The sequence below is a fragment of the Micromys minutus genome (genome assembly GCF_963924665.1).
Source record: "Micromys minutus genome assembly, chromosome: X".
Classification (NCBI taxonomy): domain Eukaryota; kingdom Metazoa; phylum Chordata; class Mammalia; order Rodentia; family Muridae; genus Micromys; species Micromys minutus.
This window is the reverse complement of record NC_137970.1, coordinates 7,451,032-7,582,629: the sequence shown is the minus strand read 5'-3', so window position 1 is coordinate 7,582,629 and position 131,598 is coordinate 7,451,032. Positions and strand designations below refer to the sequence as shown.

The following is a 131,598-nucleotide window of genomic DNA, read 5'->3' as shown; positions in this document are numbered from 1 at the left end:
GCCATTATTCCCCTTCTAGACTGTTCTCCAACATTTTCTCATCCCATTCTTCCTTCCCCATCTCCAAAAGGATGTTACCATCCCCATACCACTCCCTCAACCCCACCTCATCCCACCAGGCCTCTCCTCTTTCTGGTGCCTCAAGTCTCTCAAGGGTTTGGTGCATCTTCTCTCACTGAGGCCTGGCAAGGAGTCCTCTGTTGTAAATGTGTTGGGGGCCTCGGACCAGCCAGTGTGTGCTGCCTGGTGGCTCAGTGTCTGAGAAAGCTCGGGGATCTAGGTTAGTTGAGACTGCTGGGCTTCCCATGGGGTCACCTGTAGTGGTCAATATTATAAATAAGAACCACCAACCCTTACTATTACTGGCATCATCAAGCCATATGGTTTCAGCCAACTGTATTCATCTCAGCGGTGGCTGGTTCTTGCGTGTCATTAAGCCACGCTATGCCCTTTACTCTCTGGTCCCAGCATCAGCTGCCCTCCAGGCTCTTTGCTGCCAAACTCTGCTCACATTCCCAGCAACCCGATAAAATCAAGACTGTAGAGGTCCCAGCAGTTCTCTGTCACAGACTCTGCTCACATTCTCTGCAACCATCTCTTGTGGTCACCATCACAACTCTCACCACCTGGACAAAGTCAAAACTCCAGAAACTTGTCATTTAGAAATCAGATTAATCTCAGTAATATATGTCAGTAAATGTATACTACACAAAACATCCACACAATAAACTAAGAGCCAATTGATAGGACAAAATCTGCCCACCTAGACAAGACAAATTGTCCTATAATGATACATTCCTTATAAGATATTTGTAACTACCCGCAAATTTTGAGCGGCATTGAGATGATCTACTTCATCTTCCTCCACCTTACCTCTCCTCTCTCTTGGATTCTCTCCCCTTCCCAAAACTCTATTCCCAAATATCTTCTTTATTTTTTCCAACCACAGACTTTGCCTTATCTCATGCCTACCCTCCTTGCATAGTACAACAGTCACTCTCCTGCACAACTTCTTCCAGTCTTTTCCTAATTCTACCACAGGGGTCCCCGACTTCAGTTCATTGGTTGGGTGTAAGTATCTGCTTCTGTCTAGATCAGCTGCTTGTTGACCCTCTTGAAGGGCAGCCGTGCTAAACCCCTGTCTGTAAGCACACCATAGCCTCAGTAATATTGTCAGGCCTTGGAGCCTCCCCTTGAGATGGATCCTAATTTGGAGCAGTCACTTGACCTCCTTTCCATCAGTCTCTTCTCCATTTTTGTCCCTGAAGTTCTTTTAGACAGGAGCAATACTGGGTTAGAGTTTTTGACTCTAGAGTTTTGACGGGATGACAACCCCATCCCTCACTTGATGCCCTGTCCTTCTATGGAAGTGGACTCTACAAGTTCCCTCTCCCCACTGTTGGGCATTTCATCTAAGGTCCTTTGAATCCTGAGAGTCTCTCACCTCCCAGGTTTCTGGTACATTCTAGAGGGTCTCCCCACTGCCTACTTCATGAGCTTGCCTGTTTCTATTCATTCTGCTGACCCTCATGGTTTCACTCCTGTTTCCCCAATACCTGATCATTTTCCCCCTTTTCCCTCCTCCTTTCCTCTACCACCCATGTAACTCAAACAAATCATAGCTTTCCTATATACAAATGATAAACAGGCTGAGAAAGAAAATAGACAAACAACTCCTTTCACAATAGTCACAAATAATATAAAATACCTTGGGGTAACCAAACAAGTGAAAAATCTGCATGACAAGAACTTCAGTCTTCCAAGAAAGAAATTGAAGAAGACTTCAGAAAATGGAGAGATCTCCCATGTTAATGGATTGGTAGGATTAACATAGTAAAAATGGCTATTCTACCAAAAGCAATCTACAGATTTAATGGAATACCCACCAAAATTCCAACACTACTTTTCAAAGACATGGAAAGAGCAATTCTCAGTTTCATATGGAAAAACAACAACAACAACAAGATATCAAAAACGATTCTTAACACCAAAAGAACTTCTAGGGGGAATCATCATTCCTGACCTCAAGCTGTACTACAGAGCAATAGTGATAAAACTACATGGTATTGGTACAGAGACAGACAGATTGATCAGTGGAATACATTTGAAGACCTAGTTCCATCTCTTTATCTGCAAAAGTTGTGATTTCATTTTTCATTATAATTATGTAATATTTAATACTATATACATATCACATTTTCATAATCTATTGATCATTTGAGTGAGTATGACTGATTCTGATTATGTTTTTTTTCCTTTTTAATTTTTTACATATTCTGGATATTACTACTTTGTAATATGGGCCTCCTTTACACTTTGTTGATTATTTCTTTAGATATGCAGAAGCTTTTTAGTTCTGTGAAGGTCTGCTTGTTGATTGTTGATGTTAATTCTTAGGCATATGAAGTTTTTTTTTTTTCTTCAGAAAGTCTTTTTTCCTGAATCTACATCATGTATAGGATGCTGATTTTTCTTTTTCTTATAGCAGTTTCAGGTCTCACAGTTCAGTCTTTGCCCCACTTGGATTTCTTTTGGGGGGCAAGGTTAGATAGATATTGGTTTGATTTAATTCTTGTCCATGTGGACATCCATTTTTCCCAGCACCAGTGGAGATGCTTCCTGTTCTCCTGCTTATGATTTTAGTATTATTTTCAAATTTCCATGGTCACATATACTTATGGTTGGGTCTTGATTCTATATATCTGTTTTTATGCCAGCACCATATTGTTTTTACTACTATAGCAGTATAATATATATTAAAATATGGTCAAATAATTCATCCTCTAGCATTGTTATTTTTGCTCAAGGTTGTTTTAGCTATGTAGAATCTTTTGTAGTGAGAGCTGGGCCTCTGCTATTAGGACTCAGAGCCTGCCCACAAAGTGCTGAGCACCCAGAAGAGACTTAGGAGGCTTTTTCTCCTGAGCCCATGGCTGAGTCCCAACTTTCTCTTCACTAAGTACCAGAGAGAGACTGCCAGGGACTCTCAGAGTGCAGGTAGCATGGTCCTGAATGGGAATGGTCTGCTCTGATCCAGAGACAGCCGGGCCACCACCATAAGGGCATTGCCCACAGTTTGCTGAGCACCCAGAGGAGCCTCAGGAGCATTTTCCCTGCTGAGTCCACTGGTAAAACCCAACTTCCTCTCCATTGACTATCTGGGGAGAGATTGCCTGGAACTCTGAAGGCACAGGTAGCACAGTGCTGCCTGGGAACAGACCGTTCCAGCACTCATCTATGCCCAGAGCCATAGAGGGCCCACCTCCATTGGAACTCAGCCTACCCACAGAGAGCTGAAAAACCCGGGAGCAATCTCTCTCCTGAGCCCATGGGCCTACAGACCTACAGGACAGACAAGCTCCAGTTAACGATAACAACATCACCTATAATCACAGATAACAAGATGGCAAGAGGAAAATGAAAGAACTTAAGCAATGGAAACCAAGAAAACCTGGCAACATCAGAACCCAGCTCTTCCAGTACAGCAAGTAGTGGATATCTCGACACACCAGAAAAACAAGATATGGATTTAAAATCATGCTCCATGATGATGAAGAAGGTCCTCGAGAAGCACATGAATAGCTCCCTTAAAGAATTACAGGAGAACCAGGAGAACACACATAAGCAATTAGAAACCCTTAAAGAGGGAGCACAAAAATCACTTAAAGAGCTACAGAAAAACAAACAAAATAGGTGAAGAAATTGAAAACAGAAATAGAAACAATAAAGAAATCAGAAAAAGAGACAACCCTGGAGATGGAAAACCTAGGAAAAGATCTACAGAGACTGCCTCATCTGGAGAACCACCCCATGTACAGCCACCAAACCCAAGCACTATTGCTGATGCCAAGAAGTGTTTACTGGCAGGAACCAGACATGGATGTCTCCTCAGGGACTCTCCCAGAGTCATACAGACACAGAAGAGGATGGTTGCAGCTAAACATCAGACTGAACACGTGACCACAATGAAAGAGCTAGAGAAAGGACTGAAAGAGCTGAAGGGTTTGCACTCTCATGGGAAGAACAACATCATCAACAGCCAAGGCACTGAGGTGGAGAGAGTGATTGGGAGAGGGAGGGAGCACCTTCATGGAATGAAGTTGAGGGGGATAAAGGAGGAGAATAGAGTGGGGAGTATAACATTTAAAATGTAAATACAGAGAATATCCAATAAAATTGAAAACAAGCAAAAAAAACCCCAAAAATTAAAGTAAATTTTTTGTCTTTTTAGCAGCAAAAAAAAAAAAAAAAAAAAACCTAGGAAAGAGATCAGAACCATAGATGGAATTATTACCAAAAGAATACTAGAGATAGAAGACAGAATCTCAGGGACAGAAGATCCCATACAAAATAATGACACAACAGTCAGAAATAAATGCAAAAATCAAAACTCTCCTAACCCAAAACATCCAGGAAATTTAGGACACAATGAGAAGTCCAACCTAAGGATAATAGATGTAGAAGAGAGAGAAGACTCCCAACTTAAAGTGCCAGTGAATATCTTCAACAAAATTATAGAAGAAAACTTCCCTAACTCACAGAGATATGCTCATAAGCGTACAGGAAGCATACAGAACTTTTAACAGACTGGACCAGAAAAGAAATTCCTCACATCACATAATAGTCAAAATAGCAAATTGCACAATGCAAGGAAGTAATATTAAAAGCAGTAAGGGGAAAAGGTAAAAAAAATATACAAACAAAGACTATGAAAGCTAAAAATTCCTGGGCAGATGTCATACAGATCCTAAGAGACCACAAATGGCAGGCCAGGCTGCTGTATCCAGCAAAACTTTCAATTAACATAGGTGGAGAAACCAAGATATTCCAGGACAAAAACAAATTTACACAACATCTTTTCACAAATCCAGCCCTACAAAGGATAATAATAGATGGAAAATGTCAACACAAGGAGAGAAACCAAACCCTAGAAAAAACAGGAAAGTAATCTTCTTTCACTAACCCAAAAGAAGACAGCCACACAAACATAATTAAACTTATAACAATAAAAATAACAGGAAACAAAAATTATTGGTCTGTAATATCTCTCAATATCAATGGAGTCAATTTCCCAATAAAAAGACACAGACTAACATAATGGATGTATAAGGCAGATGAACCATTTTTCTGCTTACAGGAAACAGACCTCAGTGACAAATACAGATACTACCTCAGAGTCAAAGGCTGGAAAACAAATTTCCAAGCAAAATGGTCCCAAGAAAGAAGCTGAAATAGCCATTCAAATATCGAATAAAATTGACTTTCAACCAAAATTTATCAAAAAAGGATAAAGAAGGACACATCATACTTCTCAAAGGAAAAATCCACCAAGATGAAATCTCAATTGTAAATATATATCCTCCAAATGCAAGCATACCTATATTCATAAAAGAAACGTACTGAAGCTCAAAGCACACATTTGACCTTACACAGTAATAGTGTGACAGATCATTGAAGCAGAAACTGAACAGAGACACTGTGAAACTAACAGAAGTTATGAAACAAATGGATTTAACAGACAGCTATAGAACCTTTCGTTCTAAAACAAAAGAATATACCTTTTCAGTACCTCACAGTACCTTCTCCAAAACTGACTCAGTCATAAAACAGGTCCAAACAGATACAAGAAGATTGAAATAATCCCATGCATCATATTAGATCAACATGGCCTAAGGCTGGTCTTCAATAACAACAAAAACAAAATTAAGGATGTTTTAGAATGTATCAAAAATGAAGGCACAACATACCCAAACTTATGGGATGCAATGAAAGCATCACTCAGAGAAAAACTCATAGCTCTGAATGACTCCAAAAAAAGAAACTAGAGAAAGCATACACTAGCCACTTGACAGCACACCTGAAAGTTCTAGAACAAAAAGAAGAAGATACACCCAAGGGGAGTAGATGGCAACAAATAATAACTCAGAGCTGAAATCAACCAAGAAGAAACAAAAGAAACTACATAAAGAATCAACAAAACCAGGAGCTGCTCTTTGAGAAAATCAACAAGATTGATAAACCCTCAGCCATATTAACTAGAGGGCTCAGAGACAGTATCCAAATTAACAAAATCAGGCTTTCCTACAGCCCAGCACAGTGCAGGGTAAGTGCAGCAAACTCCTGCATCCTACCTACCCACCTCCCAGAGCAGCCATGCCTAGGAAGGGTGGAGTGGATGTGGGACCCTCCAACCCTACACTTCTAATCTCATTTTCAAAGCTCTCTGGTGAATTATTGCTTACCAAAATGTTTCTTAGATACCCTTTAACCAAGCAGCCCAAATGAACCCTTTACATTTGGGGGCTGGGTGTTGGAGATTGACTCCAGGCCATCCATTATGCATGCTGCCTAAACACTATAAACCGAGTTATTCCACCCCCCCCCCCCGTCTTTATTTTTCCAGTCTTGAAGACTGATGCTATGGCTCAGCGAGTAAAGGCCTCTTGCCTCCAAGCATGACAATTTGAGCTTGATCGTCTGGACCTACAATGTGAAAGGTGAGAATCAACTCTTGTAAATTGTCCTCTGAGCTCCACACCCATGCCATAGCATATGTGTGCCCCACCCCACCGGTAAATAACTGTAGTACATTTTAACATATAGTTTTATATAGGCTGTTGCTATGTAGTGCAGGCTGGCCTCAAACTGCCTTCCTTAGTTTCCTGAGAACCTGGGATTGTAAGTACAGTTTCTAATGGCCTGTCAGTCCAGGCTCAAGTACCATCAAAGCACTTTGTACATAATACATGGCTCTTACACACTTTATTTCCATTTGCTCCCCAAGACTTGACTTGAACCTTCCAGAGTACTAGTTCACATAAATCCTTAGATAGGTCCAGTCTTCAGAAGATTCTTTTCTCCATTCTATGCTTTAGATAATTCTCTAGGTCACTGAAGGAATAGCAGTTCCTGAGAGATACACTTTTGACAATTCTTCCCTTGCAGTTATTTCTCCAGTGCGGCCAGCAAGCCTTGCTTCTGCTCCTGATTCATCATTATCTGCAGTTATTTAATTAGGTTTAATGGTTTTCGTATGGAATACAAGCCTTCTGAAAATCAAAGCAGGAGGATGGTCGTTATGGAGGAAATGAAAATCAAAACCACAGTAAAGCATCATTTCACTCTAGTTATAATAGCCATCATTGAAAAGGAGACCATATTGATTTCGATTGAACTTATTGCTTTATGTTTTCCCAAATGATAGTCCCCATGTGTGTGGCTATTCAAAGATTTTTAGTGGCTGTAGTCCTGAGTTGCTCAATTCCAGACATGCAAGAACCTTATCCATCTACCCAGTGTGCTATACAAATGCTTTCCTTTGTTTTTCTAAAGGATAGGATGTTAGTGAGTTCTGTCTGAAGCCTGGATTTTTAGTACAGACAAAAATATAAGCAAACAATGGCCAACAATTGGAATTAACAGTCAGGATTTACTATGAAACATTACTCACGTGTAAAACATTAAAAGCTACTATTATTTCACAGGATCACAATTTTGTATGGTGTCCCATATCATAATGACAATGACATAGTTTCAAATCCAACTACAAACTCAAGTTTTCTGCTCTTTAGCTATTTTATTTCTATTGTAACATGCCCTCTAAAAAAGAAATTTAAATGAGCCAATTAGTAACTGGAGGTCAGTCTGAAGAAATAATTGACAAGTCCAGACCTTAGATCTCAGCAGGCTCCCAGGACTTAAATTGGAATCCAAGAGAGAAGCATTTATTCATTATTTATTTCGTTCGATCATTCATGACATGCCCAGTCTCTAGAGGAAGCTACGAATCTGGCTGAAATGCAAAATTAACAAATTAAACTTAATATAGTGGGGGAAAAAGAAAATCCAATGCTTCCCTGCCTTACTTCAATGGAACAACATAGATACTGAGCGAAATCAGAAAGTATGGTGGCCCATAGCTTCTCAGAATTAGACTTGCCTTTTCTTCTACTTCTTACATTCCTGTGCCCACCCTCACATAAGAATCCATGGCCAAAAAATGTGCTTAGAGTAAGAAAATACGAGTTTGAAACAACATAAGCCTTGTCTAGCATATGGATGCTTTCCAGGACAAGGCACATAACACCACCCTCTATAGATCAATGTCCAGGGAAATTGTGATTCTGCACAGCCAGTTCCCCTGCTACAGAAAGAGGGACCCATGGCTGGCACAAGGCTTTCTGTTGAATAGGAGGTAACATGATGGTCTGCCCTGGGTAAACAAAAGCCTCTAGTCGGGAATTGTAATAAGGGGAGGTGGGTTTGCCAGACTAGGGCACAGCAAATAGATTCAGGGACTCGCCAGGGCTTGAAAGAAGGATAACAAGAGGAAATTAATGGTGAGATACAATTTCTGGTTCAGACAGGAAATCCTACCCCAGGAAATATAGGCTAGTGGGCTGTTGAGGCTACTTGGCATGAATTCTGATCCCCAAGATAAGTGCTTTTAGAGGGAAAATGGCCACTAGGCACTTACTTTAACTCCTTTTTTCTCTCTGTAGCTCCCTTTGCTACTAATCCTCCCCACTGGTTGAATATTACTTTGTATGTGCCTGTGAAAGACCCTATCCACAAATCTCTGCAAATTAGTTTGTGCTCCGTCCACCCATCAAGGTCTCATCCCAAACAGAATATCTATTGTGATTAGCACTACAGCCACAGTTCAGTAGAGCAGATAGGGAGTCCCACTGGATGTAGATACATCCCTCAAGTTTTTTGTTTTTAAGGAGAGTTATAGAGCTGAGTTCTAAATACAAAATGCAGCCATTGTCTAGGTTAACAAGATGGGTAAATACGCAAGGTGGAAGGAGTTGCAGGACCTACCTATACATGTCCCAGGAGAAGGGTCTGAGCCATAATGGACAAGGTGGTTAAAAGAACAACAGAATTCATTGAAGACTTAATCCCATTTCTTTTCTCGTGGCTGTTACAAAATACCCAACAGAAATTATTTAAGAATGTAAAGAATTATTTTGGCTTAGGATTTTAGTGGACTTCAAGGCATCATGGTGGAGAAGGCGTTGCTGAGTTCTTGGTGACAGGAATGTGTGGTAGAGACTTCAGATGTCAGAGTGGACCAGGAATCAGAGAAAGTATCAGAGCTAGGGACTGAGCTATGACAACAAAGACTTACCATTAGCAGTCTACCTTTATCAACTAGTCTCCAACTTGTACAAGTTTTGCAATGTCTCAAAATAGTTCTACCAAGTATGGAACAAGCATTTAAAAAATAAACCTCTGGGTGGACATTTCATATTCAAATCATAACACTGATTCCCCGATATCTGATCTAGTTTTCTTGCTCATCCACTTCTCAGGTAGAGTACCCAGACTTCTTAAGTCAAACCTATGGAAATGTTTTGTAAGTATGCTCCTGGAGAGCCCTAAGGAGCATAGGACATAGTGAAACAGCTTTCCTTCTCTGGACAGAATCCTGAGAATGGGGGAAGACATTGCTCTAGGAAAAAGGACAAATAAATACCTGAAAAAAAGCCATTGCTGAGAATATGGAAAACAGAGACAAGCAGTGATATAAAACTAAAAAATCATCATATCTACCAGTTGAACTATAGTCACCATGTGTGGCTGTCACCCAGGATCCGGTCATCAGAGTACTATTTATTTCTAGGCTGAGAGATTCAGGGATATATGTTTGGAGAGGTTCCAATACAAGAGACTTTCTGATGTCATGCTTCAGACAAAGTGACAAAACAGATCAGGAAATTCTAGCTATGCCTTGTTCAGGGAGTTTTAGATAGAGATCAAGTACCCAACCCAGACTTCTGTGTACCCATCCAACTGCTTTCCCAGCTTTTCCGAATCTAGTGGCTGCTCATATATTTCCTTTATTTTTCTTTTGATAATTTTATATTCACATGTATGGACTGAATGCTGTTCAGCTCCTCTAAAATGAAGTAGATGGCAATGGGCAAAGCCCATAGAGCAAGTATCCATCATAATTAAGAGTATGTCTTTCATACATTTCATGTACCCCTTTCTCACCTATTAGTTCTCCACAATACAGTTTTTCAAAATATTTTGAATCTGATGTTGTGTTAACTTTTGAAAATAGAACCTGTGTATATATAGGGAAAAATTGTAGATATTGACCATTATATTATTTTAAAATGTGTGTGTGTGTTGTGTACTTGTGTGCGTGCACACATGTGAGCACATGCCCACAGAAACAGGAAGATACCAAATAGACTGGAACTTGAATTACAGGTGTTTGTGAAGCAAAACACCTGTAATTAATCTTAGTCGGGGTTTCTATTTCTGCACAAACATCATGGCCAAGAAGCAAGTTGGGGAGGAAAGGGTTTATTCAGCTTACGCTTCCATATTGCTGTTCATCACCAGAGGAAGTCATGACTGGAACTCAAGCAGGTCTGGAAGCAGGAGCTAATGGAGAGAGGTCATGGAGGGATGTTGCTTACTGGCTTGCTTCCCCTGGCTTGCTCAGCCTGCTTTCTTATAGAACCCAGGTCTACCAGCCCAAGGATGGCACCACCCACAATGGGCTGGGCCCTCCCCCCTTGATCACTAGTTGAGAAAAAGCCTTACAGCTGGATCTCATGGAGGCATTTCCTCAACTGAGGCTCCTTTCTCTGTGATAACTCCAGCTTGTGTCAAGTTGACACAAAAACAGCCAGTACACACCTGCTGTGGGTGCCAGGAACTAAACTTTAGACATCTACAAGAGCAGTATGCTTTCTTAAACTGCTTAGACATCATGCTAAGACCACTTTTAATTTACTACTTTTGAGACAGGATCTCACTATGTAGCACAGGCTTGCGCTGAAATCTTGATCTTTTTGCCTCAGCCTCTCCAGTGTTGCAGCAATCCCTACTTTCCTCTGAAACACATACTCCTGTTATTCCCATAGTTCACACACAATTCCAAAATATTAGGTTAGATATTCCACACCGGGGGACCCTTGAATTGACTTTGACAGCAGGTTTGGGGGAAGGAAATATGCAACGAAATAGCCTAGAGCTAAGATAGGCAAAGGTGAAAAAAAAGATAGGCTAAGTTGTTCAACTCAAGGTCAATGACTGAATGACACTCAGCAATTTGCCTTGTGGGTGAGTAGAATTTCAGTGAGAATGAACTGAATCAGAATGTGTGGGGAAGGGATGGCAAGAAATTAGAGAACTGTCACTGGACTAGGGTGGTGTATGGCTTGTCAGTGACTCATCACATGAGCTCTAGGGAGATTGAGAAAGCAATTACACCAGAAAGCAGCAATTCTTCTTGGAGTGCTGCGTGCTTGTAATTCCTTTACTCCAGAGGCTACGGAAAGAAGATAGTGAGTTCAAGGTCATTCTGGCCCATATAGTGAGGCCTGTTTATTTTTTTTTATTTTATTTTTTTGATATTCTCTGTATTTACATTTCAGAGAAATGTTATCATCTTTCCTCTCCCCCTCACCTTGCCTCCATGAAGATGCTCCCTCTCCCAACCTCCCTCTCCTACCTCTGTGCCTTGGCATTCACATACACTGGGAAAACTAGCCTTCACTGGACCAAAGGCCTCTCCTCTCATTGATGCCAGAAAATAATATCTTCTGCTGCATATGCACCTAGAGTCATGGGTCTCTCCATAAGAACTCATTGGTTGGTGTTTTAGTTCCTGGGAGCTGTGGTGAGTTTGGTTAGTTAATAATTTTGTTCTTCCCATGGGGTTTTACTCCCTTTCAGCTCATTCAGTCCTTTCTCTATCTCATTCATTGGGGTTCCCATATTCAGTCAAATGGTTAGCTGCAAACATCCTCCTCTGTATCAGTATGGTTCTGGCAGAGCCTCTGAAGAGGCATTCATATCAGATTCCTGCCAGTAAGCACTACTTGTCGACAGCCTCTTCAACAAATGGTGTTGGTTCAATTGGCGGTCAGCATGCAGAAGAATGCAAATTTATCCTTTCCTATCTCCTTGTAAAAAGCTCAAGTCCAAGTAGATCATAGACCTCCACATATACACTGAAACTAGTAGAACAGAAAGTGGGGAAGAGCTTAGAACACATAGGCACAGGGGAATTTTTTTCAGAACAGAACACCAATGGCTTATGTTCTAAGATCAAGAATTGACAAATAGGACCTCATGAAATTGCAAAGATTCTGTAAGGCAAAGGTCACTGTCAAAAGTACAAAATAACAAGCAACAGATTGGGAAAAGATATTTACCAATCCTATATCTGATAGAGGGCTAGTATCCAGTATATACAAAGAATCAAGTTAGACTCTAAAGAATCAAATAATCCTATTAAAATGGGGCACAGAGCTAAACAAAGAATTCTCAACCGAGAAATACCGAATGGCTGAGAAGCACTTAAAGAAATGCTCAACATTCTTAGTCATCAGGAAAATGTAAATCAAAACAACCCAGAGATTTCACCTCACACCAGTCAGAATGGCTAAGATAAAAAATTCAGGTGACAGCAGACGATGGCCAGGATGTGTTTTTGTTTTGTTTTGTTTTGTTTTGTTTTGTTTTTTGTTTTTTTAAACTGAGTACTGGAACTTCCTTTCTGGTGTCCATAGGGTAAATTTTGTTAAGATGACTAACCAGGAGAATTTGAAACTCAAACAAGACCTTCTTGACTCTTAGATTTGTAGGAAACAAACAGCAAAGACCCATGGAGAACATACTTCAGTAAGATATCTACCATTTCCCTGAAGCACAAAAGTGTCTTTATTGTTTGATTAGGTAATAAGATTTTCTTCTTTATTTAAATGAAAAGTGGGAAAAATACGTGGTTCTTAACAAATATCTAGGATTAGAATGCTAATAGAGAAGCTCCAAAAGTATATTCGGTGACAAATGGTTTGGATAGCTGGGGACAAGCAGGCTTGAAATATAAAAGAGTCACAAAGAACAGCTATTAGTAAAGACAATATATCTCAGGTAGGCACAGAACTTTCGTTGGAAAAATACTGACAGTGAGGAATAGAACAGGCCATCTTTAATGCAAAACAGTCAAATCTCCGGAAGTCTTGGAGCACTAGCCTTTGGTGTTGGGAAGTCTCTGTAAGTCAAATGAAGCAGAAGCTACTTCACAGTCTTAGACTTAAGACTTAAGACTTAAACTACCAGGTTTCAGTTCTTGCTGCCTAGCCAGCTTGTCTCTGTTTCCCACCGTTGTTTATTATGATGACAGTGTTTGATACAGACCATCTCATGGCTCTCTGGCCATTGTTGCATCATTTTTTCTGAGTAGACTATTTGTTTTTATTCCAGATAGAGGTATCAGTAACAGTTTCATCTCAAGGCCAAGTTTGGTGATCCAATGAGTTTATTGGGACCACAAGAGAATGGGAGACTAAGGCAGCTGCATTACCAAAGTATACCCCCCGCCCTTCATGAATGATGACTCATGAAAGCTCTACCACTGAAATTTCCTACCCAAGAGGCAGCCAGCTGCACTACTGGCATCTCCTCAGCCCCAGATATTTTTTATGGCTTACATAATATCAGAGGGGGGGCCTTCTGAGTTTTGTAAGCTTCATGAGCTTTGGGAAACTCATACATTTCTTACAAATTTCATAAACCTCTCACTCTCTCCACCAGGAAATAGTTAACCCAGAGGAAGCAGCTGTATGGCATCAGGTGAAGAGGTATGTGCCACTATGCATGGCTGTCTACCCATCAGTCCTTAAGTACCAAGTCCAGTGGGCAGCAATGATTATGCTAACAAGATAAAAAGACCAAGCCAGTCAGGTTTCTGCAAACATTGCTCAGGATACTTTGTTGCTGTGAGACCTTTCTAACAGATCACATTTCGAATATACCACAGTTGTGGAGAATTTGTCACGTTCGGGCAGTTAGCCACCCCTCAGGAAGCTGCTCGGGGCGTGTCTCGGCCCCAGCGACACCATGGGGGCCCACCATGGGGGCCGTCCTCGGTGTATTCTCCCTCGCCAGCTGGGCTCCATGCCTATGCAGTGGTGTATCATGTCTGCTGTGCAGTTGCTGTCCCGTCAGTAAGAATTCCACGGTGACTCGGCTCATCTATGCTTCCGTTCTCATCCTTGGCACTATTGTGTCTTGCATCATGATGACAGAAGGCGTACAAACTCAGCGGAAGGAGATTCCTGGATTCTGTGAAGGAGGATTTCAACTCAAGATGCTTGATACAAAGGCAAAGGCAGAGGAAGATTGCGATGTGCCGGTCGGTTTTAAAGCTGTGTATCGGATCAGCTTTGCTGTGGCCATCTTTTCCTTTGCCTTCTTTTTTTTTCTCATGTTAAAAGTTAAAACAAGTAAAGATCCCAGAGCAGCGGTACACAATGGCTTTTGGTTCTTCAAAATTGTTGCCATTGTTGGTATCATGATTGGATCTTTCTACATCCCTGGGGGTCATTTCACTAAAGTCTGCTTTAGTGCTGGAATGTCGGGGGCCACTTTCTTCATTTATATCCAGCTGGTGCTCTTGGTAGACATGGCTCACTCTTGGAATAAATCATGGGTAAATAGAATGGAGGAAGGAAACGCAGGCCTCTGGTATGCTGCCCTGCTGTCCTTCACAAGCCTCTTCTATCTCCTTTCCATCGTCTTTGCCATGCTGCTCTACATCTTCTACACAAAACCCGACGACTGCACAGAAAACAAGGTCTTCATCAGCCTGAACCTCATTTTTTGCGTTAAAGTTTCTAGTGTATCGATCCTCCCCAAAGCCCAGGAGCGTCAGACTCGCTCTGGCCTCCTGCAGTCCTCCATCACCGCTCTGTACACCCTTCGCCTCACGTGGTCGGCCGTGACCAATGAACCTGAGTGGACCTGCAGCGCCTCCCTCATGAGCATCATGACACACTTAACTTCACCCACTGTGTCTCCAGCAAATTCAACTACTCTTGCTCCTGCCTATGTTCCACCATCAGAGAATGGACACTTTATGAATTTGGATGATTTGGGGGGACTACCTTTGTTATCTGCCTTATATATCCTAGTTAGTATCCATAATTTGAGCAACAGCCAAGTTAACAAGCTGACCCTCTCTGGGAGTGACAGTGTTACCCTTGGTGATACCGCCAATGGAACCAGTGATGAAGAAGATGGACAGCCTCGGAGGGCTATAGCTACTCCCTTTCTCACTTGATGCGCGGCTGTGCCTCCTGTACATCATGATGACCATAGCCAGCTGGTACAGCCCTGATGCCAAATTCCAGAAATTATCCAGTGAGTGGCTAGCTGTGCAGGTCAAAATGGGCTTCAGCTGGGTGTGCCTTCTCTTTTACCTCTGGACTCTTGGGCTCCCCTGGTCCTCATAGGTTGGTACTTTAGCTGAGTTCAGTATCAAGGGCACTGCTAAAGCTGACAAAGTCTCCTTTTCTGAAAATGGATATCCATTTTACGTTTTATCACCTAGACTATTAAGTGAGCGCTTTGCAGATTTGGCTATATTCATGTTTATATCAAAAGGTAAGCTTGAATAATGCTTGCTACAGAAACTGAGCTTTCATACATATACATTATATATAATGTTTATTTGTAAAGCTATAGCACAAAGGGAACATTTGTGTTTTCACATGAACTGCAGCTTTGCTGTGGAAAGAATTTTTTATAAAGACCTATAGATGCCTACAACTGGTTTAAGTTGTAAGTTAGAAGATTGTTGGATATTTAAGGCTATCCTTAATATATTTCTATCATAGTCTCCTTAAAAACCAAAAAGGAATACATTAATCGACATTACCCTCCTTCAGATGTGTAGCATTCTGGTTTTTGGCAAGGAACTAAGTCTGGAGGTCCTTCCCGAAAATGCATCTGTTCATAAGGCTGAGAGAAGGCTGTTGAGTTCCTGTACTTCCTTACACTACACTGATGCTGCCTGATAGAAGAAGTCTGTGGCTTGGTCAGATATGCCACCCCAGCCAGTGTTTGTAAATCTGATTAAAATAAAAAGTTCACTTGGGAAACACTGCAGTGTTATGTAATGATCTTGTTGTGAGTATGTACAAGTCAAAGGCATGCCAGTTTATTACCTTTGCAGCATAAAAGTACTTAATTAAAATAGATATCTAAAAAAAAATCACTGAGTGATATATTCAGAAGTACCTCCAGCATAGCTGTTCAAGGATCCACAGTATCTCAGAGCAGTAGCCATTTGAGAATCATAGCCTTGCAATTGCCCTCTACCTTTTTTGGGGGTGTACTGTTCTTGTTCCCTGGATTACATCTAGGGTGAATTATCTGCATAACAGTCTTTGTCAGAGAGTTGGTGGTACTATGCACAGCAAAGGAAGGCAACCATTCCTTCAAGACACTTTTTTTAGTCATGGAGTTTCTGTGATTAAGGAAACATGTCTCTCTCTTCCTGTTGTTTAATGAATGCTTAATACAGCAAACTGATTCTCTCTATTCCAGATCATTTTTGACATCTTCTTTCTACCTCAGTATATCTGAGTAGTTGACAGAAGATGGAGGCAGTGGCTTGCTGCCTTCCTATATATTCAAAATGATATTTTCAGCCTTAGACTACAACTTCAAAGAAAAGGGCTGAAGAAATGCCCGCCCCCTACCACCCTGCTATGGTAAACTCCCCATGTGCTCAGGCAGTTGTCCTATCTAAATCTCCTCCCCCAATCACTCTGATGCACACCCCCAGTTGAGAAGCATAACATAGACCCATCAATGTATCCAAGAAAGCAGCTATTACTGCTACTTCAGCTAAAATACAATTAAAAAGACATCTGATAATCTCAAAATGAGGATGAAGGAAAATTACTATTGGCTCTCTGCCAGTGGACACAGAGACATTTTAGAGACTGCATGAGTACATCAGGGTTGATAATACAGAATCAGTGTGAAAACTGTGGTGATGTATTCCTTTATTGATATGAGGCCTTTAATGATCCAAACACTCTAGGGGTGCAGAAGATGAAAACTGACTAGAAAGGAGTTTCTATTCTCAATAACAAATGGTATTAACACCAGAGCATTGAATGAGAAATGAAGCAGTAGCGACTCCACTCTTTAAATTTTCTATTGTTCACTTCAATCCATTGATGCGAAAAGTTTCCCCTGTCTACTATTTGAAAGTTCTGACAAATCTGGGACTCTATAAAGTGCATTTATTTATTTTATTTGGTGTCTTGGTTATCTAAAGTAGTTGAAATAGAGATTTTAGAAAATTCCCAACAAGCATAGATGACAAGAGAGTAAAAATTGCTCTCAGAATTGTTTGCATATCTGGGTGACTTCTGTCCTTTGGATTCGTGTGTGTGTGTGTGTGTGTGTGTGTGTGTGTGTGTGTGTGTGTGTGTTTACAAAAATGTACTTATTTCTAAGACATAAACTTTTGGTTTACTATATTTTTTGTACAACCTTTTGCTACAACATCCAATTAATTAATTCCTCTGAGTCTATGTTCAAAGGATGTGGTTTTGTTAGCAGTGGGATTTTACCACCAAGTTTTGGAAGTGAACTAAGGGCAACAGCAATAGTCTATATTTTGGGGCAGTCTCAACAGTTCAAAAGAAGTAATGTAGTTTTGTCAGACAGTTTGTGGCAATTGTGGGGAGCACTATCACCCTGTGTGGTGCAAGTTCATTTAAATTATTTACATATATTGACACATATACACACACCTCCAATGTAATTTTAGATGACTATAAAAATGGTTTTATATAGTTTTTATGACTGTTTCAAATGGCCTACTGCTATGAAACTCTCACCCCTTCCTTTTCCCCTATAGTGCCGTCCCTCCACTATTCAGTTATAGCAACTTCATTTTTCTTCTATTTTTTTTAGGATTGTTGTTTTACACATTTTATTGGCTATATTATTTGTTTACATTTCAAATGTTATCGGCTTTCTCAGTTTTCCCTGTGAAAACCATCTATTCCCCTCCCCTGCTTCTATGAGGGTGCTCCCCTACCCGCCCACTTCTGCCTCAGCCCCCTAGCATTCTGCTGCAATGAGCACCCTCATTGTTTCATTTTTTTCTTATTTTTCATATTTTCCCCTGTGACCTGCTATTTCTCTCTCTTGATCTCCTTCTCACTACATGGTTTCCTTTTCCTTTTGTAGTTTCTGTAGTTACTTGAAGTTATAGATTATCATCTAAAGGTTAAGAACTAGAATCCACAAATAATATAGAACTTATGACATTCATCTTTCTGCATCTGGGTTATCTCATTCAGTATAATATATTCTAATTGCATCCAATTACAAAGGTCATAATTTTATAGTTTTATACTACACACACACACACACACACACACACACACACACATATATATTATACTTTCACTATCCATTCCCTGTTTAAAGGACATAAAGGACATTTATGTTGTTTTCATTACTAGCCATTGTGACTAGAACATCATGGACATGGCTGAGAAAGTATATGTGGAGTAAGATGCGGAGATGCTGAGTCTTTTGCACATACGAAAAGGAATATTACAGTCGAGTCATACGTTAGATCTAAATTTAGAATTTTTTGAGAATTCTCCATACTGGTTTACATCATGACTGCTTCCGTTTATGTCTTATGCATGCCATACTTGCCTTGAATTTGCTATACATCAAATGATGATCCTCTGCTTTCAATATTTCTGCCACAGTCCCCCATGTGCTAAGATTATAATCATGCACCATCATGCCTGGTTTTATAAAATATTAAAGATCTAACTTTCTTTGTGTATGCTAAGCAAGAACCATACCTACTAGGTCTCTATTTATGTTAAGGCAGGCTTTCTGTATACCTAAATAAGTCTTGAACCTTAGATCTTTCCAAGTACTGAGATCTTAAGTGTGAGCCACCAAGGCTAGCTACACATTCTTCTTAAACAAACAACAGTCCTATAGTTTAAGACATAAAGCACAGTCCTAATTCAGTAATTTAAGTGGTTAATAATTAACGAGGAATAATAAAGTTTCTGATTTTCACTGAGATTCAAATCGATGGAATCATTTTGTTAGTTTTGTTTACTTTGCGGTCTGAGGCCACTACTGAGCTACTGGTACTTTATCCCCAGCAGTACGGTTGAAAACAGATTCAGAAAACCCAAAGGAGTTAGGAATTCTTTTTTCCTTTTTGTTTTTCTTTCTTTCTTTTATTTGAGATAGGGATTCTTAACAGGAACTTGACTTTCCTCATTTAGTTTCTCAAGTTCCCATAAATCCATGGACGTGAATACCATTTTAAGATCTGAAACATTGTTATGCACTAATCCTGAGAGTGAAGTGATGAACTATCCAAAATAATGACCTCATTTTAAAAGTAGTTTAGATAGGACTTAATGGACTGTGACCTTATAGTTTGTAATTAATAGGTTTACCTAGTAAAGAGCACCTCACTGATAAAAAATATCAAAGGACAACTTAAGTATTATAATATTATAATTGTTTTAATTAGGTTACAGGTCTTGCATGTTAGTGTCTATTATTTTGACAGATTTTGGCTGGATATAAAAGCTTAATAATTTTAAGTCACTTACCAGTGCTCATACATGTGGTCCCACGATGGATCACATTATCAAAATGCACATAACATCTAGGCTCTTAGAAAGTTCTCACTAATTTCTTTCACATCACAGTCATATACCTAATACTGACTCCTGGTTTGGCTTGTCAAAACCTTGAACGTCATCACCCAAAAAGAAGAGACAGCAAACATGTGGCCAAACAGCTTTATTTTTAGTTAACTAAGCATGTCTTAATCTATGAATGGAAGCATACTGGAAGAAGCAAAAAAGAAATGGCAGAGACAAGACTCTCACGCTCAGAATAAAATCAGAATCATCTGACAACACTGCACAAAACAGCATTGAATATCTATTGAGTAACACAATATCAGTTAATACAGAGTGAATCCACAAGAACAACCATCCGTGAGTGACTATGGCATAAGGCAGAGGAAGATCATAGGGAAATGAACCATGGGAAGTAAGAAAAGCATCAGCTTGTTTTCCAGTCACCCAAATACCAGTAGCTTAATGTAGGCCTTGTATGATTATAGAGCTCACCTTGGTTACATTTGGTTTATTTAACTCTAAAGTAGACAGTGAGCTACAGTGTCTAATGCCAGCCATCTCTAAAAAGACAGACTTCTAGGTACAATGGCAAAGAACTTGATATAGGTGAAGACATAACATACCAGAGGAAAGAGAAGCACAAAAGCATGGGGTCTTGAAAAAACACCCTGCGTGCATAGGGCAGGTAGGTTGTGAGAGAGCAAGGGACAAGCCTGTGTATCAGAGGGAAGTTGGAAATGGGTAAGGGATGCTGACAGACAGCCAAAATGGAGAACAAGTTACTGTGCTTTCTTGCTCCATATTTTCTACATATTTGTCAGATTTTTAGCTCAACTCCTTCGTGAAGCCTTTATGACCTACTGAATGAGAAGCCTGTGGATGTGGTTCTAAAGCCTGTCTTTAGAAACGTACAAACAGGCCCCTTTTGTGGGCCAGGAAACCAAGAGCAGTTGCTGACAAGATGGTGGTCAATCCAAGCAGCTTTAGCAGGCCTGGTACAGAAGGCAAGTGTCTCTCCAGGAAGGTGCTTGTAATGGGTCGTGCAGGGACATCCTGGGTTCAGAGAACATTGTGTCAGAAGAGGGTTGTGCATGCTATTCCAGAAACTTTTCCTTCCAGATCTCTTTAGAGTAACCCACTAATTCCAACTTCTGTGGTATCAGTTCATCCCCTTCACCTGGACCTTAATGTCAAGTTGCTAGTATTTCTACAGCTTCTAGGCTAAAATGGCTCCACCTTCCATACTTTCTTTCAGCATATCCTCTGTCAGAATTGTATTTGGGGGTTATTATCTGTCTTCCCATTTAAAGCACTGCAATTTTCAGACCACAACGAGCCATGTACATTATAAAGATTTGTTCAAGGGAATTAATCATGCCCCCTCCCCAGTCCACCATCCCATTTCTAGCAGATGCAATAGGGCAGTCATTTTCGAGTGTCAGGGCTATCCTCTATGGCTTCAGGGTTGAAAGAATAGAGGAGTAACCAACCCTTTAGACCCCAGTCTCTATTATTCTATCTTCTATACATCCTTCCTATGAGGCAAAAGAATTATCTAGTTTTATTGCAAAAATTTAGTAATTCTATGCTCCATTTTGTTCCATCACTTTACCTTGGACAGAAGATAATAAACTATCGTTTCCTGTCTCTTGTTGAGAATTATTAAGGAATATGGATCAATAGACATTGAGTTCTTATTTTGAGGGGTGTTTTCTTTCTTTGATTCTCCTCTTTCTTTTCCTTGCTTTTTGTGGTGTTAGATATCAAACTCAGTATATTACATATGCTAATTAAGCAAGCATTCTGCTATTGAGTTATGTCTCATCTCCAAGTGATTAAAAAAAATAGATCTAGAGCTCTCTGGGAATTATTTTCTTACCATCAAACATCCTATTTTTTTCTATAAATCTACAAGAGATGTAGCAATAAAAATGTATCAAAGTTCACCTGAATCTGTAAGCCCTAAGTCATAAGAGTTACATGGTTATCTGTGCACTGAATCATTAGAAAATGGTACATGGATCTATAAAAATGTGTCCTTGGGAGCAATCATTATTAGCATAAGGACATATAAGTGTGTGAGATATAGCTTACCGCAGACTCTGGTTCTGGCTGCCAAATTTCATCCTGTGGAATCTTCCCAATGGCATGAAGAATCTGAAATGAGAGATTACTTTGCTATTATAAATAGAAAAACAGACACTACCTTTTATAAATTCTTTTTTCAAAAAAAGAACTTAGTGAACACCTCTTGGGATATCTATCAACAGTGTCAAGTAAAGGGCAGAGCAATCAACTTTGATTTTTACCCTACCCCCAAACTTTTATTTATGGTATAAAAAATCTCAATTATTAGTTTTAGCATAAATTTTAGTACTTGTGAGCATAACTTAATAGTAATGATATTAGAAGACTTGCCAACAATAACAAAAAAGGATACAAGTGAAATTTGAATGTAATATAAATATTTTTGTCTATAGTATCAAACCCAGGTCATCATTTTCTATTTTTTAATAAATTTTTAAAGTATGTGTATGTGTGCTTGCCTGAGTTTGTATATAAGTGCTCTAGGTACTTGAATGAAGCTTTGGAGACCAAAAGAGGGCACCAGATACCCAAAAACAAGAGAGCTGGGAACCAAGGCTCTGCAAGAGCAGCAAGTCTCTTCACTGTTGAGCCACTTTCCAAATCTTCAATTTTTAAAAATCAATTGTATTTGTGTGTGTGTGTGTGTGTGTGTGTGTGTGTGTGTGTGTGTGTGTGTGATATGTGTAGATGTCCTCTGAGTTCAGAACATGCTATTATATTCCCTGCAAGTGAAGTAACAGCCAGTTGTAAGCCTTCTACAGAATCCTTGGAACCAAACTCAGGTTCTATCAGAGTAAGAAATGCTTTTAACACCTGAACCACCTTCTAGTCCCATCACCTCTTAAGTACAGCTGAGTTCTGACGCCCCCTCCCCAACACACAAGCTTCAGGTAAAATGTTAGATATTTTCATTGTTTTGTTTAAGGCGTTCCCTTTACCTAAAACTTATTATAATGGTGTTTTCTGGGTCTTTCTATGGGGCATATGGTGTATGTAGTGGTAGGGGGACTGCTTCTAAGATCTCAAGCTTTGTGTGTCCTCCTCCACCACTGCCTATGATCCTGGGCCCCACCTACCTCTCTGGCAGCTCTCTCTCCTGCCTCCACAGCCCCCTCCATGTAGCCGCTCCAGTGTGAGGCTGTCTCGGTGCCTGCAAAGAAAATCTTGCCCACTGGCTGGCGTAGGACCCTGGGAACAAAAAGCAGAGCAGTAAATGGCATTGCTCAAAACCAGAAATGAGTTCTCACATGAGGGAAAGGCCAGTTGGCTTCTTCAGGTTCCAAACACCTAGGAGGACAGTGACAATGTAGGATAATGCTCCCCAGGCTTCTCCAGCTCTGTGTCATCTCTGTCATGGGCACAATGAAATAAAAGCTGACATACATACATACACACCTCTACCAAGAGCTGTCAGGATCAGGAGCTGAAATCAATGAGGTCAAAATACATATTTGACTCATCTCTATAAAGTGAAGGACTGAATAAGCCCAGTCATGTATGGATCCCTATATATGACGAAGGTGATACATGCTTCTGATTTCTTACTTATTCTACCATTGAACTTGACAGTTTCTTCTTGCCATGCTTTGCCCTCCTCATATCTTTTTATAGTTATTTTTCTTTTTTTTTATTATACAGGATGAAGCCCAAGGTTTTATGTATGGTATGCATGTGCTCCACTACTGGACCACATCCCTAACCCTTATTTATCTCTTAAAGAGATGGTCTAATGATTTTAAGATTACTTTCATTAATGACACTAAAGAAATAAATGAGTCTTACGACTTCATTGACTGTAATCCACTGGGGTTCAGAACTATTGCATCAATCTCTAAGTTAAAAGTTTTTGGGTACCAGTTTTCTAAAGTTCACTACTCCTTAGTATAACCCCAACATTATTATCTACATTTTCCAGAGTTGAATGTAGAGGTTGATTTTGGTAGACACTGACATGGACCACCCAGAATGAAGGACTTGTTTGTTGGTGGGAGTCCTTCCAGATGATGGTACTCTGATGTTGGCATTCTTTGGTAGTAACTATATCCACTGGAGAAAACTAACTCTTGCCTGCTTCTAACACCAACTACATTTAGTGACTGATTATTATAAAAAACCTTTAAAGATGCAAGCCCCAAGCTCCAACATGAGAGCACTTGAAAAGACCATTCTAAGTTCAGAGTGTGTCATGGGGTCAGTTGGCACTATTATTGCAACTGAGTTACTGCCTGGCTTTCTCATTCTTGCTTCTTTCTTCTCCCTTTCATGATGCTAATGCTAAAGATTCAGTCTGGTAACTATCCTGTCTACTGATCATTTCACAGTCTGTTTCCTAGGACCTAACTGACAAAGATGAAGTGATTTTCTCCAGTCTATATACAGCAAGTAACAGGGGTATTATCTGAAGCTAAGTGATCTAAGAACTCTAACTTAGACTTGGTTACCTTGCTACTTGTCATTGTGCTACATTGTATTTTCTTTCTAATCTTTGCAAGAACTCCATGATAGTGCTACTAGTTAACATCTCACATTACGTATAAACAGACTGTCTCAGAGTAATATGCAGTGACTCAGCAAGAGCCACAGTGTTAGAAAAGAGCAGAGCCAGGATTTAAAATGTCTAGCAGATGTCAACATCTCTATTTTTATCTTCTGTGTTGCCTGATATATTACCATCACTAGTTTCCAGAATGCTCCCATGCTAAGCAAAGGATACAAGGTTCCCAGGCACTTATCCTATAAAGGCAGTCAGTCTACAATCATGCTTACAAAAACACCATAAAAGAAGTACTATACAGAGCCTTTTCATCCTATCTCAGGCTGTCACGATCTGATAAGGGATATCCAGAATTCAGAACAATGCTTATATTTATATTAATGAATAGACAATGAGAGAAGACTATTGCAAGGTGTGAAGTGGGTCTGTTATAAAACAATATGTCACGTAGAGTGTGTCTTTGGGGTCATATATCACCCTGGCTCCTTCTTATTACTGATCTGCTCTGCCTCTTGCCTTTTATAGTCTGTTCTGTTCTATATGTGGTCCACACTATTATAGATTGATAATCTCTAAATCTTGAGGGGTAAAACTGAATCATTTTTTGTCATGTATTTGATTTCTTTGGAAAAACACAAACTCTTATAACTTGGCATATTGCTGGGCCTCTTATAAGAAAATTTAACAGTTTTACTTGAATCCTTTTGTTTTCTTTTACCCGAATTTATTGTAGCTATACAAAAGGCAGGGGAATCTAAGAAAATAGAGTATTGATGAATTTATTATAATACATGGACTCTTCTGTAATTATTGGGAGCTCGAGGGCATTCCAAGAGTGTTTTCAGAGACAGAAGGTGAATTCACCCTCTTCATGCTTGTTAAACTATGAGGCATTTCAGCATATGCTCACTTGTTACAGCAGAAGGAACTGCGGGTTGGAGACTTGGTGGAGGGGGTGGGGTCCAGTGGCCAAAACCTAGTTAAAGATCAGAAGACTAAGACATAGGGAACTAACCATGCGAACAAATGTATATAAAAATATACCAAGCGAGGATTAAGCTAGGAGAGTTTCTGTACAGTGTAGATGAGAAGGTGAGTGAGGAGTTAATACATGCAGTGACGGAGGGGAGAGATTACGAAACAGGAGACCTCAAAATATACCCTCATGAATTATTCAGTTTACTGCCTAATTGGGGTAAATTAAATATATGCTAATTACAGCCCACATTTCTTACGAAATATGTGTTCAGTTATTTACTAACATTGGTCTGTTTGTTTAGTCCTCAGTCTTCTAGCTGGAAGCAGTCCACATGTGAATACATCAAGGGCCCTCACAACAAAACTCATAGCAGTCAGTATCCCAGATGTCCTGGCCTTGCAGAGTCAGGGAAATCCTGTGATAGTCTCTGCTTGGCCTGGGTATTCTTTCATTAAGTCATCCTGTACCTTAGATTTCTACATTATGACATGAAACCTGACACACATCCATGAGAAGGGACAAAGGTGAAAGTCATTACCATATTACCTTGTGTGGTGGGATTGGTCTGGAATCTCACATTTAGTCAATGGACTGATAAATTAAGGGTTCTTTGTGCCCCTTGCCCCACAGTCATTTGTCTGATATTCTATGGAACTGAGCATATAATTCAACACTCAGTGGCCAGATATCAAATTACACTAATTTTGAATTTAAAACAAAACTCAAACCTAAACTGATAAAGTAATTAAAAGACAAAGTTTTATAACCTTTAATATGTCCTATGACACAATGGGTCTTACAAATCTTTCTAGTTAAATTCATTTGATTAAACGTTTGAATTGTGTATGTGAGTGCAAGTGCTTGCAGAAGTCAGGAGACCCCTTGGAGCTTGAACTACAGGATGCTGTCAGATGCCTGATGCAGGTGCTGGCAACTGAACTCAGGTTTACTGCAAAAGTAGCAAGTTCTCATAACTGTTGAGCCACCTTTCTATCCCCAAGTCTTCTTGTTCTGTCATCAGTATCACCTATATTCCTGTCACACTTAGCTTTGCTAGGTAAGGAGAACCTGCGCTTCCATGGGTCCCCAGAATATTAGTTATGCCCCTTAACTAAAGCACTAGCTCTCACATTTTAGTACTTATTTTATTTTCGTATGTTCTATCCTTCCTCTGCTTCCCACCATTGCCTTCAACATTATCAACTCCTTGGCAAGGAGCTATAACCTTGACAATGACATTTGTAGAAGTGGTCAGCAAGTGGATGCCACTTATCCAATACACAACCAATGAAACAATTACTAGTGACCTCATCTACACTCGGCTCATTAGGTCACTATTAGGTAACCTATTGACCCTGAAGCATATTGTATATCTGTAGTTAGATAAGGACTGGGCACACAGAATCTTTAATCATCTATTGATAAGCAGGTTTGAACCCTTCTTCCACTAGCTTTTATGAAGAGCTGAACAGTGGCCTCAATCCCAGTAACACACCCTGCCACACTCTCAACAAGCTTCCCTTGTCTTTCCCATTTTAGTTTAGTGTAGGAAACAGAGTCCTGCTAATGGTCATTAAGTCATGCCTTGTTATTGTCATCAGATACATTGAACTAAGCACCAGTGACTCATACTTGAATGCACAATGCTATGAGTGCTAAAAAACCCATGAAGTCTGGAGGGGTGAGTCATACATATCATGTTTTAGAAGGAGAATAAAGTTGCTAAAGAATAACTCAGGCTATGATTACATTTTCTTGTGTTTCTCATCCATGTGCCAAGGAACGGAAAATCCAACAACAATAAATGACTAAATAAGTGATTGGTCTGATTTAAGAAGGAATTCAATACCTTTCTTGACTGGTTTAGAATTGATTTTGAGTTTACAGAGCCATGTCCACACTGACACAGTGGTGCTCTTGAGGAAGTGTCCTGAGTTCTAGACTCAGTATCAGGACAGGCAATGGGCAGTCTGAACAAGTCCTTTGACTGTCTAAAGTGCTCCTTCTGTGTCAACTTCCTTCAGTTAGGCTAACTGAGGTTGCTTCTCTAGAGAAATGAAGAGTGGAACAACACAATGGCGCAGCACTGTGACTTCCTTTGTAAGACTCATGAGCTTCAAAGAAAATTCTGGAGATGCTTTCTGGCATTGTCAGGAAAGCAAAAACCAGGAAGAAACATGCTAAAATATTTGGAGCTTGGCTTCAGTTGCACAGGCTTTTGGTCACAGCTCAGCACACTTTTATTCATCAAACACGCTTTGTCTGAATGTGTGGCAGCCCCGGATGATTTGGTGCACTGGTAGTACCTTCCATACTGGGTCAAGATGCCGGGAGGGAAGTAGGTTGTATAGCAGCCACCGGAGTACTGCTCCTCACACCAGTTCTTCTCTTCATAATGGACTGGCTGTTAAGGCAGAGGGAAAATGACTTGAGAAAGAGGCAGAAGAAGGCGTTTTGTCTATTAAATATGAAGCACACAATTGTAGATTTCATTACAGAGAACCAACGGCAGCTGTCTCTTGAAATTTGTATGGCAGTGCTTCTAAGCTTCCCCGATTCCTATAGCTACTGAAGCTCCTTGTAAAAAGTGGTACGGTGTTTGCCCATTACCTGTACACAACCCCCCATATGCTTTAAATTACCTCTGGATCATTTGTGTTACATAATGCAATATAAATGCCATGCAAATACTTATCACACTGACTCTTCATTGCATGTGTGATATTTTTTCAAATATTTTGTAGAACCTCTACATATAGAGGTTTGACTGTACTTCTGAAATAGGGCCACATTAGCCTGAAGTTTCTGAAGACAGGTCTTTGGGAAAGTACATGCTTTCAATAATATAAACTCGAATAAGTTCAGACCTCAGGAAGTATTTTCATTTGGCACATGCATGCCTTGACATATTTTTGGAGACAAAGTCTTGTCATGTAGCATAATGGCCTGAGATTCTTGATCCTCATCTGATATTTCCACCTTGATATTATGAAAATGCACCACTCTTTCTGGACATAAACAGTAATTATCTATTTCCAATTTTACTTTCTTTTTATCTATCAGAAAGTTTTCGTGTATAATGGTTTTGAGAAAAGTTTTAAAGTAATGTAGTTTACAAGAATTGTTGTCCAAGAAAAAAAAAAAGCAGAAGTGTGCATCTATGAAAAGCAAATAGTGGTGAGTTTTGATAGGGGTGAGGTTTGCTTCAGGTGGAATGATTTTCATACTATGTTCTCACTATGGAGGGATGGTGGAACTTGTAAAACAACCAATGGTCTGAAAAATGTGTTTTAGCAATTAACAGGCTGCATTCTAGCTGAGAGTTTTACAAAGTTTGAACTCCTTATAAAAACAGAGGCCAGAGTTCCAGCTTGGTGGCTGAACACATGCCTGTATCAGCATGCTTTGTTCAAGTCTAACAAGAGGTGGGGTGAATCAACAATGAATATGCTAAACAGAAAGTTTGTCACTAAGCATCGCTTTGAAGAAAATGGTTATAGCAAACAAATTTAAAACTAGACTTTGAGAGATGTTTTGTTAAAAAAAATATTACGATTACTTAGCTGACTTTGCATAGGAATCCTATTTACAAAATGTGAGGCCCTGCCTAAGTGGTGAATGTCCCTGGGACTATTCTGATATTATCATTGTCATCACGATGTTTTCTGAAATCTGAGGACAGATGATGCTTCCTGAGCATCCTTCTTTGGCTGTTTGCGCTGTCAGTTTCCTTTCTTCTTCCTCCAAGGAATTTATTTCACCACACAGCAAACACTAACGCCCCAGTGAAGCAAGTGACTTTCTTTGTGCAAAAAGTACATGACGGGACAGAAAGAGCCACCTCACCATCAGAAATAATCATCAACATCCTCAGAAGAGATTTTCCCACATGAAAACCTATCCCTTATGGGGAAACTCAAAACCAACCATTTTCCTCTTTAAGTGAACCTCCATCCAACCCCTTCATACATTGCTTGAGAACGTTAATTACCAACTGCTGTCCCCCATGAGCTTTATCCAGGGACAATTTTGAATTTGGGGACAAAAGAAACACTACCTAGAGCAGAGTGAAATCTTTTCTGGAAACATTTATGCACCAACCCTACATGTACAGACCCCTTTTTGAGTATATTGAAGAAAGATAAGATATAATGTCCTCCTGGCATGAACCCAACCCTGAGAAGCCATTCAGGACAAAGCAGGCCTCTTCCCACTGGGCAAAGGCTGGGAAACAACCTTACCTGCAGAGCTTCTTGGGAGTTCAGAACTTTCGCATATAGCTCACAAAGTTTCCTTAGTCTGTACAACAGAGAAATAAAATGGTTTAAAAATAAAAGTTTAGCTTAAAGGAAGTAAGGGAAAGAAAAATGGGGAAGAGCCTATTCACTTAAGAAAAAAAAATCTCTGGGAACCATTGCTTTCACTTTGACCTTTTAGGTTAACTAATTACAGTTTGTTTGTTTAGATGTTTTTTGTTTGTTTGTCTTGAGATGCTTCTATGTAGCCCAAGATTGCTTGGCATTTTCAATCTTTCAGCCTTGGCCCCTCATTTGATATTATTACAAGCAAGAGTGGCCAGCTTCAGTCTAATTTTTGTAAAACAAGAATTTGTTCTATCTCTAATGCCTTAAAACCATCAGCTCTATGGAACTAGAAAATATCATCCTGAGTGAGGTAAACTAATTCCTAAAGAACATACATGGTATGTATTCACTGATAAGTGGATATCAGAATACCCAAGATACAATTCACAGACCACATCAAGCTCAAGAAAGAAGACAAAAGTGCAGATGCTTCAGTCCTTTATAGAAGGGGGAGCAAAATACTCACAGGAGAAAATATCGAGACAAAGTGTGGAGAAGAGACTGAAGAAAAGGCCATGCAGAGACTGCCCCTCATGGGCATCCATCCCATATACAGGCACCAAACCCAGACAGTATTGCTGATCCCAAGAAGTACATGCTGACAGGAGCCTTATGTCTCCTGACAGCCTGACAAATACAGAGGCAGATGCTTGCAGTCAACCATTGGACTGAGAACATGGTTCCCAATGGAAGAGTTAGCAAAAGGACTGAAGAAGCTGAAGGGGTTTGCAACCCCATAAGAAGAACAACAATATCAACCAACCAGACCCCCAGGAGCTTGCAGGAATTAAACCACAATTCAGAGAGTATGCATCTGAGAGACTCATGGCTCCATCGGCATATGTAGCAGAGGATGACCTTTTTGCGCATCAAAGAGGGGAGAGGCCCTTCATCCTGTGAAGGCTAGATGTCCCAGTGTAGAAGAATACCAGGGTGGGGAGTTGGGAGGGAGTGGGGGAATGGGTAGGGGAGCAACCTCATAGAAGCAGGGGGAGTGAGGATGGAATAGGAAGTTTCCAGGGGGAAACCAGAAAAGGAGATAACATTTGAAATGTAAATAAAGAAAGTATCTAATAAAAGAAAAAATGAGCTCACAAATAGAAATGTAGTAAGACTGTTGCTGCATCTTTAAGAAAAAAATGAAATAAAATGAATCATTGGGCATATCAACTTAGAAGAGACAGTGTCAGGTTTTGGTCCTGACCTTTGACTCAGAAAGGAAGGTGACAGTAATCAGCATTTCCCAAGCTTTCCAAGAGTTTCTCAAATTTGACTGCTAGTATAAATTTCATAGCCCACTAATGGTTTGCAATAAATAAATGCTCAGTAAATACTCGCTCTTAAGTCTAGTGGGAAAATTGGAAGTAAGCCAACTGTTATAATTAGTCACTTAAGATGAATTAACTAATTTACCGATTAACATAAATCTAGCCACTGATTTATTTATATTTCTATAAATGAGCATAGCTGTTTCAATATTGGCCTTTATAGATTAGGAATGCACGAGACAATCTTAAACATGATTTATAGTTTGGCCGATTCATTTTAAAAGTAGTGTTATTATAGACTGGAGTGTTGGTTCAGGAGTTAAGAGAACTGCTTTCTCTAATAGAAGACCTGAGTATAATCCTCCACATCCATGTGGCAGCTCACAGCAGGTTGTAACTCCTATTCCAGGGTATCCAATACACTCTTCTGGCATCAGCAGGGCACAAAGGTAGTAAACAGACATGCATGCAGGCAAAACAGCCATATCCACAAAGTAACTAGCTTTCTATAATGTACTAGTGTTTTACACCTAGGAACTCGTTCTACAAGCAAGAGAATAAAAGTGTCCAATGTCTTCTGCCTCTCTCTTTCTCTGGAATAACATGGCATGGATGGAGGAATGGTGGCAAAGAGAAGATGTGGAGTTAGCTTCAGACATCGAACAAAGTATGTAAGGATGGTTAAAATTCAGAAAGGTGGGCATTTTAAGCTCTTGGAGAAGAGGCTGATACCTTAAAAATATGGCTGCTCAGGAGAGAATAAATCTGAACCTTCACTTATTTGTGAAAACAGTTATATTAATTATTTGAGAATTTCATACATGTATACAACATATTTTGATCATTTTCATTCCCTAAATCCTCCCCTTAATTCTTCCCATGTCAACTCCCTAACTCCTCCAAACAGAACTCTCCAAGTCCAATTTTTGCTAGCTATATATTCATAGATGTGGGGTCATCCATCAGACTATTGTCAATTTACCAGAGTCTACATCCTTAAAGAAAACTTATGAACCTTCCCCTAGAAGCCATCAATAGTCTTTGGTTAGAAGTAAGTCCTCATGAGTCCTTCCACTCCCCATGGCATTACTTCTTACATCAAAATATGCTTTAGGCAAAGAAAAGATTTTCAGATAGTCGTTGAATCCAGAGATGGGCAAGGTGGTGTATGCCTTGGGAGATATAAGCAGGAAGATTGTGAGTTAAAGGCAAGTCTTGGCTATGTAGTGAGTAAGAGGACAGCCTGAACCAGCAGCAACTCATATTATACCATGCTCATTTTAATCACTTCAAAACATTGGAAGAATGGATAATTAAAAATACATATTTTGGAGGACTGTAGAAATAGATTGGTTGTTAAGATTGTGTCTCTCAGTTCTTTGGAGGACCAACTTTTGGTTCGCAGCATTGACAATGGACAGCTCATAGCTGTCTGTAACTTCAGCTCTAGGGGTATTCAACATTACTGGCCTCCAAGGATGCCTGCCCTCTCTCTGTCTCTCTGTCTCTATGCTTCTCTGCCTTATAGTCTCTGTATCTTTTTTCTTTTTCTCTCTTTCTCACAGACACGTGTGCATGTGCAGTACACACGCATGTACACAGATTATACATATTCGCACATGCACACATGTTAAATACACTTAAAAATAATATCTAAACATAAGATATAGCAAAAACAATGTATCAAAATAAGAGTCTTTTTCTGCATGTGACAAATCATTAATAAACTACCAGAATGAATAATCCTGACCACATGAAAGATGCAGTTGTTACAGTATATGGTGTACTAATCTATGAACATGATCAAGAAGACAACTTGAGAAAAGATGTTTTCAAGGTATTGAAGATTCAACAGTGAGTGTGTCAGATAACACTTCCTAACCTCCATGGATCTTGTATTTCAATGGGGGAAATTTTGAAAACTATTGTCCAGTCAGACCTCCACAGCTCTGGTCATGCACGGGTTATGGAGGAACATGCTATGCAGACTGAAATAATGCACTGTAAAACCAATTGGGCTATGAGTCACTAAATATGTTATTATTAGTTGTGGTGCAGGTATACATATTTGGCAGTCATTGGATAAAAATTGCTAGGAAAGAGAGCCTCCAGAGAAATTACTCTCTGTACCTATAACCTGTAATTCCTATGCATCATTTCTGTAATGCTGCCTAACCTGGCAATTTGTCCTCTTAGTAATCTCCTCCATAAGTAAATGTTCATCTCTTGCCTTACATCCATTTTCATGATGTTCATAGTTCTTAGCATAATGTCTTGTGTATAATAACTAGGTAAGTATTAATTTGAATACTTGGTTCTTTAGTAATAAGCATTGTGACATATAAGACCTTTATTATTAACATAACAGATACATCACATTAGCAATACACATATTATGAAATATTCTGTATACCAAAAGTCAATAAACATCAAATGGCAGACAAATAGTAAAAATCAAAGAAAGAAAAAAGAAAGATCTGGGAGAAAGAGAGAAGGCAGAGGAAAGAAAGAGGTGACATACTTGAGTAGCCTACATTCCCTTTGGAGTGTGTGTTTTGCTCTAAAAATCTATCAACTAAAAATTAGAGGGCGTGATAAAAGTATGAAAGGAGGATGGGATAGTGAGAGAGGGAGAGAGGGAGAGAGGGAAGGAAGAAGAGAGGGAAAGAAGGAAGAAAGAAAGAAGATTTTGTTACCTTTCTTCTTTGGTAAGGCGGACCAGTTTTCTAGCTTTGTGAGCAAGGATGAATCTAAAATATACAAAGGAGAAAAGAGAGGAGTTTAATACTTTCACCTTCACTGCATCTCTGTGGCTACACATGCCCTGTGTACTATGCAAGGAAACCACCTATGTACTGACGTGACAGTCACATTATCCCTGTTTCAATGCCCTATTCTTGACATTGAGGAGCACTTTTCTGGCTTTGGGGGATCAAGGAAGTAAATGTAAATGTCTGGCCATTATTTCTCCTAGGTTAATATGAGGAAAGAACGGCTGCCTTCCAGTGGGCTTATGATCAAGAGACTAGAGTCTCAGATGCCCACCTAAGGCTGTGCCTGAGTCATCCAGTCCTTCTTTGCACTTTGGTTTTGTCTCCACCATGATGCTCCTATAACATACAATCCTTGAGTTGCTGTCTCACTTCCAGCCCTGTAGGTGGTACCTGCTTCAATATTTGCTCTGGCCTTGTTCTCACCTTGGCTTTTGTAAGTCATCTCATGTCTCCCTCCCTCAAGGCAAATACATCTTTGCCTCAAATGCTAGCCCCTAAAAATTCTTCAACTATGCTAGGAAACGTTGTCCCTAGGGCTGGCCTCCACTTCTTGAAGTGGAACTCAGAAAAAATATCTCAATAACTTACTCATGTAATGTTTATTGTGATTTAGATACAGTTACCCTCACCAAAACTCATGTTGAATTTCCATTCATAACAGAGTTGGGTTTAGAAATGGTAGGGTCTTTTATAGTATTTTGAATCATTGGGAATTCAAAGGATTAATATGGTTTCCATGACACTGGATTTCTCTTTGGGAGAGGGGCTCATTTTAAATTACATGTTTGAATTTTTTGCCTATGTCCTTGCTTCCTTTCTGCTGTGTTTTGAAGCAGCCCAAGGCCCTCATCAGAAACCTAGTAAATATTAATTTCATGCTCTTAGATTTCCAGAACTGTGAGGTACAATGAACATCTTCACTTTAAGTCACCCAGTCTTAAGAACTTTGCTAAAGCAACAGAAAACATAGTAAACAACATGGATGCCCACACGGTCTCTGTAAGATAGTAAAATATTCCTCTTCGTATCAGTCTATCAAGTAATGACAGCCCCCAAACATATCTACTTATGCACTAATATGAAGTAGAAAATTAATATAACAGAATTTAAATGTTATTGGTACTTGACATATACATATTTATTATTTAAAAAGAAGCAATAAGAATACTCCTACCACTGGATTTACAGAATACTTCTATCAAGAAATAATAGTTGTAACAAAGCTTTTTATGCCTAAATCAATAGTACTGTATTGACTTGTTAACAGCAAAGACAGCTATAATAATATAATTATGCCTTACCCCATTATAGCAGCATAGCTACCATCTGGCTTGGTATCATCCAATGTGTATGCAATTGGAGCTTCCTCTCCTTCAATAACCATGGTTCCACAGAAATCTTAGAAAACAATAAAGTACATGAACATGGTCATTACCCTATCATTTTTCCCACAGAAACTGAAATGAAAAACATTTTTCAATTTGAGAAATTTGGATGGCAATCATAAACCATTCTACTTTAGGTGGATGAAAGCAAACTGAACTATTTTCAAGAATAGGGCTAGGTAACTATGGAAAACATAAGAGTGGGCTAAGAGGTTGCAGCACAGTTGGTGCAGTGCCTGTCTAGCATGCACAAAGCCTAGTGTTTGTTCCCCAGTACTGTACAAACTCGATGTAGTGGTACCTACTTGTAATCTCAACACCAAGGACACAGAGGCAAGAACTTCATCTACATAGTGATTTTGAGACCAGCTATGTAAGACACCATAATGGACAAAAACAAACAAAATCAACGTGGTCAGTGGAAACTGTAAAATATAAGAGGCTGCATGTTCCTATTTCATGAGGAGTCATTCCTCTTTCGACTTTTGTTTTAGAGGCAGAGTCTCAGTATATTGTTAAAGCCAGCCATTAAGTCTTGGTCTCACATGGCTTTCCTACTTCAGCCTCTTGAATATCTGGAACTGCACATGTGTGTTCCTTAATGCCACTTGAAGAAGTCCTCGACTTTTAGGACACAGGCATAGAGAACATGGGAAACTAAAATAAACCAGAGTCTGATTCCAAACCTGACCTCTAACAACCCCTTTCCTTTCAAGAACAATAACTTGGGTAAAATTTTTAATTCATTCTGAATCAAAGTACTTTCATCAGTACCCCCTGGAACAAAATACAATTGGACCTCTGTATTCACAGGCTCTATACTAATTCACAGTTACTGTCAAAAACATTTTTTTTCAGGACAGGCATAGTGGCACACATATTTAATCTAAGGACTTTAGAGCAGAGACAGAGAATCTCTGTGAACTTGAAGCTAGGCTCTTCTACATGACAAGTACTGGGACAGCCAAGGCTAAATAAAGAGACCCTGTCTCAGAGAAGCAAAAATATTTTTTAAAATTACATCTGAACTAAGTGAATATTTATAACATTTTTTCGTGTTATGATTTCTTAAACAATCTATAATAATTATGTTGTTTATAAATATGTATATATTTTTGTACATAATATACATATATACCATATAATAGTTTATACATATAATTTATGTGGGAACACATTGTACTAAATATTTTAAATAGAGATGATTTAGAGTATAAAAGCAAATATGTGTAGGGTATATGCAAATTCTTTCCTATTTCATATCTGGGGTGCAATTATTAAAAGATTTTGTTAACTACAGGAAGCCCTGGAAAAAATCCTTTATGTATGCTAGGGAAAATACTATGACAAAACAGCCACCATGTCAGGTCAGAGTCTGAAATAATAGAACAATATCTTGCCCAAATTCTCTACTTCTCCTGCTTTATTATCTACTTGCATATTTGGAGTTGCTCAAACAATTTTTTTTTAAATCTCGGAAGTAAATTCTATGTAGAAAAGCTAACAGGAGGATTTCCAAATAAGAAGAAAGAGCACGGAAAGGGTTATTATACCTTCCTATTCTGTGTGCATGTTTGCACACATGAACAGTCATACCCGACAGCCTCCTAAGATGCATCTGCTTCTCTCTCTTCCTATATCTCTTTCCTAGTTAGCTACTGGATGCATCCATGTTTGTATGACCCCTGGTGTGCTGGGGGTAGGAAAGCTACTGAGAAATAAGGACTGAAGTGTTAGGAGAAGCAAAGGTGTTCAAAGTGTGGATGTTGTACCAGGACACATGGCTATGTTGAGCAGTTCTTACCGCTAAACAAAGCTCTCTCAGCTCAGAGAAGGGGTCCACAACAAGGCCACTAATGGCTACCAGCAGGGCCATAAAGAGATCACCATATTATGATTTTACTGGAAACTTTGGAGGCCAAATTGAGTGGAGCCATATTAAACACAAGCAAAGAGCATCACTATCTCAAAGCTAGGTTGTTTCTGACTATAACCATCGTCTATAGTGATTACAGGACAAAATGACACTGAAACAGGGTCTGACTACCCATGTGAAATTAAATTTGCATAATATCAGCCTCTTATGCATAGATGACTCTATGAAGTAGTTTCTCCCTACTGTCTCACCCATTGTAGCTGTACCATGTCGGTTCAATAAACTCTGCCATGCTCTTGAAGAATTCATTCACAGTTCATGCATTACTGGCTTATCAATATTATTCATGGCATGATACAAATTCTACCCAAGATATCAAGAAGGTGTAAGAGTATAAGAGAACTAGGTAACATAATCACCTGTTCTAAGCAGGAAAGAAAAAGAATACTCAAACACAACAAGTTTGTCAAGTGAGTGAGTAAGTCATATTGATTATGGCAGGATCAGTTGATAGGTTGATGACAATTAGGTAAGGGTGAAAAAGCCCCTAAGTGATGTTGGTGCACTTGGAGAAACTGAAGTTATAGGAAGAAGACAGACACAAAAATCATTTTCATGCCAGACCAGCTTGGCTGTATCTGTGGGATTTCCATCACAGATTCCAGACACCTGCCCAAGTTCACAGTGTCCCAATGACTTTGTGGAGCATCATTCTTTTAAATGGATACACAAGGACACTCCCACAATTTAACAAGGTCCTTTAAGAGGAAAAAATAAAGGTAAAAGAAGAAGCAATCAACCAAAAGGAGCTATTGGGGGAAACAATTCAAGCATTCAGGATGCTAAAGAAATTCCTCCCAAAGTACTAACATTACTGAAGAAAAATCAGTGAAAAAAATGGAAAAAAATACTTCAGATATAGGTGGTAATATGGAGAATGAATTGAAATTAGACAAAAAAAGGTTTTGTGTGTGTGTGTGTGTGTGTGTGTGTGTGTGTGTGTGTGTGTGTAAGGATGTAGAAAAACGTTTCAATGGAACAATCATAGCATTCAAATAGAAGAATAATTGAAATTTAATAAGAACAGAATATATGGAAAACAGAAAATAAGAAAATGTCTCTTCAAATATTAAAACATATTATAAAGCTATAATGACCAGAACAATATAGTGAAGGAATAGGTAATATATACCTATGCTTTCCAAAGTCGAATTGTGTTTGGGATTTAATTTCAGCTTCTCATAAAACATCTACTTTGCATATTTTACAATTATCATGGTATATGTCTTTTTGGAGTATTTGTTTGTAAATTAGGGATAAAAATATTATTATAGCTGATGTTTAATCATTTATTTAGATAAATGCAAAAAAAAAAATGGGAATAAATAGGCCCCATGTGGGATCTGGTATAAACTTCTGTGAAGCCCCGGGTTCAATTCCCAACACTATCAAGCAACCCTGTGTATGTATATATTTGAAAATATAGTAGCAGAAGAAAAATATTTACATCATAGGACCCCAATGGAGGAATTAGGTGAAGGACTGAAGGAACTGAAGGGGTTTGCAACCCCATGGGAAGAACAACAATATCAACCAACTAAACCCTCCAGAGCTCTCAGGGACTAAAGCACCAACCAAAGAGTACACATGGAGGGACCCATGGCTCCAGATGTAGGAGAGGATGGCATTGCTTGGCATCGATAGGAGGAGAAGCTTTTGGTCCTGTGAAGGCTGGTTTCTTCAGTGTAGGAGAATACCAGGGTGGTGATGTGGGAGGGGGAGCATCCTCATAGAGGCAGGAAGAGGGTGATGGGAGAGGGGGGAACCAAGAAAGGGGATAACATTTAAAATGTAAATACATAAATTATCCAATAAAAAGATTTTTTTAATTAAAGAGGGAGTGATAAATAGAACATTTGTAACATGGTTTAGCATAGATCTTGGTCTTAACTAATAATAAAAATTTGCACCATGGATACATGTGATAATTTTCCTGATTGAAAAATAACATCTTTTTTCTTTTTTAAATGGTGTCCTAGTGTAGTACACCTGTATATCAGAAGAGGTCACCATATCTCATTATAGATGGTTTTGAACCACCATGTGTTTGGTGGGAACTGAACTGAGGTCCTCTGGAAGAGCAGTCAGTGCATTAACCACTGAGCAACCTTTCTAGCCCTGAAAGTAACTCTTAACACAGTTCTAACTAGCAGCAATGCAAGAAAGCAGGAATTCTCACAAAGGTTGATCTCAGAATTTTACTTATATGTTTATCAGAAATTGCATGCTCCCATTTGAAACTGGACAACCATCTAAAGAAGCTCTTGATGTGTAACAACATAAACTTGGTAAGGAGGTGGGGAGAGTTTGGAAGGAGTTAGATGAGGTGAAAGAGTATGATAAAAATACAGTGCATGAAAAATTAAATAAGAAGATAATAATGACATAAAAATAAAAGAAAGACAAAAACAAAAGCACTCTATATTCCTTGTCCTAGAAGATTTATCTACCTTCACCTAGGCAGCCACCTAAACTTCATGCCCTGAGTCTCAGGAGCAAGAAATGTGTCTCCATTATGCTGTTGCCAATAGATACACAAAAGTGCAAAAGAGCAGAGCTTTTCAATGTGAGTCTTTTTCAAAGGGTAGAGTACTTGCTAAGTAGATATGGCACTCCAGTAAGAGCACTAAGCAGGATTCCTTGGAAGATGGAAAGTTAAGAGACTAAAAGGTAGTAGAGGAAGGTTAAGAGTTGTTTGTTCTTCAGCATCTAGAAGGATTTGCCTCACACCCCTCCACCGGGGAACCAAAATCCTCAGGTGTACAAGTCCCTCACATATGGTAAACATATTCTCTTATATATGATAAATCATTTTGAGATTGGTAAAAGTGCCTAATAGGATATAGATGTTGCATAAAGTGCTGTTACACTGGAAAGTTTAGGAAATAATAATAAAAAAGCCTACACATGTTCAGGACAGGTATAATTCTCTTCTAGTCTTCCTCTGTACCTCACTGGGTTTGCAGGTACAAAACCCATGGATACAGAGAGCTGACTGGGTACAAGAAACAATGTTCTCCCACCAAACTCTGATGTTCACTAGTCCAATTGTCGACAGCAGTCTTAAATCTTACATCTACAGTCTTTCTCCTCATTCTAGTCTACCCTGCTATTTATGCTCAGCCCCAGGAATTGCTATTCTTTCCTGGGTTTCACTTGGTAGTTCAGTAGAGATGATCAGAGGGAAAAAACCTAGAAATGATTGTATAAGTTTACATGTTTTCTAAGGAATCAGATATTAGCCATATGTGTATAAGTTATGTATATATGTGTATCTCTGTGTATGGGTATTCATTTAAAGCAACTAAAATGAAAAACGATTGTTAATTCACTACCATCAGCTGCATCTCAGGTGTTTGGTACCCACATGTGGCTAATGGCATGAGTAGTGGACAGAACGTACCTCTACATCTCTATTCATGAATCCATGTCTTTCTAAATTTGTGTGTTTGAAATATATATTACAAAATGAAATCACATATCCTCATGGGGCTTGGGAAGGATTAAATAAACTTTATATAAAAGGATTATCCATGTGTTTGTGCCAATACAATTTATGTCCAAGAATTATACATAGAACCTGTAATAGTCATAGGTAGTGTTACACACCTGTCATGTTAGCACTCAGAAAAAAGAGACCAGAGGATCATACCTTTTCTGTCCAGATTCTAATATAAAAGTTATATCCAAATACATATCTTGATACAATGTTTTTTGGTCCTTCTCTAGAAAGTCTTTATGTTAAGAATGAACTTACCCTTTTTCCTCCAGAAGGGCTCTTTATAATAAACCATGCACTTAATGACTGAACCCAAAGGCACTCGTGTGATCAGCTGGTTTCTTAGCATGGGCAGAGGAGGACTATAGTGAATCTTCATGCCCAAAGCAGGTGGGATGGCACTAATCACATATTTAGCCTGAAAGAAAAGTAGATTTCGTTAGCCACCATTGGCCTGTGGTAAAAGTTTTTCTTAAACCTTTCTCTCTACCTTTGCTCCCCTTCTATAGTTTAACAGTAAAGCCAGAAGAACCCAGTTAAAAGATAAAGCATCTATTACTTCTTCCTAGTTTGAAACCTTCAATGCCTTCCCTGTTACCTCTCCATCCTACGTCCTCTTATGCCTTGTCTCAGCAATTTTTTTTTGCCATTTTTGGCTATCTTAGGCCACAGCGTCACTCATCTTAAGCTCTGGGCTCACCTGTCTCAAAAAGACCTTTGATAGCAAGCTTATTTAGAGGGTTGTAGTCCATCTGCCCAGCACACCTTATGAGAAGCCTTCTCCTTCCCTGCTTACTTTTTTTTCTCACTACTCACTATTGGGCCCACTTTACATTCTAAGTATATAGTTGATTACAACTGTAAACTTTTACTAAATCAAAAATGTAAAGTCTGAAATTTCCAACTCTCAGAATAATGCCTGGTACATAAGCTGTGATTGATGTTTATTAAGTATTTATTTTGGCTTTATAATTAACCAAGGGCCCATTAAAGAAAGTATATTTTCTTTTTTTTGTTTTTGCATTAATTAATTTATTTTTTATTGAAGAACTTTAAAAAAACAAAGATAAATGTACAAATTTTTAAGCATTTTTAAGGTTTGATACTCTGCATTAAGATCTTACTAGTTACAATGAGCAAAAAGTACATGCAAAACAGGATGTAACCGAGAATTAGTCAACGTTTTCTTAGTGTGTAAGGATTGAGCCTAATGGTTTTTTTTTTTTCTTGAACTTCACACAGTTTGTGAGTTGTTTCTGGGGCAGTCCATGCCTCTGGGGTTAGCATCCCATTATCAGTGACTGCATATGCATTAATTTACTTATTCATTCACTTTATAACCTGATTGCTGTCTCTTCCTCCTCCATGCCCCCCATCACACAGTCCCTTCTCCATCCCCCTCTGCTTCTCCTTTGGAAGGGCGGGACTCCCCTGGGTATCCCCCCAATCCTGATATATCAAATGACAGAATGTTTTTAATCCTCTCTCATCTCAAATAGTTTCCCTTCCTTTTTTCCTTTTAGATAAATGTATCTAACTCTGGCAAATAGACACTATGAAGTCTGGGCTATCCTTGGGCTCATATGATCTTCCTTGCATATGGGCCTCTGATCTCTTTTCTTGAATTTGAAAGTCTTGAAAGTCTTACCTCATATATTTCATTGTTTAGGGTTTTCACGACAACATTTTCCCCTGTCTGGTCAATGTGGATCACAGGCCTCTCCAGTTTCACTCGATCTCCAAGGATATCCTTTATTCGCTCACTCACTTGACCGGACCCACCAATAAATTTCCTTTCCTGGAAAAAAAAAAAAAGAGAAGACTCAAGATGGATGGGCAATATAGGATAATTTCTCCTGGCTATCCCTCCTCTATGATATGTAAAATTTCAGTTTATTGTGGGGAATAATGTCCTACCACTTGCTATCATCACTATATTAATTTTTCTCTGGTTACAGGCTACTCTCTTTTTAACAAAATTATAGGCTTACTAACAGACTTTAAAGTTACACAGGGCTCCCAACTGAGCTGGGCATTCTCAGAATAATCCTTATCTCCCTTTTGCCTGGTCACTATGCTGCTCTGGGCACTAGCTACATCCTTTGGCTCTTTGACCTGATTAATAGCACATTGTTTCCTGACTGGCTTTTTAACGACTATTTCTTATAGGTCCACAAATAAAGGGGAAAGGAGGAGGAAGAAGAGAGGATGAGAGGTAAAGAGGATGGGAAGGAAAGGAACATGACAATCAAAGAGATTAAAAACTTTATAGCTTAATGGGGGGCATCAATTAAAAATGCTCAGAAAACAGGCATTGAATTAAAAAAAACAATAAGTTCTCATATGTGCAGTGATTTTTTCAAATATTCTTCACTCCTTTCTTTTCTTTTTTCTTTATTTCTCCTTCATTCTTAATGCTGGGGATGGATCCAGAGCCTGGTTCATACTAGTGAAGTGTTCTCTCTCTGAACTACAGCCCAAAGCATGAGATAGTCTTTAAAATTCAAGTGTATTTCGATCGTTCTTGTTTAAACTTTCTGAGGAGCCTAGTCTCAAAATTATGCTGGCCACCTGACAATAGATGGTCCCTTTTGAAATCTACTTGAAGCTCACACAGTAAAGTACAACAAACCGCAAGTCTGTCTCATGTACCACAATGTCATTTCTGTAGTAGTGCTTTTGTGTTGGGGGAGTAGGTACCTGCCCTCCATTGGTTGTTGAGATGATTCTGGTAGTACCTCCACACTGCTTCACATACCACAGGAACCACAGTGCAGACACCTCGTGGGTCTCTGCAGTTACACAGAGGTTCACAAATAGAGTGGCGATCTGCTTTGTATATCTGCTCAGGAAGAAACAATGTGATTAGCAAATGCAGAACAGTCTTCTTAAGATTTTAGAGTAGCCAAGTAATATGTTTCCATGGCTATATTTAGCACAATTTAGCAAACTTCTGGAATTTAATATTATAAGACATGAAGGCATGGGTTGAGGAGAAATGGTATTTATGTCTCCTTAAACAAAACACCTTATTCAGAATTAACTTTGGCCACATTCTGAGTTATCAGTTGCTCCTATTCAACTGCTTGTCTTCCCGCAATATTTATCTTGGGAAAAGGCATCAGCACACACTAAGTAGTTAAAGTTAAGACTTTTGAAATTAACTTGAATTTCTATCTCTATCTTTCTCCTGCTAGAAGTCCTGAGTGTTTTTATGTGCACCACATATGCCCAGCCTGCCACAGCTGTCAGAAGAGGCTGTTTGATCTGGATATCCTGAAGGTGGGGTTAAAGATGGTCATGTGCAACCTGATGTAGGTGCTGTGAACTGAACCCACATCATTTACAAGAGCAGTAACCACTCTTAACTGCTCAGCCATCTCTCCAACCACTGATCTACTTTACTTAACAACCTACAATAACATTTAATTTATGATCTAGAGATGCAGCTTGCCCATTATGTCTGAAGATTTTGGTTTACTTCTGAGTACTATAGAATCCTTTAATTTAGTAATTAAGGCACAATAAAATAATTAGCAACAGCTAATAATAAGATGAGAAATCATAAATTATAAAATGATAAAATATATTTGAATGTAGTCTATGTCTCCATGATGAAAAATGTTCTTTCTGGAGAAAGACTAATGATGATTAATTGAAGCTTCAGATAAAAGACGGCATCTGTATTTCTCTGTGTCAGACAGGTACATTCCTAATCTTTTGTTTGATTTACTCTAGGAGTTTTAGTAAGAAAAGAAATGAGCTTTACAATATTTAAGGGAAGAAAAGTCAAGCAGTTTAGTATAATAAGATTTTCTAATTTTTGCCTTGCTGACTTTTAAAAAGATATATGATGTACTAAATTTCTATATAAAAATACATACACATTAGATGTGCTTTGAGAATTCTTATGATACAAAAAGAGGCAGTGAGTATTTTCCACATATCTGTCACCCAAAAGGCAATATAAATCTAATTTTATGTGTCCTTTTTAAGATATAGTTTTTCTAAAAGGCAACTGCATATCTATGATCACATTGAAAATACATTTTGTGCTTACAGACAACGTTTTATGAATTACAACTAGAAAAAATGATCAGCAGTAGTCTTTGAATATGTTTGTGATTTATTTTGAAATAAAATAGTTTAGTTATACTGGGTGTTGTTTTCTTTAATGTCAACAAATGATCTCATGTATGTCTTGCTTAAGAATAATTAGAAAATGCTTTGATTCTTGTTTACATGAACATCTCAGCATTCTTTTTGTGAGTTGACCACCAAGGGTATTCACTAACTGGAGGCTGAGGTCAAGGCTGTGGCAGTAAATTACAGGTCTCCATGCTCTCAAAGAAACATAACTGGTCCCATTTTGAAGGTGCTTAAAAGCTCTTTGGGGACAAAATATCAAACTGAATTTATTAAAAGATTTCCATCACAGAAGATCAAGTACAAATGTAGATTATCTTACTGGAAATCTAAAAAAAAATTATAAATAAACAGAATTCTATTACAATCAAAATGAATTCTATTATAAACTATGTTCTCATAGCATATAGCATATATGTTTTTAATAACATAGATTAATGTTCTTATATTTTTAATGCATAATAGGTATCAATTCATGGCTCAAATGATCATTTTAGAGTAGAGTGCTTTCAAAGGCATGTTATATAATATTCGGCATATAATAATAATAATAATAATAATAATGATGATGATGATGATGGTGATGATGATGATGATGAAAGCCTTGACATAGTCAAAATGTCCAACAGAACAGTAATAGATACTTGTACATTGTACATCTTTCAGGAAATATTTGGCAGTGGATATTCATTATAAATCAAATTATAAATAATATTATTCTCAGAAGGGAAATTGTATATATTACCATTCCTACTCTACAGAAACCTGCTTTTCTATACGTATTCCTCCACAACATGATTTTAAACCTTCTCATCTATCCCATCTTTTGAGTGCCCTTTACACACATTTCCCCCTCTTCTTCCCTTCCTCTCTCCTTCTCGTTTCCACTGTTTTTAAGACAGGTTATAATCGGAATTACCAAGTCTGTCTTGTCATTAAGACACAGCTGTTGACTCAGATACATCTAAAACCTTGTTTTTACTTTAAGTGGTCAGCGCTTTCATTTCCTTCCCTAACACCTAAAATGTGAAAATAACTTCAGAGACAAATCGATTTTTAAGAAGTGATTTAGCATTAAAAGGCAGTATGCTTGCACTTGATTCCCAGTTCTATTACTTATGGGCCTGAAGTTGGCTTGAACTTGAAGCCCTACAATCATTTCCACTTTCCCTGCTGCAAATTAGAACTTCAGCCTTGACTCATAATTGCTTGCTTTCAACACTAATTGGATCAAGTAGGTCCTCTAACTCATTTCTTTTATAGGTGTAAAGTACCTAGAAGTCACTGTTTAAAACATTGAAGATTTGCACAATAACACAAATGATGTTTCAAATTCCTATGCTATCTGCACTGCCATGAGGAATATAAAACTAATCCTACATTAACAACCCAGTGAGACTGTTAAACCACTGATTTTTTAAAACATTCTAAGTAAAAAAAAAAAAAATAATAATGTCTTATTTTAGATCATTCTGAGAACTTCATGGGGGAAAATAACACTGTGGTGTGCAAAACTACATCAAAATAATAAAATACATCTATCTTTAAGGGAATACTTAGTTTCAATATCTTTCAACTATTCATGTAGACAGAGGTATGAGTTTAGACATAAAGCAGATACTTCCTTGTCTCATGCCTGCTAAATGGCATTTTTAAAGAAACCCATGCATTGTTACAATGAATGTTTTTGCCTAAAGAAAGAGCCTACTTGGTCCAGCAGATCTTATCTAGCAACTCTTTCATTGTCATGTAGTCCCACTCTTCGGCAAGGGGTGCCTTCCATGGAGCGTCACTGGGAATCTATGTTCAGATGCATTAAAAAAAAAGAAGACAGTTTTCCATTCAGCAAATTATTAGAGCAACACTAAATCTCTAACTCAAAGACAGAAAAGTTTAAAATTTACTTTTTCTAAGTACCCCTAATAGTTTCTCAAATAACATAAACTTCAATGCCTGTGTGTGTCTTCTGTCACAAATCTATAACACTTAGTTTATAATAATGTTCCTTCAGGATAAATATTTTTACATGAATATATCTACAATAAAATGTAATTGCTACATTGTACACAGCAATATATTAACAGAAATAAAACAGAACATTTATAACAATGTATTGTAATAAGTTAGGCAAATACAACCTCTGTTTCTGAAGTATTCTGTTTAATATTTACCAACTGCAGTTGGTCATAGATAAAAACAACCATGGAAAGTGAAGCCACAGCTATGGAGAATTAATAACTTACAAAGGTTGCTCACAAATTCAACTCTTTAATTAGGATCAAATAACAGCTGCTAATCGTCACAACATTGGAAGTTTTCAGTTAAAGCTTCCATGTATTCATTTACTTGTGGGCTGTAGGTTTGGGTGTGCTAGAGAATCAAAAGCTTTGGTGTCCTGGGGATCTTCTAAATTAGAAACATCATCCCAGGCAGGTTGCTGTCTTCATACTTCTCTACTTGCCCACCAAGTGTATATAAATAACAGTCTGTGATATCTCTCATTCTTTTAGAAGTTAGACACAAATTCATTCATCCATTTCACTGATGTTCATTGATTATTAATATGTGCTCGGTACTGTGCTATGCATGTAGGATTACGGATACATTTCACCTGTTTTCTTCTGAGAACTAATGAAAAATACACACGTGATCAAAACAGCTTTAGGAAGTATTACCTCTTGTCCCATCTCATCCATTGTTCTCCAGAGGTTGTTATTATCTAGGTAGGTGACTGGACTCCATACTGGTGGGAATGGGCCCCTGAAGGCATATGATTTTCCCTGTGAGGAAAATATATTTAAAAGGAAACATTTACAGCTGTGTAAATCTTGTTAGATCTGTGAAGTTGGCAATTTTTAAAGAGCAAACTCATATTAGCTACTGATATGTGACTGACATGGAGCATACTCAACTTTTCTGGACCCAGTATCCATAGACTCCTGTTCAACTTTTTTGGCATAGATATTTCCAGTAAAATATGTTTTCATTTGAATCAGTTTGGTGACAAGCTAATCAGAGTAAAGTTGTTTGTCTCTGAAATCGTGACCCTTACCATATAAAATCGAAATGCCAGTACAGAACAGAGTAACCAAAAGGTATCTCTGTTGTCAACAATACTTGTAAACATCTTAGAATCAGAAGTCATTGGATACACAGAGATTTGTAAAATTGCAATTATAAACACAACACAGGTTAGAAGGAGCAAGAAACCTCATGTATAGTTATGTGAAGGAAGAGCCACAAAACAGGACCCACTAAGCTCTTCCAGGGAGTCAGAAGTCTAGATATATATAGGAGTTTTTAGAAGTTATGGAAATTAAAGAGGACTCCCAGGACTCCCTCAAAAGCATACCAATAGTAGCTAGGTCTCCCCACTAGAAAGGGTAACTTATCGACGCAGAGAAATAAGAACACAGCCCCATAAAATGACAATAAGGTAACATCCAGCTCACACCTGGGAGGCTTACCTTACAGGTGGCAGTTAAAAGACACATATATCAAACCTATTTCTAGGTTTATGAAAAACCCCAGACAGATGTTAGGCTGTGCAGTATGACAGCATCTTTCAATTGAATCAGAATAAGCTTCCCAGTAACTATGAGCCATTCAGCAATGATTCTTCTTGTATAGTCAGGGCAACATAAAAAGCAAAATGAGAACAGGTTTTATGGTAATTTTTGTGACCATGTTGGTCCATATTTTTCTCCATATGTCATCAGAGTCAGGACGAAGACTGCGTTCTCAAGGAGAAAGGGTCAAATAAAGGAAGAGAGGGCAGCTCAACGTGAGGAGCGTATTGACAGGGCCAAAGCCTACACTTGGAAAAGAGAAATGATTCAAATTCAGAGCAGTTCTGTTAGTATAACTCCCTCCTTTGTAAGTTCTAATTCTTTGTTCTTATGTTACAGAGAGTACAAGATAATTATTTCAAAAAAGGAGATCCCAAGTTTGATTCTTTAGCTTGACCTGAAAAAGGCAAAGACCGGTTTTAGGCCAGAGCAGAGTTAACTGACAAACCAGGACCAGGACACCTAATGGCCGCAGCCTGCTCCTCCTACATTCATCTTCTAAGGCTTGTGAGATGCCTGCATCTCTGCAACACATTCTTCCTTTGTCCAAGGACAACACCTTTGCACAGAATATATCATGTGGAAGTGAATAGAGGGCTGCTGACAGGTTCATTGCAACTCTGAGGTTTAGGTGAGATATAACTCAAGATAAGGTATGGGGCTCCCCAAACCACATGATTTCTGCCAGGTGATGTTGGCAGAGACCAAGTGCCAAAGTGATCCTAATATAACCCATATTCTTATAAAGGGGTTGTATTCAGAATTCTAAGGAGCAGTAACAGTCTGTGTGAGCAAATTGGTGACCAAATGATATACCAAGAACACAATCTCGAAGAGTACATTGAACTTTCTTATGCGTGAATTTACTCATAGTTTTAAGTGTCTCGCATCTAAACAGATAATTATTTAGATTAGCTAGACTCATAAAAGCAAGTATGCTTTTATTAGACAAGGGAAAGTTTCTAATAAACACAGGAAAGAGCTATTGTTGTACTAATTAAAAAATCTTAAGGTTTTTAAGCTTCAGAGAATAAGTAGGAGAGGAAGGGAAATGGAAGTTTATAAAATCACACAACCAAAGGCCCTGCAAGAGGTTTGGACTTCAGCTTTGGCTATGGTATAAACAGTCCAGCAATTGTTACTCATTTGAACTTCATCCAAGGCAGCCAGTCCTGAAGAAATCATAAAAAGACATTAGAATAAGCCCCCAGCTCATGAAGTGTTAAGTTCCAAGGTCTAATTCCACGCAGCAATTTTGTTTTGTGCTCAAAATAGTCCCGTGGTGCAGCACAGTAATTTTTCTTTCTATAAAAAGTTAAGGAATAAAACACAGATAAGTTCAAATGACTATTTCGGAATATTACAAGCCACACATAAAAACTACTAGATTTCAATTTAATTTATAGTAGTTATGTAGGTCAAAGGTGTGTATTGGGTACAACTGTGTTCTTATGCATATGAATGTACATGTGTACTTGTGAATGGAGGCTGGGGCCTATACACACACACACACACACACACACACACACACACACACACACACACATATATATATATATATATATATATATACACACACACACACTCTCCCTCCAGTGACTATCTGGAGAGACCTCCGGGAACTCTCAGGGTGCAGATATCATGGTAGCACTTGGCTCTGTATCCTTCAGGCCTCCATCTACACTCAGAACTAGAGCTGACCCATCGCCATTGGAACTCACAGTCTGCCCATAGAGAGCTGAACATCTAGGACCAATCTCTCTCTGGAGCCCATGGCCCACAGATGCACAGGAGAGACAAGCTCCATTCAGAGACAACAAGATCAACTAACAGCAAAGATGACAAGCAAGAGGCAAGTGCAAGAATCTAAGCAACAGAAACCAAGACAACCTGGCAATATCAGAACCCAGCTCTCCTACCACAGCAAGTAATGTATATCCCAACACACCAGAAAAATCAAGATTTGGACTTAAAATAATGCCTCATGTTGATGATAGAAGAACTCTAGAAGCACATTAATACCTCCCTTAAAGAGGAGAACACAGATAAACAAGTACAAGCCCTTAGAGAAACATAGAAAAACACAAGCAAACAGATGAAAGAATTGAACAAAACTATATAGGATCTAAAAACAGAAATGGAAGCAATAAAGAAAACACAAAGAGAGACAATCCTGGAGATAGAAACCCTAGGAAAGAGGTCAGGAGTCATAGACACAAGCATCACCAACAGAATACAGAAGAGATGGAAGAGAGAGTCTCAGGGACAGAAGAAACAAAGTATTGACACAACAGTCAGATAAAATGTAAGAATTAAGAACAAGACATCCAAGAAATCCAGAACACAATGAGAAGACCAAACCTAAGGATAATAGGCATAGAAGAGAACAAACACTCTTCCCCAGGGGAAGAACAAAATTATCAACTAACCAAACCCAACATAGCTCCCAGGGACTAAAACACGCAACCAATGAGTTCACATGGAGAGACCCAGGGCTCCAATTGCATATGCAGAAGAGGATGACATTCTCTGGCATCAATGGGAGGAGAGGCCTTTGGTCCAGTGAAAGCTTTTTTTCCCAGTGTATGGGAATGGTAAGGTGGTAAGTGAGGGAGAGGGTGGTTGGGACAGGGAGCACCTTCATGGAGGCAATGGGAGGGGAGAGGGATGGAATTTGGGGAAAGAGGATAAGATCTGAAATGTAAATATAGAGAATATCCAATAAAAAAGATTTTCCTAGCTAAAATACTATCTGAACTGGTCTTCTGTAATCTTAAGCAAAACAGTCTTGCTTGGTGTCACAATCTCACTAGTGGGTGTCAAAGTCCCAAGTCCTTTTCTCTTTCTTACCTTTGTTCTAGAGGTGGAGGCCTCACATTTCTATCATCTCTCTATGGCCTTCTTGTTCTTGGTGACCCCATTCTCCTTAGATCATGTTCCTGAAGTGAAGGATGCCACTTCAAATATACAGGCAAACCTTGCCTTCCTGGCCATGGGAGCTTAGGTCGTTTATTTGTCTTTTAATAGTATGGCTACTTTTATACATATGAATTCAGTTATGCTTAGGTTATATATGCATTTGCAGAAGCAAGCTTTCTTTACCTTTGATCTATAGTTTTAGGTTGAGAGAAAAGAAATTTAATCTTTCCCACAAGGTAGAAGAGATGAAGACCTGCAAGCTGTACTTAGACAAATATTTTTCTTCCTCTCTTGCCATGCTGGCTTTGTGGCTCTCATTCATATTCATATGCATTCAAGCTGGCATTGCAAGTCTCTTTTGAGAACGTCAACACAGGGGCCAGATGTGGTTTTGAAATCTGTCAACATCACCCCAGCTTATGAAAGGCCTGATGTTGTTCATTTAGGGAGAGATGGGAAAGATGGAGTTGTTAAAAGCAGGCCAGGCATTGTAGAAATAATAGAAACAACCATGGCTACAGATACCACAGAGCTTCCTCTGCATTTGCCTCTTGGTTGTACTTCACCCAAATTTTGTGTATTTCATAATGACTCTATGAGCAACATCTCTGCTGATTTATGGAAGGTCTCTGGAAGCATTGATTCCAATAAGCATTGATTCATATCGTACAAGCCAGGTAGGGTCTAATTATTAGTTGAAAGACTGGCCATATCATTTATGCAGCTGTTTTTCCTTTTCAAGCCAAAGTCCAGACCAGTTCATCTTCAAGTGGTTGCCACACCAACTTCTTTATTCATTCAACAAGCACTTCCCATGTACAGGCAGTGTTCTAGGCAACTGGAATTGCAGAAGATGAAAATATCTCTTTGGCATGTATATATTTTAGTAGGTATAAAAGAAATAAATGAAGAAACAGGAAAATGAGAAAAGCACATAGTGGATTGGAGAGGAAACAATGCTAAGCAGACAAAGAAAGTAGGGAGGATAAACAGAAAGTGCTGGCAGCTTGGGGTTGGCTCCAACTTTAAATAAGGTGGTTATTATGAGGTACTGAGGAGGTAACATGGGAGTGCTGAAATGGGGAATTATATGACTATAGTGAGGAAGAGTGCTCCACTCAGTCACAGCCCAATAGCAGGTATCCTGAGATAGAAGACTGAATACAATAATACACAAGGCACGAAAATGAGCTAATCCTCCTCTCTGCTTTCTTCTCCTACAGAAAGGTTCCCTTGAACCCTGAAACAAAACCTAACTCCTAAACCTGATTTTCAAGGGAAAAAAAGTGGCTACCCTTGTGCTTGGCCAGACATCTTGCCTAGTGGGGCATCTTCATGGTACCTTTCAGCCAACTCTCTTTACATTCGCATCTCCAGTAGGAGGTGCAAACAACTTGCCAGACTCAGATCATAAGATTCAGTTTCATGAGGAGGCATCTAAAACTCATCTTGTTTGTGAAGAAACCCATTTGGAGTCCCTATCTACCATATTTGCCCATGCAATTTTGATATTGTTGTCCGGAAATTGTGTTACCTCTTTTCTGTCCCCAACCACTTACGAAAAGAAACCAACAATCTGTGTCTTCAAACAGTGCTACCAGAAGAGTTCAATAGATTCTACTGAAGATTAGTAATCATTGAGTCACAGAGATGGATGGGTGGACAACATATGATTGGTCGAGTAGTAATTCCGAAGAAGAGGAATTCTTCAGCATCTAAAGCAGCAGCATGATTGCCTTGTGAACACAGTGAATTTCTCAGGGCTGGGAGTATGTCTCAAAGGAAAAGCACTTTCCTAGCATGTGTGGGTTCTTGAATATGACCTTCACTACCAACTCTGAAATTTAATTTCTCCAGAAAGAGTAAATGTTTAAAGTGGAAAACTGAACATTGCAACTCAAAAAAATTTTTATCATTTGTCTTCTTTTCCTTCCATGTCTGTTTTGAATGCACCTGCTGATGAAAGCGAGTCTGAATTCCACAGGAAGAAGTCGCCCAAATTAGACTGTTGACTTCAAAGAATTCGATTGTGTTCCCAAAGATACCCTGAATCCTTTTGATGCTTGAATAAGCCACTTCAATCCCTATCACATAGCAAACCACCAGGACAGACTGTTAATGCCAAGAGGCTGTTTCCAAAGCAGAATAATGTTCACAGCTACAAACCACTGTTCTGTGCCGACTTTTCACTCTTTCCATTTGTAGACACATAAGTCTTTAGGTGATTAAAAGGCATAGGTGTCTAAAATATTTCAATAAATACCATCCCTTTGTTCAGAATACCTAATTTTTAAAATACCCCCAAGACATTAAGCAACATGAGTGTTCTACCCCTAGATAATGTGCTTTTCAAAAAACTAGCAGCATTGGATTGTATAGGAAAAAATCTTGGAAATAAAAGGCTGTGCAATCACAATATCAAAAATCCCTGCCCTTAAAACAACAACAACAACAACAACAACAATAACACACACACGCACACACACACACACACACACACACACACACTTAAAAATAATGCTTTAATGGAAAAAGTGTATTTTGCAGAAATCCAAACAAATTATTCTTCTTATTAAGATGATCATAAAATCTTCAGGGTAGTTCAGTAGCTTTGCTGGTGACGATATTACTTAGTGCTTTCTCTTAAACTGTTTATTCTTTTTAAAAATCTAATAGCATTGCATCTTTTTTAGGTGAAGGAATAAAGGCACAAAAGCACAAATAGCATGGAAAAGTGACACACAAGTCTATTGGTGATAAATAATGATGCTGACAATGTCAAGTGGGTTAGAAACACACACACACACACACACACACACACACACACACACACACACACACACACACACGGCAGTAAAACAAGGAAAACTGTCAAAAATGGTTCCCACCCCTTTACGGGGCAATGACTCTACTGAAAAGGTGTTCCAAGCCATGCATGTGCATCATCTTTAAAATGTGTCTTCAGTGGTAGAGAAATGGATGCGCTGTTAAGAACACTGACTGCTCTTCAAGACCTGAGTGTGGTTCCCAGAGCCACTGGTTCTCGCTGCAGACAGCTCACAGCAGTTAGTCACTCCAGTTCCTGGTTATCAAGCTTCTGCAGGCATTTTCACTCATATGCACATACACACACAAGCACACAATTTTCAAAAGTTAACAGTGACTAATAAGGATTTTTACTTATTGAGAAACAGAATCTTAGAATTAAAACCCACATGATCTCAAAATTCCAGTGAAACATAAATAAGCTTTAACATTAAAATAATTTCTTTCATGCATTTTTATTTTGGCGAGGTGTGTGTGTGTGTGAGAGAGAGAGAGAGAGAGAGAGAGAAAGAGAGGGAGAGAGAGAGAGAGAGAGAGAGAGAGAGAGAGAGAGAGAGAGAGTGAGAGAGAGAGAGAGAGAGAGAGAGAGAGAGAGAGAGCCCATGCAGAGGATAGAAGACAGCCTTTGAGAGTCAGTTTTCTCTAATGTGACTTGCAGGAATAGAACTCAGTTTTGGCAGCAAGCATCTTTACTCAATAAGACACCTGCTGACCCTCAAGCATTTGTAAATATACTTCACTATCTACATTCATTGAAGTGCAATTTTTAAAGGAAAGATAACTTTTAATATCAATAAAAAAATTTTGTAAAATATCTCTTATAAATAACTTAGGTAGAAGGAATTTTCTATGTGCTCAAATTCTAATTAAATTAATAAACCTAATGTGGTTTTCCACAGTGGGACACAGTAAAACACATACTCAAATAGCTTTTATTAAAGTCATAAACTTGCAGACTCATACTTATGTGTTATGGTTTGGAAACTTTCACTGAGAATTATCAGAGAAATTATGCAAAAAACCCTAGAAATAATGCTGTGTCTCATGCAGGGAAACACTGGACCAAGATAAAAAGGATAACTCTGAAACATCTGTGATGTTCATGCTTTTATAGGAATGGGTTTTTTGTTTGTGTTTTAAGCTTTATTATGTATATAGCGTTCTATCTGCATATATGCCTGGAGGCCAGAAGAGGACACCAGATCTCTTTACAGATGGTTGTGAGCCACCATGTGGTTGCTAGGAATTGAACTCAGGACCTCTGGCAGGGCAGCCATCTCTCCAGCCATCCCTCCAGCCCAAAGTTCATGCTTTTTAAAGACCACTGTTCCAAAAGAACAGTCACTATCACGTCAGTGGGTATTTAAATTCATCATGAGTAACATTGGGAAATTAGTACTAGAACTCTGTGTGGGTGCTGGCATACTTTGCATGTTTAAATCCCTTACTTCAAATGCTTAATGTTTTCACACCAACTGACTGGATTCTCCATGATCCAACTTTCATGACTCTGACCTCATATCAAAGTGTGAGACCCTGTGCATGATCAAAAATAACAATTATGCTCTGCCAAAGATGAGAAGTTTGACATTGGCAATAAAATATCTATACCATGAAAACCCTACAGATGACAACTGGCCTTTTCATTTTCTTCTTTTTGTTTTGCTTTTGAGTGGTTTTAGAAGCAAACAATTGTTTCTCTCCCTACTCTTTCTTGACTTCTCTTCTTTGAGGACACAGGCTTCTTACTGCTCACAAAGATTTTTCACAAGCCAGACTCCAGGCTTCAATATTGTCATTTATTCCTCCGGTTGGAACATTTTTGTCCTAACAACGACTTTTTGTTCTCAAGCCAACTTCTTGAGGTTTGTTTTAAATGTTAACAACTTGCTGAGGTCCTCTTTTATTTCCCTACTTATTGGCACATTCCTCTCACACCTCCCCACATTCTCCAGACACTGTTGCCTTCTAATTCATATATAACCGACACGAGTGCATGCACACACACACACTTGCTCATTACAGTTGTTTTGATACAGTATTATTTTATATATGATTATAAGCATTTATAAAATCTTATCGAAAAATTCAAATTCTCATTAGAAATTAATTCTAGCCATGAGAAAATAATACATATAAAGGCAAAAGTATTTTGCATAATTCAGTAACTTGATGCATAATTGAATTTTAACTCTAAAGTATACTTGTAAAATCAATTCAGAAGCTCATTAGAGTTAAGAGTTACCAAAATAAGGGATAACTTAAAAAATACTCTGGACAAGCATGTAAGGTTTTGGTACATCTACATTAAGAATGCAATTTATACTGTTTTTATTACATATAACATTTTTCATAAATGCTAGAATTAAAATCTAGATTCTTGAACATGCTAGGCATATTACCAATCACATAATAATTTTAGTGCCATCTAATAAATGTTTTAACTTTTTATTAGTTAATTGCATGCCTTTCTCAGTTAACATGAAAGTTGCCTGAGGACAGGGCAGTTTAATATGTTTTGTTTGTCTGCGTATTTGCAATTTATTTGTAACTAAAATATACATGATTGCATTCACTTGTGAGATTTGAGGAGGAACTGTACTACAAATGGCAAGCTAAAGAACCTTGCTAGATTTTTGGCATCATACTAGATGGACTAGACTTTTTGTGATTTGAATATTGTATTTGTCACCAAAGTAATCTGCCAAATCGTGCTCTGAAAGGAACAGATTCACAGAGAGGGAGACAGAGAGACATATGTGTGTGTAAGTGTGTGTGTGTGTGTGTGTGTGTGTATGTGTGTGTGTGTGTGTGTGTTTGTGTGCAAGAAGAAATTACTTAAAAGCCTACTAAGAAATTTGTTCTGATGCAAGGGTCACCTAAACACAATACACATAATGACAGTATCAGTTGACATCTTGAAACATATGGAGAAACCTCAGAAAGACTCATTCTTAGATGACAGCTACAGTTAATGGCTGCTAAGAGAAAATCAGTCTCTTCAGGCATGAGACCTCATTTATCCAATTCCAAGTGATCAGTGCTAAAAATAAATACATGGGAAGAACACTAAATGGAATCAGCAGGTTCTATTTATGGATATACATATTTATGGATATACACATGTAACACATAAGAAAACAGTAGAGGTCATGAATTTAAGAGGGAGTCAGGGGAAGGGGGTATGGAGAGTTTCAGTGGAAGAGTGTGGGTGAAATTATATGAATACAACAGTCGCACGAATACAACAGTTTCAAGAAACAATGGAATAAATGTTAACGAACAAGAATGTAAGGGGCAGTTGGATTGCTCAGTGGGTAAAGGCACTTGCTTATCTAATCTCAGTTTGATTGCTAGAGACACTGACAGAAAAAAAGAACTGACATTAGAATCTCCCTCTTATCTCCACTTGCATACTGATGTATATGCACCCACAATTTTACACACCTACACACACATTAATTAACATTTTTATAAAAAGAAAAGAGAAAAATATAAGTGAATATACATATATTTATAAAAATAAAAATATATTATATAATATTTATAATATGTAATAGACTAATGTATTAATCATATTAATATTGAATAGAATAATGTGATATAATTGTTATATTAATAATTATAGATCTAATAAAATATATTAAAATATAAGATTATACATACATATGCATATATACATATTCAACCGGAATAGGTAATTGGGGTTTCCATATGTAGCCTCCCTAGATTGGTACTTTCAGACTATTTGGATGTTTCCCATTATCTATGTAACTCAGGGCTCTAGAAATGAGTATTCTAGAAAGAGAGGTGAAACATTATTTTCCTAAGGTTGTGCCCAAATTGGAACAGTATTACTTTTGTCAAGTCTTTCTGGTCGAATGAAAAACAGAATACTCCAAGATTCAAAGGGAATGGGACATGGAACCCCCATCTCTTTCTGCTGGAGCAAGACTAGCCAGCCACCTTTACTCAGTTTCAAAGTACAAAAATCCACGAGGTAGGAATAAGCATGGCACACAAAAGAGCAAAGTGAAGCTGGGTGTGGTGGTGCACATTTTAAATCTCAACACTTGGCAGGATGAGGCAAGAGATTATAAACCTGGGACTATTACAGACTACAAACCAAATTAAATGTCATCCAGGGCCATTTAGTAAAACTCTGGGTTAAGAATGAGTAAATCGCAGCCAGGAATTTGGATCAGCAATGAAGAGCATGTACTGGTCTCCTACAGGAACAAGGTTTAGTTTTCAGCACCGACATAGTGGTCTCTCTCGGCAGCAGTCAGATCATGATGTAGAATTCTCAGCTCCTTCTCCAACACATTTGTGTGGATGCAGCCATCCTGCCTACCATCATAATAGGCTAAACCGCCGAAACTCTAAGATAGCCCCAATTAAATAAGAGTTGCCTTTGTCATGGTGTCTCTTTCCAGCAATGAAATTTTAACTAAGACAAGATCCAACAATCTTTTCTGCCTTCCACAAACACCTATATTCATATGCATACACAAATGCACATGCGCACACATGCATGCACATAATTAAAATAAATATTAATCTTGAGGTTGGTGTGGAGGTGCATGTCTTTAATAAAAGCATTCAGGAAGCAAAGGCAGGTGGATATCTATGAGTTCGAGGTTTTCATGGAGAGTTCTAGGCCTATGTAGAGAAACCAGTCTCGAAAAACCAAAATAAATGAATAAATAAATAAATATTAATATGTCAAAAATGAAGGAATAACAGAATAAAATTAAAAGCTGTGGTTTAAACACAAATTGTAGTCCATGCCTGCAACCCCACCCTCTAGATTGAAGCAAAAGAATTATGAGTTTGTAATGAGCCTTCACAACACTGCAAAATCCTGTTTGAAACATAATAGCAAGAATGGCTAGAATAGGGCCTAGTCAGGGAGCCGGTAGTGGAATGACATTTAGGTACTTTTAGGCTATGATAATATCAAATTTTATTCATTCTACTAGTAACTTTATTTTTTACTGCTTTTTCTCCCAGAGCAATATAGTCCAGAAACTTTAGTTCCAGCCTGAATACACAGACTCTGAGAGAAAGACCTGGAACTAATCAGGGAAAAAGTTGAGATCCTCAAAATAGAATCAGCACAGCTCTTCTGACCTCAGAAAGAAGGAGCAGCTTAAAAGCAACCTGTTGTTTTTAGACGGACTCACATCCTTTCTAATCCAAAGGATCAATGTCACTCAATATCTGAGACATATTCTTCAACAGCCAAAGAGCTACTTACTGCACATAGGTCTCTCTTAAATATTTAGTTTATCATCTTCCTTCTGTTGAGGAATGATAAATATAAAACCGTACCTCCTCCAACCTCCAACTGTATGTTTACACTTTGTAATAGAAACATGAGCATAAGACATGTATCTCCCACCTAAGATACTTGTATATCCTATGTTTGTCTCATGTGACACAGAGAGCCAGAACTCTTGTTGGAATTAGTAGCTTTGACACTTTTTACGTTCCCGGGTTGGGTAGGGAATGTGATGGCCTAATATTATGTATGTGTGTTTTCTGTTGCCATAACAAAACACCTTGGAGGTATTTTCTGAAGAAAAAAGTTAATTTATCTTATAGTTTTGAATAGTCAGGAATACTGTATGGACATTTCACAGCACTTCTGAGCCACTTCTTATGACCCTGAAATGACCGGGGCACCAAGCAAGAGAGCATGTGAGGAGGAAGAAATCATAGGGATAGAAAGGAAGGCAAAGGGTGTAGGGAAGAGCCAGTTTGGGTCCATTATTACTCTCTGTCTCTCTCTCTCTCTCTCTCTCTCTCTTTCTCTCTCTCTCTCTCTCTCTCTCTCTCTCTCTCTCTCTCTCTCTCTCCCTCCCTCCCTCCCTCCCTCCCTCCCTCCCTCTCTCCATCTCTCCCTCTCTCCCTCTCTCCCTCTCTCTCTCTCTCTCTCTCTCTCTCTCTCTCTCTCTCTCTCTGTGTGTGTGTGTGTGTGTAGTATCAAGTGTGTTGAGGTCAATTTGCAGGAGTGGGTTCCTCCCTCTAACAGGTTTGTCTTGGCAATGGAAATCAGGTTGTCAGGCTCGGTGTTACATGTTGAGCAATTTCTCTGGTCCCAGTCTTGCTCTCTGAGAGCAACCAGTACTCAAGGGAGTGATACAAGTGTCTATAAGAACTACTTTAAAAATCTTCAAAGAATAGCTTTCCTATAACTCAGCATTAAATCTCCTACTGGACATAATCCCTTAAATATCCTACCATCTCTTGACCTCATGAAGCCTTAGTGGACAGAGGCCCTAATCTCTATAATACCCTTGTTGAATTCCTTTCTATCACTTACCGAAACATGCAGATCTGGACTAGGTCCCATAAAAGCTTTGTGCTTCAGTACCCTCATTTGAAATGATAGTTGATGCTAACCATGGGAAATGCACATATTTAAGTCATATACAGTGCTCAGAATGGTGCATTGCAAATAGCAAAATCTCAAGGACGTCAATTACTTCATTTATTATCTTCAATTTTGAATGGAAGCTTCAACAACTGTTAAGTACACACTCGCTTTTATGCAGTAGCCTATGTTATAGGTAGTTAAGGCATTATGGGTTTTTTTTTCTAGTTTTCACATGGTAAGGTGTCTTGAGCATCTGCTCTTAACATTGCCATCTTGTAAAGGAGGACACAGTAAAGGTCAGCGGTACAGAGATCTATGTTCCTCCTCCCCAGCACTTTCACACACAGTTGTTCACACAGCACACACACCGAAGGAAGAAATGGGTGAGAAAGGCTCCCACCTTCCCTACTCTTCACTTATTGGCATCTCCTAAGGTCATATTGAAGACAATCAGCACGGAAAGCACTTTGGTCCTATTCTGTTTTCTCCCGAGTTGGTCACAGTCAGGGACACATTACCACATTAAAATAGCAACCCTATGTGAAAACTAAAAATACTCTCCATAAAGTTTTTCTCCTCAGTTTCTCAAGTCCTGAGAGGTTTGGGGAAGCATTCAAAACTTTCATTTACAGTTGTCTTCCTGGTTGCTTCATCCTCTTTAAGTTTCAGCTTGTTCATATGCACCATGGTCATAGGGACATATGATCACCAAGCTTGTGCATATGGGAAAGATTTCTCAAGTAAAGTCCAAGCTGTTCTTAGGAAGCCACAGGCACACAATCAATTACTTTTTGATTTACTTCCAAGTTCTTTGTGATGGCAGATGTCTGCATCTGCAGCATAAGTGAAGTTAATTTGCAATGTATTATAAGGCCTATGTTGAGAGGATTAGAATTATAGTGATGTTTTCAATTTTTAAAGATGGATTAGGAATGTTTTCAAAAAATTCATGTACGACACTGACCCTTTAGGTAACTGCTTTCTAATACAGTAGCCACTAGCTACATGATGAACGTATCATGTGTATCATGTGTGATTAATTTGAATAATCAGCTGGACAGAACACCCAGTGCTTCCAGGGACTAGACCACCAACCAAAGAGTGTTCAGGGAGAGATCCATGGCTCCAGATACATATGTAGTAGAGGATAACCTTGCCTGACATCAAGGGGAGGGAGGACCTTAGTCTTGTGGAGGTTTGATACCCCAACATAGGGAGATGCTGGAGCACTGGGGCCGGAGAGGGTGGGTGGGTGGGTGGGTGGGAGTGCACACTCATATAGGTGAAGGGGAGGGAGGAGAGGGAGGTTGTAAGATTGGGGAGGTCTTTGGAGGGGTAACTGGGAAGTGGGTTATCATTTGAGATGTAAACGAATCAAATAAAATGAATAATAAAAATAAATAAATAAATAAATAAATAAATAAATAATTGTCCATTTTTACAAAGGTTGTTACAAAATAGCATGCAGAATATAGCATTACTGACATTCTATATTGGTTACATTCAATAAGCTAAGATTATAAATTGATATATTTTTAGGAATAGTAATGCAATAAGATGTATTACTATTTTTTAATACTCCATGTAATAACAATTAGTGAGAAAGAGTCCATGAATCTAAAGGACAGTGAGGAGGGGCATTTGGGAGAGTTTGGAGAGAGGAAAGGGAAGAAAACAAAATGCAATTGTATCTTAAAAATAGAGTTAAACATTGCATGTGTGCTGGTGTTTTGTTTGCATTTATGTCTTTATACCACATGCTTGCCTTGTGTCCACAGAAGGCAGAAGAGTGGTTCAGTTCTCCAGAAAACAATTCAGAGGGTTGTGGACCACCACGTGGGTGCTAAGATTCAAACCTATTTCCTCTGGAAGATCAGCCAGTGCTCTTCACTAAGACTTTCTCTAGCCGTATTTAAGATATATTATTGGGGTACAGAGCTAAACAAAACGTTCTCAGTTGAGGAATATCGAATGGCTGAGAAATATCTGAGAAAGTCCTCGACATCCTTAGCCATCAGGGAAATGCAAATCAAAACAACCCTGAGATTCCACCTCACACCAGTCAGATTGGCCAAGATCCAAAACTCAGATGACAACAGATGCTGGCGAGGCTGCAGAGAAAGAGGAACACTTCTCCACTGTTGGTGGGTGGGGTTACAAACTAATACAACCACTCTGGAAATCAGTCTGGCGATTCCTCAGAAAATTGGACATAGTACTACCTGAAGACCCAGCTATTCCACTTCTGGGCATATACCCCAGAGACACCTTAGTACACAACAAAGATATATGCACCACAATGTTCATAGCAGCTCTATTCATAATAGCCAGAAGCTGGAAAGAACCCAGATGTCCTTCAGTAGATGAATGGATACAAAAATTGTGGTACATTTACACAATGGAATACTACTCAGCCACCAGAAACAATGACTTAACCAAATTCTTAAGAAAATGGCTGCATCTAGAGAATATCATCCTGAGTGAGATAACCCAGTCACAAAAGAACAGACATAATATGCAGTCACTGATAATGGGATGCTAACCCCAGAGGCTCGCACTGCCCCAGAAACAACTCACAGACTGTATGAAGTCCAAGAAATAAAGAAAACAAAACAAAAAAATCTTTATACAACAAGAAAACTTTGACTATTTACATGTTACATTTTGTTTTACATGTACTTTATGCTCATTGTAACTATTAAGTTTGCAATGCATACTATCAAACCTTTAAAAAATCAAGTACTGAGTAAAAATATATTCATATAGTTTTATGTAAAAATTATTTTAAAATCTGAAAAAAGTACTGACAAAAATGTATTGTATAATTTTATGCAAACAATGCTTAAAATCTGTACATTTACCTTTGTTTTGTAAAGTAAAGTTGTTAAAAATAAAATAAAATAAAAATATATTATTAAAGTCTACTTCAGCTTTTGTTTTGACCTGTTATTAAGAATTCAAAGAAACTTTAAATTATATGAACAAATTTTATTTTGACAGACAAGACAGTTTTGAGCTATTGTAATAAGTTTTTTCAATATATACATATATATCATAAACATATGCGTATATCTACAACTCATTATATATGTCTATATTTATCTGTAACAAAAAGAAATTAAAATGAATGTATTTCAGTGTTCTGAGCTTAGTTCCATAAAAATATCAGCAATAATATTCTTGGTAACCTAATGGAAAATTCTCAACTTAACTAGTCACAACCATATTTTGTTCTAGTCTAAAGAAATCAAAGAAAAATGGAAGAAAGTTTTGAAGTTAACACAACCAGAAAAGGACATTTGTTTCTTTCCTATGATCAGTTTAGGCTGGGCATGTGAGTTTAGTTGCAGCCAAATGCTAATCTCCTAGCCTAGTCATAACTCAGGAAACGGAGAAAGGAAGACTGGATTTAAAGCATCAACTCCCAGTCAGTGTCCAAGGAGCTTGTGAAAATATTTTTATGATGAATTTACTGGCTTGGTTTACTTTTGTAAAAGGGATTTGGAAATCTTGATCCTACCTGGTGTCTTATACAAGAAGCCAAGAATTAGATAAGTATGCTTTTCAGGCAAGAGAGATGTTTCAGAGATTAACGTCACATATTGCTGTCACAGAAGAGTTTAGCTCTGAACACCTTCAATAGGTAGCTGACAACCACTGATCATTCCAGGTGATCAGATGTCCTCTTCTGTATTGTGTGGGCACCTGCACTCACATATGCACACACAAGTAAGAGAACACACACACACACACACACACACACACACACATGTATAAATAAACACTTTAAAGAGAAAAGTGCATTTCACAGGGAAAACCAAACCAATTATCCTTCCTATTAAGGTGACCATAACATCTTGATGGTACCTCAGTAGCTTTGCTGGTGACAATATTACCCAGTGTCTTCTCTTAAACTGCTCTCGTTTTACAAACCTAATAATTCCCTTAAACTGTTTTCTTTTTAAAACCTAATAGCACCACATCTTTTTAGATGGGGACATAAAGGCACAAAAGCACAAATAACACGGCAAGATGAGTCAGAATTTTGTTGGTGATAGTGAATGATGCTGGTAATGTCAAAGGGGGTTAGAGAACACAGACATAACACACATGCAGAGAAGGGGGAGACAGAAAACCAGACAGAAACAGAGACAGGCAAAGAGAAACAGAAAAATGGACAGAAAGGGAGAGACTGGCAGAGAGAAAATGAGTATACATAGACAGAGAGATAGGCAGAGAAAGAGAGAGAGAAAGAGAGAGAGAGAGAGAGAGAGAGAGAGAGAGAGGAGAGAGAGAGAGAGAGAGAGAGAGAGAGAGAGAGAGAGAGAGAGAGAGAGAGAGAGAGAGAGAGACTGAAATTCTGTCACCCAGTAATACCAAGATAGGAGCCTTTGATATTTTGCTTTAGAGCAGCTGCTTTGGAATCTAGAGAGTGTAAACACAAAATCTGGTTAGAAGTAGCCTGGTTATTGTTACAGGAGACTGCTGCCTAGACATGTGAGGGTCACAAAGCTCTGTTGCAAACAGCGGCCCGACTTCTTTTTACAAATCACGAGCTCACTAAAGCCTGTGTCTAATTATAGTTTTAAAAATAAACATGACGGGAGGTTTCGGTGGAAAAAATGAGTGATACTCAAAGCAACTTCCACTCACATGACAAAGACTTTGAAAAGCACCATACATTTCAATGTATGGCATTGCAGGCCTCTGTATGAGTCTCTGCATGATAGGAAGATGGGTAGGGAGATGAATAGAGCATTGTTACAGATAAATACACAAATGCTCAATTAAAGGAGAAAAATGAGACCAAGGAAAGAAGAAAGGGAGAAGGCAGGAGAGCACAAAGAAATAATCCGAGAACCAAGTCCCTTTTGTAACCAGGAATGACATCCATGCCTTTGAATTTAATGGGAGAGACACAAACTGAACGGAACAAAAAGGCGCATGATGAACTTGAATAGACATTTGCACTTTCCAGAAAGAGTCTGTAGTAATAAGTCAAAAGACTCTGAAATTCACTAAGAGACTTCTGTGTCTGTTTTTATAATAGCCATGTTTAGTGTTGCTATGCCTGGATATTGTCCTATGAATGCTGAAGGGAGATGTTCTTCACATTTTCTTGCATCCTGATTTTGTTAACTGCACGACTGTTAGCAATAGAAAGGCTTTTTATACCAGCTATATTCTGAGTTATACTAGCCAGTTCCTCTCTCTCTTAATATTTAAGTCAATTTTATGTGTTTAACACTAATCTCCCCAAAGCTGAGCGATTTCTAGAGCCAACTTTGAATCATAAATTGGTGATGTCTGAACTGGAACACTGCTAGGGCAAAATGATCAAGCAGCTAGAACCAGGGGCCACTGGGTTGGAGAGCAGAGAAAGAGACAGCACACTGGGAGAGCTGTTGCCTAGAAGTAGATAAGATGACCCATGCCTATAATCCCAGTGCTTCTCCTGCCTAAGGCAGGAAGATGGTGACTTTGAGGTTAGCCTACGATTCATAATAAGATGTTCTCTCAAAACAAAACAAAACAAACAAAAAGAGGATAAAGAAGAAAAGGGTTGCTAGGCTAATTTGGAAACAGACCAAGTTCTTGAAATGTTTGAAGTTGTCACAGAAACCACTGAAAGGATTGTTAGAGATTATCAGTTTAAATGGCAGTGCATCTGCTCTTAGCAATGGTGTAACTTTAGAGATCAAACAGCCATTTTTACGAAACTTAAAATTCTCTCATCATCAAGTTTAAAAGAACATGAATTAATCTTCTTCTTGTGGGAAGTTTTAAGGAAAGGAGAGCTTTTAAAAAAACTTAATACTTAAGAATTTAATATGCAAATACTTTGTGTATATTATTTCTATTACTCTCCTTTTTCCAAGTCCTCAACTTCGCACCCTTTCATTCTTTAATTATTACAAATAAATTTATAAATACAACCTGTTGCATTTAGTATGGGAGCAGATCAAGACTGACTGGTTGGGACTGGATAACCTATGAAGGGGTCCTCCCTGAAGAAGACAGTTTCTTCTCCTCTCAGAAGTTATTGTTTGCCTGTAGCTGTTTCATCTAGTTGTGAGATTTCCTACACCTCCATTAGCATGTCAATCGGAACTTTCCCTTTTCAGGTCTTGTTTAAGCAACCTTATTGTTAGGATTTCATGATACAGCTTCTCTATCATATTTAGAAGATACCATCTCAAAGGAAACATTTTGGTTCCCTGAATCTTAAAATCTTCTCAACCCCTCTTCAATGATGTTCCCTGAGTTGCAAGTATAAGAATTGTTTTGTAGATGCATCAGTTGAAGCTGGGCATACCCAGCCATTTGATCTTTGCATTTTGATTACAGAAATTTGTGGTTTCCTGTAACAGTTTCCACAGATTGCAAAAAGAAGCTCCTTTGATTAGAGATGAGAGCTACATTTACTTGTGATACAATGCTACATATTTAGAATACACTTATAAATTAAACTGGTTTATGAAAATGATGATAGTAAGTTCTCCTCTAAGGTCCACAGTGTCAGCAGCCAAGAGTACCAGGCTAGGTTTGCAGTACCAGTCAGTATTTCCCCACCGAATAGTCCTTAAGGCCAATTAGACACCTGCCAGTTATCTTCAGGATATAAATGCCACTGTTGCTCCTTTGGGGGATACCTTGTTATTCTGGTCATAGCTGTGCTTTATAGGCATTACAGCTGTACAAGATTACTGATTGCTTTGTTCCTTTGGCATCCTGCATGACTGAGGAGAAGAATATTGAGCATAATTTTTCCAGTAGGTGAGAAGACAGCTTTGGTAGGAAGGAAAGTGAGTGCCAGGCGAGGGATCAGAAAGAGACAGCACAAAGCCCTTTTCCCCATCCTGCAAAATAAAATATAATATAATATAAGATGAAAGACACAGGTTATAGAGCAGACAGCCTGGGAAGCCATTTCTAAACCTTTCTATAGACTGCCAGTGCAAAGTGTTTGGCAAAGTACAGTAACACACCTGAGGCCATCTTGTACTTCCTGTCACTTCTTTGCACCACAGGCTGCCAAAGCCACTTATTACCTAGTGTTTCTGGGAGAGCTGTGCTTTGGTTTATTAGTCTATAGTCCACAGTTACCTGGTATAAATACACAAAGCCTACACAAGATCTGAGCCCCATCTCTATTTCTCTTAGGAAACATCACTTTTATCACCAATTTCTTTGAAGTACCTACATTACATCTCAAGCATAATTTTAAAATAATTGTGTTATCCACACCTCTAGTCACTGTTAAGCTTATGTATGTGTGCACAAACAGATGCTTACTGATCTAATTTTATATGAAATTCTAAATGCAAACCTTGCAAGAGTAGAAGGAGCTTATCTCATATTCCACAACGGTACTCTAATTCTACCCCCTAAGGAATAATTATCAGCAAATTGTTACATGATTAAGAGCAGCCTGTATTCTCTACTGCACACAGCATTTTAGTTTCCGTAATAAAAGCAAAAGCTTCAAAATGATCGCGAGACAAATGGGTTCTACTTGCTACAGAAGAAATTATTATTCCCAACATTTTTCTTATGAGAAAAATTCTTCCATGATGATGAGCCATACTTGTCTCCCATGGATAAGCTGTTACATGGAATCAGGTTGGAAAAGAAAGAGAGTTGTTCATTAAGCTCACCTCAAACTGCACAGAGTACCAGGGCCAATAGACCTGACTTGGCATGTGTAAGGTTCATTCACAAAAGATCAGCTGTTCCTGGGTAAAATAGAGTTCATCTAACTTGCCCCTGGAGCCTTCTGTCATGAGAAAAAAAACATGTGCGCTTTGGAACTTGATCCAGGCTTCCTTGGCTTAATATTACTGTGTATAAAATAATGGAGAATGGAAAATCAAGGGACAGATACAACAAGACACTTTTACTGATTCCAGAGCAATGCTATATACAACAGCTCCTATATCCAGCAGGACAATTTTCATTTATAAAATGCAACTATGATTTGAATAGTTTATTTCTTACTATTCCTACTCTAATTCTGTTGATAATCTCCAAAACTAAGAGACAGTTGAGGACTTTCGCTGAAAGTGAATTAAGGAGGGTGATCTAAACTGTGTTCTCTCTGTCTTTACATAATTTAATAATTCATGCACCAAGTTTTCAAGTGGATTTCAGAGTTGTCGGCAAGACTGAGGAGCTGTGCCAAGTTCTCCCTCCTACCCTGGGATGTTTTAGACAACCGCAATTATAACAGAAACAAGCACATAATCCAATAGTGGGAAGTTTCCTAGGTCATGCGGTTCTGGAGCGCTGAAGCTGGCCAGAACAACACAAAGGGGAACTTTGATGGTGGACTTTGTTCTGCCCATAGACAAGCAAGTCAAGCTCAATGTACCTTTTTGCTCAGTTTCTCTCCTTAATGGAAGTCTAGAAATAAGCACCAGTATAAAATTTGACTTTTAATATTAAGTCATATTACATATTTACCTAAGGTGGTTTCATGGGTACTTAAATTTTGCTGCAATTCTCATACACTTGAAAAGTTCTGAAACAGAGAAATTTTACTTACTGATTCTCTCCAAAATATTCAAAGTAGGAATTCAAAAGAGCAATAACCAAGCAGCAGAACCATCACCTATCTGTGTATATGAAAATATATACACAATGACAGAGAATGAAGCCAAAGCCCAACATAGAGCAGGTCTCCCTAAAAAGGGTTCTTATACATACATACATATATATATATATATATATATATATATATATATATATGTATGTATGTATGTATGTATGTATGTATGTATGTATATATATATATAAAATTGTGATTTTTTAAAAGGGAAACGGTCATTTCTGAGCCATATAGACAGCTACCTTTTAAATAACACCATAAAAAATTATTAGCAGAGTATCAGTAGATTCTTAATAATAATTGCCAATAACTAATGGCTACATCAACTTTGCTAATTTTGTAACATTTATTAATTGAACAAATAATGGGTTTCATTACGACATACTGTACTTAATGTATAAGGTATTTACCTTGTAAATTATATAAACTTGAGCTGAAATGATCATTTTTTTTTCATATTGCTTCTTTTTAGCACAAAGCCATTTTTGGCAAAATCACATTTTAACAACATACATCAAATCTATAGTAACTCTAAAAGAATACCACCTAACAGATGCAGACCATTTAGAGAGAATATATCCAGACAGGACATAGGCCTGCTCATCACACCACAGGTTAGGGAGAAAGAAAGAAGAGAACCATAGGCTGTCTCTGACTCTTTGCCTGCTTTTGGGACCCTTTCTCTCCTACTGGGTTCTCTTGCCTAACCTTAATATGAGAGTATGTGCCTAGTCTTCTTGTGACTTGATATGTCATGATTGGTTGATATCCCTGGAAAGTCTTCCCTTTTCCGAGGGGAAATGGAGGAGGATTGGATCTGGGGGAGAGGGGACAAGGGGAAACAGTCTGGGAAGACAGGAGGGAGGAAAAGCTGAAGTCGAGATGTAATGTATAAGAGAATAAATAAACTATTAAAATAAAAGGGAAGAAATCCATCTACCAGTTGATAATTTCTCCTATAAGTACTAGAGAATTCTTAATTTGCGAGTCATTCTCTTTTGAGGGAAAAAAACATTTCTTGGGCATATACTAGGAAAATGAACACCGCTAATAATCTCAGAAACAGACATGGCAATCTGAGATTTTTTTTTTGCAAGTTAAAAAATACAAAAGGTGTCATGTGGCCAAGGACATGGAAGGTGCAAAATAAGAAACAAGTTTTAGTTGGGGACTGACTACTTAGTTGTATCATCATGTAAGTCCTCAGTGACTAAAACCACTAAGAGATCGGTGTGGCACCTTGTCCACATTGCAGAACCTCAGTGTCATTAATGGCTCAGCTTCTCTCACCAGTGAGAATTAATTGGAGATTAAGTTAGTATTCTAAACATACATCCTTATGCGTATGCATGCGTGCAGCATTTTAAAATTCACAGCTATTTCCGAGTTCTTCCAGCAGAGGTCAGACAACAGCAATCCTGGACTATAATTGAGAGTGATTTTATTTTCAAGAAAAGACAATGGAGCATTTCTTTCAATGTTACTGTTTCTATACTCATACTTCCTAATTACACTTTCACAGCTGGCATCCTTTACTTTTGCAACAATTACAAAATAGTAACATTTACATTAAACTTCATAAAGAGCACTATTGGCATATGTATTTTTTTTTTTGCCCGGTATTAAGTTCAGGACACTGCATCGTTATTTATATTTTCTTGGTTGAACACAAGTTAATAGGATAGTTTAAGAAAGAAGCACATGAGGTTTCCACTGTGAAAAAATATTTATGGTCAACACTATGTCCATAGTTAATAATTGGAAGAATTCTTTCTCAGGCAAGAAGCTTAATACTGTTATGAGATCACCAGAATGAAACAAAGCCTCCTAGACCTAGCTTGGAAGCGACTGAGCACCTGAAATGCGCAAAGAAAGTAAGCACTGGGCATTTCCCTTGTTGTCTGGAGAAATCTAAGAGATCTTGGTGCCACAATGATTCAGTTTCTTCAAGTCACACAGAGAGAATAAGGAAGACATTTTTAAAAACTGGTCAGTTTGACAACACATTTCAAAAGAAAGAACCTAACAAAGGAAGTTTACTGGGGACTGCCCTTGTTAAGCAAATCACACAATCACCATGCTGTAATTTCATTTCCCATTCATCTGAGTCCTTTTCAGATAGAAACAAAAGGAAAGGCTTATAAAACAAAATTGGAAGGTCTATCATTTTATACTACATTATGCCAAGCCAAGTACCTGCTTCATTTCTATATTATTAAATGATTCACAATGTATCGTTTGTTATGTGTGCTTCTTAGTAGAATCACACAAATATAAGGACATTACATCGTTATATAAATCAAAACAGTAGTTTCTTCTTTTTGTTGTATTGTTTTAGTTTGGGGTGGTGCTGGGGACCTAAGGCCTCATACATGTTTAGCATGTGCTTGCAGAGTGCCATATATGCGTAGGGTGTGTTAGTACACCTAGGGCCTCAAATGTGCTTAGCATATGCTGTACTCACAAACCATTCTCTCAGCTCCCCTTTCTTCCATTTTCTTAGGGAGTGATTTTTTTTTTGACCCTGGGACAATGAGTTTCTATTACTTTTTTCTATCTGTGGGGAGCAACTGAAGAAAAGAGGAAGCATAGCATTAAACCTCTATCAGAGCAGGTGTAGTTACTTACAACTGTAATCTTAGCACACTCTGGAGGTAGAAAGAATAAGATCCTGAGACCGGGGTAAGGCTGGGCTACATAATTATACCCTGTCTGAAACAACCTCCACCTCGTCCACACACACACACACACACACACACACACACACACAGAGAGAGAAAATCCACAGATTAAACTTCCTATTAGTTCTTCTGGGTTACTTCACAGTGAGGCCTAGAAGAGAGGATTCTTTGCTTATCACATATTATCAGTGACTTTGGGATCAAAGTGAGGAAAAGCAAGGGAACGGGGAGCCATGAGACATGAATAGTCACAGTGGGAAAGCTGGAAGCCACAGAGAGGTGTGGTCAGCGTGAACCCTCCTCAGAGGCACTTTTTTCTGTGGATTAATAGGGCGTCAGCCATTTGGTTTAAAGCGGCTAGAGTTTCTGCCTTGAAACCATCATCTCAAGCACTCAGCAATGTGAGCTACACACAGAAGTTCAGATTGACTGAGCAAAATTATGAAGAAAAGTTAAGAGTTAACCCTGGTTGGTAGAGAGCAAAAGAAGAACTGACTCAGAGCCCATACCATGTGACTAACGGTAAGTATGGAGGAGGGAACCACATGTCACAAATGATTCTAGGAAACAGAGAAAGAATGCATGCAAATAAATCATGGAGGGAGGTGGGTCAGGGACAATTCCATGAAATGGATAAGTTTGATCACTGAGCCATTTTTATAACATTTTCCAGAGAAGAATGATAACATTAACTGACCTATAAGATACAATGGTAAAAATATCACCTTACCTTTACAAAGTGGATCAGCCGTTCAACCTCATTCACTTTATAGGTCTCCAATCCTAGCTCTTTGGCCAATCGTAAGATACGATTCTGGGTAGGCCCAACATAAGATCCTCCAAGGTCCACATATTTAACATTTTTATTCTGTTTTTCAGCAGGAAAAAAAAAAGATGACTGTTGGTTAAAGACACACCAGAGACCATTTCTTACAAAAGAACACATCTCTGACTATACACAAGCAAATCTAGGTACTTGTTACTGAATTGTACCAGAAAGAACCCTACTTGTCTGTGGTAATTTACGTGCCTACTATCTAGCCCTGCCCAGTGGGAGTTATTTTTATTGACCTTATTCTGTATGAACAAATAAAAATACTGTATATACACATAATGAAACACTATCACTTAGCACAATATACTCACACCTGCTGGACATTATGCTAAGTGAAATAAATCAAGCATAGAAAGGCAAGACCTACATAATCTTACTAATATGTGGAATATAAAATGAGTTAATCTGGTAAAAGTAAAGAATATAACATGGGGGCTGGAGAGATGGCTAAGAGGTTAAGAGCACTGGCATGATACAATTGTGATTTGATGTTTAAAAATAAAATAAATAAATAATAAATTAAAGGAGAAACTCCCCATGTACCCCTAAAAATTAGTTCACACGGTTGAAATGATAGTGTTTGTGCTAGAGAAGACTCAAACTTTGTGCTAAAAAGTCCAGACTTCTATTAATTTTCTTGCAGCTAATACCACACACTCTTTTTCCACCTTTCCATTTCCCATAATTACAATTATGAAGTAAAAGACTGAAACAAAGAGAATGATAAAAGAGTTGAAATGAAGTCTAAAAAAATAAAAGCCTGGAGTAGAAGTGTTGTGTGCTTAATATGTGCAAGTCCCTGGAAGGAACATCTTTAGCATTCATAAACAATGATGATATTGCTGTTGTTTTTGGTGGTGGTGGTGGTGATGATGATGATGATTTTGGTGATGGCGATTATGGTGACGATGGTAATTATAAAGAAGAAGCAAAAGAGAAGAGGAGGGGGAAGAGAAAAAAGAAGAGGAAGAAGAGGAGGAGGAAGGAGAAGAAGAAGAAGAAGAGGAGGAGGAGGAGGAGGAGGAGGGGGGAGGAGGAGGAGGAGGAGGAGCTATAAGGAAAATTCTAGAGGCATGTTTCTTGTCTTAGAAGATAAGTAATGGAGATTTGAGGAAATTCAAAAGTCTAAAAACACATCTCAGCTTCGGATCCATGTTTCTCATCTGTATCCTTATTATCTTACCCTAACTGTGTAAGTCCTGCCTCCCACACGATCCCGTGCTTCCAGAACCACCACACTGAGGCCACAGTCATGCAGAAGTTTGGCTGCTGCCATACCTGGGGAAAAAGACAAGAAAACATTGTGATCAAATCTGTTACAGGATTGCAGAATGCTCCTTATGACACACACCAACAGATCAAGTCATATTCACATAAGGTCTTTTATACAACTAAGGAGTACATAAGAACTCTCAGTAGAAGCCTAGCGTCTCCATCTAGGAAACCAAGTGATTCTTCCAAAGAGAATAAAATAAATTTTATTAACAGTGAATATCTCATCTAAATAAAAATTTCATATCACTGTTATCATTAATATCTATATTTTAACAACTAAAATATAGGCCAGACAACGTAAAGTAAACACAAGACCACAACCAAGAACATCAATGTGCTGGAACCAAGACAGTGCCATGTTAGCCCCATATTCCATTGTCCACCTATGAGAGGAAGAAGTAGCATGGAAGAGAGCTAGCCTTCAACACCTGGGAAAACTGGACTTTTGGAAGTTGACAAAAAAAAAATCTAAGCTGAGGTCATAAAAACTGATCATCTGTACATTTTCATTTCAGATATGCCTGATCACTGAAGGATGAAATGGTTCCTTCCATGTACTTCAATTATTCATCTAGTCAAAATCATTTATTGACTACCTGTGCATAGTCATTTGTACTAACACACCCTAGCCATGAGCTAGTATTTCAGCTCTTAATGTCCGGCACTCTTTTTATGTGAGTTCACTTTGAAAAGGAAGCTTTATTTTTTTCTATTGAAAATAGACTTTTTTCTCACATAATATATCTTGATTATGGTTTCTACTTACTCTCCTATTCCCAGTTCTTCCCCACCCATCCTTCCATCTGGACCCAGCCCCATCCTGTCACTCATTAGAAAACAAACAAGACCCTGCATCTTTAAACTACTCTTGGGCTGTAGCTGCGATTCAGAGGAATGCCATTTGCTTAGTATATGGGGTGACAAGGGTTTCTATCCATAGCATTGCCAAATATAAAAATATGAAATAAAACTACTTACAGAATTTAGTAAGAACTGTCTCCAAGAACAGATGGAAAATTGGTATTTTGAATTGAAAAGAGTATTTACTTTTATGCTAAAATGAATTTATTTGTTTGCTACATGAGATCAAATAAAATCAAAGAAATGTCAAAATGCTACTGTGCCCCAATAGTATGTAAAATAGCTTTTTAATAACTTTCTAAAACTAATGAGCATGTGATGTTAGACTGCACTATTGCAATACACCCAATGGTCATTCTATTTAAACTACAGTTGTGTTTCCTTGTATTAATTTATGCTAATGGTGTAGTTTAGTGAAAAAGTACTTTCCTGGCTCATGTAACCCTAAGCTCCATCTGAACAGCATGAAAAGGGGGAAAAAGAAAATTTATAGTACATTGATTCACTAAGCTCATTCCAACAACCTAGTGAACTAAGGTTCTTTAATAGCCTTATTTTATGCCTGAGGAAACCAAAGCACAGAAGGCCACAATGAGAGTAAATAAAAAGCCAGCTCCACTCCAGGATCAGTGTTTGATTCCCAGCCAGCCTCATCTCTGACACCATCTCTCATTGTTTGCTAAAGGATATTTTTCAATTTATTGGTTTGAACATGTTTTGAAGACATACTTGAAACTTAAGGATTAGTAAGAACTCATTTAACATAAATCATGAGTCTGATTGTAGAAGCATCATGACCCAAGGCTTCAGTCCCCATCTGGCAACAATTTTCAAAAAGAAAACCCCTTCTCAGAGAGGCTGACTTAAAATGTTATTGTTTGGCTCAATGTATCTCTCAATCCCTGTCCCCAGAGGCAGAGTCAAGACTTCCAGTTGGTAGCTGAGTAAGGTTCCCAAGGTCCTCACTCCAAGTGGCCACACCTATGGCAGGAAGCATCGTATGACCCAGTTTTAGGAACACAAGGTTTGACTGGAGTTTTATCTCCAGTTTCCCAGTTTTGCCCCCGCAACAAGAGAAAAAAAAACACCCTATTTTCTACTTAAATTTAGAATTGCAGACAATTTGATGACCTTTTTCTTATCAAGCCTCAGTTCAACAAATGAAACAACATGCAACCATAGTAACAGCTGTTATCAGCACGTTCACATAAACCTCAGGAGCACGCCAGGGCTTAAATAAAAGAATTGGGAAAGAAATTAAGCATTACTCATGGGCACACACATCTGAGGTTCCACAAAGGGTACTTACTGCCTTTTAATGAATACAGCTACCAAGTTGCATCTGTCAAGAAGCCCAACCAGTCCTTTCTGCCTGTATTGCATTATAACTATAAATAAAAAATGAACAAAAATGTTCTTAAGCAACATATAAGTATGTTTTTAGAAACCCCTTGCAATTTTTAAAATGTGTATGTTCAGGGTGCTTGGGAGGCAGTCAAAATGTCTGTTAGACATTAACTGACAAAAATAGAAAGTTAAAAATACAAAAATTGATTTAACTGGAACAAATGTGAATGTCTTAGGGCATCGCTGAATTTATGGAGGAAAAAATTGGAAGATTTAGCAGTTGGGACCCACTCAGGATATGATTAAGATGGTGAAAAAGAGGTAACTGTTAAGGGATCTCACAGTGATGCTAAGATAAAGGCACAGGGGGTTGAGTACTCAAAGAGTAAGCAACTGCTAACTCTGAAGATTCCTGGCTCCAAAATGCATTATTTCCCATGTATTCCTATCCATGTTGGGTTTGGAATGTTTACCATATTTTGTTGTGGAAACAAAATATGAGTTACTGTAATTCTATAAGAAGGCTGTGAATGTCTATGTTCAATAAATCTTACTATAAATGTTTTCATGAATTGCCAACAATATTGGCCCTAAAACTACTAGACAATATAATTGGCTCTAACAAAACCGGAAGCAGCTCATAAGCACAATGTGACAATATTTTTAAGAAACCTATATTACCAGTTGCTAGCATAGACTAAGGAGCACTCGATTAGCTTTGTGTACAATGCTCCCCTTGCACAAAGTTGATGCGGTCTTCACAACAAGGCTGAGAAATATTTTTATCCTAAGTTTTAGTTTTAGGTTACACAATTAGTAAATGGTAGAACTAGAAGGGAACCCAAAACCTTACCTCTTAGCCAACATTTTGTGTTCAAAAAGGAAAACATAAAAAATATTTTAAACTATTGGTACAGCAAATTCTTGCAAGCTATCTTAAACCATTCTGCTCTACATCTCAAAATTTTAACAGATATTTTCTTTAGAAGAGGATTCAAAAGCATGTTTATCTTCACTGTGTGCTCTGACAAAGATAATGAAACTTGACTCTAATATACAATTAATTCAAAAAAACGTAGTTATTTGTTTCTTTGAGAAATCATCTGCAAAGGCCTTTAAGGTACAAGTAATAGAAATCTATACCCAATATTATGAAATTACAGAAAAATGGTATTTTGCTTCTCCTGGTGGAACAGGCTTTTTAATTTCAGCATTCTGAAGGCCGAGGCAAAGCATTCACAAATTCAAAGCCAGCCTATGCTACATAGGGAGACAAGGTCTCCAAAATTTAAAGGCAAACAAACAAAATTACTGCATTTCCATGGCCAAGTAGCCTACAACAGAAAAGGTTTCCAGGTACCAATGATCATAGATATTATTGGAAACTGAAATTATTATAAAGACCTACAAATCAGAGGTATGCAGCTTCATTAGCATTTGTGTCTCTAGTTTGAAACTGTAGAAAATGACTTCAGTTAGATTCTGAGGGAGACTTCAAAACCGTGTGGGACTCTCAAAATCAGAAAAGTCCCATCTACCTTGTTCTTTGTTCTCCCAATGCGTTTCATGCCCTTCGGATTAAATGGTCATACTTAACAAATCTTTACACTTTAAAATAGGGAATTAATTGTCTTGCAAGCAACATGAAGCATCTACACTACATAAAGACTTTCTCCCAGTCTAAATTCCCCAGAAGAGAGAGGGGGAGAATCTTAGTGAGTGAAAGTGACAATGAAATTCACAGTACATAGAAATACCTCTAACCTTGTAACCCTGACAAATTATATATGAATCCCCTTAGTATTTACAAAAGCAATAATAGATGCAGATGACCCCATTACCTCTGTCACGTCTAACAAAACTATGATTTTATAAGAACATTCTAGAAAAAAAGCAACCTTATGATCAAAGAACTAGATTTCTGTGATGTCACCGCAGAGACTGTTTCTTTAGTTATTTAAGACAAATAGAACCACCCCTAAAAAGGTCTGGAGTAACAATAACAAAAAATGTCCTCTATTAGGAATCAAGTTTATTAAGGCATATTGTAGGAAGAAGTCTGATGTTAAAGAAACTATGCCGATGAAGCCATAACTGAAGAAGCTAACATTTGACTGAAAGCCAGCTCCTCTCATCAAGTAAGGCACGCAGATGTAGAAAAGACATGATGCACACAGCCACTGAGGAGGGTGCCTGAGGTCATGCAACTACTAGCATACCAGGGACACTATTCAAATCCCAGCATAATGACCGACCATGCATGAGGAAGCAAAGCCTAAATAAAGGTTATACACTACTTAACAGTTAAACACAGTGAACTCTCCCTTTAATATCATCCATGATCTAAGTAGCAGGGCAGCTTGTTCCTTGCCTTTGTGTACATTAGTAAAATGTACATGTTCCTGGTTGGTAAAGTTCTAAAAGGTGCTCTTTTGTGAAGTAAATGAAGTCCATATTCAGAGATGAATATAGCTTGATTGACAGGGTGAGAGTTAAGTGGCATGTCTCTTTCCCTGTGTCACTAGGGTACCCATGGAGCTCAGAAAGCTCATTTCCTGAATGATAAGATGTTAATTATCTATGCTTTCTCTCTTCCTGTGACAGGATACAGTTGCTATTTAAGTGTGTTTGTTGAATGATTGTACTTCGTATCCTTAAACAAAAATAACTCTTAATAGAAATGACTTTTTGGTAAAAGAAGTAAATGGATATAATACTGTCCTTTTAGTATAGTATGTCATTATAGTAGTAAGCATTTTAATATGGTCTAAGAAATTAAGAATTTAGATATATTGAAGCTGATTTCCTTTAGTTACATCAAGTATGGTCAGGTTCTCTTGGCCTTTTGCAAAAAAGCACGAGACAGTCAGTTCATAAGAATAATCACCTCATATTTGTACAGCACCTCACTTTCCGACACTCCCAGACACTCAACCTTCCAAAAGTTTTGAAGTCAGTGTTATCGTATCTATTTCTCAGATTATGAAATAGAGACTTGCTGAGATTTTCACACCTAGCAAAGGGAGAAGACAGAGCTGGGTCTGAAATACTGATGTTTCTTGGTCCTACATGCTCTAGCCACAGTCCTTCCCATAACAAAAAGCTTTTGCTGTTGAAATATATTCTTAAAGTAGGCAGAATTTTAATTAAAATCAGAACGCTTACTTTATTAACTTTCTTGGAAAGACTATCTTGATCAAAATCATCTGGGGTCAGGTATCTAAAGCCCTGAGACATGTTCCTTAAAGAGAATTCAAATATATTAGGAGCAAGAAGTACTCAAGGTCAGCTCCACTACTGCACATTGAGAATATCTTTGACCCTACTGTTTTTCAGCTTTTCTTCACAATGACTTTTCCCTGGCAAGATACTGATCAAAATTTGGTGCAAAATTGAAACAACATAGACTACACATATGTTTGCCATTGGGAAACAAAGTCTAGAATGATGTTATTTACATCTTCTCTATAGCACACCTCTCCCCCAGATAAAAAGAAAGATTCCCAAATCATCCTTGAAGGGTACTAACCCTGACCCTGCTTTCTCTAAGACAATCAAAACACACAACATAAAAACAAACAGCAATGGTTTGTATGAGAAAGAAAACCTTCATCAAAGCTTTAGGCCATGGGTGATTTATACTCTTGAAAGGGATAAAAGACATCAAGCTTCCATAAGTTGCCATAGAAACCTGTTTCCAGATGCAGCTGCTTTGAGATACTTGAACATGATTGTCTTTGAAGGCCTTTCAGACAATACCTGAAACCATAAAAATGGCTTCTTCATTGCATTTGATATGCAAATGATGGCATTTTTAGAAAATGTCAGCATATTGAGTCATGCTTTATAAGGAAGCATTTATGTTTATCCTGTGTTGTTTGAAAGCAGCTGAGTATCTTTTGTGTATCACAATCGCACTTGGCAAAACATGCTAGTGCTTTACCTCAGCACTAGCTCCCAAAGATAAAAGAAGCTCACCCAAGAATAACAGATTCTCTTTCTCAAAAAGCTGTGAATTATTTATCTTTAAAACTGGTCAATAGAATTTAATTCACTTTCTTTAATCCTTCAGAATTAGATAGAAGATATGTAGGAATGAATATACCCTTTGGAAAACAACTGTAGGGCTTTGTAATTTGTTTTAGACCCTAACTGTAGTGGCACACAGAATACCCACACTCAAGATACTGAGGCAGTAGGATCCTGAGTTTGAGGCTTGCGAGACCCAATATCACATTTTGAAAAGTGAGAACTGTCCCTTTGCTTTATTTATTATTGTGGTGATAAGAATAGTGGTACTGAGGATAGGACCCAAAGCTTCCTGTATGCTAGGCTGCATCTCCAACCTTCGCACTGTTTTTAAGCATAAAAAAAGTTTTCTTACAAAAATTGTGGTACATTTACACAATGGAATACTACTCAGCCACCAGAAACAATGACTAAACCAAATTCTTAAGAAAATGGCTGCATCTAGAGAATATCATCCTGAGTGAGATAACCCAGTCACAAAAGAACAGACATAATATGCAGTCACTGATAGTGGGATGCTAATCCCAGAGGCTCGCACTACCCCAGAAACAACTCACAGACAGTGTGAAGTCCAAGAAAAAAAGAAAACAAAACAAAACAAAACAAAAGTCATGCTCAATCCTTACACACCAAGAACACATTGACAAATTCCGGGTTACACCCTGTATTACATATACTTTTTGCTCATTGTAAAAAAGAAAAAAAGAAAAAAAAAGCCAAGCACTGAAAAAAAATTGTATTGATTGATATTTTCTACAACATTCTTTTCTTTCTTTTAAACTCTCTAAAATGTTTTTCTAAAATCTTGGACAACCAGGGGACTATTGCCTGCAAATTTTTCACTGCTTTATTTACCATGTGGAAAGAGTTTGGTTAAATTCTGTGTACTAGAAACACTGTGCTTCTCCTTTAGATGTTTTGTGTACTATTGTTTTTTCTAGGAAACCCCATTGTGGTTTTTATTGTTTCTATGTGCCCTTTTACCAATAAAAGACGGTCTATGAAAAAAAAAAACAGAAGTTTTCTTGATGATGGCCCAAGGATAAAAGCTTTGTGGCCACAGTATTGGTCCTTCCATGGATTACCAATACAAGTTTTAGGAAGGTAAGCACTTTTAAGGCAGGAAATTAGTGCTGGAGAGCTGTGAGTGTCACAAATGTCTCGAAGTGGGTAAGGGGTCTTTCTGTCTCCTTCACCAGACCTTAGATGATGGGATTAAGAATTGTAGCAAATAATTAAACAGAAGTGTTGGCCAGGAAAACAAGTCCTGGTGAGATAGAAGGAGTTAATGAAAGAAACAAAGTTGCACTTGAGTCCCAGGGTTCTCTCTCTACTTTGAGGAGTCTGGGGAGCTGCTTTCCTTTGCCTGTGAAGTAAGCCTAAGAGGACTTCCTAGAAATGAAGGCAATCTGTTCTTCTGCAACACGAGCTCTTGGCAGAGCTGCTTTCTGGCTGCATAACCGCGGCAAGGGCCTACTTTCTGTAGCCTCTTCAAATTTTCACAGGGTGATGAGATTAGATTGGGCTCCTAGTCGATGATTAAATTAAATGGTGGCAGTATGCTGATCATAGAAGATATATCATTACACAGGCAGTGTTTCCATGACTCCAAAGCATCTTCTCTATAAAAACTGAGGTTTGGGTGACATTCATGAATGTGAATACAACATGTAATATGTGTGCTCTTGGAGGACAGGATTAGATGGTTTCACCAAATTTTTGAGAAGTGTGTTTTTAGGGGTGAAATATATTTGTGTGTGATTTATTTTGAAATGCATCTACAAAAAGAGAGGGTGATAGACATAGAAACAAGAATAAAATAAACACAATGTATAATGTAAATGTAGCAAAAGCATTCATTGCGGAATCTAGTTCATTAGGCATATGAACATTTGCTATATTATTCTTTAATTAAGGAAATTCTGTAGAAAAATTTAAATTGCTTCTATTCAGCTGCACTTGTCAGAGACTCAAATTAATGTTTCATATACAACTCCACCAGGAATTATTTTTGCTATTTATATACTTTTGTATATAACATTTCTTTATAATATTGGAGAACACAAGATATAAGTAATTTTTCTAAGAGCAGAAATTTCTTGTTATATAGTCTAGAAAACATACATAAAGTAATTGGTACAGTTAGATCTTGTGCTAATATTGGCAAGAGGTTTGTAAAAAACCTTCCTACTAAGACATATATGTTCTTCCTTGCATGCTGGTATATCTCAGTAAGGCAGCACTTGCTGAGGATTTGGGAAGCCCTGGGTTCCATGAGTAGTACCACAGTAACAAATACTTCTTCCTTCCTTCATTTCTTCCTTCCTTGTTTCCTTCCTTCCTTCTTTTATTTCTTCCATCCTTCCTTCTCTTCCTCTCTCCCTCCCTCCTGTCCTTTATTCCTTCAAACAATCTAAAGACTATTCACGCCATTGCCCTTCCTCAAGGTACTGGGGAAGAGTTCATGTCTAAACCGAGTTTTACCTCTAGAAAGTGACAAAACTTAACAAGAGAAGCAGAAGTGCAGGGGGAAAGGTAACTACTAGGTATGGTTATGTGGTACATAATCTTGCTTCTGTTAATCATGGACTACATAATATGATGGTGGGCCCCTAAATTTATGTCACGTAGTACTGCTGTCTCTGCAACCATGTTGAAGAGAATTTTGTGTCACACTGACGAAAATACTCAACAAAAATAACTTAGGCAAGAGAAATATTTGCTTTGGTTATTGGTTTCAGAGAGACCCATCATTGGTAGTTTGGCCTGTTCTTGAGCAGAACATGTGGCAGAAGAGAGCTGTTCACTTCATGACTCACTAGAGCACAGAGAAAGGGATGTGCTCTATTAGCTTTCATTGTTTCACTTTTTCAGGCAGTCGTTACCACTCATAGGATAATGCTCTGTGTATTCAGAGTGATTCTTTCTCCACTCAGCCAGTCCTCTTTGGAAATATCCTCATAGACACATCCAGTCTCCTAGGTAATTCTAAATGAAGTCAAGATGACAGTAATGATTAGTCATCACAAGTACACTGTAATGTTCTCACTGTTGCCATAAGTGACTCCATGTTTCTTTATTCCTTTCCCCCTCTTAGACACTGCATTCCTGCAATTCTGTTTATTTTCACGATCTTGTTCCAAGATCATAAAATTGATCTAAAACTGAAATGTTACAACCTCAAGATAAAACAATGGTGTCATAAAGAGTTCACTATCTCTGGTCTAGAATATATTGTCTAGCATGGACACCTGGGAAAATGCTGCTATTTATACCCCTTAAACTGATTCTCATACAAATATTCAACACATCCCCAAAGAAATAAAGATGGTAATGAAGAAATTAATCAGCCTCCTTCCAGGTCAAATAAAGCTTGCTTAAGGTAGGCATTTTGAAATGAACTGTGGTCAAGGTTCTACAGATACACATTCTACATTTGATACAAATTCTGTAGCATTTTAGAGTGCCTGGGGTGTACAGCTTTCAAGTTATATGGTTCTCAAAAGAATTTATGGAAGTGTTCAAATTACTCAAAATCAAAAGCAAAACAAAACAAAACAGAAAACCGGCCACACTCTGGTGTCAGAACCTCATCTCCCTTTGGTACTTTAGCAAAGTTATGACAAACCTAGACCCAAGAAACTCCATCACACCAGCTCTGATACTTTGGATCCCTGGGGAAGGAAAATCTCCCCAGAGTTTGAACTTGACAGAGAACAGGCCATTAAGAAACAGCCATGGGCTGTTCGTCTGACGGTTGAAGACCTTAACAATCACTTTCAGACAGAAGTCAAAAGAAGTAGAAGAATCCATTCTCACATTAAAACACTGGCCTTCAGTAATCACACACCAAGCAGTTTGTTCTTTTTAAAAATGTTTTTTGTTCATCTATTTATTTAGTATAGTTTGCGGGCATGTGCTTTCTACAGCACATATGTACATGTCAAAGAACAATTTCACCTTCTTTACCATGTGGGTTCCTTGCATTGAACTCAGGTAGTCATGTTCAGTGCCAAGGGCCTCTAGCCACTGAGACACCCCATTGGCTCAGGTTTTTCTTTGTTTGATGAGATTTTTTTTTTTACATTTGTGTGTGTGCGTGTGCGTGCACACACCTACCAGGAATCTGTTCTCATCTTCCATTGTGTGGTTTTCTAGACATCAGAGTCTTGTCTTTAGATCTGTCAGAAATGTTTCACTGGACTTATCCTCTGAAAAATCTAAGTTGACTCATATTAATACAGTATTGTCAACAGGTAGGGTGACACATAATTGTAATGGTAGCAATTGACAGGCAGAGGCAGGCAAACTGGGAATTTGAGACTGACCTGGGCTACATACTGAGTTTCAAACAGCCTCAGCAACAGAGATAAACCCTATCTCAGAAAAACCCAAAAGAAAATACCACAGTGTCTGGAGCTTGAATTTTGTAAAGTGCAAAGACTCACACATAGTGTCTCACATGCTAGTGTATACATATGCACATGCATGTATGCAAAACATGTATGCACACACTACAGCTATGAGCAATATACATGCTCAAGAGCTTTTGCCTTAGATCAGTGGCTACAGGGCCTTTTCTGCTATCACAATTAACTGTCAGCACTGATTAGAAAGCCCTACAATGTTCCTCAACATTCCCCATTTGGAGCTATCTTGTTATCAAATCAAAGTTGAAAAAGGCTGACAGTCTAAAGATATTTTTCAGAAGTGATTTTCTGCCTCATTTTGGCCACAGTCTTCTTGAGAAAGGAAACATACTTGCCTGGTGCAAAGAATTGTTTCCTGTCCCAGTCCCAGTGCTTTGCCATCTACTTCTGCATCAGTTTCTCAGCTCCTTAGTCCATGTGCCAGCAAACCAACTGCTGGACCTTGCATCAAAGTTTGACAATTGAAACTTGTAGCAAAATCTGCTCCTTCAGTTCGCATTCCAAGTCAGGGTTTGGAAACCACAAAAGCCTCAGGAGGAGCTGGGCAGTGCTAGTAAAATATCAGTAATGGAGGAGTGCAAAAACAGCCAGGAGGATGGTCTGTGGCAAGATAAATAAGCTGGGGCCTCCACAGGAGCGCTCTGGCCCAATGAGTACTCAGACATTGGACAAGGCAGCCCAAACATGTAAGAGGCTTGGCCTTCTGGGTGCTGCTTTGGCAATTTTGCTCTATGTTGTCATCTGGGCCTCATGTCCTTAAGACATGGCTTCACCAAAGAAAATTACTTCTCTTGGGTCCTTCTAATTCTACTCAGCTCTCTACATGGCCTCAAACATGAGGGTGTTTCTTGTCCTCTCATACAGCTCCTTGTTGAGCCATTAAAAATATACCTCCTTTAGGGTGGATTTATAAGTTAAGGACCATTCAGCACCCTGAATGCAGTGAAGAACCAAATCATACCCATGATTTTCTGATTTTCCTTACCTCTTACCGAGACTCAGTCATCTGCGGGGGAGGTCAAACCTAAAACCTAGGCTTCATCATTGAGTTTTCTCTGGTAACTCTTAGCCCATTGTACCCAGTCCCTGTCAAGTTCTTCCACCTCTTGGTTCCTTGGCAGTGCTTGAGTGAAAGCCTGGCTTTCAGGCTTGGTAGGCAAGTGAATGCTATATTATTGACCTGTGCTTCCTCCCCTTGCTCTCACTTTTTCTACTTCCTACTCAAAACTCTGCTGATACTGAGCCACCTCCCTGGGGTTTTCTTCATACCCCACTATGTTCTGTGTTGTCACCTCACTTCCCAAACATAGTTTATCTGTCCCCTCCGCAAGCTCTAAGTTTGCACTCAGCAGCTAGCCAAGTCTCTGAATCACCATGTTTCTCCAACAGTGAGTACTTCACTCACAAGATGGAGGAGATGAGGCCAAGGGAAAGCTTTCTGAAGCAGTATCTAAATCCATGGGGATCTTGTGGAAAGATCTAAAATACTAAACTTTTCACTAAAATTATTTTTGGTAAAAATGGCATTTCCTGTTATTTCACACCACTGAACTAGAGATAGGTTAAAACTTTCCAGCTAGTGGTTTGATAAAAGACTTAACAGAAAGCCAAAGCAAGCTGCAAATGTTTGTGAAGACAAGGCCTCAAATGAAACACAGATGACATTACTTGGGCATTTATTAGGTTTGACTTTTTCTTTCATTGAGACAGTATGCTTTATAAAAATAGTTAATTCTGACTTTCAGTTGTCAGGACGAATATTAGAAGAAGAGCAAAAATAAACAGTTCTACAAAGATCTGTGGAAAGGTGTCCATGACAGTCTGGGAAAATTACTTCAGGGGTGTCTGGAGCTGAGGTCCAGCTTCCTATTCATTTTAGAACATTTGCTTAGCCCAAATTCAAAACAAACCTAAGTGCACACAGAAAATGTAGTTGTCATTCTGAGAGGTGGTCCCCAAACATGGCCAATAAAACAATGGTCTGCACTAGTCACAATAACCAAGTCTCAAACTACCCTCTTCGTAACCTATAGAAAAATGAACAGCTCATGTCATGGATCGGACAGTTAATTAGTTGAGTTGGGAAAGATACAGATTGGTTTCTTTTGCAAAAGACCTTACTCTAATTAGACCCATCAGAATACATTTCTACTCCAAATCTTAGAACTCACAAAACTTGCATTAATACTAGTATAACATTAAGGGCAACATCACAAATGTCTTGAAAAAATTTCAGCCCTAAGCTTTCTTCTCCAGATGTCTTCTTTATATATGTGTGTGTGTGTGTGTGTGTGTGTGTGTGTGTGTGTATGTGTGTGTGTGTGTGTGTGTGTGTGTGTGTTTGTTTGTATGTGTGTGTGTGTGTTTTATGTGTGTGGAGGTATACACATGCCAAGGGATGCATGCAGAGGTCAGAAGACAACATTGGCAATTGGTGCTTGTATTCCAGACTCTGTGAGTTAGAAACCAATTTGGTCTACACAGTGAGTTCCAGGTCTGCCAGAGCTATTATCCACAGACCCTGTCTCAGAAACAGAGGATTCAATATTGCAGTTGGGGTGGTGTTAGTATAAGGTGGGATTGGTTCTCAGAGGAATTAGGGAAGAAGTTGAGATAAATATGATAAAAAGTCTTCAAAGAATTAATAAAATATTGTTTTAAAAGTCTTATTTTAAAATGTGTATGTGTTTGTATGTGTGTCTGTGAGTATGTGCCATGTGGACACAGTACCCACAGAGGCCAGAAGAGGTGTCAAAGTCACCAGAACTGAAGTCACACCCCCAAGTATAGATGCCTTCATAGAAGGAGAGAGAAATGACCATTTACAAAAACAACACTCATAAAGAAGTAAAAAGGAAAAAAAATCCTAAAAGTATTTAAATGGAGAATAACTAAGGAATACCCTGGGCATCAGCCTCTCAGTTCCAAACACAGGCACATATGTATGCAGGCACACCCACATACATACACAACCCACATAAACATGTACAACCACTGCATATTCACACAAAAGCTGATTAATTAATCAACCTCTTACTTAGTCATTACTACAAAACTGAATGAATGCTTGCCCGAAAATTCCTGCTGGAGATAAATAATCCATGCAAGATAAAAAAAAAAAAAGAGTCCGGTTCTAGAGCAGTCAGAGAATGAGTCTTCCTTTAGAGATGAGTTGTATCTTTAATAGCCAATACATGATATCAGGGGTAACTGTGCTATATCAGATTGAAACAGTTATTGCAAACAGCTCTAGGATAAGAAGAGCCTTTGAATTCTCAGGGAACAGAGACAAATGTCTGCATGCACTTGCATTTTTAACTACTGTAAACCAATTCTTTACACTCCAAAGCTCTAAGCACAGTTGTAAACTATCATATCAGTTAGCATTGTGAAATTAAATGTGAAGCCACGTCTAATGGGAGGCCAGCCTCTTTCTACCTTGTTGAGGGGACACATAATTTAGGAGCCTCAGGAGCCTTCAATCCTTGACAAATTGTTCCTAGATGAAGAAAAAGTCTTTTGCCAACTGAAAATTGCGGCATTGCCACTAATGCCCAGAATTTCACAAACAACAAAAACAAAACAAAAAAACCAACAGCATTTAAAAGTGCTTAGTGGGACAAAACCTTAAATTCATACACGATGCTGTGGTTATATTTCTTTCCTTTGTCTCTCTGGGTTTCTGTTTAACTCCAGGAGACTTTATTTCTGGATGCTCTGTGTATCTTTGTGGGAGGTTCATTCCTGTGTATAATCCTGGCTCAGTCCCTTAGTATATCCAATTGCATTCCCTGACTCCCCAGCTCCCTTGCCTTTGACATAATACAAAACCAATAAGTACTTGTCAATTTTCACATTTGTTGGCTTTGCAGAAAATAGGCAGTGATTTGGAAATCATCTTAGTAAGGTCAGGTTTTCTTTTGTTCTTTTACTTTCTGCAGCACTAGGGGTAGAACTCAGGGCTTCTTACATGCTAGGTAAGAACTCAACTACTGATTCATACTTCTAGCCCTAGAGGGGACATTTAAAACCACGATTTTCCCTCAATTTTTATGATAGTAGTAGAATTTGGGATATAAATTATGCATATAATAATACTACACCAAAACTATTCCAGGAATCCTACTTATAAGATTAAGACATTTTAATTACAGTATCAGGCATCACCCTGTGGCTATTGTTCGTACACCTGTGTATGCAAGTAATACACCAGCAGTGGTCAGAAGCTTCATACAACCCAGTGTGTGCAGTAAAAGGGAGTAGTGGCTCTGGCAAGTTGAGAGAGACACTCAGAGGCTTGAATAAGGCAATTTCAATATCAGTTATCTGTTAGTACAGAAAGGTAAGTAGGACTGCTTTACTCAAAATAAAGGATGGATTCTATCTCATGCTCCAACTCCATGCAAGTTAAGAAGGGGAAAAAATAAAACTCATTGTCCCAGAAAATCCAATGGAATGATGATAGATCCAAGAAAAGTGTTTGAGTTTTCTAGTAATTAAAAATGAAAACCAAACCAAGCATTTTTGCCTCTTGCTTTGTGAATATCACTTTCATTCTCATTTTGAGAAAGATATTTTTAAAAGATGATAATAAAAGCTCCCGAGAGTGAAACAAAACAAGCCAAAAGAGTAACAAGGAATGCACTTAGAAAAGCAATTTGGCAGAATGTGTCAAAAGCCTTAAACTCCCTGTGTTTAAAGCCAGACATAATTACTTTATGATTCAATATTTAGGGAAAGACTGCCAAATATAGAAAAAGTAATTATTCTTACATATCTTTAGCATGGTATCACTTATAATAGAAAAACACAAATAATACATAATGATTTATAGCTTAGTATTAGGCAATTAAGCCATGGCAAGTTTTGATGTTCTTTATATTAGGCTTGTAAAGATTATCATAATGTGGAATATGCTTAGATTTTAGTATCTGGAAAGATAGAAAACTGTGTCTAAAATAAATATAAGCATGTAACACACAGACTGAGCCAAAGCAAACAGATGTATGAAGACTAGAAGAAAATATACCCAAATGTTTTTATTTAGTTGTTTTTTAATGGTAAAAATTTAACATGAACACATAAAAATAATTCAGCCAGAATCTGGGGTTGGGGCTCAGTAGTAGAGCATTGATTTAGGATAAGTAAGGTCCTAGGTTCTATCCTGAGCTCCATACACAAATCATCAGCCCCCCTATGTCTCATTAGTGATGATGCCATGTGGAAAAATTTATTTACTAGAATTTAAGCAGGATTCTGTACATAAATAATTAACTTTTCTAAATTTGTACATTTTAGAAACCTAGCTTACTCATTTAGAGACACATAATTATAAAATTTCGCTCTAAGTAACAGCCTACCATCTTTTATTGTAACCTTTCATATTTTTAGGCAAAAAGAAGCAAGTACACTGAAAGCAATTCTTTCCCAGAGGTCAACCGTATATCAATTTCAACTACAATATATTCAACTACTTGATATTCTATGAAATGTACGTCAGTGAGGGAATGGAGAAAGATATGCATATTAGCTTGTCTACGTCAGGAAGTTGTTTTCCTTAATTGCTTTTTGCTTGATACTACCAACGTGTCTCTTTTATACTGTACTATAAATTTTGGAATCTAATGGTGCTGTTTATATCATGTTTTCTAAATCGAGGAATAAAATGTATTGTTCACCAGTTCTGGGATTGAACTTGGCAAAATTATCTGTAACTCCAGGCTCAGGGTCTAACAGAAATGCCTCACTGTTCACATGAAAGCTGTATATAGGAAAAGTGTTTACTGTATGTCAATTATAACATCTAATATGGGAGCTGGGGAGATGGTTCAGTAGTTAAGAGTGTGTTCTGATCGTGCAAGTTTGGTTCCTATCTTCCATGACAACTCACAGTCATGTCTCTAATTCCAGTTCTGGAAGATCTATTGTCCTCTTCTGGTCTCTGAGGATATACAATCAGAAAAAAAAATACTTGCAGAGTGTATAAAATAAAAATGTTTAAAAACAAAATATAATATTTATGTAATACATGCATTCTGTGCATTTCTAGGCATACACTTAAATATGCTTGCAAACGTGAACATTTTAAACTGGTTTTCATGTGAATGTTGAGTTATTCTATTAACTTTGTAGATATGGATACACACATATCTGTACCAATAGGCATAAAATATTCACCTTAAATTGGTTGTTACAAATAATCACTTTTAGCGATTATTGTTTTACCTTCAATCGTGTATGAATGCCATTGACCAATGGAAAACTAAGGTGTATCCATTTTCTACTTAGTTTGCATCTGATTCTTGGAAAGCTACCTTGTTTAGCTTTATTTCTCAGGGCATGATTCAGCAAATAAGCACCTCATACAATAGATGGATAAATGGTGCTTTGATGCTTCGCCAATGTGTGATTTTATTTCAACTTTGGGTTTAACGACCTGAAGGAGGTTTAAATTTGATGAATAGGTCAAAACTCATGAGAGTGGTGTGGGTTGGTATGATTCATGGAAACTATGTATCTACTTAGATTTTAGAAAGGTAAGTAAGATTAGAAAGGGGTCAGCCTATGACAGTATCCTGCCTGAGGAAACAAAGCTGCCTAAGAATTTTGCCTAGTGAATCTCCCTCAGCCCTAATCATCTAAGAAAGACATACAGAGAAAGCAGACAAACCAGTAATCCAGGCACCTCTACCCAGTTTCTGCAAGGCAGCTGATGCACATTTCTTTTATTGCACCTGCAACTCTAAGGTACCTGGTAAACCATTGTAGATCACAGTTTTAATATTAGGAAGATACCCTGCAAAAGTTTAAAGAGAAAGTTTTCAAGTGACCTTGAAATTCATTTTAGTAACGTATTTAATATAAATGAAATCATGTCTATCCAAAAGTATATCCATCCATTGTGAATGAATGCCCATGGCAATACTCTAGGAGCCAGAAATTAGAAAGATCTCAGATGTGCATTAATTAATAAATAAAGCAATTATGGGTTAGTTATACTATAGAATATTATCTATCCTTAAAGAGGATACAGACTAAAATATAGATGGGCCTTGCAAATATTACACAAAGGAGAATGAATCCAGCCACAGAAGACTGTGCAGTGAATGTTTTCCATCTATCTGCAATGTCCATCACAGGCAAATCTATTGAGATACAAAATAAGCTAGCCTGCTATGATGAGGGTAGCAGTGGTGGGCAAGAGGTTGAGGAAATGACTTCTATTGTTATTTCCTTCTGGGAGGGACAAAAATGTTTTTATAAGTCACATTGGTTGCAATCATCACACAGTCCCACGAAGCCTATTTTGAACACAATAGATTAGATGTTTTACGTGAGCGAATCGTATGCCATATTAATGGTATGACAACAAAACTATTATTGCAAAATACAAAGAGGAAACTTTGGAACTTAATACAATTGATTCTTATTGTCATTATTTTTTTCAGGCTATCCAAGGACAGATTTTTTTGTGAGAAGAACTGGTAAGCTAGCCATTTTTTTTTTTTTTTTTTTTGTGAAGTGAGCCCAACTGTACCAATAAAAGAATGAGGTATCGAATAATAGTACAGCAGGTGTGTTTTTAAACCTGGAGCTCAATCCTGTTTGGCAGCTGGGAAGACTTCAGTTATCCCCACTGAGGTATTGGGGAGCTTCATGACTTAGTGAGTTCAGCAGTACATGTTGTTGCCAAGAAAGCCCCCAAAGAGTGAATTACATTGGTTCTAGGAAGCATGGTTGCTTGTAAAAGTGAATAAAAGGTGATAAGAATGGGCAAAACCTGCTGTCATATCTTTCATTAAAATCTCCAAATGGCTGGCTGTTAAGGATGGTCTGTAACTCCAATGCTCAGAGAGCTATGACACTTTCAATTTTTGGATCCCCGTCATTTTGAGAAATTCAAATAAAGTTTTGTGTCTTGTATTATGGCAAATTGGAGCCAAAGCTGCTGTCAACTGCTGAGAATGCGCTTGTATTTAAAACTGGGTCAAAAAGACCTAAGGAAATGAGGACATTTGGTTAATTATAAATATAATCTTCTTACTTCCTAAGGTGGTTGCAAAACAACTGTAACCTGAAAGACACTTTAATATTTAATAATGATAAGATATAAAGTAGCTCAGAAATGAAAGACAGCACATAAAGCTTTCAAATTTAATTCAAAGACCAAAGTTCTAAAATTTTATTTCTAAAAAGCATTAAAAAGGTCTCATGATCTAGCTCAGTGATAGAACATTTGTATAACATGCATTGACTCTTGGTTTCATGCCCAGCACACAAGAAATAAAGGATTCAATGAGACAATTGATTCTGGGAACCTACTATGCACCAGGCATCACACTGTTCTTCTTATTAAAAACTACAGTAAAAAGACAAAAATTATTATATAACAATGTGTCACTGGAAGTAAGGACTTTGGGGACAGAATATAATTTTCACAAGACTGTAAAATAAAAAGATTCCAAAAGTACACTTTAAAATAAAATCAAAAGGATGATCAAAATGTATGTGAGTTTGAGTTGAATGAGAAAAAAGCTAGAAAAGGATTGTAATAGGAGAATAACCATGTTATTCAAGGACATGGGATTGACAGCACAAATACAGAGACAAAGAATAGAAAAGACACGGAGGCTGCACAGTGAATGTGGGCTGCTCAGGTGTCTCAGGAATGGTGAAGGGCCATCAAGTAAAGTAATTAGCTTTATCTTTGAATGATTTCATTTGATTCTCTCTTCTGGCAAGAAGCTGGTTCTATAACTTAAAGTGATTTTGTTTATTTTACTATTAAAAACAAATTGTTCTTATTCATTGTAAGAATGGATTAGATGGATGAGATTTGAAGGAAAAAAAAAACTGACACTAAGAGACAGATACTGCATAATTCCACTCATAATGAGGACCTATTGTAGCCAGATTTATAGGTATAAAAAGAAGAACAATCCAGCTATTCCACTGCTGGGCATATACCCCAGAGACACCTTAGTACACAACAAAGATATATGCACCACAATGTTCATAGCAGCTCTATTCATAATAGCCAGAAGCTGGAAAGAACCCAGATGTCCTTCAGAAGATGAATGGATACAAAAATTGTGGTACATTTACACAATGGAATACTACTCAGCCACCAGAAACAATGACTTGACCAAATTCTTAAGAAAATGGCTGCATCTAGAGAATATCATTCTGAGTGAGATAACCCAGTCACAAAAGAACAGACATAATATGCAGTCACTGATAGTGGGATGCTAACCCCAGAGTCTCGCACTGCCCCAGAAACAACTCACAGACTGTATGAAGACCAAGAAATAAAGAAAACAAAACAAAAAAATCTTTATATAACAAGAAAACTTTGACTATTTCCATGTTACATTTTGTTTTACATGTACTTTATGCTCATTGTAACTATTAAGTTTTCAATGCATACTATCAAACCTTTAAAAAAAACAAGTACTGAGTAAAAATATATTCATATAGTTTTATGTAAAAATTATTTTAAAATCTGAAAAAAAAGTACTGACAAAATGTATTGTATAATTTTATGCAAAAAATGCTTAAAATCTGTACATTTATCTTTGTTTTGTAATATAAAGTTGTTAAAAAAAGAAGAACAATGGTTGTAAGGAAGCTGTTTGGATGAAAAGAATAGGAATTTTGTGCTCTATAGGTAGACTTTCTGCTTGAAAAGGTGAGAGAGTTCTGGAGATGGATGGCAGTGATTTATAACCATGTGAGGTCCTGATGTCACTGTACTACATACTTTGATAGTCCAAGCAGACACTTGGGAGCAAGGTAATAAGTAGAAAGAGCCCTAGATCCAAAAAACATATGGACAGAAAAATAAGAGTGAGACAGACAGAGAGAGAGAGAGAGAGAGAGAGAGAGAGAGAGAGAGAGAGAGAGGGAGGGAGGGAGGGAGGGAGGGAGGCAAAGAGACACAGAGACAGACAGAGAGAGAGAGACAGAGGACAGGTTTAAAGTATGCTATGAAACTAGAAGTCACAGCCCTTTAGAACTCGTAGAAGACAAGTGCAGAGCTAATTGTCTGAGTTTGTACCAAAAAAAACCCCAAAGCAAGGAATTGGGAAGAGCTGATGAATTTGGAAGGTGGCATCCGGAAGCTCTGACAGGAGTCTGGGAAGAAGAAACAAACAAACAAACAAACAAACAAAAGGATAGGCAATAACTGAGGCAGTAGCTTGCTGGTTGGTACTGTGGGCATCCAGAAGGTAGTGTTAAATAAGCCTTAGGACACTTGATGCAGATGCTCTGGTGCTACAGATGGAACCTTGAGCTTCAAGTGTGCTAGGCAAGTTTTCTACCATTATCTGAAGTCTAGTGCACTGTGTAGCTTATACACCCAGTCATATCAATTATAAATTGACAGCTGCCCTTGTAGGTTTCAGGCCCATCTGTGATCTACTTTGAGTATGTCTATGAGAGGCTGTAGAGTGTAGAGAAATCTAAAAGGCAAATACCAGATCTACAGAGCTAGAATCTCTACTTCAGTGCATGCAAACAGGAGTGAGTTTTCCCATTGAGACCTCTGACAGCCCTAGGATATTAGCTAAAAAGCGAGGCTCTTGGCTTGAAAACTGGCCTGAAGTTGATTGCTGATGTCAAAACAAGAAATTCTAGCAGCAAAGCAAGTCGGAATGAGCAAGAGGAGAGAGCAAGTTGGCAGAGCAGACAGAAGGAGTATCGAAGATTAACAAGAGGAAGTGGGAAACATCTATCATGGCGGGTACAACAGTGATTTTTTTCCCCCATGCCCAGTGAATGTATATAAATGTATATGTATATAAATGGAGTTGGCAGTTCTTGACTTTGGGAACTATTTCAGAAAATAACATTAGCTAAATAGCAGTTTATAAAGTCCCTTTGACACAGTCCTGGGCTGCATTGGCCCATAGGCCTCAGACACCAAAGACAGAGAAACCAATATTCAGTATGACAATTTTGTGAGGTAATTAGATGCTCCCAACCTGTGTTTTTAACCTTTGTCTTTCTTACGTTTTACAATTCATTTACCAACTATTAAAAATATACCTCTATCTAAAAAGTGCCTAATTCAGGAATAAAATTAATATTGATTTTCTTATGTACACAAACACTATATGTGACTAAGGTCCCTTAGAAATGCCAATCAGACACTATTGTCATTGTCATGCTCCGCATGCTTTGGGCTTATTCCTCACGTGAGGTTGTGATTATTTTTTAACACTAAGTTTAAATAAACTATCACTTTAAAAATTACCTGCAAATATAATTTGTCAATACCATCATGGAATTTTATCTACCTTGTTTTAAAAACTGTTGGGGGGAAGTGCTATAATTTTGTGTATTAAAATGCTCTTTTCATTTTCCTATAAAAAGGTTCTGAAACATCCTGAAGCACAGATCTATTTATTGGGAATTTAAAATTCGCTGGTGCTTTTCATTTTAAAGACTTCAAAGAATATTCTTAAAAACTTAAGCCTACAAGCCTTTTTCAAAGGAATTCCTGTTTAGGGAAGGAAGCCTGATTTAAAAGATATATGTGGTTGAAATATGTCCTCTGAAGAGCACAATAGGAGAAAATCATGAAGGGCTTCAGCAGTTTTGCATGCCTTTCATTATTTTTCCCTCAGAAACTGAGACCAAGAAATAAGGAAAGCACAAGGTCCAAGTGAATTTTTTGTGTGCAAAGTGCTGTTGCCTGGCTTACCCAGGTAGCATCACAACAGCTTTGTATGTTCCCTTATTTCACACACATGTCTAAGGGAAGTTCAGTGTAGCAGGTTGACAGGCTCACTGAGGTCCACCAGGCTTGCTTTCCCCTTGAACACATTCTCCATAAAACCAGAGAATGAGTGGAGAAAAACCACACAGGCAGTGCATCTATGAAGACCACATGGTCTCCATCAGCTGCTGACTGCTCTTGCGTGCAACCACTCTATGGTAACACGAAAGCCACTTTTGTGATCATCTTTTTGTACCTGCTTAAGGCTGACAATACCACACTATGGCTGAGTTTAGAAAGAAATTAAGCAGACAAAGGACAGAGAACTTGGATTCTCAAACCAAGGTGATTTTTAGTCTCCAGTCTTTATGCAGGTGTAAGATGGATGGAACCAAGAAGCTTCTTCTATTTGAAAAGAATACTTTGGAGAATGCACAAGAAATAGAATTTCAATAGATTGTGTGTGTGTGTGTGTGTGTGTGTGTGTGTGTGTGTGTGTGTGTGTGAAAGAGACAGATAGAAACAGACAGACATACTGATGCAGAGACACAGAAACATAAAGACAAAGAGATATACAGAGGGGTGTTAAGCTGAAATTTTTCTTAGTTGTTTATTCCTAGCATTTATCATTTAGATGGCATTCAGCTAATGTATTCTAAATGAAACAACAATGACAGCCTGAACAGTTAAATCAAGAGTTGGTTGAAAAATAAATAGAAGAGCCTGAGACACAATATCAAAGAGTACTCTGCAATTTCCTTTTATAAACAATAACATCTTTTTTTTAAATTTGAGAGAAGAATCTTCAAAGTGCTAAACAGTGTAATGTTAATCATCTAGCTCCAGGATGTTGCACTTAGTGAAGCATGGGTCTCTCTCTCTCTCTCTCTCTCTCTCTCTCTCTCTCTCTCTCTTTCTCTCTCTCTCTCTCTCTCTCTCTCTCTCTCTCTCTCTCTCTCTATGACTCTCTCTTTCTCTGTGTCTGTCTCTGTCTCTCTCTTTCTTTCCCCCTGTCTCTCTATATGTCTCTCAGAAGTACACAGTAAACATGCATGCACGTATAATTTGTTGAGGAATTGAAAAAAGAAGTCTTTTCCAATGGACTTTAAATAATGGTGAATTGTAATCATGTTTTTTTCTAACCCTCTTCAAAGTGATGATCTAGTAGGTAAAGTCCTTGTCAGTTAGCTGCTTCATATTTCAGAGTCCTGAGTACCTTATTTTGTGTCCCCTCTCCATTTTACTCTTCATCACTTACACAGTGTTATCAACAGATGAGTTATTCTTCTTACTGACTGTGGGCAACTTAACTCACTTAAAAATTCTAAAATCAAAGATGATCATTGCTGTAATTCTGCATCTAACAGAGAGGTGTATCGGTCATCCCTGGACATACAACTGGGTGGTTGGGTGGTTGTTTTTTCTGGCCAGCTGTAAAACTAATATTTGCTTCTTCTTCTTCTTCTTCTTCTTATTATTATTATTATTATTATTATTATCATTATTATTAGTAGTAGTAGTAGTAGTATTAGTCTCATGATCATCATCATCATCATCATCATCATCATCATCATCATCATCATCATCATCATCATAGGATAGTGTTCTCCTGACTCCTAATAGTATTTGTTGATTCAAGCAGTGGGCTATGTCTTAGTCTCAGTGCATGACGACTCAAAATGTTACAATATAGGGCTGAGTGTTAGCACAGCGGTAGAACATATATGAAGTCCCAGGCTCAATCCCAAGCACCACCCCACACTCTGCCTCCCAATATCAAAAGGCTACCTGTGGTAACCCTACTGTGTCAGGCATGATTTTCCATCCCTCTAGCTCAGGTGTCCAAACTCCTTAAAGATAAACATCCTTCAACTGACGACCTCCAATCTTTCAGTCCTGCCACCTGAACCTGACAACAAGCTACCTCTCCCACAGCCTCATTTTATTCTTTCTCATTCTATCACCCATTTATAGTCAGTATCTTCAGCTCCTGTTGGAAGTTTTACAGGATGCTGTATGAAAGAGATATGCAACAACAGTGCTATTTTCCAGGAAGCAAGAATCAGTTCGGTTATCGTTCATGACACATAAGCCGACCTTGGCCTTATATATCCAATCTTCAGAAATTATAGTTGCATAATTCATTATTTCTTCTTTAACTGCACTACCATAGATTTCTCTAGTAAGTGAAGATATTCATAGTTGTACCATTTCCATGTCAAGGGCCCAGATTGTCTACTTTAAGCCAGCCTACACCCCCCCAAAATGCTGAGAGAAGCAAATTCTGCGAAATGAATTTGAGCTAGAATAGGAACCAGCCTCCACATTTTATGTTGCTCTGGAAATTCTATATGACCATCCTTTGAAGAATAGAGCTATGCAACAACGCTGAGCTCTATCAGCTTCTTTCACTTATGATCACAAAGGCTTCATCTTTTGATGGCCTGTACCTTCAAACTGGCTAAATCAGCCAGATGATAAAAATATCTCATGACATGTAGATCAAGAATGCTACTGTACCATTATCTGTCTAGATCAGTGACCCCGGCAAATGGCCTAAGAGAAAAATTTGTATGTAAAGCCTTGTCAAGAGTCAACATGTGCAAAGAAGGAAGGCATTTTGCTGAAGGAGGAATTCAACTGAGACACAGTCACAACAGGGAAATCAGAGAGCAGCTCTGAATTTGATATGGCCTTTTAGAATCCCCTGGACAAGACAATAATTCCAGGCTTTTATGTGATCATACTTGTTGTAGGGTGGCCTCAGAAAAGGGCAACACTAGTGCATGAATCCATTTCCTCCACCCACGGGCAATTGCTAGAGAAATTTTCAACTGTGGGAATTATCAGTCCACACTGTATGGATCTTCAATAGCATACTACAACATCCATTACATTGTCACTTTGTAGTCAAAGAATAAACTAAAATTGCTCCAAGTATATTAAAGTATAGATTTAAATTTCAGCCACTTAAAGGTATATTTGAGATTGTAATATTTGAATTTAGTGATCATCTCTTCAATAAATATAGACAGGTTTTCCTCCAGTGTCTCTGTGGCCCTTAAAATAAAGCTGCTGTCCACACCCCCAATGTCTCTTAAACTACATAAACATGTCTCTGAACACAGTATTCTTCAGGGACTTCATCTGTGTCTTTACCTTTTTCTGCTTAATAAACATGTTAAAAATATTGCTCATTCATATTATTCCAGCATGTACTAAATAATGCACTCAAGAGAGGTTTGTTGAATAAACAAAGTAACCAAACAATGAAGAAACAAGCCAACTTAGTTTTGTTTGCCACAGAATCAGCAACAATAAGAAAACACATTTGTTAACAGATATTAAGGAATAATGATTGCCGTTTTCTGCTATTTTTGCTTTAAAAGGTAGAATTATGTCTATGTGTCTTTCTTCTTTTGGTTTTCTTGCTTAGCTATTTTCTTGATTTTTCTAGGATGTAGAAAAAGTATTATATTGGGTTTTCCATCAATTACGTTCTATTTTCCATGTACTTTATGCTTATGGTAACTAGTAAGATTTCAATGCATAGCGTCAAACCTTTAAAAGAATCAAATGATGACAGAAATATATTCATATAGTTTTATGCCAAAATGCTTTAAAAATCTGTACATGTATCTCTTTTTTAAAGTAAAGTTGTAAGAAAAAAGAATAAATCATAGGTTTAGATTGAAAAAAAAAAACACATTTGGTGAAATGGGAACGATGCATTTTAATGCACACCTTTATGTGAGCTTATCCTTGGTGCTTAACAAGGGCTGTTTTATTGTTACTGACTAGCATAGCATAAAACAGCCATTCTCAACCAGCTTATCTCACAGCTTTCCTAAGTGCACTAAAATCTAACATAGGATTTGAAGGCAAACTGGAGAAGAAATTCAAATGTAGGATGAAACAGTTGTTTGATCAGTTGTTGCAATGGTCTTTGGATAAAGCTGTATTTCCATCTTATCTATATGAGTGAAATAATTAGTCACAGAAATGGCTGGTTATAAGGCTATTTTTCTTTTTATACCAAAACATATCAGTTAATTAACGATGGCAGACTTTTAGAAGAATGGGGTAAATAGTTTCCAACGTTCTAAAAAATTACGAAAATATATATTCCTGGTTAAACATTGTAGACAAAAGTATTGAGTGCACAGAAAAATTTACTGACATTCAAAAAAACTAATCTGTTTATGATTTCTAGCATCAACAATTTCAAGGCATTACAATTATGAGCTGATGAAGAATCACATTTTCTTTATGTTATAGCAAGGATGGGGAGTATGTTGGTTTCCTATAACTGATTAAGAAGTTCATAAATAAAGTACCACCGTGAAGAGTATTGGTGAAATTTTCTTGGAATGGCAGTTTTGAAATTCTAAATGATCTGAAGGGATTCCCAAAAATTATCTGTAAGAATTTCCTGAAGAAATAGGATTATGAAAAACAATTTATATGTATAACAGCATTGACTAAAAAATACGGAATTTGAACAAAAATACCCAGTGTTCAATAGATGAAGCATTAAATAAGTTGTAACATAATAGTATGAATTAATCTTGTAAAGTTATTAAGATCATATGTGATCCCAGAAACCAGGGGTGGGAAGTCCGGAAAACCTCAAATTTGAGAATATCTTGGACTACATAATGACCTCAAGTTCAACGTAGGTTAAGTGATTTCCACATAACCCTGGGTTATGTCCTAAGGTACTATATCAACAAAACCAAACAAATATGTTGTTGAGAGCCGTTTGTGCCGCACCCAAACATGGTGTCCGCTTCCCGCCCATGACTCAGCAAACAGAGCCCAAGAGACATAGTGCGCATGTGCCACAGATGTCACAGCCTGCTCTCGGGGCATGCTAATGAGTTACTGGAGGGCGCACCAATCAGGTAGTGACACTAGTCTCCTGGGCATATATAAGCAGTGCATTTTCCTTCCAGGGATCCCCTGCTCAAGAGCATTGTACAATAAAGGTTGTTCGAAGAAGAATCCTGTTGTTGCACGCCTTTTCCTGCTGGCGGGAAGTGGGGCGCACGACAATATGTGAAAAACATCAAACAAAGGAAGAACATATAAGATATAAAAGAGCCAGTGTAAATGATGTAGCCTTCTCCTTGTGACAGACTTAGAAAAAAAAGAGGTAGAAAGTCTGCTGGAGCACTGGGGCTGGGCTTTAAGCCACACTTCAAGCCAGACAGGGTCCTAGCACTGAGAGTAGGACTCTCATCTTTATCCTAGTAACTAAGTTGTCTCTAATAATTACAATGCCAACACAAAATTGACTAAATTGTATTTTTGGAGATCTCTTTGTCATACTGTTTTGTATGGGCCTATTTTAAATATCACTGGTCTTTTGTATGCATACATACATACACAGGCACACACACACACACACACACACACACACATATATGGTTTCTTGTGCTTTTTGCTATGTTTGTTTTGTTTAATTTGTGCTTTAATGGTTTAGTTGCTCTTTTTATTTGCCTGTTTGGTTTGATTAGTGAGGGAAAGAAGACATGGAGGGAAAAGGAAGGAAGATCTGAGAATAAAAGAGAAACTATAATCAGAATATTTTTATTGTATAAATTTTCAAGAAACATAAATTGTTTAAAAGATGTATAAGCATAAATAACATGCTATTAATTTTAAAACAGATAATAATAAGTATATAATATAGAGTTTCTATGAAGAACATATAGGTTGAAATAGTAAGAGGAGATAGTTTTTAGGAGGTTTAATTATACATGATTTTCATTTCCTTCTTGTTATTTCCTGTAAATTTATAGATTTTTTTCAACAAAATATATTGCCTTTATAGTTTGTTATTAAAAAAATACTCCCAGCTCTCTAAAAATGATTGTCAAAGTATACGTGATGAATGCAATTTTCATTTTTTCAGTAGGAGTGCTTTTCCTAAACTTCTGAGGGTATTTTGGCTATTCATACTTTATTTCATCCTCCTCTTAGGTAACAATGAATCTTCTCAACTGTTTGTTGCTATAATGTAGAAAACTGTGCATAACCCATAGATGTGTGATAAAATTAAAAAACAAAATGCAACCTAAGATAGAAACAGGACTGAGAGCCTAAGAGAAAGAAACATAACCTCACCTCCAAACGACGAGGCCACGCCTCTTCATTCAACATGTAAGAACTGTTAAAATGTTGGACAGATGAATTAACAGGGGATTGATTGTTGGAACTAGGAGCAAATAAAACTAAGACCTGTCATGCCATCACCACTATTGAGCAATTCTGGAAAATGGAGCTGCTGAGCAAGTCAGAATGGAATAACAATGTGAGAAAAAAATGACAGGAGATTAATATTAAGGCTTAAATATTAAACTCACTTCAGATGCCGGTTAACACTGCATGTGGCAAGGTGATTAATACTTAACGGTGGCACCCCTGCAACATTTGATGGGATCACTCTACAACATTGACTTGTGACTTACACACCTATGCCATGTCCCTAATACCTACCCCTATCACACACACCACACCACACACACACACACACACACACACACACACACACACACCATACTACTCCTAGTAAGCAAATAAAAGTGAAAAAATATAAAAATGAATATAAATATTTTATAAAAATAAAAAAGCATTTATAGAAATAAATTCTGATGTTCTTGGGCTTGGGATGTAGCTCAGCAATAGAACACTTGCTTAGTAAATATACGGACTTAGATTCCATTCCTAACACAACACAAAAGGAAACAAGTAGTAAAAGAGGTGGTCTTATCTAATAGGAAAAAATCTCAAGATGCTTTTATACTCAGAAATTAGTAATTCTTCTGATGTCAGTCCCTGAAAAGCATAAGGTCAAAGGAAGTTTATCACCTGGCTATTCAAAATCAAGAAAGAATTTTGCCCATTTACCTTTTATGCTCTTGTAGTATCAGTCAGTTTTATGTAGATACCTTAGTACTAACCCTAATGAGCTCTTGTGAAAATGGAGTTAAGAGCAACCTAGGCTCTTGCAGAGATCTATGGTACAATTCCCAGCATCCACGTGGCAGTTCACCACTATCAGTAATTCCAGTTCTAGTGAATTCAATACCTCTTCTGGGACCTATGACATCAGGCACAGGCATGATGCACATTCATTTATGGAAATAAACACATGCACATGTAATAAAATTAAACAAAACCTTATAAATGGGAATGCCACATGTATAACCAGAAGAAATCTCCAAAGCATTCTGTTGGGGGATGAAACCACCAGTTCTTTAGGTCCACAGTACATTTAAGTAGAGACTTTCATTTTGACATACATTTTGGATCTAGCAGGATATTTAATCTTTCCTGTTTTTAAAAAACCTTTCAGTGAAAGGTTTCAATGTCTCGTAAAAATAGCAAACTCAATACTTAGTGATGGACCTGTTCCCACGTACAGAGAAAGATGCTGAAATAAGCACTGACTTATCCAAGTTGCACATTTAGAACAGTTGGAATTTGTAGCCAAGCTCAGGCTCCTCTAACCATTGGGCTTACACAATCAGGTTAGTCCTCTTCCTTTGTGGGGTACATGGTTAGCTCTAGTCTTCAACAAGTTTTTTTTTTTTTTTTTTTTTTTTACTAAAGAGCTCACCTTCTCTTACCTCAGAGCCTAGGGAGACCCATATCCCTCACCAAGGAATTCTATTGGTTTAATTTCATTTCTGGGGCTATGGAAGACTAGAGATATACTAGAAATAGGATCATTGTATCATGTCTCTGATTTTGACCAGCTTGGGATCAGATAAAGATTCACATATTTTTAATCAGATCATTTGACATTTGAGGCATGGTCACATGTACCTCAGGCTGACCTAAAATCCAATGTGTAGCCAAGGGTGATTTGGGACATGTTTTCTAAGAAGTTGATTCCACTGTCAAATTGGATAAATAAATACATAGTTTTCCCTGACATATTAAGCAAGCACACAGGCAGTGGGGTTATTCTACACTAATTCCCTTATAAGGTATCATTATGTTTCCATGTCCTGAGCACTGAGAACACAAGGTATGAATCACCATGGTTGGTTTATGCAGATGGAACAAGGAAGAGGGCATTGTGCACATTAGGTAGACACTCTACCAACTGAACTACAATCACAGCCCTAAATAGATAATACAAATAAAGTACAGTAGATGAGCTGCAGTAACAACGACAAATTTGGAATACTATTAAGATTATACGTATCATGTCTATAAGACTTATAGCTGAAAGTGAAGTTATGAGTGGTTCTTACACCAGGTCATATGTATACTTCCCATTTGTCCTTGTTCCTAACTCACACCACACCAAATATATTTTCCTCTTGTCACCTGGAATGATTTAATATCACTAATTTTATGTACTGTTTAAGCTGAAGACATTCAACTTGAAGACATATCAATCACTGTGTCTTTGAATATTACTTTGAATATTCATTTAATATATAAGGAATAAATGTTACTTGGCTAAATTTGAGAGATAGCACACCATTTGTCATCACTGAAATCTGGAGAAAATACTACCATCGATGGAATGGCATTTTACGGAGTTTACTACTACTGGACGCTCAGTGCTACTGGAGGCCTCATCTTGGAGAAATAATCTAGAGAGAAAAGTTATTTCTTCAAATACAGCAGAGAAATCAGAGCCAGCCACTTTTTATTGTTAAAAATGTAGAAATTACTAGAAAATTGACTTCCTCGCTTATACTCTGTGGCATTTAAGACAAACTTTGTCTACACATCAGTTAAGGCAATTGCCCTACTAAAATCATCTGAGAACCTCTGGCCTTGCAGCCATGTGAGTGAATAAATGGTACCAGGGCATAGTTGGTTCATTATTATTCTTGCACAGATGGGCATGACAGCACACATCTATAATTTCAGTGTCTAGGAAGATGAGGCCTGAGGATCTAGAGTTTAAGAATAGCCTGGCCATCAGAGTGAGAACCAGCGTTTAACAAAATTACTGTTGTAGACAAATGGCTCCACTGGACAAAGGTGAAAAGACTGAAATCTGCTTCTCTGGTAATGATATGTTCAAAAGGAGCAGAAGAACTACAATAAAAAAAGGATACTAAATAAAATAGCAAGTGCCAATCCAAACATTAACATCTGCAGGCACCAAATCAATTCTAAGTTTTCATATATCAATATGTTTTGAGTTCATAGTAGTTGACAAATCTATGTCTTAGATATATCTTTCAAAATGAGTTTATGCTTTTTCTTTAAAGTCAATCACTGGCTTCACAAATCATTGGTATATGTGAGCAAAATAAGCAGAGCATTCTCCTTTATGATAATAGTGTGTGTGTGTGTGTGTGTGTGTGTGTGTGTACATTCATTCACATGCACAAGCAGATACAAGCTAATTCCTCAAGCAATTTCTCATTTTTCTATTAGGTGAGTGGTCACTTTGTGAGCCTTATTAACAAGAATAACCAACATTTATAATGCACTTCACAGATGCCAAGCCACTTTTCAATCACCTAACATATATTTTCACTTTATTCTTCTTAAACACTTTATGTAATAGATAATGTAGATATTATTATAATTCCCATTTACCAGATGAGAAATGAACACAGGGAAAGGCTATTTTACCAAAGGGAACAAAACGTATTAGACAGGACCAGGCTATACACAGTGATAGTATTAACACTGCTGCCCCTGTAGATCAGGGAGATCAGACCGTCTTGTCCAACTAAGTAAGTAGTTGGCAGGGATATTGCAGCCATTACCAAAGGCTCAGTTGTGCCGTAAACTGACTCATGTCAAACATGTAGACAATGTTCAAGGCACTACCCCCTTTTACTGTCATACAACCGTAGCATTGGCTGGATGATACTGTCTGTTGTTAATGCATTTGCCTTTTAGTATAAGAAAGAAAGGATTGGAAGGGTCAGACTTAAAACAGCCTAGATGCGGTGATGCTGAAGCACAGATCTAGAGATTCACAGATTTCTCTGCAGTCCCATGATGAGAGGTTGAGGGATGGGCTGTGGCAGGATGAAGCCAGAATTGGGTAAGTCCTTGTCACTCACTGCTTGAATGTAAATCCCATATTCAATTACTACCTACTATGTGTGTCATTTCCAGAAAAATATTGGCTGCTAAAGATGAAGTAGTTATTGCATTTAAAAGTGCATGTTTCTTCTCTCAGAGTTTAAATCAGAGGACATTATGTCAAGAGATAAGAGCCAGGTGCCGAAAGATATGCAGTGTATGACTTCATTCATATTTGGAAGCCAAAAACTCTTGATCTGACAGAAAAGAGCGAAATGGTAATCACTAGGGGCTGAGGAGGGCAGAATTTATGGTCACACCGTCAGAAAACAAGCAGCAGAAAACAATCATATGTAATATAATACCAGTGGACTCCAGGATACAGTAATTTTAAAAACAATTTTAATTTGCAGTTCTGACAATTGCACCTAGGGCCTTGTGCATGCTGAGAAATCGTTCTAGTGTTGCACCACACCCACCAGCACATATATAGTGCCAGCAAAGGTAACAGGAGGCTCCAACACAGAGCAATATGTTCATATTCTCAAGAGAAATAAATGTTGATCACTCTGACTTTATTATACGTTGTGTTGGAGTATGTAGGTGTGGGGATGTATGAAGTTATCAGAACTTACCAGGTATTATTTCTTAACTATGTAGCTGTGTTATATGTTAGTTAACTTAAAAAACAAAGATTAATTTGGTTTATGTCAGACAAGTTTGGTACAGGGGAGCTTACTCATTATACTATTTTATAATCCATTTATATGATTGTTTTGAAGAGAGTATCTAGAAGTCTCAAAAAAGCAATGATAAGAAAATTAGGACACAAATTACCCTAATTTTGATGAGAACATATTACCCAGTGCTATTGAAAATCATACTGTGTCCTGTAAGTATGTTCAATTATCACATGTGAATGAAATTTTGTGAATAAGGTGTTAAAACATTAACTATCTTGATTAGGTCATTATAACCGCCATGTAGCATACCACATGTTTTTAAGATTAAAATTTTAATCACATTTAAAATATATGTAAAGGGAAAAAGTTATTTTGAAACATCACTATTTGTGTCGCGTGTGAAGTTAATGATTTTTACAGTACAAAGATAGGGACTCTATCCTGAAATAATTACATGTTCAAACTGTTTTTGAAAATGTTTCAACTGAAATAGAATTCCATCACTGTCCACCTTCCTTTCTTCCCTGCAACTCCTCCTCCTGCCCACCTTCAGATGGAGTGAGTGGATTCCAGAAAATAAAACTAGAAAAAGGAAGCTTCACCTTGTTCTATGTCCCAGAAAGTAAAGTGAAGCAAATCACAAGTCCTTGTTCTAAACCTTTAAAGAGTTAGCAAAAGAGACATTGAGACTCACAGGAGTAATTGGAAAAACAATGTCCTTTATTGTGGCATTTGCACACAAGATAAAACATATCTCGATCCCATCCCCCATTATCTTCTCTGACTCCCCCCACCCCCAACATCACCCTGGTTCCTTTCCTTCCCCCTAATTACCCCTTTGGACTTCCAGCTGCTTTTCAAAATTAGTCTTTCTTCTGCTTAATTTTTCACCAAGGCAAACTTTTCCTTTTCCCACTCACTGTAAATTGATTTTCAACTACATGTTTTGAATCATTTGTAATTTAAGTTTTCATTTTTGTTCATTTTTATCAATCAGAAAATTTTCTGTTCTAGTGAAAAGAAGAAATGGTGGAGAGATGAATGGGCCAATGCAGGAGATACAGCTCCCCTACAGTTTGTGAGGCAGCTTAGTATGCTCACTGACTAGTACTGTGGCCTTCCTGTTTCTCCTTGGCTGGGATATACAAATTTCCAATCACATTATCAAATCACTGACACTTTTGAACATTTTAGTTTAAAGAGAATTTCCCCCATTTTTTCCTCCATGACAAAAGAAGAGGTGGCTTGGCCATTAATCCCAAAGGCCCCTCTGCCCACAGTGCCCCTCTGGGTAACCCTAACCCTTTATAGATGGACCACCAGCGGGTGGCCAGCTCACTTTCCTAACCAGACTGATGCTGGATTTAGAAGGCCTTTTCATGCAGGCTCCTGCAAGGATCTCAAGGAAGTACTTCCTGCCGCTCCTTTCTCAGGCCTCACAGAACTGTTATCTTTTCTGGTTTGAGTTGTTTTTTCTTAGCTTTTATTTTGGTGATTGAGTAGGATCCACTCCAGAGTTGCCAGACAGTTCCCACAGTGGCAGCAACTCAAACATTAAAATTGAAACTTGGGACAGAGGCAAGGAGCTGCAGTGCTGCCAGCCAGCTCCAAGTGGACTGCCAAGTTTCAGGGGTAAACAACCTGCTCCTCCTCCGGTAGGGAATCCCTTATACATTTCTAAAGAGGTACTCCTCAGTCACATTGAGATTTTGTTTAAGCATCAAAAGAAAGTTACATATTAACTAGCTATACCGTCAGTGTGCCTGTGTTTATCCTAAAGGGAGTGATTAAAATTTGCTGACAGCTTTCAAATTTATCAGAGAATTATCAGATTGCCCTGAGTTTAATCATTGACAAAGTTTAAAAAACAGAGTGGATTTGGAAACTGTGAAATATAAACCATTTTGTCAATTGTCTCCTGAGTCTAAAATTGTATATTCCCCACTTGGCTCAGGCCATTTCTTCTATGACAGTGACTTTAAGTCCTCTACCATGCAAATCAGTGGCACTAGTTTTTTTCTCCGAGTTGTCAGCTGACAGATTTCTGTTCTAGAGTGTCTTCTCAGCACATCCCCTTCCAGCTGTCCAACTTTTCAGTTCCTTCTCATGCCAGCACTTTTTCACATATCTTTTATGAATTAAAATGTATCCTATTCCTGAATGACAGAAAACGATGCTAAAACCACAAAAGTCTCTCCACAATTCATTTCTGGTGACAAAAAACAAAACAAAACAAAAAACAAAAAAACCAGACCTCTGAGTTCAAGGCCAACCTAGTTTCCAAGTTGAGTTCCAGGTCTCAAAAAATCCAAAAGCAAACTTAGAGATTTAAAACAACAGCAGCAGCAACAACAACCTGTCAGTTTTGCTGTGTGACCAGATTTCCCTCATATTCATTCTGCTGCAGCCTTCCAAAAGCTGAGATCATAGGTTTGAGCCACCAGGCCAAGATCCCACCTGACCTTTTAAGTTTTGTTTCTGTTACACCTTTCCCTTATTCTTTACACTAAAATTCTTTTTAAGATGTTTTTATTTTAATTCATGAAATTAAATATAATTATAACATATTCTCCTTTCCTCCCTCCAACTCTTCTGATGCCCCTTCTTGATACCTTTCAAATCCATGCCTTTTACATTGTTTTATATATACATATAACACACACACATGTATGTATGTATATATATGTATGTATGTATAATGTATATACATCCAAATACATTAAATATATAGACACAGTCTGCTCAGTTTGTTTGCCTTACTTGAATGTATATGACTTCAGGGCTGGCTAATTGATATTAGATAACCTATTTGGAGACTCTTCCCTGGGGAGGGCTATTTCCTCCCACTCCCAGTCCTTACATTGCTTGCAGTGTTTTGTCAAAGGGACTCATGAGACCACCCTTTTCTGTTAGCACATCAAATGGTGTTTCCCATTTTATCTGAGCAGCCATATTAGTGAGGAATCATGGAGAAAACTTCCCTGTCACTTCCAGAAAACACAACCTTACAGCAGATTTCCTGGGTTTTCTGCTCTTGTAAGACGTCCCCACTCTGAAATTCGTACTGTTTACTGAACATACCATTATGTCCTTTCCTGTGTCTGATTATATACAAGTTATTTTTTTTAGAGTCCAGACCACTCCTCTTGTTTGTGAAGTATTCACAGATTTTTCTCAGATTCTGATGTTTTCTACAATCACCTTCCCTAGAATTGTGTGTGTGCTACTAAAGCACCTGCCATGAGTCGTTATTTTAATTGTTCATGACTCCATTTTTTGTGTATGCTTATGAGGGCTCTAGGATGAACAGCTCGTGTTCACATTTAATTTCCTTTGTGTCAATGTGTGGAATGGAAGGACATGTTCAGTAAATAAAGGAACAGATCCCTGCTTTCACACACACAGTCTCCCTCGAGTGTGCAAGTATATGTGTGTGTACCTGTGTATGTATGTTGTGCATCTCTCTGTATGTGTACCTGTGTATGTATGGTGTGCATATATCTGTGATGGTATTGTCATGTGAGTGTGTGTGCATGTTTATGTGTGTGTTTAAGATAGAGGTCAACATTTAGGTAATATTTTTTTTTTGAAGATAGTGTTTCTCGTTGGCCTGGGCTTATGAGTTTGTGCCATCATACTCAGATGTTTTGTTTAGATTCTGATATATGTTTAAGATTTATTTTTTACTTCATTTGTATGGGCACTTGCCTGATGTATGCATATACACCATGTGCATACCTGAAGCCCACAGAGGCCAGAAGTTGTTAGGTTCCTTAAAACCAAAGTAATAGACTGTTTTGATCTGCTGTACAGTTACTTGGAATAGAATCCACGTCCTTTGCAAAGGCCATCTCTCCAGCTGCACCCTACTTTTTTTTTAAATTGATAAATGTTGTCATTTGACTTATATTTGTATGTGTATGCATATATGTACATATAATTCTCTCACCATCCTCTCTTATCTCCCTCTTATCAGTCCCTACCTCACTGACACCAGTTCCTTTTACAACTATTGGTTTTCTTTGTAATGGATTTGTTTTAACCTGGGCCATATGCACGACCAATGGCTTTTAACTCCCTATTGGAACCTGGTGGACTCAGCAGCGAGCGCTCTGAGGAAAGTAATGGTTTTACCTCTCTCTGGACTGATCAATATCAAATAGTCCAGGCTGGTAGGCCCCTGAAGCATCTCCTCCATCCGTATCTGACTGCTGATGGGCCCATTCAGAGCCATGCATTTGCAGCTACTCTGAGTTCAGGATGGCAACTGCTGTATCCCCTACAGTAGATAACCTACTTCCTATCTTCAAGCTCTTGCATCCTTTTCAGCTATATTTTTACATAAGTTCTAGAAATTGACCTCACTTCTCATGCCTGTGAAGTAAATGCATTATTGACTGAGCTATCTTGCCAGTCTTTTTAATTGGCTAAGAAAAATGATGCAGAACTAGGGATGCAGTTCATTGGTAGAGCACTTACCTACAATGCTTGAGGTCTGTGTTTTATTTCTAGCACAGTAAAGGTACATATTTCTAGGGTAGTATGTGATGTTTTGATATAGGTTTGCACAGTATATTTAAATGAGACAGCATTTCTATCTGCTCAAACATTTTTTATTTTGTGATGAAAATATTAATAATTCTTTTTAGTTCTTGTCTTAATATGAAGTTCATTTTTGCTATCTATAGTTACTATGCTGGAAAACAGACTACAAGAAATCATGTCCCCTTAGATTTTACTTCAGATATCTCAAGTCCCTTATTAGAGTGATAGTTAGGCCTTTACTTGTTGTTTAAACAGGGTCCTATTATAGGAGACTAGACTTGAACTTTCAGTCCTCTTCTCTGCTTCACCTCCCCATCACTGGGAGTCTGAATGTGCGCAGCCATACACTCCGGTCCTTCACCTCGACACCTTCAGTGCCCTGGGTGCCATATTTTACTTTTCAAAATCAGAGCTCACAATTTTTCAATTCCCCTCCACAGTGATCTTGTAATCATGACTAGGTGTTTTCTGCAGGTAGCAGATATAGCAGTTGAGTAAATCTGAGCCTTGAACCCTTTGTTTCCATTAGAACAATGACAATTCCATGGGGGAAGAAGTAGAAAACCCATGAAGTGACTCTGGGAAAGTGAAGGACTTCGGTTAATGGACAGGAAAGGCAAGGTTCAGTTTCCCACAAGATAGTGATGAGCAAGGCAGTGTTGGGAACAGTCATTTTCTATGGCATCTAGAAGGAGATATTTTTAAGTCCAAGCTTCTCTTGGAGAGAGGATGCCAAAATGATTGCCCATGAAAGCTGAATTTGTGTCCAGCCTTGCCATTTTAGGACACTGTGCTAACGGATATTAATGCAGCTGCAGATGCTTGGCTGCTCACTGTGGCTGGCTAGACAGATGTATTAGCCCAAGATCCGGCCCAAAGGTGAGATCTTTAAAAGATACCATAGAAGCACCAAACCAAGATCAGCACCCACCCAATGGTTGTTTGTGTTCTCTGGTTCCTGGTGAGTTCGATCACCCTGTCCTGTACTCACGATAGGAAGAAAGGGCAGCTCTTGCTCCATATGGCCAATCAAGTGAAAGCAAGTCTTTAAACAATCACAGATTTTGATAGCACCATCACTATTGTTCCAACGATAGAATCCTCTCAGAGTCTAAGTGTCTCAGTTAAGCTGGCCATGTTGAGAGCATTGCTTATTCTCACCGGCCCTTTGCCTTCCTTAGAGTCCCATTCCTCACAGGGGTTCCCCATTCCCCACTTCTGGCTTCTGTGCTTCTTGTACTTGCTGTGTCCACAGTTTCTCTATGGATAGGCAGTCTTTGTCCCTGTATGGGCTGGACCTGAGAATACAGTGGAGGTTCAGTCACCCTAGGATACTCAAGGAGAGATGGATGGCATGGTGAAGTGAGGCTAGAGGAAGCATTCACCAAGAAGCACATAGATTGGCTCCATCAGACCCATGGCCACTGAGGGACCACAGGAGATTACCGAAGTCTCAACGATCCTGGACAATTAATTGGTCAGAATCCCACCCCTTGTTCAAGGTCACTTGCTCAGTGCCAAGTGTTGCTTGCCCGTTTTGAGTGAGTACAGTGACTAAGTCATTCTGGAACTGATTACTGACCTTTGCAAGTCCCCCAGGCCCAGCAATTGTCTCCAGCCTTCCAGTCCCTTCCTCTCAGCTGGAAATTTCCATCAAGCCTAGCAGCATTCTTAGAGGAAAAGTTCAAAGTCTGACTCTAAACCCTCAACATGCTTCCAGTCTCCCACTTGTGGCTCAGGGACTCACTAAATCCTTTCCCCAAGAACACAGCTAGACAGTAGTTCAGTTCTGACCCAAAGAGACAGCCTCAGGCAATAGTTACAGTCGGGATTCCGGAGTCAGCCCCCCACCCTTTTGCCTTGCCAGCTTCTCTTGAGCCAGCCAGTTTCTGAGAGCTAGCTCTGGCTAGCTCGCTCGCAGAGGCGACTGACCTGAGATGCCGCCCCCCACAACGATCACATCGCATTTGTTGCTCATGGTGCTCGCCAGGTTCCAGGCCTCTCGCATCCGCTGCTACTGCGTCTGGACCTCTGCCTGCGCCTGTGCTGCTCACAGTCCCTTCACACTAGCGCGGCTTTAAGCTGGCGGGCCGCCTGGACTCTGAGCCCCGCCCGCCCTCCCGCCTGCCTGCAGGCAAGCGCTCAATCCTAGCCCCCGCCCCCAGCCGGACAGCCTAGGCAGGAGGAGGGCGGACACCTTAACTGAGAGGATGACCTGGAACTTTACGGGCCTTTCCCAGGGGTCAAGACCCTGTTGCCCTCTACAAAGTATTTTTCAATCTGCCTCGTGATCACTCTGTACAGCTGAGGAACTAGAAGCTCTTCCAATCAGAGGAGAGGACCAAAGATTAAGAGCTTTTCAAGTGCCTGTCACTGTGTTATATTGTGCAAGATTCCTGCTCAATTTCACAACGACCCAGGTGACACAAGAAGAAAGCAGTCAAAGTACTAAGTAATTTTGTATAAAGAAAAAAAAGTGTGTTAAAATGTCACATCAGGGGCTCAAGAGATGGCTGGGACAGAGGACCTGTGGTCAATACCCAACACTCACAGGCATCTGTAATTCCAGTCCCAGGGGATCCTATGCCTTTTTCTGGCCTTTAGTGGGCACTAGGCATGCAAGTTATATTCACACATGCAGGTAAAACCTATATATGTATTTAAAACCACATTTTACCCTATAGCTCTATCTGTAATCCAGTACCAGGGGATGCCACATTCTCTTTCTGGCCCCCTGTGAATAACAGACATGTATGTTGTATTCATTCATGCAGACAAAACTCCCATATACATGAAAAATAAAATCATACCATACCGCATTGCTATGTGTGATCAATATATGCCTACTTACATTCATAACAATTAAAAAAGGAAGAGTTCAAGGCTCACCTTGATTGACCAAACAGGATTAACATTCCCAGCCTTACTCACACTTTCATTTCAATCATCTGCTCTGATACACACACACACACACACACACACACACACACACACACACACACACACACATTGTTTAGTTAACTGCAAAAGGCTGCTCTAACATTGTGAGGAGGCTCCTAGCCTGAAGACATCCAACTTTTCCCACTCTTATAAAGATAGAAAGCATCTTCAAGAGCCAAAGGGAGGGCTAGTTTAGTGGTAGAGCCTGCCATGAACTAAGCCCTCAATTCCCCCTACCACAAGGGACCTAATACAGCCAACTTTTTACTGGACAACATCATAACATAACATGTAGTCTGTCTTCTTTCTGTGTTTCATTGAAAGGATGACTATAATGCTTCCTAAACTTGAACAAGCATATACAATATCATGGCTTGTGAAGAAAATCAGAGGAAATACGTTTCTTTCTTTCTCCTTTTTATTAAACATTTTTTACAATTTACATTACAAATGTTATCCCAATTCCAGTTTTCTTTCTGGACACTCCCTATCTCATCCCCCCTCTCCCTGCTTCTATGAGGGTGCTCTCCTACCCACCCACCCACTCCTGCTTTCCTGCCCTGACATTCCCCTACACAAGGGCATCAAGCCTTGACAGAACCAATGGCTTCTCCTCCCATTGATGCCCAACAAGGCCATCCTCTGCTACATATGCAGCTGGAGCCATGGGTCCCTCCATGTGTACTCTCTGGATAGTGGTTTAGTCCCTGGGAGCTCTGGGGGGTCTGGGTGTTCTTCCTATGGGTTGCAAAACACTTTAGTTCCTTCATTCCTTCCCCTAACTCCTCCATCATGAACCTCGTGCTCAGTCTGATGGTTGGCTGAGAGCATCCACCTCTGTATTTGTCAAGCTCTGACAGAAGAAATATATTTCTAACGAGCTTTAGATTATATACATGCTGCTGGTCACTATACTAAATTATTCTATACTATACTATGCTATATTATATCTACACTATACTATATCTATACTATATGAGCACCAACACAGGCTTCTGTTTCCCTCTGGATTTTAAACCAAGCTCAGGCTCTAGTATCCCCTGCGAATCTCTAGAAGCCTCTTTAATAATCATATGGAAGGTATCTGATATGGTTCAAGCATGGTTTCTTCCTATTAGACTACATGTTGAGGTTTAATTCCTCAAGGTAATGGCACTGAGAGATGGTTTGATATGTAAACCTATAGCTATGGGAGCTCCTTTTTATTAAGAGATTAATATGGTTTTAAAGACTAAGGTACTATTTAAAAGAATCCAGGTTGTCATAAAGGGAGCCTGACACCTCCTCTTCATCTATTGCATGCCTCTCTTCTTTGTGTGTCCCCATCTACTGCATATACATATGTGTGGAGACTAATTATATACTAATCCCATGTTCCTGACCTTCCAGAATTATAAGCCCAAATCAGTAGTTTTTTCCTTCTGAATTTCTCATTCTCACTTATTTTGTTACAATGATAAAAATCATATGAATAGAGTATCTTTTTATTATATTAGTGTTTACTAAATACCTATTATGCTGAGCCCTTGAGAAGAAAAATAAGATAGTTTTCCTTTACCTTCACAGGGCTCACATTTCATCAGGAAAAGACAGTCAGGAAGAGAGATCACTAATGTCACTCAAGGACATGTATTGGGGAAAGATAACCTAGCTAGACAATCATGGAGGCCCTCCATAAGGAAATGACATTTCTGTTGGGATGAATAAAAGTTATTTAACTAGTAAGAATAGCAAGTACGCCTAGCGAAGTGCATAGTAATTTTAAATAGGAAGCCAATATAAAAGCTGGAGCGTTGGAAGAAATGGACACAGGATGATACATACCCCATCCTCATTATCTTTAAGACTATCCACAAACAGCCTAACATTAGTAACACAGCAGTGAGTGACTTAACAGTGAATAGATGATAGGAAGCGTCCTTTGTTTCTGTGTGTATTCCTGTCTTCTGTCCCCAGCTAGATAATAAATCACTGCTGAAGAGGATGTGTTATCTTTTATTCATCCATTAAAGAATAATTTATTGAGCACCAACTTGATATCAGACATTGTGTCCAGCATTAGGAATATGGCATCATAAATTAAAAATGATGCTAATCCTAGGAAGGCAAAATATAAGACCAGATATCCAGAAAGCTAATTTATGTTGCATCTGAGCAGTGCTCAACACCTCTCACAAAGCTATGCAGAGGGGTGCTGTTTGCCCGTAGCAGGATTTATTTGCCTTTTCAACTTTATAAAATTCATGTTTCTTTCATCAATTAAAATGAACATGGTTTGCTTTCATTTCCTTTTCATTAGAAGACTGCCAAAGAGATAAAATGTTGTTATTACTTCTTTCTTGCTGGCTAGCTTTTCATTAAGGGATATTTCAGTGGGTCTCTTATGCCACAGGAGGTTTCAATAAAGAGGCAGGCCCTGCAGAACACAGTGCACCAGATACTATCTAACTAGTACATGTTGCCTTTCTTTTTGCAATGCTGGAAACTTGACAGGGGGTAGAGATTTCATTTAAAAATTAGATTCTTTAGAGCTTACCAGTTTTTCCCCAAACAGCTATGTTAATCTCCTCTTTTTCAAGCTTGGATTGGATTATAAAATGGTGAAAAGCGCCAGCCCTTGCAGCCAGAGCAGCACTTGCTTTAATAATGTTCAGTTGAAAGTGTGAGACCTGTGGTGCATGCCATGGAGTATCTGTCCTTGTCTAGGATGCTAATCTGAGTGCTGTTTGGGATTCAAGGGTTGTTTATGGAGTGGGATGATGTATTCACAGAGCCCATGAACCGGAAGGGTTCGAGAATCTAGACCTTACTTAAAAGTTCACAGGCTGATTTAACAATGACAAAGAAATGTTAGGCAGGATGGCATATGCTTACAATCCTAGCATTTGGGAGACAGAGGCAAAGGGAACAGTAGACAAACACACAAAAAGTTACCAAAAAGGAAGACTCCTAACAGGGCCAGAAGACTTGTCAAGAGCTGCATGAAAGTAGTGTCATCAGGGAACAAGCCAGGTGACTTAATGTAACTGCCCCAAAGCTTTGTGGATATATTAAGCAGGCTTACTGAGATATGTTAGGACTGGATAAGAAATGACTTTCTCTATCTGAAAACCCCAAGGATAGCTTTTCCCTACAACCTCGTTGCCACAGCACAAGTAAGATATGTGAACTCTGGGAAACATCACAGAAAGCCCAGTCTCAGAATGTATGGAGTTGGGCAGAGACACCAAGGGGAAAACAGGGTAACCTCTGGTATGCTCACAGAGAATACGGAAGAGAACCAATGCCTCATGTGCATTATAAGTGCCAGCTGATCATTATTCAAAGTGAATGCTTGCTTTTTTTTACAGTGACTAATACTGTGAATAAAAATGTTTCTACAAATCAAAAATAAGGTCCTAAACAATGCGTGATAGCAGAATGCATGACATGGTAAAAGCTGTGTAGAGCACAGAGGAGAAGGGCCCGTTATTACACAATCACCACTCAGAGAGTGTGCATGGTATTTATTTATCTGTTTCTTCCTCCAACTTACAGTGGACTTAACTATAATGTCAGCATAAACTAGAACCAATTGCTCACTGTCTCTGTCTTTGAAGGAAAATATTTTCAACTACCAACTTCTCAAAGGAGTAAGAAAACAGATGCCTGTTTTAGATAATGCGTGCACACCCAACTTTGTGGCATGTGTCCCTGAAGATACAGGGAAAAGTATTAAAATGTTTGTGTTGGAAATGGTTATAGAGTTTATTAAAAAGAAAGCTATTCATTTAAATTTGAATTACAAATGAGAAATGATAATCTCAGTATGAATGTCTCCAATGCTATATTAAAACAGGTTGTCATTGAACACAAATGCAAACTTAACCTCATATTCTGTCTTTGATCTGGTCACTCTAGCCTGATAAGATATTTGTCATGGTTTAATAGAAGAAATCAACACATAGACTTCCAAACTGACAGTTATAAATAACAGAATATGTTCAGGTACTACATAGTAAGATACAAAAATGAAAAGTGCTAACTAACATCAGAATTCCTTTACTAGAGTTAGTAAAATGGTTCCGCACACAAAAGTTTTTGCTATTCAGCCTATTGCTCTTAGTTCAATCACCAGAACACACAAGGCGGAATGATAAAAATAATTCTTGAAAATCTGTCCTCTGACCTCTGCATGCAAGCACCATGCCCCCAGAATAAATACATAAACATAAATATAAGAATATATATTCTTTAGATATGGTGATGCACAAAGAACTCCGTCTTTGTGGGGGTAGGAGTGTTTAGTAGTTTCTAAATGTGCTTAGCAAATATTCAGTGAATGAATAACATAAATCAGTGTGGTAGAAACTGTGGTCCTTGGCATAATTTATTTTACTATTGCCATGATAAAATATCCCAGCTACAGCACGTTAAAGGAAGGGGTTTATATTTTAATTCATATTTGAAAGAGGTCATTGATTATGGCAGAGAAGTCCTGGTAGCAGGATCTTGATACAGGTAATCACACTGCGCCCACAAGAACAAAACAGAGTCGTAGATGCTGCTGCCTTGCTCCTTTTTAGGCACACTAGACCTCAATTCCAGGAAGTGGGGCTGCCCAATTTTCGTGTAAGTCTTTCTATGGCTCATAGCCTAATCAATGCTGCTTCTCACAGACATGCCCAGGGACTAAGTAATCCCATACAATATGACAATGGATGCTTTTCTTGTGGTTGTCTTAGATCCTATGAAGTTGACATGAACATAAACCATCACAGGATGGAAGAAACACAGAAGCACAGACATACTAATTTGGTCAGGAAGCTGGACAGGTGTAATCTTTACAGAGAGCAATTCCTTTAGACTGACAAGGACAGCACATAGCCAAAGATTCTACAGCAGCTGACTCTGTCTATGTCTTGCACTTCAACAGAAAAAGTGTTGGTGCAAAGGGCATCGATAATTTCAAAGAGAGTAAGAGAGTCTTCATTCTGAGCCAAATGTGAGTGCTTATGGCCTGGGAACAAAGACTCGGGTTGCCCTGAATTGAAATGATCTGCTGTGAAAGTGATTGTATGGCATACTGTAATCATGGAATAAAAGATGGTCAAGATTCAATATATTTACTGAATGCATTGCTTGAGACATCAGGTACGAAGGTTCCAGCAGATGTGGGAAAGCTCTAGCCTAACTTTCAGATGCTAGCAGATGCCATTCTTGCCTTTTATGTGGGTAGAACTGAGTGGTGAGCTTAGTTAACCTATTACCTGATAATCAGTAAGCTGTTAGGTCAGGTACAGAGGTGGGTGACAAACAACTGTTCAGGAGACTAAAGAAAGCCGATGATAACTGTGGTTCTTGGTATGCTACATTCCAAGTCTCCACAAATCAAGAAGTTCTAACCAGCCAGTCTACATACTCTTCAACACAGATGCAGTTTTCTCAAGGAACAAATTGAATCAAATTAAATAAGTCAATGTGACACTCCTAGAAAACTGGTGTGAAGATTCAAATTTTCATGTTCATTTATATCTCTTTAGGGGAGTCTACTGTAACTCTCAGTGGCCTCAAAGCAGGATATTAATGGGGTAGTTAAAGAAACGTGAAGGAGGAAATAGCATTTGACTCCAAAATCGGGTTGATGTCTCTCACCAATTGAGTCAGCATTACCAGTGTTTGCTGAGAGGACTGCTGACAAAGAGAGGAGATTCCATTCACAGAGAATTCAAACAAGCCTGTTAAAATGTGAGAGAATACTTAAGCTTAAAGCATACAACCTTTGAGAGCAGCCTTGCTCTTTTTCCAGAATTCATGCAGTTTTCTGGGAATTTCACAAACAAGACCCTAAACTTAGTCTAAAGCAAAAAACAAGCCTTAACTCCCTTGTGCAATTTATGTGCATAGTGGTTTCACTCTTATCATCTGTAATCCTGTCTGGAACACCTAAAGATGACTAAAGATTCAGTTGACATCCACAAAACTCATTTGAGATGTAGCTTCAGAGGCAAGCAAGGTGGCACATCAATAGAGTTATTAAGACACTTAAATTCAGCTCTTTGGAAGTGTGCACATGGGTGTTTAATGTCCTATCTTGGAGTACTCCTCTCATACTAATCTACATTATAGGCTATTTATGTGTATCTTGGGCTTTTACCCTTTGGTGTGGCCTCCCCCAAATTCTTCCTGCAATGCAAATCTAATACATTGGAGTATCAAGAATATGATTGAGTCATAGGAGCTTTCTACTTGTGAATGAACTTAAAGCCTTGTAAAAAGAAACTTTCCAGACCTAGATCCTTTTTTGTATGCTACCTTCCACTTTTACCACTCGTTTACAGCTTTTACCACTCTCGCCACAGACAATACTGCAAAGAGATCCTTAGCAAACATTGAACTGCCACTGCGTTGCTTGATTCTTGACTTTGCAACTTCTAGAATGTTTTCTGTTCTTCATAGATTACCCACTTACCAGGACTTGGGGTAAAATTTAGTGGTGGAGCACTGATTGTCAAAATAAATAAGAAAGAACGACATAATATGTAAACAACACGTTTTGTGGCATTCTGCTTTAGTGAATACAATGGAGAAAGCCATTGCTAGGTACCAGCAGAAGCCCTTCCTGTATTTGCAATGAGTAAAAATTTCTTAGATATTTGAAAATGTCTATTGAAAGCAAAATCTTCTCATGTTTGGAATCACTGATCTAGATAAAAGCATTCTGCAAATGTTCAATTACATGTCTGAGTCTTTACTATAATTTTCCCTATCTGCCTCAGACAAATAAGGGGTAATTTGATCAAATAAGCCTTCTACATTTGAAAATAAGAAAGTCTCATAGATGACTAACAATGTTACCAAAGATCAATTCTAGACGATGAAAAGGTAAATGATGTGATTAAGATCACAAACATTGACTTCAAACGTCCAGATTTCAGTGGTTCTGGGTCATGAGTATTGAAATAAGTGCACAGAGCCATGAAAGGCAAACCGTTAAGAAATAATTGAATATATGATTACTTTCAATAGATATTTCTTCATATACAGCTTAGTGACAAAGAAAAATTACTCCTTGATAAAGAAAAAGTTAGTGCTAATTGATCACCAGATATAGAGTTTTATTTTCAGGGGCATCGCATACTACCAAAACAAGTCTTGAAATTTCTCCCAATAAAATATTGCACTTGTGGTCAAAATCTAGAAAAAATATGGGAAACATCATATTATATTATATAAAAATAACCAGATAGAAAAAGATACAAAAGCATATGGCTTCTGTAATAATTATAATATCCAAGATAGGTGAATCAATGAAAAAGAAAAAGAAACCAAAGTGGGATTTTTTAATTGTATATTTTATTTATTTATATTTCAAATGTTATGCCCTTTCCCAGTTTCCCCTCTGGAAACACCCTATCCCATTCCCATTTACCTTGATTCTATGAGAATGCTCTCCCACCCACACATCCACTCCCACCTCACTGCTCTAGCATCCTCCTACACTGGGCCATAGAGCCCTCACAGGAACAAGGGTCTCTCCTCCCACTGATGCCAGATAAGGCCCTTTCAGCTCCTTCAGTCCTTCCCATAACTCCTCCATTGGGTTCCTTGTGATCAGTCTAATGGTTGGCTTTGAGCATCCACATCTGTATTGATCTGGCAGAGCCTCTCAGGAGACAGCTGTATCAGGCTCCTGTCAGTGAGTACTTCTTGGCATCATCAATAGTGTCTGACTTTAGTGTTTGCATGTGGGATGGATCCCTAGGTGGGTCAGTCTCTTGATGGTCTTTCCTTCACTCTCTGCTCCACTCTTTGAAATCAAGTTAGACTACATAGAACCAAATAACCGTATTAAAAATAGGGTACAGAACTCAGCAGAGAACTCTCAACTAAAGAAACTTGAATGGCTGAAAAGCAGTTAAAGAAATGTTCAACATTCTTACTCATTAGAAAAATGCAAACCAAAATGACCCTGAGATTCCACCCCACACCAATCAGAATGGCTAAAATCAAAAACTCAGGTGACAGCAGATGCTGGTAAGGATGTGAAGAAAGAGAAACACTTCTCTATTACTGGTGGGCTTGCAAGCTGGTACAACCACTCTGGAAATCAGTCTGGAAATTCCTCAGAAAATTGAACATAGTATACACAAGGACCCAGCTATACCGCTCCTGGGCATATACACAAAAGAAGCTCCAACATGTACGAAGGACACATGATCCACTCTGTTCATAGTAGCCATATTTATAATAGCCAGAAACTGGAAAAAATTCAGATGTTCTTCAACAGAGAAATATAGTTAATGTGGTACATTTGTACAATGGAGTATATTCAGCTCTTAAAAACAATGACTTCATGAAACTCACAGGCAAATGGATGGATCTAGAAAATGCCATCCTGAGTGAAGTAACTCAATCACAAAAGAACACATATGGTATGATAAGTGGATATTAGGCAAAGAGCATGGAATACATATGGTACAACTGAGATCCAAAGGTGTTTTTATTTGGAAGTAAAAAAAGTAAAATTTTTATGCCTGATTTAAAAAGTTAATGTTTATATTAAGTGGTTAAGGAAAAGGCAAGAATTTAAGAACAGAATAAATGGGGAAGGGTAAATAAGAAAAGCTGGGTTGGATCAAAGCATATTGTATTCACAAGTGAAAAGTATCACATTGCAGCCCATTCATGTGTGTAATACTACACATCAATCAAAAATAAAATTAATATAATAATACAAAAGAATTTAGGGCTCTAGTTCATAGAATAAATGGGATAAACTGAAAGGGTGTTTTCAAAGCATACATAAGCAACACAGAGTTCCCAAGCTACAAATAATTTTCAAACAGATAAATTCATATTAACACAAAGAAAGTAAAAATAACCCACGACTAACAACAGAGGGAGAATTTCTAACTCATAGTGACAGACAATGTGACAAACACCTATTGGGACCTAGAGGACATTCCAAATTCCAGAGGGAAAAAAATCCTAACCTTTGCTTATTTAGCAGATTACTTGAAGGTCAGACTCTCCGCCCCACTTCTTTCAGTGCAAACACACAGATAGACATATTGGAATGTAATGCTTCTCTGGCTCCATTTGACTGATAAATGGCAGAGATATTGCTTCACCTCCATTCTTCTGGCTCCAAGAAAAGGAATTTGTATCATTCCTTCGAATGAGCACATTTAACAAAACAGTTGTAAAGGACTTTTATTTTCTTAGCTTTGTAATCTCAGAAATGTTATATCCTGTCAGAAAAAAAATTGGATGAGACAGATGCAAACCTTATAGCTGCTGCTAAAGGGAGTAGGGCTTGAATTCAGTCCTCACGGTAAAAGCCCATTGATTTATGTGGGGTATCCAAACCTTCACATGTTAGGATGAGGGCAAACATATGCCCATGAAGATTCAGAATGCTATTGCCCTAGTTTGGAAACCATTCTCTGGGATGGTATTATAGTCTCTTTTGTTTTGGTGGTTGGGGGCATAGGGAGGGCTTAATTTGTCCTTTGTTTTATATAGCAGTGGCTAAAGTAGGCGATCTTTGACAATCGCCAATTAGTCAATTGATTGCTGTTGCTATTTCTAGTGAAATGCTCTTAGCCTACAAAATGGCAAAGTCCGGATAGTCTGCAATTGTGTATGGCACAAAGAAGGCAATGCTAAATGGAAGAGCATTAGCCACCGTGTTTGTGTGTGTGTGTGTGTGTGTGTGTGTGTGTGTGTGTGTTGTGCGCATACATGTGTATGTGTTTATGTGTATGTAAAATTGTGCATACGAGAAAAACACAGGAACATACAAGAGAAAAATAACAGGAAGGCCAATGCAGAATATGGGAGTATTAAAGACTCATTATAGAAATAAGGCAGAGAGTTGAGTGGGGGGTGGATAGAATGAAAGAATAAGACTGGGGAACATCAAGGCAGTATTACTTTAGTTCTGCATATATTACAGCACATGGTTAGCTTATGTTGATCTGACAAAGTAAAGCCTTAGGTGAGGGTTTTCATGGAACTGGTTTATTTTAGGATTTGTTTCAAGTTTTTGGTAATGGAGACAGGGAACAGGATATCATTGAGGGAGAGCTAAATAACCCAGGGAGTCGTCTGGGGTAACTGTGTGGCACACATCTCACCACTCCCCAGCCATGGTGCAGAAAAAGACACACTCATCCACTCACTCCGAGTTCCAGTTGCTGCATGCTTGCTGGCTGTCCTACCCTTCTAGTTGGCACATCTGTGACTGCCAAAAGAGTTTCTTTGGCCCCAAGCAGAGGTGTCAGGGAACTCTGGGGCGGAGAGTGGAAAGTCCAGATGCAGTGCAAAGGACCATCAGGTTATCGCTTGACACTTCAGTGATGAGAGATGGGCCAGGAAGTTGAGAGGCTGTGCATATGTGGTATCTGTCAGGTACTGCTATAAATCCTGACCAGGTGACAGTGACATCGAGGATAGGCAGGCAATCCTCTAATTTGCTATGAGCCTAAATGCCACTGACAGCATAGCTCAACTCGGGGCTTCTCACTTTCCAAGGTGACTAAAGTCCTCTTGCATTATTTACTGGCTGCAGTGGCTTGCTCCACCTAATCACTTCATTTGGTCTCACAAACTATTGTAATGTTCCTCCTTCAATTCCCCATGATCTGGACTGACTCAGCTCCAGACTAGAACAAGTCTGAAGTGCCGGATTAGCCAAGCTTTATTAAAGTTCCAGAACACTTTCACATGACATTTCTCACTTAACTCTTACACTAACTTTAGAGAAATAGGCTTCCAGTGCTGAAAGTGAGAGCTATATTCCACATCTCACTTAGTGACCAAGACAAGGCATTGAGATCTCTGGCCAGACTTTCTCCTCATGAACTAGTAATTTAAAAACACCTTTGAAGTCAAAATGACCCTACTACTAATGAAGCTAGGCCATCCATTATGAGCACCTTCTGCCACTGGCGGACCATGTAATACTCAGGGGAATGAAGGCATAATGTCACCTCTGTCTGTTGCAAGATCATATGACAAAGATGTCTGACAGTCAGGAGAAGGCTTCAGTCTTCTATGCTACTGAGCAAATAAGGACCAAAGTTCCAGGACTAAGTAAGTTGCCTGCAAGCCATTTAAATCAATAAAGACTGATGTCTTGCTCAAGCTGCATGTCTGCCATGGAGTAGGAGAGGACTCTGTTCTGTGAAGTAATGCAGGGCTCTTGGCTGATAAAAAAATAAACAAAAAACAAAAAACAAAAAACCATGCTGTCTCAAACATTGCCAAAAAAAAAAAAAAAAAAAAAAAAAAAAAAAAAAAAAAAAAAAAAAAAAAAAAAAAAGGAAAGCCCTGGAAGTCTCTCCCAGTCAATTTGATTCTTATGTATGAAGTAAATGTCTTTCTTCCAGCCTAACTTATTAGCCATAACTGCTCATGTGACCCTACAAATTGCTAGAAAGTAAATAAAATTTCACAGCACTAAAGATTATCACAATCAAAATCAGGCATGGTGACTCAGGTCTGTAATCTTAGCATTTGGAGGCTAAAGGAGAACTGTCACAAGATGGAGGCTAGCCTGAGTTACAGGGTAAAACTCTGTATCAAAATAAGATTTCTACAGTCATGCAGAAAAAAATTTTCTCTTAGGGTGTCACCTCTGAACACTATTAGTCTCCATTTGCACTTCTAAAAAAAGGCTGAACATCACTTGTTACACACTCAATTCATGAATTTAAACTCATGCATAATCACTGTCTGAACGTAGGTCACATGAATGTACCCTAGCAGTCAAGTCTTACCTTAAATTGTGTTATTATGTAAATCTCATGGTAGACCCACCCAATGGAAGACTGGAATTTATATTCTGAACAATCAAAATAAAAAAATATCCACCATGTGATTAATGCCTAATACATTCAAATTACAGAAGCAAATAAGAAAATATATATAAACTTCTCTGCTCCAAGTACTATTCCTGTTTCTTTTTTTCTATCTGTAATAGGATTTTTTTGTCTTTTTTATTAGATACTCTGTATTTACATTTGAAATGTTATCCCTTTACCCACCCTGCTCCCATCCTCCCTTTCCCCCTCCATTTGCCTTTACAAAAGTACATTTCCTCCTGATCACCATCTCCACCCCATTGGCTTTGTATTCCACTACATTGAGAAACATGCCCTCTCTGGAACAAAACCTTCTTCTCACATTGATGCCAGACACTGCTATCTTCAGCTACATATGCAAATGGATCAGTAGGTCCCTCAAAGTGAGCACAAAGGTTGGTGTTTTAGTCCATGGGAGTTTTGGAGGCTTTGGTTGGTTGATAATGTTGTTCTTCCCATGAGGTCGCAACCCATTTCATCTCCTTAAGACTTTTCTTTAGTACTCTCACTGGGGTCCCTGAGTTCACACCAATGATTAGCTCCAAGGATATGACTCTAGCATTGTCCCTGAGGGGCATCTCTATCTGGTTCCTGCCAGTAAGTACTTTTTGGGATCAGCTATAGTGCTTGGATTTGGTGACTGCATTTGTGGTGAATCCCAAGGTATTGTGGCTTCTGAGTAATCTTCTCTTCAATCCCTGTTCCTATTTTTGACCTTGAATTTCTTCCCATGAGAGTTTTGTTCTCTTTTCTAAGGACTAGGGCATCCCCATTTTGGTCTTCCTTCTGTTTGAGCTTCATAATGGCTGTGAATTGTTTCCTGGGTATTAGGTATTCAGAGCTTTTGCTGGGGCTAGTATCCCCTAATCAGTGAGTGCAGACCATGTGTGTTCTTTTGTGACTGGGTTATCTCATTCGGGATGATAGTCTCTAGTTCCATCCATTTGCCTAGGAATTTCATGAAGTCATTGTTTCTAATAGCTGAATAGTACTCCATTGTGTAAATGTGAAAGACCAGGATAAATCCTCGCCACCTAACAGGTAAAGTAGAAGATCCCTAGCAAGTAGAGTAGAACCAAAAATGTAGCATAGCCAGTTCAGTGACTCTGTTTCAGGAACTGACTGACCATAAAACCATAAAAGTTAAAAATAACACCTTATAAAAAATCTTGAGAAACCAGGTTTTTCCCTTGGGATTCTTCACTGGTATTTTTGGCATTTTCCAAAGACATACTCCCTCCCCCCTTGATTGTGGTTTTTTCCTTTAAAAACCCCTTCTCCCAGCCACTCAGGGTCAGACTCCTCTACCCCTGTGTGGGATGAGTCTCGACCCCAGTGCACTTGTTCATCAATAAACCTTGTGTAATTGCAGCAAGGATGGTTTCTCCTGAGTTCTTGGTGGTCGTGTCATCCCGAGTCTTGAGTGAGGATCTCCCCTCCGCGGGGGTCTTTCAAATGTACCACACTTTCTGTATTCATTCATCTGTTGATGGACATCTGGGTTCTTTCCAGCTTCTGGCTATTATAAATAAGGCTGCTATAAACAAGGTGGAGCATCTGTCTTTGTTATATGTTGGAGCATTGTTGGGGTACATGCCCAAGAGTGGAATACCTGGGTTTTCAGGTAGTACTATGTCCAATTTTCTGAGGAACCTGCAGACAGTTTTTCAGAGTGGTTGTACCAGCCAATGACCCCATCAACAGTGGAGGAGTGTTCCTCTTTGTCCACATTTTTTCCAGCATCTGCTGTCATTTGAGTTTTTTATCTTAGCCATTCTAACTGGTGTGAGGTGGCATCTCAGGGTTGTTTTGATTTGCACTTCCCTGATAAATAGGGATGTTGAGCATTTCTTTAGGTACTTCTCAACCATTCAATATTCCTCAGCTGAGAGTTCTTTGTTTAGTTGTGTACCCGGTTTTAACAGGATTATTTGATTCTCTATAGTCTAGCTTCCTGAGTTTTTTGTATATATTGGATACTAGCTCTTATCAGATGTAGAATTAGTAAAGATCCTTTCACAATCTGTTGGCTGCCGTTTTGTCTTCTTAACAGTGTTCTTACCCTTACAGAAGCTTTGCAATTTCATGGGGTCCCATTTGTCCATTCTTCATCTTAGAGCATAAACCATTGATTTTCTGTTCAGGAATTTTCCCCCTGTGCCGATGTATTCTAAGCTCTTCCCCAATTTCTCTTTTAATAGTTTCAGTGTACCTGGTTTTATGTGGAGGTCTTTAATCCATTTGGATTTGAGCTTTGTACAAGGAGATAGCAAAGTATCAATTTGCATTCTTCTGCATGCTCACTGCCAACACCATTTGTTGAAGAGGCTGCCCTTTTTCTAATGAATGGTTTTTAGCTCCTTTGTCAAAGATCAAGTGTTCATAGGTGTGTGGGTTCATTCCTGGGTCCTCAATTCTGTTGCATTGATCTACCTGCCTATCTCTGTACCAAGACCAAGCAGTTTTTTTTAAAATCACAATTGCTTTGTAATATAGCTTGAGATCAGGGATGCTAATTCTCCCAGAAGTGTTTTACTTCTTGAGAATAAATTTTGCTGTTCTAGTTTTTTTTTTTTTTGTTGTTGTTGTTAATCTAGATGAACTTGCAAATTGCTCTTTCCAACTCTATGAAGAATTGAGTTGGAATTTTGATGTGGATTGCATTGAATCTGTAGATTACTTTTGGCAAGATGGTCATTTGTACAGTGTTGATCCTGCCAATCCATGACCATAGGAGATCTTTCCATCTTCTGAGATTCTTTTAAATTTCCTTCTTCAGAGTCTTGAAGTTCTTGTCATACAGATCCTTCACTTGATTGGTTAGGGTCACCACAATGTATTTTATAGTCTTTGTGACTATTGTGAATGGTGTTGATTCCCTAATTTGTTTCTCAGCATGTTTTTCCATTCAGTGGAGGAAGGCAGTTGATTTGTTTGAGTTAATTTTATAACCAGCCACTTTGCTAAAGTTGTTTATTAGTTCTAAAACATCTCTGGTAAAATTTTTGGGGTCACTTAAGTATACTATCATGTCATCTGCAAATAGTGATTTTTTTACTTCTTTTTATCCAGTGTAAATCCCTTTGATTTATTTTTCTTGTCTAATTGCTCTGTCCAGGATTTCCAGTACTATATTGAATAGGTAGGGGGAGAGTGGGTAGCCTTGTCTAGTCCCTGATTTTAATGGGATAGCATCAAGTTTCTCTCCATTTAGTTTCATGTTGGCTACCGGCTTGCTGTATATTGCTTTTACTAAGGTATGGGCCTTGGATTCCTGATCTTTCCAAGATTTTTATCATGAAGGAGCATTGAAATTTTGTGGAAAGCTTTTTCAGCATCTACTTGAGAGGGTCATGTGGTTCTTTTTCTTTGAGTTTGTTTATATGGTGGATTATGTTGATGGATTTCCATATGTTGAAACATCCCCGCATCCTGCTTGGGTTTGCTTTCCTTTTGACATATTGTTGTCTGTGATTATAGGTGATTTTGTCTCTGACTGGAGCCTGTCTCTCCTGTGGATCTGAGGGCTGGCAAGCTCAGAAAGGAAATAGCTTCTGGGAATTTGTCTCTTTGCTGGAAGATAGTGTGTTCTGATTGCAGTGACTCTGTTCTGACACTATGGGCTCAGGTGGAAGAGCTCTTGTGAGGCTATTCTGGGAGCTCAGCCATGTGCAGGCATGTCCTGAGTCTTGATGCTGGTCACCTGGCCCTCTCGCTGGGTTGGAAAGAATCAGATCCCAGAGTGCACCACACTAACTGCTCTCCAGGAGCTCCAGGCTATCCCTCCCTGGACAGCCTGAAGGGTGTGGGCTCAGATGGAAAAGAACTTGCAAGGCTGTTCTTGGGTCTCAGCTGTCTGCTGGCCGGTCCCGAGTCTTGATGGCAATCACCCAGCCTGCTTGCTTGGTCAGATGGACCTGATCTCACAGTTCACCACCCTATCTGCTCAGGAGATCACCAGGTGCTTTTTCCCTGGACAACCGGTGAGGGTATGTGGCAGGCTTACTGTGGGCTCAAGTGGGAGAGTGCTTGTAAGGCTTCTCTGGGGGCTCAGTTGTGTGCAGGCACCTATATGTTTCATATGTAGTACGAAAACTAGTAGTCCATGACTATTCATTCCGTTCTTCATTTACATATATGCAGTAAAGGTAAAATGAGATCAGATCTGCTTCCAAACACTCTGACGATCTTACCACGAGTAAGACATGATTCTTGTATTCTATCAGAGAAATTAGAGCTGAAATCATTGTAGTAGAGTAAGGCATGGGGAGATTAATGTTAAGGTGTGTATTTGCAGAAAATAGTATGTAACTGTAATGGTAGTAGAGCATGTCATTCTTGTTTGTCATAAGTTTTCTGAATAGAATTAATTATACAGATCTTAGCAGAGCATACCTATTAACAGGTCTTTTCCTGCTGAGATCTAAACCATTTCTCTGCCTTATATCTGGTTTTCTTGTGATGCCACATACCTGGCTGTTCTCATGAATGTGCTTTTAATAAATGCAGGTCCTTTATCTAGAATTAGAATTGTCCATGATGCTAGAGAAATGGCTGAGTGGGTGAAATCCTTTTTCATAAGACTGGAGTTCAGATTCCTGGCAGCCATATCAGAAGCCAGGCATGGGAACCTGAACTTGTGATCTCAGTGTGGGCAATTAGAGACAGAAGAATCCCTAGGGCTTTCTAGCTACCCAGTCTAGATGAAACAGTGAGCCCCAGATCCCATAAGATTCCCTGTCTCAAAGAAAATATGGTGGAGAATGATTGTGGAAGAGGATGACACTGATCTCCCACTTCCACAGAAAACACACATAAACACATATATACAAAACTATAATCAGTGTTGTCAAATTTTGCAAGTAAAAATACAAGATATCCAAATTATATTTTAATTTCAGAGAAATGATGAGTAAATTTGTGTGTTTAAGTATGTTTTATGTAATAACAAGTACATGTGTTCATATGATGTTCAAACTTGTCTATACTATATCGTGCACCTAATCACCTGCTGTGGTTCACATGTGTTCTGCACCTACCGAATGTGATTGTTTTTGTGTGTTTGTCCAATACCATATGTAGCAAACATGATCCCAAATTTCATCTGTTGATTGCAAACAGGCCCCTTAAGCAGTGATTGGTATTAAATAACCTTTTCAAGGTGGAACTCCTATAATCAGAATGGTGGCTTTATAAGAAGAGAAAGGAACCTAACCTAGCATGTTTGCTTTCTCTCACTTGATCATGTTATATATAATACAGCAATAAAACCCTCATCAGATGCTGAATAGATGTTTAAACTATGCTCTGGGGCCTTCCAGCCTTGAGACTGGGTCAACTATCTTCATATTCTTTAAAAATTACTAGTCTTGTATGTTTTGCATAGCAAATTAAAGGATAGTATGACAACCTCTTTACTAAAGCTTTACTATAAATCTTCCTAGAAAGTCCTATGTTGGTTTGGATGCCCTCTGATTAACACCACTGTCTAATTCTGTGAAGTTATCTTTACAAACACTATTAAGCACCAATAGCCTCAATGTTTCCCCATAGCCTGATGAGTATGACCTTTGTATTTCCAGTGCAAAGTCTGTTTGGTAAATATTAGCCGACCTGAATTATGGTATATAGGAGTATACAATCAGCCCTACCTTTGCCTATACCTATCTCCC

General features: G+C 38.4%; 1 protein-coding gene and 1 pseudogene across 2 annotated transcripts; one reads left to right on the top strand and one right to left on the bottom strand.

Moving 5' to 3' along the window:
• The first annotated feature begins 13,885 nt into the window (after positions 1–13,885).
• On the top strand, positions 13,886–15,283 carry LOC308415356 (serine incorporator 3-like; annotated as a pseudogene). Its single transcript has one exon. The product of its transcript is annotated as a serine incorporator 3-like (transcript).
• Positions 15,284–19,656: 4,373 nt separating this feature from the next.
• On the bottom strand, positions 19,657–113,198 carry MAOB (monoamine oxidase B). The gene is made up of 15 exons (XM_080909830.1): positions 113,070–113,198; positions 73,412–73,506; positions 72,124–72,261; positions 47,084–47,188; positions 46,117–46,208; positions 42,963–43,104; positions 41,911–42,060; positions 40,521–40,680; positions 34,744–34,840; positions 33,365–33,418; positions 29,278–29,335; positions 27,343–27,440; positions 22,640–22,751; positions 21,570–21,632; positions 19,657–20,528 (listed from the first exon to the last, which is right to left on the bottom strand). Exons 1-15 carry the CDS (start codon positions 113,143–113,145, stop codon positions 20,376–20,378), a joined length of 1,593 nt encoding a protein of 530 aa, XP_080765956.1. The 5' UTR covers positions 113,146–113,198; the 3' UTR covers positions 19,657–20,375.
• Between the last annotated feature and the right edge of the window lie 18,400 nt (positions 113,199–131,598).

What these genes read in the sequence shown, in the direction of transcription:
- MAOB (XM_080909830.1), bottom strand. Translation starts at nt 113,145, where the DNA reads ATGCGAGAGGCCTGGAACCTGGCGAGCACCATGAGCAACAAATGCGAT. An exon ending in CGCCTTACCAAAGAAGAAAG is followed by an intron (nt 29,336 to 33,364) that starts GTAACAAAATCT and finishes TCTGTTGTACAG; the next exon opens with ACTAAGGAAACTTTGTGAGC. An exon ending in AGCCAGAACCAGAGTCTGCG is followed by an intron (nt 20,529 to 21,569) that starts GTAAGCTATATC and finishes CTCTGAACCCAG; the next exon opens with GATGTCCCTGCACGACCCAT.